This window comes from Nansenia antarctica, assembly GCF_963989245.1.
Source record: "Nansenia antarctica genome assembly, chromosome: 1".
Classification (NCBI taxonomy): Eukaryota; Metazoa; Chordata; class Actinopteri; order Argentiniformes; family Microstomatidae; genus Nansenia; species Nansenia antarctica.
This window is the reverse complement of record NC_137674.1, coordinates 102,694,847-102,839,025: the sequence shown is the minus strand read 5'-3', so window position 1 is coordinate 102,839,025 and position 144,179 is coordinate 102,694,847. Positions and strand designations below refer to the sequence as shown.

Here is a 144,179-nt window from a genome sequence, read left to right as displayed (position 1 = left end):
CGTATGTTGGTGGCATATCAATCACATTGTTATCACAGGAAATGCTGTCAATGTATTGGAGGTTTAAGTGCCATTGCTCTTTAACTCTAGGGAACATTTTGAAGCTGGCTATACCGTGTGGCCATAGGGAGAACTGCAGCTGGTGCCAAAAACTAGGTTTCTCCATCCTCAACTTCATGACAAAATAAGTACAAAATAATAGTAAATGACTATTCCGGACTGCAATTTCGGCCACATAAGAAGGCAAGATACAAGTATACATGCACATCCAATGAATGTGTCTGTAAAACACCCCCCAAAAAAGAAGAAAAAAAACACTAAAAGCAACCTCTACTTTGGTAACACTTTAGCAAACCTCTACTTTAGCACTGGTGCCACCAATCAGATGCTGCTATGAACACTATGGCTGCCACAATCCAGTCTCTCATAGGAAATCGCATTGGGCAGTTCGAAGGTACCTACGTCTCTATATCTATCTCTCAATGTTTAATTCTCTTTACGGTAACTTACAAACAAAGAAGAAAAAACAGAACACCAGGAGAGTTGGCTATTGTTGCCAGGTCACGCCAGGATCTGACATAGTAGCCAAGGACTCCAAACATGGCGATTCCCACCGCAAAGGTCATGTTACTCAAGGTGCCTGAAAAAAACAAATACAACATTAAACAAAACAGGGGAAAACCTGACCAACCTCTTTACCCTTAGAGCAAGCCCAGACCAATGTTTTATAGTGCTTTAGAAAAGGCCCTTCTGTGGCTATGCGGTCCAAAGCATCTGTAAAGTGGCCTGTTTATGTCAGATATTATATTACAGATAGGCCTAGATATTTAATATAATATATATATATAATATATTAATAGATATTATATATTTTATAAACAATATTTTCAATCGGTCAACTGGCCAAACGTTCCGTAGCAACGTTGCTACAATGTTGCTATGTTCCAACCAAGCCTAAACAAGCCCAAGGGACGTAATTATTTTCTGATTAGATTTCTTGAACAAGCCTAATGATAATCAGTAGCATAGAACGTTGCTCAGGAAAATGTGGTAAGTTGACCGGTTGAAAAAAATAACAACATAACTTTAAAAGTATGAATATCTCTTAAACATGCAACTTGAAAGTATGTAAATAATGAACAATAAGCTGAAGGATTTTGCTCAACATAACAGCGCGTTAAAGGCTAGTAGTTGTTTTTCTGTTGTAACAACTTGTTGAGCATAATGATGAGCATTCTTACCCGTCAAGGCCCAGTAAGATTTGCCCACATATTCCTGGGTGAGGACAAAACAGACCAGGGCCATGCCTCCATTCATCAGCCCCACCAGCAGACGTGACAATGCAAACACCTCATAGCTGGGCGCGAAGGCTGTCACATAGCCAAACAACACTTCGAAGAACAGACCTGCATGGAGGGAGGGAGAGAAAGAGAGATGTCTGCCTCCACTGCTTAAAACACATTTAACTGACTTATGTTCTCCAATAAGTGCTGTCTTCATAAATCATTAACCATATATCCAGGAGCTTTATACCAACACTATCAACTATTCTGGAAAGTAGGATGCAGAAAGCGGGTCAGATAGCTGGCATTTCGGCAGACCTTATCTGACTCCCAGGGGCACCGACCTTGGGTGCCTTGCATGAGCTGAGGCGCCAGGGCTGGCTGATGTGTTGATTATTACGATTTATACAACAGTTAGTTCTGACCAAGTAATTTGATTGGACAAGAGGCATTTCATGAGTGCCGATATACAGTACAACAGCACTGGGACTTTTAACTATATGCATCACTCCGCCACACAGGTGTTCTATTAAATTAATTCACCAAAAAGTTACTGGAGAGCATCATCCACCGAGAACAGGAAATGATGGAGCAATGTACTGATCTGACGTCAACTCGTCACTCTGAATCGCATTCACACATTTGATCCACACATTGATTCATAACATCATCATCGACAAGGAGATCCTTCAAGATCAAGCGGAAAAGTTGTGATCATCAAGATCCTTACCTGTCAGGAAGACCGGTCTCCTCCCAATCTTGTCTGAGAGGGGTCCGAACAGAACGTTCCCAAACAAGACCCCAGCGAAGAACAAGGAGCCAGCCAAGCTCACCTTGTAAGCCTGATTCTTAACAAGGAACCACTATAGGAAAGGGGGTGGAGTGAGTTCACTAATGACATTACCTTTTTTTAAATGTGTTTTTAGGGCATTTCTGCTTCATTGGGATAGAAACAGTAGAGATTGACAGGAAGGACGGGTGAGAGAGAGGAGGGATGACATGCAGGATAGGTCGAAGACCGGGAACCGAACCAGGGACCCTGCGATTCCGTGACATGCGCCTTAGTGAGCTACGCCACCCCACCCCACATGTTTGATACCATTCCTCATTCCATTCCAAGTATTACAATAAGCAATGTCCTCGGATTTCTACCTCCACTGGTACATCATAATAATAGTAAGTCCAGCTAGTGTCCCGACAGTTGAATTCCACCAACAACACATACGTGTGTAAGCCATGCAATGGTCTCTGTCTTGACATATTACTCCTCCAATGCATTTAGGACATTGACAATAATACGCAAAAGCAAAACATGCCTGGCTAGTCTTTGCAGGGGTGGTGGTGGAGGGGCGACAGACATTTTTTTTTCTCACTTTAGGGGCTTCATAACAGGTTGAGCCGGTGTTCCAACAGGTCATTATAACAGGTTGGTCATGCTCACCTCTGTCACGATGGAGTTGACGTCCTCTGTGAAGGTGACGTGTTTGATGAGCTCCTCGTGGGTGCTGGTGTGGCCACCTTCCTCGATGTGGTACTGGGGTACAGCCCCGACGAGAACGATCAGCATGGACTGAAAGGCCATATAAACCTGGAAGGAAGCACAACACCAGCCTGATGAGTAGCTACTATGCTCCATGTCTTAAGTGAGTGCATGAGTGCATGTCTTCAGGTTAGGTCTTAAGACGACTTAAGACAATCTTGACAGACAAAATGGCTTATTTTGGTTAATTAAGACATCTCAAGACAAGGTGATGGCTGGGTATCAGTTACATATCGACTATTTTTTCCTAAAGGACGCACCTGTGTACTCAAATGGACTCAAATGGACTCGTATACTTAACTAGGGCTACTTAAAAGACAAGCACGAACTGAAGAGTGCAGATTCAGAAACACAGGTCAGGTAGTATCGCTTTCTAGCCAAGCTGACCTGTTCCATCTTTCAAATGTACAAAGGTTGATGTTGACAATGCAAATGTCCACTTCCGTGATTTGATTATCTCTGGCTAAAGCTTTAACCGATAACTAAAACATTTGCACCTACCTACGCCAGACAGTCAACCACAGAGGCAAACCTCATGCAGGTTTCCTGGGCACAAGAGCGAAAGTTTTAATGATGGTACTAGTACTATCTCTAGAAGACAGAACTTGTCTTCACATTAGCACATGTAGCTAGCTAACTGGCCATCTGGCTCTTGTATTATACATCCCCCAACAACAAAAACCTTGACAAAAAACAAACCTGGAGCAATACGAGGAGCCCCACCGCCCGTTTCTGATACGATCCAAATTCTCCTACAAGTTGATAAGCCTCCTCTAGATCCATCCCAAAAGAAACACACAGGGTTCAGCCACCGACCATCACACCCATGTCTGAATGACTCCGTGACGCGAATTTGCGGAACCGAGGATGGTAGGGCAATACCGCTACCTGATTGGTTGGCGAAGCACTCGAGTGCTTCGCCAACCAATCAGGTAGCGGTATTGCCCTACCATCCCCTACCACCGAGACTGTGTGCGTCCTTTCGCAGACGTGGATTTCTGTCACGTGCCATCCATGTAGAGACGCTGATTGGTTAATGCACAACGGGGGCGCTTAAAACGGATACAAAAACAGCATGCGCATGCGCAGTTGACCTTGAGTCTCTGTACTCTTCTGGTTTTTTAGTGGGCTTGCGTTCAAACGCAGTATGCTTTTAGCCTTGTGTATCTCAAAAAAGTACTATATTTTAACATGGTGAATGGTCAATTTAGGCCAACATTCTGAGAGCCCCATTGTTACTGCAACTGCCATTTTGGTGCTATGGTCTGGTTGTGGGAGCTGAACTAGGCAACGAAACAGACCACTCAGGAGTTTTCAAAGTTGTGCAACTAGCTCTGACAAGCTTTATTGGAGTTACTGAAAAGCAAAACTTTAGCATTTGCTCTTGGCAGAAATGGCAAGTGTACAGGCACAGATTAATGATCAGAGGAATCGGTCTCCTGAGCCCAGTGACTTTTCATCTGGATCATTTTGCGTACCAGGATCAGATTTATATAGTATAGAGGAAATCAGCCAGCCAGCTCGATCTGATCGTGGATAGCAAAAAATATATATATATATATTAAAAATGTAGAAACTGGGCCTTAGAATTGTACCTTCCTGGATCAGATTAAGTTGGCTGATTTCACCTATACAATACCCAAATAAAAACTCCATCAGGATCAGATCTGAAATACCTGGCTCAGGAGGAAAGGGTTGATGCCCAATCAGCTCACTTGCTGGTATTATTTTTAATCCATCACTCATGGCCTGAGTACCTGACACAGCTCTACCAGACCTGCTTCTACATTTAACAATGTTACTTTGGTGCCTTGAAAAGACACGGTGCATCAGAGAGAGTAAAATAATTCAAGGCAGCAATCTTAAATTGTAACTGAACTTTTAATTCATTCATGACAGCATCATACAAGAACAGAAGCTATTATTATATACATACACAAATAAGAACAAGTATAGTACACACACATAAAAAGAAGTTTCGTAAAAGGATAGGTAAAAGCATTTAAGTAAACACTTAAGCTCTATATCAAATTAAAATTAATTAAAATTATTAATTATTAAAATTAATTTTGAGACCGAAGAGGCAATTTGGACCTCGGTGTTCCCAGAGATTCACTTTCTGCCATTTTGGGTTGGTTTACGTTCTTGTTTTCCTTCTTGCTGGCCTTGCTGGCCTTCTTTTGCTGAAAGAAAAGGTCACACCGTTACAAACAACGCCATAGCGGTTTACCAAGAGATTAACCAGTGGTGGTAGAAATGACAGGCTCATTGATACACATGGTGGAATTAGGAATGATAAACACATTTAATAATCATTCCAATCCAAGCATTAGAATGAGCCTGTCCTGCTTTCTGCCTCCACCAGCCTCTTCTGTAACAGGTCTAACAGAAGAGACCATTAAAACACAGACATCCAGTTGTAGTACACATCAAGCTGCAGGCTTCAGTGTTGCTGTGGTGAACTTTCCTATAATGTGCCGTCAGTGATCAGATCGTACCACCAGAGGAGGCAGAAATCGTAGGACGGGCTCATTGTAATGCACTGAGGAACGCGTGCGTGTTTGATACCATTCCTCATTCCATTCATCACAATGAGGGCTCCTCCGATTTCTACCTCCATCAGCCTCCCGTGGTGAACGGTCTGATCACTGCCTGTAACAAAGTGTTTGATCGCATTCCATGCATTTACAACTCCACCAGCCCCCCCCCTGTTCTGAACCAAACAGCAAGAATCACAAGCGTAGACTCACTTTAAAGAAAGGCACTCTTCCAATCTCGAGGCACACGAGGTCCTCGTCGACAGAAGACGCCTCTGTGACATTGCTGTCAGTGGAGCCACTTGCTTCATCCTCCAGAGAGTCCTAACAGGACAGTTGTCAGAATGCAAGATAGAACTTACTCCAGAGTAATCTTCTGTTATATTCTGTCAATAGCATCAATCTAAGTAACCATTACTAATGTACCCCTGCCCAATTGCCCAAGACAACCCCCCATGCCCACAGTACAGCCCTCTAGTGGTTCCCCATGCCATGTGTAGCATTAGGAGACAGAAATCAGAGGACGGGCTCATTGTAATGCATGGAACAGAATGAGGAATGGTATCAAACATGCGTGATACCAGTCTTCACAAATGCCCATGCTCCGATTTCTACCTCCGCCAGCCTCCCCTGGTGTGCCGCCTACCTGGTCCAGTGTCTCCTTCTCCTCCACAGTGTCGCACTCTGACGTGGCTGCCTGCTCCTGCTCCTGCCGGAGAATGTCCAGCAGCTCCACTCGGCTCTTGGATTTTGACAGGACCCGAGGGTAGACGTACGGTCTCCTCTGAGGAGTTTTGCCTGGAGGGCAAGTCAAGCAAGGTCAGTGATTGGATAGGTTTCCCAAGTGGACACAGAACGAGCCAATAGGGAGAAAGGAGTAATTGCAGACACCGGATAATTATCTTATCGGTTACATTCATTCATGTATATGCATAAGACTGAAGCACTTCATTACACATATTTACAGTTTCACAGATTGCAGAAAGGTCACCATTTTAAAAAAAAGAAAAAAAGATGGTCTACATATAAGAATCCTCAACACATCAAGGACGTGTTCAGTGAGTTGAAACACTCAGGTAGAACACGGCTGGTGGAAATAGTATGTGAAGACGACAACGATATTCTACTCCCTTTTCTAATCGGAACATTCTGTAATGTACCGTTTGGCCAAAGGCTTACCAGTTGGGACGTCCTGACTGAGCTCCTCCGTGAGGAAGCAGTTGACCCTGGACATGCAGTCCACTATGTGGGCCGCTAGTTGAGACTGGTGGTTCTCCAGGGTGATTTGGTCCAGGGCTGTCTGGTCCCGTACGGCCCCCAGACCTGCCTCCACCTCTCTCCGCCGCTGCTCCAGGTGCCCCCTAAGGTCCAGGAGGTTCTCCTCACAGCTCTGCTGCAGACCCTGGAGGTACACACACACACGAGAGAAACACAGATTACACTTACTATGAACAAAACGTGCTCAGGAGTTGTAATATTTCACTGAAATTATCTGCAAAAACCAAATCAAATGTCTTGAAATAATAAGAACTATTCATTCATCATTCATCAATAAAGGGCTCCTAGGCATCACTTGTATCCATGTACTAGTCTACCTGTTGCAGGGTTTGCGTGGATGCGGTGATGTCAGTCATCAGGCCGAGCTGAGTCTGGGCCTGAGCCTCAGCTAAGTTGTTGGTGGTGGAGCACCACTCTAGGCCCCTGTCAGCCAGCTGGGTCAGGGACTTCTGCAGGTGGCCACAGGCCCCAGCGCACTCCTCTACCGTGCAGTCAGCCTCCTCCGCCGTCTGCCGGACCTTAGTCACCAGGGAACTGGCGGTGGAGTCCAGGAGCTCCTGCTGGGTGGTGGCATGGCCCTCTGCTGCACTGCATCTCCTGGATAGGGAAAGGGGGGGAGGGGGGTTACGTGTTAATTCACTAACTGCTAAAGATGTATAGTTGACAATTTGGGCAACTTTATTCACCCTCAGCACTAAATGAGTTAACATTTAAAAGACGATTATTCCAGACTCTGCCTCATTTAGATGTTGGGGTGAACATTCTTCCTAGGGCATTATTTATGATCATGCTGGGTTCCCAAGGAAATTGACAAGGGTCCTAGACCTCCTGGTGCTAGGCCAAGACCCTTGCATGCAAGAGATTTCATGGCCAACAGATGTACTATGTTTTTCTTTCTGTCCACCATCTATAAAGACAGTAATTTCCCTTTGGTCATTGCTCATTTGATGTTTGACCACAGATGTATGGTTTCCATTGAGCATCAACTTTATTCATTCATCCTTACAGATGTAAATAATAATATATATAAAAAATAAAAAAGCTTAGTTGGTGAGTAATTAGAAAGTCTTGTTGCACTAACGTTTGCAGGGTCTTCTGCAAGGAGTCGACAGGGGCCTGCAGGGCATCATTGGCAGCCATCAGCCCAGCGAAGTCACCCCGGGTCTCAACGGCCAGGAGGCTGAGCTGGTTCTGCAAACATTGGGTCACCTGGGACATGGCCTGTGGGAGCAACACCAAGGGAGGGGACACAGATCAAACTTTTCGGTGACAAACCCAATTGTTCGAAGCTCTTCGTCGTGTCGTCCTCCACAAACCTAGTTCTTCTCCTCCAATGCGTTTTGAGCAGGAAGTGAGCGGAGGAAAGGACATGAGGAACAGGGTTTCAAACAAACTAGGGGGGTTGAGACTCAAAGAGGGTTGGAACGCAGGCTGTACCGTCTCGTGCTTTTTGTCCGCTCTGCTGATCTGCTCCTTGAGGTTTAGGTGTTCTGTCTTCATAGAGGTGAAGCCTGTAGTCGCAGTCTCCCTCAGGGCAGCCAGCTCCTGTACATGGCTTGTGAAAAACAAGCTCATGTCCTGCTTCATGGCCTCGATCTGGGGGAAAGATACAGATCTAATGAAGCCAACATACTGGAAGGAATACACTGAAAGATGCATTTGAGGAGAGCACTGCATACATTCGAATCATTATTTACTGGATCAGTGCAGGAAAGTACACAAATTATACAGATCGTATGCCCCAAATTCAGGGTTCTCCCCAAAGAATGTAGAAGGCTCTCGGTCGCCAAATACATTGTTGGTATTTAAGCGAATGTTTTATGTTCCTCAGTTAATTCAGCATTTTAGCTGTATTTCTTTGCACATTTTTATATTTGATTTCGGTAAACACAAGTTGTTTTTGATAATTACCATCGAGCGGCATCCTGTTAAAACATTCTGTAAAGAAGCCTGCGGTTGTTCTAGCCCCCCCTCATCCCCATACCTCTGTTGCCAGAGCACGGTGGCTTTCCAGCGTCTTCTTCATGCTTTCGGTCATCGCCATGATGGCATGGACACCAGGCAACACCTGGGCCATCAGGACGTCCTCCAGGTCAAGCTTATGCTCCTCCTAGAAAACATCATATTACAGATTGGTTCCTACAGCCGGCTTGTTGGGAGAGTTGATACTTGTTGGGAGTTGTTTAGACTGCGCGAGTTGATTCCATCCCAAAAATCATGTAACGACTAAACTTTGCATCATTTTATCAATACACAACAGTACCAGAACCTGAGATGGTTCGACAAAATATGAGGACCATGGACATGCATGGCTGTGGAGAACAGGGACGGCTGGTGGTGGGGGTAGAAATCAGAGGATGGGCTCATTGTAATGCATGGTATCAAACATGTGTATTATACCATTCCTCATATTACATGAGCCCATCCTCAGATTTGTAAATCCACCAGCCTCCCATGCTGTGGAGAAGTATATGCTCTAAGCCACTTACCAAAACCTGCTGCAGGATGTTTTTGGTCTCCAGACACAGCGTCTCCTGCTCCGTGATCTTCGCCTGGCACTTGGTCATGCCCTCAGTGACCACATCTGTGATGCCACTGAAGGAGGTGGCAACGGTTTTGAACGCCGTTTTGAACGCCTCGTCGTTGACAGTCAGAAGACCCTCTGAAAGGGAAGAACAGAAGACAATATATGGACTGCACTTTTTTCTCATCCACCCATTCACACATCAATGGCGGCAAGCTACCATGCAAGGCGCCGGGCCTCTCATTGGGAGCAATTTGGGGTTCATTGTCTTTCCCACGGCCACCTCAATACGTGGCCAGCTGGGGATAGAACCGCCGACCTTGCGATCATTAAAACGCCAGCTCTACCTCCTGAGCCACAGCCTCTGCAATATATACAATATTCTTTTTTGCTATCCAGGATCAGATTAAGCTGTCCGAGTTCCCCCATACTACAAAAAAAAAGAAAAGCCAGTTTGATCTGACCCTGGGCCTCATTCTGATCCAGATTACAAGTTTTGAAATACTGGGCTCAACTCTTCAACAGCATCAAGCCACTCACCAACAGAGTTTCTGCAGGAGTCCAACATGTGCTGGTGCTTGGTGCGCTGCCCCCCCAAGGAGCTCTGCATCTGGCTGAACATGACTTCCATGTGGTCTGTGAAATGGTGCTGGATCTCAGAGTTCTGCTCCTCCACTTTCCTCTTCCGATCCAGCTTGGCATGCAGGCCCGACACATCCTTTGTGCTGGCATCAACAGTAGTCAGCAACTGCAAATAGAGGTAAAAAAATTAAAAATAAGATAAAAATAACAAATCTGGCAAAAGACAATGTCAGAAATGCATATCCCTATTCCTCTGACCGTATCTGCGGTGGTGTAGAGTTTCTGCTCAGTGGTGGCCAGCTCAGAGACCACAAGCTCCTCCTCGAAGAGTTTCTGTTTGGTGTCCTGCAGGTCCTTGTGGGTCTCGTGCAGCTCTTGGTTCCTCTCCTCCAGGTCCATTGTGCACTGGTCCAGCTTAGACTTGCTGTCCTCAAACATCTCCATGGCCTGGGGAGAGTGGAACAAACCAGTCATCTTCTAGTGAGCGGCTCAAGTCAATTCCCAGTCTGACCGAGGACAGTTCTTAGCTGTTGTACCCTTTGTGGGCTGCATTCATGAAACACATGTTTGTTTGGTGGTTTGAAACTTGTGAACGCCACACTGCAGACAGCCTGCGCCATCAATATGTTCCAACCCATCCAAAAATTGGAAGTAAAATAAGAGAAACAACGACAATAGCTGGTGGAGGTAGAGATCGGAGGACGGGCTTATTGTAATGCATGGAAGGGAATGAGAAATGCCATCAATGAGTCCATCTTGCGATTATGAAAAAAAAAAAGAAGTTAAAAATCCCCAGTGCGAAAGGCATTCTGGGATACTGAATGTTCAGTGTGAGCAGTCGGCTGGTATTGGCATACTTATTCTGAATTTAGTAGGCAGTGTATACTCATTGAGTATGTAGTATGCCATTTCGAACACAGCCCTTGTTTTCTACCTGGGTGTTCTCCGAAAAGTTCTCATCGGTTGCTGCAAAGCTAGTGTTTATTGGTTCCAGTTTCCATACTATTGTTGGGGTGGCGAACTGATATACTAATTACCATACTGATTACGTGGCAGACCGGACATTTAAACATACAGAGAAGTTATCGCAATTTCCTAATCCAATATTTTTTAGACCTGCCAACTCATATTTAAGACCTACCAACTTATATTTGGGATTCATTTCTACCCCCACAAGCCTTCTCTGAAGTATAATACGAGACACACAATACATGACGCCTACCCTCTTCAGTTCCTCTTCAACAAGTGCGATTCTGTCAGTGTATTCAGTGATCTGCTCCTCCTGGGAAGTGATCATGCCACTCATGCTCCTGAAGTCAGAGAGAAAACACAATCAAACATGACACGCATACCAAACAGTTGTCTTGCGATCCAGAATTGACAATCATTTCCTGTGACCCCCCCCCCAACAACATGATTGTGGACTATTCACTATACCAATACATAAATTATATCCTAGTGTTTCCTAATCAGCTAAAAGATTCTCTGATGGGTTGGATAGTAGTCTCGTACTCATAATTCTCAGATGAAACGTATACTCCATTCTTTTCACGAGTGGCAGCCAAATCCCGCTTCAGACGCTCAATTTCCTCGGTGTATTCCTGAATACAAAAAATGTTCATTAGAGACTTCTTATACAATACAATAAAGACCATTCATTCATTCTTGCATATCAAAATATACCTTCTTACAGTGGCAGTGTAAAAAAAAAAAGCAACAGCAAAATGCCTTTTACAATTAATATCTAAGTGAAAAGAGGCAAACCTAACCTCTAAATGACAGATTTTTATTTTTTACAGTTTCAAAATAATAAAACAAGGAAAAAGGCCTTGTGCAAAAGTTTGGGAACCCTGTCAGCTAGTACTTTTTAACTCCTCAGGTAACTACAACAGCTTGCAAACGCTTCCTGTAGCCAGTCTTTCAATTCTTGTTTTGGGAATTTCCCCCCCATTCTTCCTGGGAGAAATCCTCTAGCTCAGAAATATTCATTGGCCTTCTTGTATGCACTGCATGTTTGAGTTCTCTCCACAGATTTTCAATACTATTCAAGTCTGGGGAGTCTGGCCATTCTAAAATCTTCATCTGTCTTTCCTGGAGGTACTTCATGGTTGATTTTGAGGTACGCTTGGGGTCATTGTCTTGCTGGAATACCCAACCTCTCTTCAACTTAAATTTCTGGACTGAACTCCGAACATTAGCCTTGATCAGAATGTTTTAATATTTGGTGGGATCCATTCTTCCTTCCAACCGCACAATATTGCTTGTGCCCAAAGGTGCTACACAACCCCAAAGCATAATGGATCCACCTCCATGCTTAACAGCTGGCACGGTGTTCTTCAACAACTAGACCGGTGTCTGCTACTCTTTTTTGCAGCTCTTTTGCAGTGATGTGTGGGTTCTTCTGAGCATTTCTCACCAGATCTCAGGCCATTCTATCTGAAAGTTTTCTTGGTCTTCCAGATCTTGCTTTGACTTCAATTGTTCCATTTATTTTCCATTTTCTGATTATGTTTCTGACAGTGGAAATGGGTAGTTTGAAACGTTGCTAGTTTTTTGTAGCCTTCTCCTTGATGGTGGAAGTGAACTATGATTCTGACATCCTTGGACAACTGTTTAGAGGAACCAGTCGGATACTTTAGAAGGCATGGAGTTACTTCAGAATATATAGTTCAACCCTGGAATTATATTCACCTGACTCACTGAAGCCCTAACGAATGAATCACCTTGGTCTGGGCCTTAGTAATCATCTTCTCAAAAGGTAAAAGAATAATCCAAAAAGGTTCCCAAACTTTTGCACAGGGCCCTTTTCCTTTTTTATCATTTACAAACTTTGAAAAATGAAAATAAAAAGAAACCTTGCTTTAAATTTTGCAGAAAGGTGTTATGTTTAACTTTTAGCATTTAGTGTTCAGGCTTGCTTTCAATCACTCTGAGATTAATTGTAACAGACATTTAAACCAGGGGTGCCCACATTTTTGTACCCCACTGTATGATTCAGTTTAATTTACCTTGATCAGAGTTCTCTTGGTCAACTTCTGGTTAACCTCTGGCTTGTTCATGATGTTCTTGGCCCTGTTGGCATAGTCCAGTGTGCTCAAAGTTTCCTGAAGACGGAAGAAATACAACATTCAAGTTTTAAAGATCTGCATATCACAGGACACAACCTTTTCTAATTTCACGAGGAAAAAGTAGCTACAAATGACTTTGGCCCCCCCCAGTTCCAAAACACCACAAATTACCGATCAGTAGACAACCTTTACTCTATTTACACAGACACCCTGCTTGGCACACAAACACACACACACAGACACAGACACACACACCTCAAGGTTAGAGGAGGCTGGGGACACGGTGGCAATGATGGAGGTTTTAGTGTGGCCTCCCAGGGAGTCCTGTAGGATGCGGGTGAGTTTGGACTCCCTGTAGGGCACATGGGGCCTCTTCTCCACCAGAGCAGTGATCACCCTGCCCAGAGTCAGCAGGGACTGGTTAATGTTGCCTGCCTCACGAGCACGCTTGTCCACGGCCCCCGAGCGGCCAATGTTCTCACTGCCAGCCAGGTCCACCTAGGAGAGGAGGCATTAGGTTAGCTAGTGTTTAAAAATCACCATTACAAAGGGAAAATGCCTGGTAAACAACATTTTAAGAAAGTGTTATATAGGCCACAAGAGCTTAAAGAGCAATGGCCTCACTCTTATAACTAAGGACTGTGTGCCAAGTCATCAAGACATGTAGTCATACCAAATTCAGTTTCCCGATTTTGACAAGTTCCTCTCCATCATCGGTGATCTCCTTCATGTGAATCGTGACAGAGAAGACGGAGTGAGAGCGGCTGAAAAACAAAAAAGGGAAAAAGGAATAGAAATAAAAACACAAATAAAAACAAACCTAGGCCTTTGGCATTGGTACCTCCCGGGCATTGGAATGAGTGCAGGGTAGCTGTAATCATATGGTTTACCTGGAATAGGCATTCATCAGAGTAGCGGCAGTCTTTCGCTTAGCAGCACCACGCTCCAGAATCTGGTACACCTCATTTTTGTTGTGGACCACAATTTCACCCAGGCCCTTGACGATGACCCCACGCTGATGGACAGACAATAGAACACTCAGTCCAGCATTCATTCTCATTGGAGAATGCACAAATGAAATCATATTACATTACTGTAGTCCTTATTTTATTTATTAATAATATTATTATTATTATTTGGGCAGGGGGAGTGTCACACTGAATGTAACTCATCTCTGAAGACCCATCTCTTCAGGCTACACCTTAACTGTCCCTCCTGAGACATCTACTACCCCCCTGTATTGTTTCCCCTGTGTCAATAACACTTTATTTTATTTTTTAAATCCTTCTTCTAGCACAAAGACTGCAATTGGCCCCCGACCAAATTAGTAAATCCATCGTCTGATACAGGTACTTTCAAAGTAAGCCGAGTGAACATAGCATTCAACAATTCAAGGTAGACTCAGCAATATACAGTCATCACTGGAAGATTGATGATTTTGTTGGCAGGTCATATTGCGGAGTCTACATTTATAGAATTCAATTATTGGATAAACCGTGGGCTACAACGCACCCAAAGACACTTAAATAACAAATAAATTAACTTTTAGGGTCAAGCACATCTTTTCCTGGAGAGTCTGGACAATACCTTATTGCGTGGGTCATCAAACAGCTGAAGACGTTCAGTGACATCGTTCCCGGGACTCAGCAGATCAAACAGCTCTTCATTGTAGATCTCCAGCAGGGAAACCTTGACAGAAAACTCTGTCCCATTGGCAGTTAGCTTCTCAAATATCTGATGAAGTGTTCGGGGGATGACACCAGCGAGAGGATCCTGAGAGAAGACATGTTTGTGTCACAGGTTAGAGCTACCGAGGACATATTATCAGAACAAAAAGAAAAACATAACATTTCTCAAGATACGTTTCATGAGTTGGATCATACATCTTCCCATGTAAACTCCTCATTTGGAGATCTCTCTCCTTCCATTGTGAAGGTCTTTCCTGTTCCAGTTTGGCCATATCTGCACAAAGGAGAAAAAACAAACAGATGAAGGTGAATATCAGAGAGAGGAAGAATCACAAGAAAAGACAGACGTCACTCCCTATTAGTGTCACTGGCACTACTTACGCAAAAACTGTGCAGTTGTATCCCATGATTACTTCATCCAAAATAGGGTAGACAACACTCCGATACACATCAATTTGCTTGGCCCCTTGACCGAACACCTGGAGGTTTAAAAACATACAAGTTCCACAAAATGGCTGTAGTGGTGGAGCAATAGCTGACTTCCCTAAATATCTTTGTGGTTAATCCATCATCCAATAGAGCCCTTACCATGTCAAAGGTGTATGTCTTTCGGGCTGCCTTGTCAGTGCCTGTTCGCACTATGATCTCTTTTCTTTTTTCCTCACAATCGATGACTCCATGGCAACCAGACTTGCGTTCAAAGTTGTTGAAAGGTCTAAATGGGCATGGTTAGACACCAAAGTTAGCCATACCTTAACTTTAGAATCACTTTTTATTAGGCCTACATCCAATGTATAAGAGTAACATTCTTTGGCTTAAGTTCTTCGACATTGCAGCAGGATACAAAATCAGCAGGATACAAAATCAACAATCATATACTAAATTAAACAAGTACGGTAGGTAATAAAAGAAGAATAAGGTGATAGTGATGGTAGTCGTACTACAGCGGGACCTGTCGCATTGCAGTAGAACAGTAATACTAATATCCTTGTATAGCACGTTTCCTGCAAACGTTGCAGCTCAAAGTGCTTTGAGCAAAATGAAAAGTAATGAAAAGTAGTGCAAAAATGATGCGCAGGTTACAACGAGATGAAACGCAAGATCACACACGTAGACACGAGACAGTACAGGAAGTTAAGTAGTAGTCAGATACATAGTGTTCAAGTAATCAGGTAGTCATAATATATATTATTTTAGCAGTGGGGATGGTTCATGCAAATCACTCATCCAATTCATTTAGGATCGACTTAGCTGGTCGTAATGGTTAAATTACCTGCATCTCACAACAACTTGAATATTTCGTCCCTGTTTGTCATCCTTTTTATTCATATTGAACGAGTTGTGCGAAGACATCCTCAAAACGTCCGCTGTAAAACAAAAAATACACTTTAGATGAGTTAAAGTTAGTGTAAGTTGGCTGGCCAATTGCTAAAACTACTAGCTATCTCTGAGTGAGCAGCTTTAAAGATGTTACTGTGGCGGGCCAGCCAGCTAACGTAACTAGCTCATTAGCTAGCTACATTAGTATGACCCCTAGTCAGTGTTTCTCAACCCTCTCCTCGGGGAGCCCCAGCCGCTCCACATATTTGATCTGTTCCACCACCAGCACACCTGATCCAAAGCAATTATGATTTGGACTTGATTAGTTGAATCAGTTGTGCGGGTGGTGGAACAGATCAAATATGTGGAGCGGCTGGGGCGCCCCGAGGAGAGGGTTGAGAAACACTAAACATACAAGAAAGATGCTCCAAAAAAGCTCAAATACCTGATGATTATTTTCGTCGTAGTCTTCGATGATTACCCTGTACTTGACTTCAGCTATCACGGTATATTGTGGACAAATGTCGACTTCGAGAGTCAATTGTTACTGCTGGCGGTGTTTCAGCTACTGTTTCAAACTTTAAATAACGCATAGACAAGAAGTACCGACCAATCACCAAGCGGGATTCACCAAGAACGACGATTTTATTGGTAGTAGTGGTCACATGGTTCACTGATGCATCACGGGAGCACATATTTAAATTGGAAAAGAAATTAAAGCATAATCCAACCACTTGATGGCGATGACGCGCACTTTTTGATGTTCATTTACGGTACAGGTCCACCAAAGAGGATGAAGCCAACTTTCTTTGGGTCCATTAAATCAAATCAAAGAGACACATCTTTGGTCTACCGGTGATCCAGTTAGTCAAACACTGCATGGAAAGAAGCACCTTTTGATTATTTTTTATAATGAACTACACATTAGCATTCATAATAATGGGAAAAAAATGTATTCTCATATCATTATGGCAATTCAATATGAAATCTTATGGGAAAATTGCATTGTAAAGCATCTCCATGCAAGATGTATTGCATAAGACGGATTGACCGAGTAATGTCATTACGAAAACCTGATAAAGATAGACTTTCCTCCTTTAAGACAGCCAATTATCTAGAGTAAACTATGCTGTTGTTTTAAAGTATCTTTCATCAGTTCGTCGATGTCAGCTTGCAGACTTGAAATTGAACAAACCGCTGCAGTGTCCATTTCTGTTATCTCTTTGTGTGATTGACATGCCAATTATGGTGCCAGGAATCACCTCAATAAAACCCTACTTGTCACTTTGATATCTAGCTCATTCAGCTACAACTGAACATAATTCCCATTCACTATGAAAACATTACATGTCCTTGATGGACAACTTATTTGTCATAAATCTAATGCTAATAGAGACAAATGTATGTGTGATGCTGTTAAGGTGGGAATATTAGTCAAGTCCACTGGAGAATATGATGATAACCTACTGGGACTCTCTCTCACCCATCTTTCCTGTCAATCTCTAGGCCTACTGTTTCTTTTTCTTTTTTTGCTGAGTGGGGCAGTCCCACTCATATTTTTCTTTTTATTGTGATAGAGATAGTAGAGATTTGACAGGAAGGATGGGTGAGAGAGAGAGAAGGGATGACATGCAGGGTATGTCCGCTATGCCACCTAAGCGCCCCATCTCTACTGTTTCTATCCCAATGGGGATAGACATGCAGAAAGGGCAGAAATGCCCTAAAACATATATTTTTAAATAAAGTCTGGAATATCCATATCTAAACAGATGGGAAAATGCTACAGGGGCATGACCAGTACATATTGACACCAGGGGAGGCAGGTGGAGGTCAAAATCAGAGGATAGGCTCATTGTAATGCATGGAACAGAATGAAGACATCATTGCTAACATTCTTCATTCCATTCCACAATCAGATTTCTACCTCCACCAGCCTCCCCCCGATTCACACTTTTAAATGTCATGGGCCACCAAAAACCTCTATTATGAATTGCTTTAATTCTTAAACTGCCAATTGAGATCCCCCTCTTTCTCTTGTCTTGTCAAGTGTATGACATGACCACTACCCATCAACCCTGCAGAGCAAAGTCATCCATCTCCAGGGAGGCAGCCACCCACTCAGCCTGGTGTGGTGGGGGGGGGGGGGGCTATTCCCCTGTGGGCCTACCCCTTGTGTTAGGACCTACCCCTTTACACACACACACACACACACACACACACACACACACACACACACACACACGCACACACACACACACACGCACACACACACACACACACACACACACACACACACACACACACACACACACCACGGTTGACCACGGCTAATTATAAGAGCAAACAAATCAAATAGGATTAGATGCGGTTAAATGTTTCTTCATTGTATGTGTATTTTCAGACAGAACGATAAGATATTTGCTTTACCTACCGAAAAAGCCCTGCGATGCGATAGGATACAAACACAACAAGACAGGCATGACAGCTTGGTTGGTTGGGATGGTCCAAGAACAGCAAATACTTTTCTTCCACATGTGAATGAATGAATGAATGAATGAATGAATGAATGAATGAATGGTCTTTATTGTCATTGATATAGTACAGGTACCAAACAACGAAATTTGGGAGGGGCGGCTCCCCTGGTGCTAGGAAAAAAACTAAAAACAAGAAGGGAAAAGAGCTGGTTTACATAAATAAAGGCTATGTACACTATCCACTTTACTATACTATACAAATAAAACACTGTGCTGTACTCTATGCTATGCTATACCTATTCTAACATTTCCTATCTCTGAACCTTATGTACCCGAGGGTTGTCATATTGCACATAGTGTTATTGCACATTCATTTAAAGTGTCGCAGTTTGCAGGTTTGAAATGTTCACAGTTGTGTTTCAGTATTGCACTTAATTACAATCTAGTAGCTGCCATCAAATTGTCTAGATTGTCCAGGGCCTAGAACCTAGGTCTTTGCTGTGTTCAGGGCCTGAATGACATGTATTTTATCCATGCAAAACTAAGGGTACCTGATGGGGAAAAATGAACAGGGAAAAAGAGAACAGAGAAAAATCTGAATGAATTCATCTTAAATGGAGGTATCTAAAACAGTTCCTGGATTGATGGTCATTCCAGCCTCTCCGCTAAGCGTCTCCAGTGAAGGCTGATAGGTGGTAGAAATCAGAGGACCGGCTCATTGGAACACATTGAATGGAATGAGGAACGGTATCTCCCCCATTCCATTCCATGCGTTTACAATGAGCGTGTCCTCCTTTTTCTACCTTGACCAGCCTCCTCCCCCCGGGCCTCTACTGGCGTTTCGTCGTCACAAGAGCAGTTGTCACCCAGGCCACGCCCGAGGCATGCAGCTGGAGTGACCCGAACACCTCCGGATCCTCCGATCAAAGACAGCTCTTCTGTTCCAATCTGCTGGGTCTGACAAATCCACTTCATTATCATAACAATTTTAACTGCGAGGGCGGAAGCAAAGTGAAGTGGGAACAATCCTATTGTTTTTCTCTCTTTCCACCGGGCCACTTAGAATAAGGCGCATTATGAGCCACTCCACTGGAGGAGTATAGAATCTAGCGGGTAACTTTGGTTGTGTCAGACGTGTGAGGACTGCCACAGTGGAAGCACCTCTCCTCTTCCATCTGCTGTACATGGACAAGCCTTCTCTCACCAACTTGGAGGCCCCAAGGCCAAAACATTATGTCTATCTTCACTAACTACTACAGGTAAGACATTGTAAGGCTGTTTTGTGAATTTGTGTGTCATTTCATTGGTCCTCCTGCTGTTTCTTTAACATGCAGAAATGTTTGTGACAATATTGTTATTTGAAACAATGAAAAGCAGTTTCCTGACATGGTAAATCTGAGCTATTGCAATGTATTCAACTTCTATGGAAACTCTCAATGCATGAGGTCGATGGAATATAATCACATATATTGAGGGGAATAGGGAAAGACGGTAGGATTTGCTCCAACTATAAATTACTATGCATCAAGTACACACACACACACACACACGCACGCCCAGATTCACACACAGATTCACACGCGCACACACTCACACACACACACACACACACACACACACACACACACACAATGTCTCATGAAGTAGTACTAGTCCTCTGTGCCATTCGTAGGCTACATTACTGTATTGCTGCTTAGAAATCTACAAAGATAATCAGAGCTTTATAGGTACAATTAACCTCCTAATCACACAGAGTTTGGTGAGGGGAAAACTATTGAGTCATTGACAGTAACGTCATTTTGTTTCAAAACGTGAATGATTCTGGATTAAATACACTATGACATAATGCATATAATCCCATTCATGCGTGTATCATATTGAATTCATATTTCTCTGATTTCAGCGTATTCAAGTTTAGAAACCTGATATCTGTGCCATGTATTACTCTGGCTCAAAAGAAGATTAAAAAAAGACAACAAAGCTTCCTAGATCAGTCTAGAGTGAAAAAAAGACAAAGATCTGTATTAACAAAAAACACATGACATATGATTAATCGGCATAGAGGGGTCTACAGACCCCGAGGTGACACTGAGGCATACACAAAACAAAACGTCCCCCCTCTGTATCCCGCCCAGCGTGGCTGAGCGTGGGCGAGGGGTGCAGAGAGGGCACCATTCCCCATGGAGGCACGCTGTGCAGCCTAACCAACGGACATTCGACCTGGACAAACCCCCATCTGCCCGAGGGAGGCGGCGTTCACACAATACACAAACATTTTTGTTACTGTGGGCGTTAAAAAGGGCACTTATAGAGGGATTCCTTTTCCCTCCTGCAGAGAGGTGGGAGTGAAGAAAGACAGTTCCAGAACAACTCACTTGTCATAGGGATGTCTTATTTAAGTATCATGTTTACAGCATTTAAGTGGTCATAATGTGAAACAATATCAAAAAGACCTTATTTTTGAATTGCTACAGTATCTGTTCTGGCAATGATAATGCTCTGAGTCACCTTTTCAATACTCCTCTAAATTCAGGAATAGATTTGCCAACATTTTACACTGAATGTCAGTAAGAATGTGTAATTAGACACATTTAGGATAAGACTATCGCACTCATTATCAGGAGATGTGTCCCTTTGTGACAGATTAGTAATAAGATTGACTTGTGTGAGTAGCAGTCTCATTACCTCTATGTTATTGTACCGGCGCAGACCTAGAGACAGTGTTTAAAGGGCTTCCCCTTGTGTTATCAGTATTAACCCAGCCTTTCGATCAACACATCCAGGGCCAACCCTGTCACTCACCTACCCACTGACACCACAGCATTAGCCATGTGTCATCCTCACAGAGCTCCACTGACTGGGGCAGATTGGCAATGCACGGGGGAAACGTGTGGTGTGACAAACAGTCAACACAATGATCCCATCAACTTCAGAAATATACTGGGGTGGTGACTGGGTGGAGAGGAGAGTCATATAGTGAGTTCATGTGGCAAGTCAGAATGCAAGAGCAACAACTCTTCACTGTGTCACTGGATACTGTGTTAACTGATTAGACTATTCTGAGAGTAGTTCCAATAATATATCTTAATATGTGTTTCATTTTTGCACTGTCTGACTGGAATATGAATGTTTCTGTTAACGATGTAGCCTTTTGGCATACTTAACAACATGGAGCCATCTGTGTAGGGGTCATGGGGGTCTCTATAGTGGGGGATTGTTGTGCATGTTTCAATGTCTTTGTAAGATCATTATGGACAATGACAAATGTCATCATTTGTGTGAATATATAGGCTGGTTGTGTTCATCAGATAAATATGTGTGTTTATTGCAACACACTTGAGTAGAAACCAGAGGCAAAAAAGAACAGGGATAATGGTGATTTACACAATAGGCTACACGATGATCCAACAACCAAAGAGAATATAAATGGCTTGTTTCTGCCTAATGTGTGGGCTTTCTTGGCACGATTCCATACTGTATATTAGGAATCCAAATTGCCGGATACATTCCATGCAAGTAAGGGGTGTCATTCACTTCGCTGGATATGATAACCCTAGGGTACATAAGGTTCAGAGAATAGGAAATGTTAGAATAGGTATAGCATAGCATAGAGTACAGCACAGTGTTTTATTTGTATAGTATAGTATAGTGGATAGTGTACATAGCCTTTATTTATGTAAACCAGCTCTTTTCCCTTCTTGTTTTTAGTTTTTTTTTTTTTTCCTAGCACCAGGGGAGCCCCCCCCTCCCAAATTTCGTTGTTTGGTACCTGTACTATATCAATGACAATAAAGACCATTCATTCATTCATTCATTCATAAAATAACAATGTTTGTGGGTGAACGGGATCCAAGTCAATTAAAAGATGTTAGTGGCAGGACTATTTTTATGAAGCTATAACCACACAGGAAATGATATGTTCTCAAAATGACAATGACTCAAAGAGAAACGTTAGTCCTTTCCGCTAGAATAGACCTACTTGTTATGTCGTACAATGTCGTAGTCAAGCGCAGTCCAATGGAAGAAGAACATCTTTGCCCTTTTTAAGTCAAGTCCTTTTATGGGCAATGACGCAATTGGACAGTCAGAGACTCCCTTTAAATTCATACAACAATGAATAATGTCTAATAAGAGATGCGAAAGAGAGGCGAGATGAGAGTCCCCATGCATATGTGACATTAGAAATGAGAGAAGAACGATTTTAAGCGAAGTGTTTCTACCCTAGTTGGACGGTTATTGAGGGAGATTTACGCCTTTGGCTAAATGACAGCTCAAACTATGGGGAAAGTTTCGGTATTTATTGGGGGTGTCAGACAACATATTCCGGGGGGGATCTGCACAGTGGAAGAGGATACGTCCACATCGTTGCCTGAAATGGGGATTGGGTTTAAAGTTGAGTCTCTAGGGCCATACCACGGCCAATTGAGTGTGCATGGAGAGGAGGGTAAGGTTTCATTTTAATTGTAGGTAGACTTTTAGAACAATTTCGAATTTCGAATACAGAGAGAAATGTATTTTTTGAAGCGTTATATTATATTACTTTAACCCATGTTTACGCATAAATCCTCCCAGATATCGACCGATTATGGGACCGTGCGCAAACGCGCAAACCATGCGTAAAAGTGATACCGTGAGCTTAGAATTATCAGGTTCTATCTCCGTTTAGGGTAGTTCAGAGATATTGAGCGTCAAAGGTTTTACATTCCATTATGTTTTGTGAGATGTAACCTTTCTATTTTATTAATTACTAACTCAAAAATGTCAACATTTTAAAAATAACACCACACAGGCATTAATAAACACCTAATGGTTCAGATTATGTAAAAAAACTCAATTTTGACAAAAATGGAGATAGAACCTTATAATTCTAACGTCACGATACGGCACTGTTTAAAGCCTAACTGACTGTGTTCCGTTTCTTTGCTTCCCAGGTGGTTGTTTGAGTGACCAAAAGCCGGGCACCCTCGAGTCGTCCTTCCACAACAACTTTCCACAGCCTGCGGCATTACGCACTCAGGCGGTGGCATACACGGGGAAGTTCTCCATCGATTCCAGAGGTACAAGTGGACACTGGAATTCGGAGGGTGTCATTAACGTGGTTACTGCTGATATAACAACCACAGACCCGGGGTCTATCTCACCAGCCTCACTGGCACCATCGAATATTTACACAGCAGGCACTGTGGGCATCATGGCGCAGAATCAACCCGATATCAACCACATGTATGCTCCCCATCCCTCCTACTCTTGCAGCGGGGACATGTACCAGGACCAATCAGCCTACCTGGCAACGTCGACCTGCCCCATGTCTTATCCACCCCCGTCCTACACGGCACCCAAATCCACGGTTGACACCACTGCGCTCATTGCCATTATGCCAGACTATGGCGGGTTCTACCAGCCAAACTGCCAAAGGGACATCCAGACTTTCCCTGATATGAAATCACTATACTCCCTGGACTCTCTGAGAGTCGCCCCGCCTCTCACACCGCTGAACACAATAAGGAACTTTACGCTCGGGGGCCCCGCACCGGAGGGGGGCCCTTGCCTGGCCGCTGCTTACAACACTCAGAGTGTGTCCCTGAGGCCAATACTAAGGCCGAGGAAGTATCCGAACCGACCGAGCAAGACGCCCGTCCATGAGCGACCGTACCCTTGCCCCGCGGAGAGTTGCGATCGGAGGTTCTCCCGGTCGGATGAGCTGAGCAGACACCTCCGTATCCATACGGGCCACAAGCCCTTCCAGTGTCGCATCTGCATGCGCAGCTTCAGCCGCAGCGACCACCTCACCACCCACATCCGGACGCACACGGGCGAGAAGCCTTTCTCCTGCGACCACTGTGGAAGAAAGTTCGCCAGGAGCGATGAGAGAAGGAGGCACACGAAGATCCACTTAAGACAAAAAGAGAAAAAAACGTCCTAATGTTGACACTGGACAATTTGTTTTGACATTAACCGCAGGATGTGTGAAATCAACCGTTCCAGTGAAATCAACACTGTCACTGAAGTGGGCTGACAGCAGCTGGGGAAAAAAAAACATTATCAAAAGCATTAAGCCTATCAAAATCATTATATTGTGAGGTTTTTATAGTGAAGAAATTAGAGGGAGTTTCTGGTGGAGGAGGAGACGGTGGAAGACAGGTGGCAAATGAAAAACTGTGGTCTTTGTGTTATTTGAGGCTATCATGAAATAGGCCTATTGCCACACAAAACCACCTAGTCAGCCAGTCAGCCAGTCGGAACCTTTACAGTAGGCTGAACTGTTTTAGAAAGAAGATCTCAGAATATAGAAAAATATGCTCATTGTTTCAGGTGAGGGCAGTCAGGATTGGTAGGAAAGCAGTTGTAGCTTATAGATGTTTCAGGGGAGGCTGATGGAGGTAGAAATTGGAGGACGGGCTCATTGTAATGTAATGCATCGAATGGAATGAGGAATGGTATCAAACACATGTTCCTCATTTCATTCTATGTATTACAATGAGCCCGTTGTCCGATTTCTACCTCCACCAGCCTCCCCTGGTGTACTGCCTGATCACTGAAAACCCATATAGGAACTGTGTTTAATGGCCTCTTGTGTCTTCTGCCTCCAGCCTTCCCTGACTTGTTAGATGGATGGGATGGGAGTGAACAATATGGGACCACGGTGAAATGATCATAACTGAAGAAAAATAAAGAGGCCAATGGCAGTTTCATCAGTTATTATTTTTTATTATTATTATTGAATAACGAATTAAAAAGTGCTAAAACTTGAACGATTCGCACACACGCTTATACAGGATATGAGACTTGAGAGTCTCGGCACATAATCAATACACATCATAAATGCAAATTGTAATTTCCTTGTTGAATGATGTTGTATGACGAGACTCACCATTAGTGTTATCATGTAACTTTACCTACTGAGCTTTGACGGAATTGATGCGTCTAGCCCATGCAGGCTGGAAGATGTTGAGATACTGTTTATTGATGTTAGGCTAATTTAGTGCTAACTGTTGGCTTGCTTTTTCTCATGCCTTTTATACAGCAGTCAAGTTTATGAATTATCCATAATCCAATGTTTTTCCAAATACAGCCTACCCCAAATGACATGAATGACGTGGTTTTTGTATTTGTCTTTTCTTCAAACAACCAGTGGATTCAGTTTGATTAACATTTTACTTTCATCTCATTTGAAGCCATAGTCCTGTTAATACACACTGGTATACATTTGGTCATTTCTAGTTTATTATCTAGTAGTATTTTGAGGTAATACCCAGTTCATCCACAAGAGGTTCCTTGACCATAAGAGCAAGAGTCAGAAATCGGACAGGCTATTTGTAATGCATGTGTCTTTGATATGAGCCCGTCCTCCGATTTCTACCTCCCCTGATCCATATTGATGGGACTTACCAATTAATACAGCCTCTATTCCAACACTTCAATCATGCTTCCTTTCTTTCTTTCCTGATCGCATTAATCACTTAACTAACATGATTCGAGCTTTCCTCAGTTGCTTACATCAATCAAATCATGTCAGATCAGTGATTTCGTCTAGGAAATTTGAAAAGACGCGTGAGTATTCAAACTAGAGCCCCTAGATTAAATCAATCCAATCAAAAGCATTCAACATTTCCAGGTGTAAGTCGTCATCACTTGTAAGCAAAATGTCTGTGCACATTGCCAATACCAATTTCATTGTGAATGCATTAATTACATTACTTTGACGTTACTAATACGTTAGTCCTATGTATGGTTTCAGTCATTCAGAGGCTTGATGTATTTTTTAATAAATTACAGAATAATCATAATATGCACAAAGATCACAATTTATTTTCATTACAAGTACTTCTTTCATTACAGGCGAAATGCATAGTGACACTGATTATTACACACACAAACCAGCCTATTTAAGTGCATGTAGTCCACAACATTCTCCCTACACATCAGCCTACACACCACAGTGACGAATCCCATTCGCATCATGTAGGTATGATAATAACGCACACAAATGTCATGACATGGTCCTGAGAATTCACTGAGTGAGCGATCATACTCTTGTCTTGGGTTGCACTTGACTTGCTACTGATCAGGCCCCTACATGAAACCATCTTCACATGGAGACTTCAGGCCCGGGGTATGGCTCGCCGCCGCACCAGAACTCAGATGGTTGGGACACTTCCATCAGCCAAACATCCTTGTTCTGGTGGTCCTGCGGTCCCGTATTTTGCTTCTCAGTGTCCGAGACTGATTGGAGAACTTTGTAATAGTGACAGTCTCTCCCGTCGTCGGGGTCATAGGGGGGCGCCAGGATGTCAAAAAAGGCAGTCGGTCCATCCACAGCGTCGATCTGGTGAAGGTTGTCCCTGTCCGGGGTCAGGACACACGGGCCGCTCTCCTCCGTGTACTCCCCGACGGACCGCAGGATGGACCGCCTCACGGCCACCCTCTGGTAGGGTAGCAAGGGCGGGTTGAATTGAGGGGATTCACTAGGGGATTTCTTCTCCAACCGATCGAAACAGCTGATCCTGACCTTGCCGTACATCACTTTCATCATGCCGTACATCCCCGGGTGGTCGTGCAGGGGGATGGAGGCGCCGCTCTTCAGCAGGAAGACCCCCATGCTGAAGGCGTCCGTCTCGCAGATGTGCATGTACGTGACCGACGGGTTGTTGGAACCGGAGCTGTCAACTTTCCTGGGAGCGATTCTCAGATCAGCCGCTTTGATTTCCGTCATGAGGCTTTTGAGTTGACTTTGGTTGTCCAAGAAGGTTTTATTGGCTTCGCCTACGGCAGATGCGTTCCGAAAAGTGACGAGCGCCTGTCTGGCGATTTTCTGAATGAGGGAGGTCATGTTGTCCCGCCGGGGCATCATATCTGGCTGGTGAAATGTTGTCCTGTCCACTTCCACTGGTCTCGTGCTGTGCTAGCGTTAGCACGCTGATGCTCCTTCCTCCACCTCCACGCACAAACACACAGCTGCTACTGTCCCTCTTTCACTGAGAACGATTCGTTACAATATGTGTGTCCTCTCACATTTACAATTAAAATGGAACAAAATAAAGCAGACAGTTCCATTCAATCTAAAGTAAAGGGTTCGCTGGGACAACCACACATTACTCCCCCAACTCCCCATTCACGGATTCCTGTCACACACGTCCGCAAAGAAAACACTTCAGTGCTTGCATGGCATTCTGGGAAATGTGGTTTATTGTTGGGCATAGGTATTTCTCTTAAACTCTAAAACAGTACATGTTTATAGATATAAATAATCACATACACACGATATTTTTTATAATATTGAGGTTGATATTGAGTTAAGATTTAATCTAAAATGTTTAATCCTGGATAAAGATTACGATTTTACTAACTTATGCACTACAATAACCAAAACACAACACCCCACCCCCTCCTCTAAAGAAAAAAGAAAAGGTTGTTGACCTTTCTACGTATATGGTAGCGTCAGTGCAGCAATCTAATCAATCTGGCATTCCTAATATAAAATTGACCAGCTGGTCAACTGACAGCTGCAGTCGCTGGTCTGAAACTTTATTTTATGTTTTCAAAGGCGTGCCCCTCTATACACTGTGAACATATTTTGGCTTCAAATATATTTGTGTCTGGATGCAATTCAGAAAGTGATGTCAATATGCTTCAGGATATTATAGATAATTATGTGTGTTTTGTTTTTAATTGAGCCTTATGGAAAATCATTCATGAATCATGTTTGGCCTGGAAGCTCTGTTTTGCGTGACAGGTTTTGAAGCATTTAGTCATTAGTCTTCATGAGATTCTTCTGATCTGTTCATAACATCGTCTGTTTTCACACACACACACACACACACACACACACACACACACACACACACACACACACACACACACACACACACACACACACACACACACACACACACACACACACACACACACACACACACACACACACACACACAAGCCAATGTATCTATAAAAAGAGGTCACAGTCACGTCGCAGGAAATACACAACGCCCACGTTCAGTTCCATGTTCCTCTTCCAGGCTAAATTCAGATACATTGCTCCCATGCTGCATGTTGAGACAACCCTCATATTAAACGTTTTTTTTTTTACACCCTATCTAAAAGGTGGTAGCAGATATTTATGTTCCTACCCTCTTGTAGAATATTCAAATAATATTTTTTATATCATTTCTTTCTGCTGATTATTAATGGTGATTGTTCGCCAGCAAACTCCTCAAGTGCAGCAGAAGTTTCAAAAACACAACATATAATACATATATAATATAAAAATATCATGGTTGTCTTGGTGTGACGCAGTGCTTCTGTCACTGCATTTTGAATCTGTTCGCCCATTACTCTCTGATGACGGCCTGCTCTTACAAGGTTTGGTGGGAGAATAATTCCACACACAATGTCACAATGTCAACAGAGAAATATGAATGTCTGTTTTTGTTATACAGTAACAGGATTGGAATGACAATATCATTGACTTGCCGTGTCTCAGCCTGCTGGAGTCAGAAAGTCATTGAATGTATTTACATTGCCTCCAGAGAAAACAAAGGGTCTGGCTGGAGCCTTTGGCCCAAGATGGCCTTGCAAGGGAGAGAAGAGGTACAGAGAGGGTGGCGGGGCGGAGAGTCAGCATAGGCATTGGCTTGCAAGTGCAGGGCTTGGTGGCCCCCACCGCCTGATAGCCCATCCTCTCAGGTTTCCCTCAGCGTAGAGTCCGTGCCTTGTGTCCGGAGAACTAAGAGGTCTCGGACCGTGTTACTAATGTGTGTATATACCTTTTAGACCGTGTTACTAATGTGTGTGTATACCTTTTAGAAGTTTGTAATCTCTGGCTGGGGCTTCTTCAAACATTCTGGCCCAGTGCCACTCAAAGGCTCTTGGAGTGTCTGTCTGTTTAGTGTTGTCTTGCTTGCTCTACAGGAAAGGTGCTTCAAAAGGTATTTTGTTTTGAACCATTTAGATCTATTGTATTAAATGTAACCTATGAATACAAAGGTAAATGCAGAACCAAAGATATACTACAATAGTGACTAAAAACAGGAATCTACATATATTATCCATAAAAACAGGTTATAATAAAATAATTAATATCAAAGCACTCATGTGGGTTTATGAAAAAAAGAAAAAGTTTCAACACAGGCATTAGAACTACAACTACAAAAAGTTTTGTGGACAGCCGTAACCAGGGGGGTATTCCATCAACCTTGATAAAGGAAAATCCAGGCTTATTTTTGATAACTCTCGCGAGATCTATCAAAATATGCCTGGATATTTTGATGATTCTCCGGAAATCTTTCAGAATAGGCTTGGATTTTCCTTTAGAGTTGTTGATGGAATACCCCCCAGGTCAAACTGTGACTTTATGTTTACATGCTCAATGAAAGATAAACAAGCAGCATCATCCGCACACTGTCATGTGACTGTGGGGAATAGTAACAATACACATAATGATAATGTGTTGGCTAGATCAGCAAACAGAGGATGTGCAGTGTGTTTAGAATAGCACTTCAAAACAGTTGACACACATCCCAGGAGAGATTGGACATGTACACAGTCCAGGGGAGGCTGGTGGAGGTAGAAATCGGAGGATGGGCTCATTGTAATGCATGGAACGAAATCATGATACCATTCCTCATTTTGTCATTCCCTCCTTCATCACGTGATACCATTCCTCATTTCAGTCCATACCTTACAATAAGCCCGTCCTCCAATTTCTACCTCAACCAGCCTCCGCAACACAGTCGTCATTGAAGAATGTTGAAAATATTCAAACAGATGATAAGCAGATGATGTGAGTGTTTGTGTGTGTGTGTGCGTGTGTGAGGGTTATTCTTTGCCATAGTGTAATGTGTGCTTTTCTCAGGGGGCGAGCCTGTTTTGTGAAAACAAATGTCAATATCATTAAAAATCACTTCATGAACATTGATTGAAGTTAGCACATAATACTACATGAAACAGGATGTATGTAGGATGAGTGTTTGCGTGACCATAATGGTTGTCACCATCATGAAAACAATATCGCGCTGTCACGCGAACACTCATCCTACATACATCCTGTTTCTTGTCGATCAATATATTTTGTCATCAAGCAGGTTATTATTAGTGAGCAGAGTGTGTGTTGGTACATCATCTGTGTGTTTGTCACAGGGGAAAACAACAGGATTCTTGCCTCTCATGTCTAAAAATAGGGAGAGTGACATCAACAGCATGTTTGGTGACTAATCAGCAGAATGTCACTAATCACACACACACACACACACACATGACTAGTGATCAGTGGAGGCAGAAATCAGAGGATGGGCTTGTTGTAATGCATGGTACGGAGTAAGGAATGGTATCAAACATTTCCTCCGATTTCTACCTCCACCATTCTCCCCTGACACATGACTAGGGATGATGTGCTGGTCATCGGCAATTCTTTTTTCACACGGTTATCAATGACAGATTACAGTATTTCATTGGGAATACAGACAATATACAATTGCCCTTTGGACTACAATCAGTACTTCATAAATGATGTCACTCTGCGGAAAGTTACCACATTCCATTTCCCCTTTCTTCCATCTAACAGTCTACTGTGACAGCTGTTGTTTCAGTTCAGTTCAGTTTGAGAAGTCAACCCCATGTGCAGTCGAGGTTGCCACTGTTGTGTATTCTTATCGATAAAGTAGGAAAACGGCAAATAAAGTTCAACCTCATTTATTTACTGACAGCTAACAATGCAATCATCTTGCCATAAGCTTTTGTCTATCTTGGAACAGAGTGGCAAACCTGGCTTGCGGCCATTATCTGAACAGTGTTGCACATGTGTAGTGCATTGTTTATACCACACCTGATATCCAATCAGTGGCATTAGAATGAACCCACCCCAATCGAACAAGACTGCTGTACATTGGTAACAACTGTATAATAACCATTCAAGTGTAACTACTGTATATCAGGGGAGGCTGGTGGAGGTAGAAATCAGAGGACGGGCATTGTAATGATCATTATACAACAGTTAGTTCCGACCAAGTAATTTGATTGGACAAGAGGCATTCCATTAACAGCACTGGGACTTTTAACTATATGTATCACTCCGAAATGACCGTTAATACAAAGTAGCTAGCCTGCAGATGTTTGTGTTCAGGTTACTAGGCAACAGTCCAGTTGCGGAACTATTTTGTGTTGACGGAGCCAAAATACATGATTAAATAAACAAACAAATACTAATCTGTTGTCACTTATTACTGTTAACTAATAAATTGCGCTGTAGAACTGTTGATAAGCTCGTGTGATAAGCAATATCACACGAGAGGGAGTGCTGATATACTGAATATAGGCCTGCGGCCTCGTACCTACGACCGAATCACAGCCGCGCTGATATTCAGTATAACAGCACTCCCTCTCGTGTGATATTGCTTAATTGTAATGCATGGAATGGAATACAGAATGGGATTGAACATGTGATACCTGTTTAATACCATTTCTCATTCCATTCCATGGAACATCCTCCAATGTCTACCTCCACCAGCCTCCCCTGCTGTTTACACAACATCAACCACCAACACGTTCAGGGGACTGGTGATCCCTGTTCCTGTCCCCCCCCTCCTCCATTTTCACCATGGTCTTCTGATGAGAATGAGCCACTTGTGATATGCCATTTTCCACAAACAGCAGCGTCGTCGATGGCAGTGTTGAAGTCAGTGTTCAAGGCGATCCCTACAGATTTCACAGATCTCTCCCTAGCCTCTGAACTTCCTGTCTGGACTGGACAATGTCCGAGTTTCTTCTCGTTCTTTTCCATCCATTCACAACACTTTCATTCATTCCCGAGGTTCTGAACTCACCAACCTTTCCATGGGAAACTGAGAGAAAGGGAATTGTCTCACCAATTGGAAAACTCTTCATAAGTGTTTCATTCAAAATGTTGCCTAACAGGGGTTCAGGGAATGGACCAACGATTACAGCACATTTAGGAGCACTTTGGGGAGACAGAGGACTGATATGAATCAAATGGCAGAAGTCTACAAAGGACTTGCATAGCATCCAGTCTGACCATGACCCATGACCCTGACCCCATGTCCAGATTACGACATCCAATGCTGTCAGTATTGCAATGATTGCAACTTCAAACACACAAAGCAAGGAGCTTATATCTAATGGCTTTGTACGTTAGTTCCGTCACAACATAAATCACTGCATTACCCCAGATCCCGACCAGGACTAAAACAGTAAGGGACATTTAGCTTGGCTGTGATGGTACTGTAGGACGAGGTCTCTACTACAAATGCAGCAGTGGCGCCACTTAGTGGTCATTGGGGAGTATTGCACGTTTATGTGGCACTCACAGAACAAGCCACCCCCCCCCCTCATCACGGCCAACTTGGCTAGCCCGACCTCTAGGCTTCACACAGGATATGAGACTGTGTAGAACTGACGTCAGATGTATAAATCTGTGACGCACTGTGAAAGTGAGATGAGAGTAGCCCATTCATTCCCGAAAAGACAATCCTGTCCTCGGCTCCATTTGTAACCTTTCTAGTACGTAGAATTCCCGGATGAATGGTTTCAGTGATGTCCCTTCTTTTACATGTGTCTGTAGATGGTTTTCATGGTTTTAAATGTTGCATTTGTGATGGTCAGTGTTGTGGCCCTGTATGGCACTGGTAGTGGTTTACTCAAGAATGGTCAAAAGGCACATCCTTTAGTGGGTTAGGGTTAGGGAGGGCAGAGAAAAAGTCAGTATAGAGAATGAATAGAGGCCTGCACACTCACATTCTTCACCATGTGGCTTTACTGAACAAACAATGTTTCAATCCGACAACAATCTGACCTGGGGGATATTCCATCAACATTTCTAAAGGAAAACCCAAGCCAACTGGTAGTGGCTTACACATCCCTTCCTTGATACCCTGCACATCTCTAAATGCAAATCTCTAAATGCTGCAAAAGATATGAGTATGAACGTACATATTTACAAGACGTGCATTAAAATATAATTGTCCGAATCATTTTCATAAGTAATCTGTAATTGTCTGTTAAAAAAGAACAACAAAGGTTGAGTGGGGTCATTTTGGTCTTTAATCTTCATGATGTCACACACAGACGGGCAAGACTACAAAGGTAGTTTGTTCACAGTATTGCATTTTGCACAGTATTATACATACTACAGTGTTTTAAGTGAAGGCACAAAACAACTGATTATTCTCTCAAATAAACCTCACCTACAAACATGAAACCAAGGACAACAAACGTGGCAGCAATAACAGTAATACAGAATTAAACTTTTTTTCTTTAGTTAGATATCCGGTTAGATCACCTCCTTAGACCTACTCCTTAATTAAATTAACTTTTTCTTTTGTTAGATATCTGGTTAGATCACCTCCGTAAACCTACTTCTTTCCCATCTCGCCTTCTGATTGTCCAGTTTTACTCTCTTGCGAACCCCCCTCTCTGACCATTTGTGCAACTCTCTGTAACCATTAAAATACAGTGTCTTCGGAAAGTATTCAAACCCCTTCACATTTTTCACATTTTGTTGTGTTATAGACTTAATTTAAAATGTATTAAATTAATAGCGTTTGCCATCAATCCACACACAATACCCCAGAAATGTCAGTAAATGTATTAAAGCTGAAATACAGAAGTACCTCATGTACATATTAGTATTCAGTCCCTTTGCCATGACACTTAAAATGAGCTAAAAAGAGCTAAATTGAGTCCATCTTAATGGATGGAATAATAGTTCATGTAATGTGGGAATCAATATCTTTGTTTTTATAGGGTCTCTGACTTGCATAGGAATCACTTACACACTGTGTTTTATAGGAATCACTGTGTGGACCAGGTTGTCATTCCAAACTGAGCAAATGGAGAGGAACAAAACTGCAACAGGAATGCGACCCTGAGGCCTGGGGAGACTTATAAAATGGACAAAGTTGAATGGTGGAGAGGAAAAAGCACAGTCATCTCAGTCACTCTACAAAACTGGCCAAAAAGAATCCCTTAAAGGAAAATAATCTCTCTCACATCCATAGTTTTTTTCAACAATACATTCAAGTGATACAGCAAAGAAAGTGTCTGGAAATGTGTTTTTTGGTTTTACTACAAAGCATTAAGTGTAGTGCAAATCCAGCACATGCAATGCAGTTTCCGCACAATCTCGTGTGAAGAATAGTTGTAGCTGCATCAAGTTATGGGTATGTTTGTCACTGGCAGGGATTGTGGAGTTTGTCAGGACAGAAGAGAACATTATGACATTTTAACTAACCCTAATCTACAGTGTGTAATTGATTCCTATCCAAATGAGAGAACATATAAAAACAAAGATATTAATAATTCCAAAATTACATGAACTATTATCCTTGCACTAAGACGGATTCAATTCAACTTATTGAGTGATTTGTTTATGACATTTTTGCATTTTAGCTCATTTTAAGAGTGTCATACCAAAGGGTCTGAATTATTATGTACATGAGGTATTTCTGTATTTATTGTATTGTTGTATTAATACATTTTAATAAATGTACAGATTTTTTTATTTTTTTTAAGTCTATAACATTTTATTTAATCCATTTTAAATTGAGTCTATGACACAACAAAAAGTAGAAAAAGTGAAGGATCTGAATACTTTGCGAAGGCACTCTATACGTGGCTATGCTACAAGTACACATACAAGTTATACTATTACATCAGTTAATATTTTTACATTTGCAACTTAAGGGACATGCTCTCAGTGCAAACAATAGCGATGCACCTCATGCGTCTTACAACGTACGATGACTCTTACATTGCATTACAAAAGCATGACAGTGAACTCAACAGCTCGGACTCAACTTAATACACACAACAGCATCCTTACATCACAGCATCAGATACAATGTAAATGCATTCTGTTAACCACTTTTGGTGACTGGAGTCTGACCAGTGGCCTCTATGCATTGTAGACAATCAACATAGAGGGCTCTGATTTTGGCCAATATACATCCTCTAGGGGAGGCTGGTGGAGGTAGAAATCAGAGGGGTGGGCTTGTTGTAATGTGTTACCAACACCAATGTGTTACCAATTCTGTTCCACGGATTACAATGAGCCTGTCCTCCGTTTTCTGCCTCCACCAGCCTCCAGTGACACCTTCCAAGCTCAATTTAAATGTCCAGTGTGAAAAGCAGATGTGTGACAGGTGGATTCTGATATGTTGGAAAAAGGGAAATAAAACTGTCTTCTCAGCCACAAAGTATTGCTCAACAGTCAATATCAAAACAGAGAACATGGTCTAGACGTGGGTTGGTGCTAATACCATTTAAATTCAACTCAATTTGGGAGTTCAAATTCCACTCAATTCAAGACTTAAATTGATTCCCTGATGTTGGACTGTCATGTTGGGATTGGCCACAACCCTGGTCTATATAACAGCACCATATCAAGAACACCATTGGAATAACTAGAGAAAAGCCTGATATATGTTCAGGTTTGCTGCGGTGCGCAGGTTTGTATGCTCCCCATAAAAGTACATTTCCACACCAACACTACACTAGCTGTATACAAAATATCAATCAACACTTTTAACAAAACATAGAGTTACAACAAATACCATATATATATATATATATATACATATATCTTTTTTACATTGACTTCAACTCTAATACATTCTCATTGTTTGATGGCGTGCATTGTAAACACAGATATACATCACACGAAATAAGGATTTTATGACTCCATAAAATAGGACTTAATTTGAATTTGCCTCCACATTTTGCTACATTCACTTGTATGCTTTGTACTTGAGGAGAGGAGACTCCCATATCAACACTTCATCATCCTATCATACAAGGGATAACTAGACCCGTTTTTATGAGTGCTTGTTTCGGCCTGAAAAAAAAAAAGAATCTTGTTTGCCCAGCGTGATATCGCGGTTGGCGGTGAAACCTTTTTAACTTTGAATTTCAGGCCTTGTTTAGTAGCAAAAGGAATACTGTGTCATGGAACTAACCCTGTATTGAAATGACAGAGACAACCTCCTCTATACAGAACAGCACGATCTGTCTCCTATGATTGACAGCTGCAGCTTTGGGCTGCGGGAGGAACACAGCTGCATGCTCAGAATGATTTTCATTCATTGATGTCTATTGCAACGATAAGAGATCCTCCGTTTTTTTTTTTTTTTTTTACAAAGCTAGATCATTTAGGAATAATTAATTACACCATTAACTGTATATGGTAGTACTCCTGGGCTGGGTTTGGGAAATAAAAAACGACTTGTCTCAACTGTTTGCACTCTCGAAGGCCACGGGTATGCTGGTTTTCAACCATTCCACCATTTTCATGTGTACCGGTATATCTAGTTGTACAGTATACATTATTTATATATAAACATATTTATTTATTTCAACATATTTTCTATTGTCAATTGTGATTGCTTCATGTCTCGGTAAGGTATCTTGGTGGTCCCTTACGGTGAGCATTTTCAAAACATTACCGAAGGTCAATCGGATTGACCACATGCATGATCTACTCACCAAGAGTACCGTATTACAGAACGTTACTTAAACCAAAGGATAAGGATTAGAAATACCTATTTATACATTTGGCTGCAACTACCAGCATGCACATGGCCCTAAAGCCACTAAATGCAATTCCCTGTTCCATATAATCTATATACATTTTGACTAGATACATTCATTATGTATATATTTATTATATACATTTTTCTTGCGCCTTGATTAGGGTTCTCTAGGCTTCATACCCTGCTGACCTGCGGTGCTGGGTCCACACTTCGTCTCTGCGGTGATCGGGCCGGCAGTACCCGGAGAACTGAGCCACTTTCTCCCTGGGGGGTTTGGGGAAAGCCCGTCCTAGCTGGGCCGGGTGTATTCTCCCTTCCTGGGGACAAGACTGTGACAGCTGGCCACCTACTGACCTACAACCGGGAGACAGAGCAGACATCAGACACGGCACCAAAACTAGGCCACAATTGCGGGCGGAGGAAACCAGACGCTGGTGATTCCAGGAGATAAAGCCTCTCATCGTGGGGGGGGGGGGGGGGGGAGTCATTCATTACGTATACATGAGTCTGACATGAGGCTGTCAGTGATAACATGAGATCCTTCTGCATCATTCATGCAGATTCTGTGTCCTAGCCTTTGAAAGTGGAATCATGACAACATATAATCAAAGCGAGAGACTTGCGAGAGCTGCTGTCCTGAAGCCAATCACTGAGGTAAAAGTGGAGTAGGAGAAAACTTGCCTGTTTTTGGTGATTATATGAGGGCCATTCTCAACTGTCTGATGCTGCGGGGAAAGAGAAAAAAGATGACAAGGATTTGTAGCATTTTGCAGACAAGCACAAACGCTGAGATTGGTCAATTCTGGAATGTTTGAAAGGCTATCACAATTCGCTTATCAGATTGGCAGGGGGGCAGAACACATATGGGCTCCCTTTCCCCCAAGATGCCACTGATAGTCATCAAATCTCAAGGGGTTCACCAAAGTGGAACAAGTATCATTATTATTATTAAATCGTTATCTTAAATCTTTATTTACACAGGGTATCCCACTGCGACCAAGTTCTCTTTTTCAGTGGAGCCCTGCTTTGCTTACATTCTATTTGTAAGGGTATAACTTCGAACAAGTGAAGTCAAAAGTAGATTATGCTGTTTAAAAAGAGCATCGCGATTCATTTCTCATCTCACCGATTTGAATCATCACATATTTGTAGCGATAATTAACTGTCCCGCAAGGCATCGTTACATCCCTACCATGTACAGCAGGGAGCAGGTTTGATATTGTACAGTACCATGCAGTCTGTGCAGTTGGCTGGACTGGAGGCGGTCTGGTAGTAATCCAGCAGTCTCTCTGCCAGGATGATGCGTCTCAGGAGGTTCTCAATGAAATGCTGGATACGGACTTTACCACACATCTCGTGCTGGGCAGCCGTCTCCAAGAAGTTCTGAATAGTGAGGACTTCCCTGAAAACCCCCCCAAAAGAAGACAGAAATTCAATGTATGAAAATAAAGAGAGGAGCAGCACGTTGTAGATCATACAGACACGTTGTAGATCACACAGACACATTGTAGATCACACAGACACATAGTAGATCACACAGACAAAGTCGCTGACAAAGACTCAGGGCCCAGTATAAAATGTTTAATCTAGATCAGAATGATCCGGATTCTTTTTTGCGGTCCAGGATCAGATCTATCTGGCAGATTTTGAGTAGTATCGGGGGGACGGGGAAATCAGCCAGGGATTCTGCTTGATCTGATCCTGGATAGCAAAAGAATAATACAACTTTTTGAACGACTGGGCCCTGGCCTGGACACACTTACTGCTCCCTCCTCTCCAGCTCGTCCTCCGACTCGTTCAGCTGCTTTCTCAGAGTGGCGATCACCATCACCGCCACGTCCACCTGCCGGCTCAGCGCCCTCTCTCGCTCCTTCACCTCCTGCCGTTCCTGGGCCAGGTGCTGGGAGTGTGCTCGTTCGCACAGCAGCTCTGTGTCCGTCTGGGCCAGCTCCGTGCTCACCCTGTGCAGCCTCCTCTGCATGGTGCTGTCCGCTGCCCGCAGGACATTGGCCAGCCTGCGTCGGACCGACACCTCCCCAGCACAGGCACTCTGCTCTGGGGATACGGACACAGGCTCGCTGCCCGGAGGGTCTGGAGGGTGGTCCAGGGCAGGGGGAAAGGGGATGTGATGGTCTGTCCCGTGGGTGGACTTATTGAATTTGAGATCATCTTTACTAAAGTCCTCCTCCTCCTCCTCTTCTTCTTCTTCTTCCTCCTCCTCCTCCTCCTCAGTCTGTGTCTCTTCCTCCGCCTGTGTGCCCACACTCTGTGTACGACACCTCTCTATGCAGCCGGTGTCTCGGGGGTCACTCAAAGAACGTGCATGCATGGGTCTCTCTGGGTGAGAGTGAGCCCTGCGGGTTGGGAGGCTCAGCTCGTACATAGTGTGGTAGGTGTGGTTGTACTCCAGGTGGGCCCTCAACGAGGCCAGGCTGCGGAACCTCTCGTGCTCCCCACACCGGGGGCACCGGAACGGGAGCTGGGGGACGGCGGCCGCCCCACACGCCTGCCCATTCTCAGTGAATAGAGAGGTACTCCTGGCACAAAGCTTCTGCTGCATTTCACCCTCGGCGACCTGGAGGCCAAAGAACAACATTGCAAGTTGAAGTACAGACAACAGAAGTCACTGACAACAAGACTGAGAGTCACTATATTGACATTCAATTAATAACACTGATCTAATCAATCTGTCCGGTTAGTCCATAATGGCATTTTGTGTTTGAGAGGAGCTACGTTTTTTTTTTAGCAACATAAAATGGACAACCCACAATCCATAGCTGTTAGTTATAGAAACATGGGGAATCTAGTATAACCACTGACATACAAGGTGGCCTGCTTAGGTCTGTTATCTAGACCATCACTCAGTCTAGCCAATATGTGACATTGACAGCAGGCGACCACAGTGCAACTCAACAAAGGTACACAAGGACACATTTTTAAGCCAAGACACAAACGACACCCACATTACTCTCTCTCTCTCTCTCTCTCTCTCTCTCTCTCTCTCTCTCTCTCTCTCTCTCTCTCTCTCTCTCTCTCTCTCTCTCTCTCTCTCTCTCTCTCTCAATCTGTAATGCTCAATGTCATCACGACTGTAACAGGTATTCTGTCAACGTCTAAGCATGCTCTGCTATGGCGTGGCTAACCCAGCTAAGCTAGCTTTCTTTCTTTCCTATGATATGCATGCATGCCATTTCGCATGCATGACAGTTGAACCTGAATTTGCATGCCGATCGTCATGGAAACGAGTATTGTCATCGAATTTTGTACTCACGAATATCCTATAGTGTTCTTGGTTTACATGCAAACCTGCGGCTCGTGCAGTCGAAACCTACGACCACCTTGAACAGCTGACGCGTCTGGGTGGGTGGGGTGGGATGTATCTATCCGCAAAGGAAACCTTCATACAATAAAGCGATTTTTTTCCAGTTTCACACGCCTGCCAGTGTCACCGAGGGGAAATTCTGCGTAAACAGCTTCGATCCCTGCCCACTGGCTCCCTATTTTTGCTTGAATAGCTTTATTTATTATTGCACATGATGGCAAAGGCATAATTAGGCCATATTAATGCGTCGTTAAGTAAATGACATGAAAGAAACATCAAAGCTTATTTTCGAATTACAACCATCATTCTAGACTGACACATTGTAGCGTTCAACAATCACGCTCAGACAATTGGGTGATACCACTCTGTGACAGACGGGGGGGGGGGGGGTGTCAGAGTATGTCTTTGTTAAAAAGCAATAATACAAATAGTATTTGACTTATTACTTACATGTATGAGCATATGCTAACGGATAAGATCAAACACATGCCTACCTGATTGGTAGACACCGTAAAAAGCCATTTTACGACACCTACGAAAATTCGAATTTGAATAATGGTACAGTCCGGTTTTGTTTGGCAGATGGAAGGAATCTGAACCGCAGGTTGGATTGTGTGTGTGTGGGCTGGCCTGGACTAATGGCGAATATGGAATATCCGCGGGACGTTCAAACTTTTATGAGAAATGCAAACACTAGATCGTCAACTATGTCATCCTCATCCTGCTCTTCTCTCGCCATGGAGATCAAGAGAAGGAAAATACGACAGAGTACTCTGTTTAAGCAGTCCGAGGTAACGCACACATGTCTGCTTTCTGTTAGTCAATGCTGGACTCTCGAACGTTGGGCTCATTAGCTTGGGAGTGATTAATAGTCAGTGCACACTATTATGGAGCTATTTTAGTGCCATCAGAAATTGAATTGTATTTGACAGATCTGAATCGAATCTGAGCACAAACTGAATTGTATTTGACAGATTGAATTGTATTCAATTCAGTTTTCATTATTTTAATTCAGTTTTCAAATTCAGTTTCTCTAAATACAATTCAATTTCTGCTGGCACTAAAATAGCTCCATACACGATGCAGTGTAAAGCTTGTATATCACCAAGTTTTACATCCAGCCACAACTAAGTTAAACTCTAAACAACTGTATTTTTGCTCAATTGGGTGTACTCTTCTTTCTGATCTGTACTAACCACTAATAATAATGTTCTTCTAGGCAAAGTGCATGAACAGATGTACAAGTGTGAGTGACAAGCTTCAAATGATAGAGGACATGAATTTGTTGTACATACGACAGATTTCTAAGAAACTAAAGAAGGTAGTATACGAAATATAGGAGGAGAATGATGATGTTTACATCCCATATCTAGTCATTCATTCATTCATTCATTCATTCATAATCAATGTTTCATTTGTTAGATTCCCTGTTTAGAGTTTTGTCAATTCACCTATTCAAAGTCATGTACATACATAGGCCTAAATAATGTGATAGATAGCTAGCAGGCTACTGTCACAATGTCATGCCCCATTGAGAATGCAATAGCTACTAAGTGAAAGTGAGTATTGCCCTTGGCAGTGTTGGTTCAGTTCCAGCCATTGTCTCATCTGCCCTTTCATGTTCCTTCATTAAGCTTTATGTCATCGCCACCTCTCTCGCGGCCAACATCAACCCGTCACTTCTGCCTGCAATGACACAATACACAATTCTCATACTCACCTGTCTGCTATGAGTTGACGGCTTTTAGCCTAATCATGGTTAAAGGGTTGGTTTTTTTCTACCTACATTCAGATGGTTCATAACTTCAGTTAACTTTAGCCACCGGCAACATTTGGGGCCAAATCAAAGTAACCTTCCAACCATATCTGAGTTTATTTGTGGTGATTGTGGCTACAAATAATGAATTCTTTTTTATTAAAAAGAAATAGCTGGTGGTGGTAGTAGCTATTTAAGCAACGTTGAACCATGGATAAAAGGAACCATCTGAAATGTAGAAAATCCTGAAGCAACCCTTTAACTTTGACAACGATATTGCGATTCACTCTCTGTTGCTGTGGTGTTCCTCACACCCCACAGGACAGTGACATCCAGGAGCGGATCGACTTTGAGATCCGCATGCGGGAAGGGGCCTACAAGCTGCTGGTGGCCAGCAGCAAGAGAGAGCAGATCCTCAACGCCTCCAAGAACCTGACGACGTGCAACACTCGGATCAAGGCCTACCTCACAGAGCTGCAGAAGAAGAAAGAGGACCAAGATATGAGAGGTGCAGCTCAGATGAGGTGAGAGGCTCCAATAGGACCCTGTATTGTCCTGTGTAATAGGTTAGTAGTCGGGTTACAGTGTGAGTGAAACTGAATGTCATTCAATACAAACACCTTTTTGTGCTGTAGGCTAGCGGATCCGGTTTCAATTGATCGCGTGGCCTGTATGGGAAAAGTGGCCTTGTCAGGTGAGATTGATACGTTTTCTTGATTTTTCAGAGTTTAGCATAAGGACAGGCAACACTGTTCTCTTTTAACTCATAAATATCTTTTTTTCCCCATACATATTTTCTTTTGACATCCTTCATTTGCTGCCATGTGTTTGTAGCTACTGAGATGATTGAGCTGAACTACTGATCTCTGTTGTCCGTGTCGGGATTATGTAACCGATGAGGCTTTTCTCCTCCCTCCGTAGGGCTGAGAATACCGTTAATGTGGAAAGACTCTGACCACTTCGATAACAAAGGGAGTGAGTGCCTTTTGTCTTTGAGATGTTTTGAAATGCCAAAGCAGAGAAACCGTAGAACAGATGTTACTCAAATCAGTGGATTGAGACTACTAAAACATATTTTAAGGATCATGTGCACATCATAATTTTATTTTTGGAGACGGTAAAGTCTTGATTATGGACCCTGGTTTTAGGCTCTCGACGGGTGGCTGTATTCTGCCTGCTGAGAATTGGATCTGAAGTGTTTGACACTGAGATGGTGGTTGTGGACAGATCGTTGACGGACGTTTGTTTTGAGGGTGTAACCATTTTGTAAGTATTGACATAACATGACGGCTATATGAACTACCGGTATATATTCCTTTTTGAAAGCATTATTAGACTAAACGGTTGTTGTTTGGTTGACTCGTTTAGAAGTAAATAATATAAAAATAAAATACAATCTCAGCATTTAAGTAAATAAGAACCTTGGAACAACACTTGGGTTCTTTCACTACAGCAGGGGACGCTGCTGGATGTAGAAATCCGAGGACAGGCTCCTCCACCAGCCTCCCCTGTTAGTGAATCTAGTATGACAGTATCATGTTTGCCTCTGTCCCCAAGCACTGAGGCCGGACCCCAGTTTGAGCTGAAGGTGGAGCTCTACAGCTGTGCCATCGAGGAGGAGACCACCCTCGTCAACACCCCAAAGAAACTGGCCAAGAGATTACGCAGCTCCTTCAGCAGAGCTTCGGGGAGGAAACTCTGCCCCCTGCAGGAGGCGGGAGACCCTGACACTTTCCTTCAGTCCAACCCAATACCACCGTACGTGAGCTCAGAAGCCCGATGACATTTATAGTGTGCACAGCTCCTGACTGGCTCTGTCTTATTCAGACAGTCTGATCTAGTTAGTCTAAATCAGGCCTTGTGTGTGTGTTTTTTCGCCCCCCCCAGGGGGGCCAGGTACAGCCTCTTGGCATATACGTCTCTGAGCTTGGCCCAGGCTGAAGGCAGCTTCCAGTCCCACTCTCTCATAGTCCTCCTGGATGGTGAGAAGCAACAGTCTGACGTGTCTGTTCTCATATCTTTACTTCAGGGGAGGCTAGTGGAGGCAGAAATCGGAAAAATGTAAAATTTCTCAGTCCGTTCCGATGAGTCCGTCCTCCAATTTCCACTTCCGCCAGTGTCCCCCTGAACTGCTTTTACATTCCGCATTTACTTCTTTGCATCGTTTTATTGAATGTGATTTTGCCTGACAGTAGTGTTATTCCGTGTTTGTGTTGTGTGTTTCCCTAGCGGAGTCGTCTTCCTGGCTGCCACTCTACGGGAACCTGTGCTGCCGATTGGTCGCCCAGCCCGTCTGTATGACCAATAGCATGATGAATGGCTACCTGAGTCAGCAGGTGAGCTCATCGAGGCTCCTCCCTCTCCTTTATCTGTAGAATGTAGCATTCCATACCACACCGTTCCATACTGTACTGTTCCGTGTGCGCCATCCTCATAGCGCCTATCAGATGAGTGCACACTGCTCAAGTGCAGGGACCATTTACCAATTTTCTAATCAGATCCATGATCTTGTGCATGTTGTGATTTAGGGCCCCGCATTCCCCCCTCTGTCCCAAGCCATTCCACATATCAGGAGTGGTCCGTGTTATCACAACGCAAACCTCATCGCCGCAGAACATTCCACCGTATGTTGGCATAGCAAAGGGATGCACGGGTGCACAAAACAGCTTAACGATGAATGTGTTTAATTGTCTTTGTTGCAGCAAAGTGTGGACGGCGTGGTCCGGTGCTGCAGCCTGTACTGTGTGCTCAGCGCCGGGTCTCTGTCCTGCTACTTCACCCCCGAGGAGATCTCTGCCAAGGTGGAGCCCACCCTCCTCATACCCATCGACAAGGTAAACCCGGCTACATCTGCCGTCTAGGGGATAGACGCTGGAAATAACCAACAGTCTTCAAATGATCCCGTATGGTACGGTAGAATAAAACAGGATGATTATTCTCATTCTCATCACCTAATGAAACATAATTCAACACCTTATGGTAATTGAACAACCTTTATGCTTTGAGGAAGGAGTTTGCTGCATCAGCAAATAAATCCTCTTTGAAAGGATCAGGTTGCTGTCCAGAACCTTTTTTTAAATGTATATATATACTTCATATTCCATTGACTGAGCACCCCTTCTGCAATGCAACTGATATTTAATAACTCCAGTGCCAGCAATAATTCAACACTCGATAGCTTGCAAAAAGGTTAAGTCAGTGCATTCAATCAGACTCTCTCTCTCTCTCTCTCTCTCTCTCTCTCTCTCTCTCTCTCTCTCTCTCTCTCTCTCTCATATTCTCTCTCTCTCTCTCTCTCTCTCTCTCTCTCTCTCTCTCTCCAGGACACCAGAATCCGTGTGATGGATAAGGACCCCAAGAAGAGGTCCAACAGTCTGACCATCATCAACCCAGTGGCAGGCGGGGCCTTGACCCACGTCTTCACCACGGACACCAGGGAAGAGCTGGGGGACTGGCTGGAGGCCTTCTGGCAACACTTCTATGACCAGAGTGAGTGTGTGTGCTGTGTGTGTGTGTACTGTGTGTGTGTGTACTGTGTGTGTGTGTGTGTACTGTGTGTGTGTACTGTGTGTGTGTGTGGGTGTGTGGGGGAGAGCAAAGTGAGCGTATGTGGGGAAGAAACAGGAGAGAGAAGGGTCAAAGAACCAATCAACGATTCTGATTTATGTTTCGAAGAATGTCTGAATCCTTCTCTTATTCACCACCCTAAGTCCCTATTTTCACTCCCTGCTTTTCATGCGTCTCAGGTCAGTGGCAACACTGCTGTAGTGGGCTGATGAAGATCGAGGTCACATCCCCCCGAAAACCCCCACTCTTCCTCACCAAGCAGGCTGACTCTGTCTACAATGACCTCAGTGAGTCCAGTGCCATAAAAACCCTTCAAATCTATAATAGCAGAGACTGCCATCCATACCTCTATCGACTTTGCCACAGAAGCTGTTGTACAATCATCTGTTGGCCAAGAATTATTCTTTAAGGTGACCGATGTATGTTTAATAATGAAATGGAATACAGCATTATGTTTTGCAATCTCACATTTTGATGGCATCTCGAAAATGACAGTTTTAGTGTTTATGCGATTCATTGATTTGGTTTGCCGTTCATTCCAAAGGTATAAATTCCCCTGGCAAGTTTGAAAGTATCACTGACATCATCCACAACAAGATTGAGGAGACAGGGGGTCGCTTCCTCATTGGTCAGGAGGAGGAGAGAGAGCCTCCTAATTGGTCGACTTTGTTTGATGGGTCCCGCCCCATGGTGGTGCAGAAGAGTGTCCTGTCACCAGGCAAAAGCAGCCCCTGTCCCAGTCCCATCCCCAGCCCTGTTTCCAACGGCAACAAGAAGCGACATGCTCCGCCCCCACCCCTTGATAAGCAGCCTTACGCTCCGCCCACCCGGCCAGCCCGGCCCCCTCTGCCTTCTCGGAATCAGGAGAAGGAGAACGCGAACTCGGGGGCAAGAACCAAAACCAAGACCGGACGTCCTTCGCTGGATGCCAAATTCTCCGCCATCATCCAGCAGCTACAGAGAAACCCAGGAGGAATGACCCGGAAGAACGCCCCGCTGGGCCAGATCGAGCCTCCCCAGCAGGACCTTCAAGAGCACCAGACCCAGGATGCCCCTCCCAGGCCCGGCCCCATCCCAGCCCCACGCAGCAACCTGAGGAAGTCTTTCAGGGAAAAGATGAACCCTAAAGCCTGGTGAAGTAGAGAAGGAAATTAAGGAAAATCTGCTTTTGCCTTCATTTTTGTCTGCCAAATAGCCCCAATAGTGGCTCATTAATTCCAAGCTCATTCTGTGCCATGTCCCATTGGAATATTAGTGGATTTATTACATAATTACTTTGTACATACGGTACTCTCGTGTTCGTCCATGCATACTGTAGCCTTGATTGTTTGATTTAGGTCCATGTGTTCACATTCAAAATAATGCTCGCTGTTGGAATGTTGCCTATCATATATGGACTGCAAATACATGACTGATGGAATGCAGGGTGAATTATGACCATCTTGATATGATTTCCTGACTGATATTGTAAACCACTATTGTTAAACCACTATGATAAATCTATTTCAACCGTTCACTATTGGTGAGCTGCACGAAGGGTCTAGCTAACCAGAACATACCACTAAAACTCTTATGTATATATTAAACACAACGGTAATGGGGGGGGTTGTAGGGGATGTTGCATACAATGATCTGATTGGCCAGTAGAGGAAAGGAAATAATATCAATAATGTACTCGATTCAGTAGAACCTGGCTTAACTGGACGTGGCACTGTAGGGACCAAACTAACACATTAACACTGTGGCCTGGGCCAGTAACACTCACTTTACCACTCTTAATTCTTTTAACATAATGAAATGATAAAATTAAAATTAAAATTATTAATTAAAATGTTTATTTTTTTATTTTATTATTATAAGTTTAGGATAAGAACAATGGCCATTTTAAGGAAATGTTTTGTAATTGTAGATGTATATGACTTGCTATTGTGCTAAGGCATTTGTCATTGAAGAAGTAATTGTTTATTAGTTGGCGGTTGTTAGATTTGGATGTAGCAGTTAAAGGTAGTTGTACATTAATGTCTACATGTAAAGAATGTCTGGTCAGATTACTTAGATTTGTTGTTTAAAAAATATTTTTTTTTTTTTTTTGTCAAACATGTGCAATTCTCTTCCATGACTTGTCATTTGGTAAAATCTCTTAACAGTTTGTTCTTCTGTTTGTGCTGTTTTCTTCACACCAACCCCCAGTTGGTTTCAGTTGGTTGGCAGTAGTGGTTTCTACAAGTACCTGAGGTTTGGTGGAGGTAGAAATTATTCCATTCCATGTCCATGCCCGTCCTCCAATTTCGACCTCCACCATCCTCCCCTGGCAAAAGGTATTGCTCATGATGATATAACACAGTTGTGCCAAGAGGTGGCGCCAAAAACCTAAACATAGGCCACCATGCACTTGGACTAGACATACACTTACTGTAGCAAACACTGCTATAGTCTATCAGATGTCATCTTATCCCCTTTAGAAAGGCCAGAATCATGTTTGTACCCATCCATATTTAGTCATACTTTTTCATGAATTTCTGTTCCAGACGTATAGTCAACAAATTGCACAGGCCAGTATAGCCAGGTATTGTCTCCCAATTCCTAATATGTGGTAGAAAAGCACTACAAATAAGGGGAGAAAGACATAAGTAGATAGTAAAATATTTTAATTAAATATACAGAGGGTCATATAATACAAAATGTTTTTCTTCATGTTTGCCAGCTGAATGCTTGGTAAACAGATGGCACCTTGTATCCAAAACACTTTAAAGAATGAGAAAAATAAGATGAAACAAGCAGATAGTGTGTCCTCGTTCATAACTTTAGTGTTCAGATCTTATGTTTAAGTGACCATCAAAATGGAACAAACAAAAAGTACACAAGTTTGTGTCACCAGCTGTACTCACTTATACTATTTACAGATTACAACCGGGGGAGGCTGGTGGAGGTAGAAACCAGAGGACGGGCTCAATGTAATACATCGGACGGAATGAGGAACGGTACACGGTTGATACCCTTTCCCATTCCGTTCCATGTATTACAACGAGAGCGTCCTCCGATTTCTACCTCCACCAGCCTCCCCTGATCACAGCATACTCAAGATAACAACCAATGTCCGAGGTATTTACAGCGTTATTTACAGAAGAAGTCAGAGACAGAGAATGTTGCCATAAAATGGATTTGAATGTTTTAAGGAGTGCTAAAAATGCAGTAACTAACATTATTGAGGCAAACATGACAGAACATATACTTCATATAGACTAATGATTATTGTCTTGTAAATCTCTATGGGTAGGCTTCACGATGGTCTTTAACAGCAATTGTGCTACCGGTATTTCAAATGTCCCCAGTCCCCATTAACAGCAGTTGTGATGGTTGTAAACCCAGACCAGGTGTTGTCCGCCAGTCCTCAGGCAGTCTATTTAGCCTTTTGATCACAGCGTCTGGTACAGAAGTCTCTGTTCTAGAACCTAGATGTTCTCTAACTCACCAGTCCCGGTTGCTGGACACACTAACAGGAGGAGGCTGGTGGAGGTAGAAACCGCAGGGTGGGCTCATTGTAAATGAATGGAATCAAACACGTGTTTGATAACATTCCCCTTTCCATTCCATACATTTACAATGAGCCTGTCCTCTGATTTCTACCTCCACAAGTCTCCTCAGACACTAAACATGCTTTTTCGTACAGTCCAATGACTTTATAGTGACAGTAACATTTATATTTCTTATGTTGCTTAAGGTAAACCTTAACTGTGTGTGGCACTACCTCTAATGAAAGGATACGAAAAGGCACAATTTCGCAAAGCAAAAGTCTACAAGACACATTCATAGTCAGTTATACAGTAACCAGGGTTGGGGTTGAGCAGACAGCTGCTAACACAACAGCTTTTCAAGTCGTGAACAAAGCTACAGATTGTGATCTGTGAGCATTCAGCAGTTGAATGCTCTTTCATCATGCTTTATTTTTCACTGAAAAGGACATCGTTAGAACACTTACCATGTAAAGGTCTAGTATGTCGATTTTAGCTTAAAAAACAGTGGTTAGTGGCCATAATACATCTCTAGCCATCAAGGAATGAGATGACATGATGACAAACGTTCAGTGGAGTGTGCTGTATTGGTCCAAACAAAGCGTTTACTGAAATCTGGTGTTGGGTAGGAAGGACACTGGCCTTTTACGTGCTTATGTCAAGTTTGGTTCCACTATTAGAAAACATAGCATATGCATGTTTATACATTTTCAGTGTTGGGCAGCAAAACGACATGCGCGTTCATAACCCTAATCTTCATAATGATTTTATATCCCATGCCAAATCCCTTGCCAACAATGATGTCATTATTGGGAATGTTAGAGGCTTTTAGGTGCTCTGCTGAAGTTCACTAGTAAAACAAAGGACCTCACTGTCGGTAGACATCCCTGGTTTTACTGTGCCGACAATGGGAGCTACATCGATTGGGTGAAAAAGCAATGTTTTTACAGAGATATCAAAGTGACGAGCTGTCATAATAGCAAACATCTCAATGGTAGATCAGACGTGATGTGAAGAAACAAATCCTATGTGATCAACGTACAGTAGATTAGTAGATTAGCATCCGGATGTACGTCTCAAACGTGTGATACTAATGTTCCTGGAAAAACGACTATCCTGCCAAAAGAAGTTATTTCACAACAGCAGCTTTAAAAGCTGTTCTGAAAATGACATAGCTGCTCTGGGGGAAATGAGACAGCAAGAAGAAAAAAAAACAGGGACCATGGGACGCTGCGGTTTGGTACGGCACCGTGCTTTTGCAGTGTCATTCCTAAGAATTGGGGCAGATTACTGTAACACAAACAGGCCCAAGCACCACACTACAGAGAAGTAAGCTGATGAAATGTACAGAAGGTGGAGTAATTCTCCACAGCTGCATTACCATTACCAAGGTAAACCTTGCATAAAGAGTTTATTATAGTCCTATCCATTTTCTTTCGTGTGTTTCAACCAGTGGAGGCTGGTGGAGGTAGAAATGTACACGGTTGACACCATTCCTTATTCCATCCCATGCATTACTATGAGCTCGTCTGTCCACCGATTTCTGCCTCCACTGGTTTCAAAATAATAGTCAAAGGCTTCAGAACACATTTACAAAATGAGGTTGTCGTACTGCAGTGATTTGGAATTCAATCCTTGAGGAAAAACCAGCAAAACATGATTCTCCTTCAGACAAACATGCCAATAAATGTTCTCTGTCTCATCCCCGTCACTCTCAAAGATAGTAAGAACCTGATTGTTGAGTGACAGATACAACCTGGTCGGTGAACACAAACACAGCATCATGTGCAAATTGGAACAAAACTTTAAGTGGTGAAACAGCAGACAGAACAGTGCAACAAACAAAACAAATCCACAAACACATATACAAAACACAGGGCTGTTGGTCCAGCGCATTGGAGTTCGTCCACAGTGTGCATGTGAACCAGTGTTGCCTTGCTGACTGAAAAATGGAACAACTAAACCCAGTGAGGGGGGGGAATCCATGCTGGCCGGATCTGGCTGTTAGAGTCTGGTGCTGGGGTGCACCGAGGACAGTGAAGGCGGGGTGAAGGTGGACAGGGGGTACAGGTGGTGGAGGAGGTCCCCGTACAAGGCAGCACCTCCTGGGTGCCTGTAGTAGTGGTGGTGCGGGCTGGGGCCCGAGGCCATCAACTGCCTCTGGAGCATCATGGAGTGGAAGGCCAGGGGCGAGGCCAGGGGGGACACGGCCGTCTGGCTCTTCAGGTATTGCAGGGAGTGTTGCAGGGCGGCGTCCTGCCTCTGAGAGACCAGGCCGCCGGGGCCGTACATCCCCGGGTAGAGGGGTGCGTGCTGAGGGTACGTGTGGCCCTCGGGAATGTGGCCGTGGAGGTGGACGGCGTACGCCGGCTCGGCGGGCGTCAGCTCCTCCCCCTGCGGGTCGCCCCGGCGGACGGAGCCGGCGGGGTGCATGGGCGTCACCACCCGCACCTTGCACTCCGGCATGCCCTCGTCCTCCAGCTCGCCCAGGCTCCTCTTGTTGGGCCGGGAGGCGCCGCCGACGGCTTCGGGGTGGGGGTTACTATGGTTGCTGTTAGGAAAGGGCTGGTGGGGGGGTTCCGGGCTCTGTTTGGGGGCCGTCATGGGGGGGACCCTGCACGCCTTGGGGTGACAGTCTAGACCCTGATGATGCATCATGGGATATTGGAGGCCACAGAAAGAGGGCTTGGTGTAGGAGGAGGACATCCTCTGAGACACAGTCCGGTTCATAGTGAAGTCTCGGGGCTCCTCGTCCAGAGGCCTGGCGTGCGAGTCCCCGGGTGTGTGCGTCCTCTCGGTGTAATGCGGAGCTCTGTAGGCCATGCCTTCCCTGTCGTGAGGGTTGGTGGGGAGGAAAACCTCACTGTTCTCACTGCAGTCCCTGATATAGTGGCCCCTCTTCTCTCCGTTGGCGTAGCTCGTCATCCGCTCCTGACTGAGGCAGTTCTCCGTCTGGCGGTAGAGGTTGTGCAGGTGGGGGGAGGAGTAGCAGTCCCCTCCGTAGCTGGGCGTCTGGGCGGGGACCTGCTGCATCAGCTTCTCCGCCCCGGCGTTCTCTACTCCGTCTTGGGGCGTGGCCCTGTGGAGGTAGGGCTGCCAGGGGGGGTTGTGGCGGGGCTGGAGGTGGGCGACGCGGCAGGTGTAGGGCTCCGACAGGTCCCCCAGGGGGCTCCTCTCCTGGGGCTTGACGCTCTGGACGCTCTGGACGTGCTGGATGACCGAGGGTCTGAACACGGGAGCCACGCCCGGGCTGTCTGTCACAGTGCCCTGCCTCGGGCCCGCCCCCACCGCCACCTCCTCGCCGCGGCCGTCGCTCACGTCGCCGACACTGACCAACGGAGTGGGAAAAGCAGGGAGAAGCGGAGGAGGAGGAGGAGGAGGAGGGGGCGGGGAGCTGAAGGAGTAATTGCTATGTTCACAGACTTGGGACAGGAGCTTCTTCTTGGCTAGTGGGGACATGACCCCCTGATTGGCCTTACAGTACGCCGTTGTCTGTAGGTGACCCTGGTGGGGGTCCTTCTGACTGGGGGAGTCCTGTCTGTCTGTGGGGGGCTCAGGCCCAGTGGAGTCCAGCTGCTGCTGCTGAGGGCGCGGGTGGGTCTGCTTGCACACGGGGAGCACTTTCCCCACCCTTCCTCCAAGACCCTCCATAGTTGCAGCTGCAGGAGCCTCCAGTGACCATGGCTCTGGTAGGCTGCTGTGGCCAGGCTTGCTATTGTCCCAGTGGGGTGGATACTGGCTCTCAGGGGGGGTTCCGTCAGCTTGGTGGTGGTCCCCTGGGTGGTCCCCTTGCTCCCGGCAGAGTTTGTCCGACTGCTGCTGCTGCTGTTGCTGGATCGGTCCCTTTGGATGTCCCCACTCAGGCTGGGGACACGGGTCTCTGTGGAGGACCGCTGTGGCTCTGTGGTCCGTCTGGAGGAGGTTTGAGGAGGACTCGGGTTTCTCCTCCTCGCTTCCAGTGCTCCAGGGCTCCAGAGCTTCCTCTTTCTTCAAGGTGAGTTGTAACTCCTCCTCTTCCTCCTCCTCCTCCTCTGGATTCTCTCTGACCACGCCTCCTTCCTCCTTCACGCAGGCTGCAGGCTCCAGGAGAACCTCCGGGACTTCAGACGACAACTTCAAAGGAAGACACACATGTCACACTGTTAGCTTGATGATCATGTCTGGGTAAATGAGTAAATGAGAGAGAGAGAGAGAGAGAGAGAGAGAGAGAGAGAGAGAGAGAGAGAGAGAGAGAGAGAGAGAGAGAGAGAGAGAGAGAGAGAGAGAGAGTCAGTATCTCATCACAGACCTGTGAGTGCTCCGGGGCCTTAGTTGCGTTGTCTCGTTCCTTCCTGGTCACCTGACCTTTCGTCCGCTTCGCCGTCGGTCCTTTGGGTTTGGCGACCGCCTCTGGGGGACAGAGGTCCTGTGTCTTGGGTTTGACCAGGGCGACTGGCTCGTCACTCTCTCCTTTGGAGTGTCTCTCGTAAGGAAGGAGGAGTCTAGAGAAGACAGGGGAGAAGAACACTGCGTTCATGAACATGAACCCTAGGCAATATTCCCCTCAACTTTGGACGGGCAGTTACCCTGTGTGGTGTAGAAGACATTATTCAGGATATATAGTAGGAAAGGAAATTCACTCCTGTATTTGTTCAATACAGAGGAAATTCACTCTAGGGTGTTATACAGTATCTGGTTAGAGATTAGCTATGGTAGAAAAAATACAACTGTGACAAAAAAAGACAAATACTTTTGAAAAAGAATTACATCTGAAATGACCCCGAGGGACTTTTTAACTATTTAACACATGACTGACCGGAGCACATGTGACCGTGAATAAGTTCACATGAAGCATGCTCCAACACAGAGCTGGTATTTACGGGAGCCCCCACCTGGCCCTCAGCCAGAGGACGAGGCCAGGCAGAGAACCCCACGAGGGATGGTGGTAATCTTTAAATCACATAACTGAAACAAAAGCCAACACATTACAGCTGGTGAAACAGCCAGGCCCCGTCTGATGATGATGATTACAGGGTCGTCTGTGGTGTGTTGTTATGACCGCGATTTCATCAGATGGTTTGAAATCAAATATATGTTTCAAGTATAGGTGTGGCACATTTTACGCTTAGTTCTGAAATTCTTCCGAGAAAGCCTGACCCACTCCCTTGCTCGATTTTTATGATAACAATTTACAGCCAATGAGAAAACATGGCCTCTCTTGTCATGAACAAATATGGCTCTCTCTCAATGTAAGAACATGATAGATTGTTGCTCAGCTCTTCTTCAAACGACACTGTGGTAAAACAAACAGTGAATGTAGAGTGGTTTTCCTCCTCTTCAAAAGGAAAATGCCTCTGAGATTTCAAGTAGCTCTGTGATGGGATTTTTGTTATTTTTTCCCTCAGAAGAAAAGTGCTGGCAGAGAGAGCCGTTAAACTACATTTCATACAGCTGGCACCAGGCCCCAGGGCAAGAGAGGAAATGTATGATTAAATGTGACTTATTTGAGAAAGAGGGGTGAGTGAGTGAGGGAGGGGGGTGGTGGAATGACATGTTAATGGAGGGGGGGGGGGTGAAAAAAGAAGAAAAAAGATTCACCATAAACCACTGAGAAATAATGTAGTGAACTCAATGCGACTGACTGTAAAAATAGAGCAAAGAAAAACAGTGAGGGGGATTAAGATTCCCTCGATGCTGCTCTCTCAGTGCACATTACAAATCTGTGAGGATACAGTCTGTTGTGGCGAATGAATCACGCCGGGGCCGAGGTTGATATCTAATGCGGTTAGCCTCAGAGCAGCACCTATCACCAATCAGGAAGCGGACACTACTGTATCTCCAGGCAGGGTTTGTCATGAAACAATCCTGCTGCATCAAGCATTGCTGAGCCACAGACAAAGACCTGCAGCACCCGCCTTATCTCGGGGTGAGTTACTGTAGTGACAACCTTGCCCTGGATCAGGGGGATAGAATACCAATACGGGGCTGTGGGAATTGTAAAACATTCTATTCTTTTTTAACATTCCGTTACCAGAGTCATACAGTATCTTCAGTAAGTATCCCCCCCCCCCACCCCCAACCCCACACACTTACTTTGACATTATTTTGTGTAGATCAGTGTCAAAGTGACATCTAAATTAAATCTATTTTAAAGTCAGGTTGTAAAACACAACAAAATGTGGAGCCCAAGGGGTGAATAGTTACTCATTACGTACAGTTACTTATACACTTATATGACCGGTTATACGATAATTTTCATCATCAGTATTTGCAGATCAGGGTCAAATTCATGAATGTCAAACATTTGAATCAGCATTGGAGGAGGTGTGCGTTATCTAGCTTGGGCCTTGCATTTGTGGGACTATTCCATTAGATTAGATTACATTCAACACCACTTTATTATCCATCCAGGGATTGCAATGTGTCTTGTTTGCTTAACAAACACTCACTTATAAAACAGCAACATATGAAAACAGCCACATATGAAAAACAGCCACATATGAAAAACAGCCACATATGAAACAGCCACATTATGAAAACCAGCCACATAAAACATACGATCATCATCATCAGCGGTCACCATACACAAGAGACAATAACCCGTTTAAGAAACAAAATCCTGTCCTGTCTCATCACTGGCCCTGTTTAGCTCCCACCCAGAATAAAGACACATCCATCACATGTTCAAGAGACCCACAGCCTGGGGGGGGGGACAAAGGAGTTTTTCTAAATGTTCTATTGCTTCAATTGCGCCAGGCTATTTCCCCCCCCCCCCCCCACAAGCCTTTCATTCGCACTCTAAAATGTTCTCCTTGTAAAAATGTTCCATTGGTTGAAAGGTGCCAGGCAAACTAAATCAAACACAGCTAATACCATACAGGATGTATTAGAACCCAGGTATGTTGTTACAGATATAATGCCTCTTCGTGTAATCTACCCTGAACAGCAACACTGAACAAAGTGACTGCATGCTCTTTCTCAAGCTGGAGGATGCCTACTGTACACCTTTTAAGCCCCCGTGTCCCTACACTGAAAGGAGGTGAAATTCTGTAAGCAAAACTCTGAATAGCACCCACAAAAAGAAGAAATAAGTACAGGGTGTGCAAATAACCTACTAATGACCATGTAATAGCCTACAGCAATGGCAATACAATGAGACTTATATAAGTAGTCATTTCCTGAAAGGTGGGGGAGGGTGGAAGCCAACATAGCAGCACTTCCAAAATGTTGGGGCCAGCAAAGTTCAATACCCATATGAAGTATATTGCCTCAACAAAAAAAGAGAGTGCTTTTTATAAAATGTAGGGTTTTTTTCAATTCTAAAAATGGAGTTCAAGGCAGGGTGCCGCTATGAGGAGCACTTCTGATAATGAATATAACAGGGGCAAGTGTAATACGTGTTCCTGCTCACTAGGGGGCAAAAAGAGCAGTGAATGAAATTGAGGACAAAAGCGTGAGAACAAGAGCTCACAATAAATACATAACTTCCTCTATTTATGGAGCCTGTATTTTAGGAGCCATTTTTTCCTGGCCGATGCATTTTTTCAGCATGTTACACATCCAGTGATCCCAAAACGGTTCAACTGGAAAAAATTCCAAAGACATCCTCTTCCGCCATGTGAATCAAATTAGACCACAAAGACATTACTCAATATGATGCAGTATATTGCAATTAATTATCCGTAAAAAATATCGATACATTTCTAATTCAGTGACTTGTCTCCACCAATGAAACAGATTTACATGCCAAAAAAGAAACCAGGCATACAGTAAACACATGGTGTCTAAACCGGTAATGTGCTGCTCTCATCTGAGTTTAGACGCATGAAAGGCTTGTGGAATCCAACAAAATGCCTCAGTCACCAAAGCCATGGAAACAGCCTGAGGGCTGCAGGCAATTCCATCAGCACTTTTTTCTTGACTCTGAAATTAATTTTAGCCCACATTGTGTTTAGTTCAGAGCTATTTCCAAATGTGTTAAATAAACCCTTATTCTCCGAGCCCAGAGGCTGTCAACAGTATTAACAAGAAAACATATATTTTTTATGACACCTTCAGGAAGAAAATCTGGAATAATGCAAGAAACATCCATATTCACAACCAACGGTTATGATTAGGCTTCTTCAAAAGAACTGGCAAAACAATAACTCCTGTCTGTCGGAAAAACAAATACCAATCTTCGCAGCACAGTCAGGGGAGGGATAAACAGAACATTGTTCCCTCAGCTTTACAAAAGATCAGGCTTCAAAGGTTCTCCTTTGTCAAGCAGTCAGCCACTTGAGGTGATCCTGATTCACGCAGTTAAACGGGGCAGCGGAGGAATGTTCAACTAGCTAGGGCCTTTTGTCAAGTGTGGAAACACCAGATCGAGCCTGACCTTTACCAGTCCCCCAAGGCTAACGCTCATTAGCTACATACAGTAAACGCTCATCAGTGCAGGTGTTGGGCAATAGGGTGGTGAGTGATTGGATTATTAACTGTACTCTGCATTAACTGTTGTTTGGATTAACTGTTGTGTGGATTAACTGTTGGTTCACTGTGAAGAACATTTTGTCCGATGATTCACTCTGTACATTTGGAACCAGCTTGCCTATTGTGAAAAAGGAGTGTGTAATAGCGCTGTAGGATTTATTATTTATATTCGGTGCTTCATCAAAATTCTGTTCTCGACTGAACAAAAGACAAGAATGTTACAAATGTCTACTGTTTCCACTCACCCGCACCTGTCAATACAGTGGGGTGCAAAAATGTGGGCACCCCTGGTTTAAATGTCTGTTACAATTAATATCCAAGTGATTGAAAGCAAACCTGAACACTAAATGCTACAAATGCAGTTAAACATGACACCTTTCTGCAAATTTTAAAGCAAGGTTTCTTTTTATATATATTTTTTTCAATTTTCAGAGTTTTTAAATGATAAAAAAAAGGAAAAGGTCCCTGTGCAAAGGTTTGGGAACCCTTTTGAATTATTCTTTGTTACCTTTTGAGAAGATGATTACTAAGGCCCAGACCAAGGTGATTTACTCAATGAGTCAGGTGAATATATTTCCAGGGTTGAACTATATATTCTGAAGTAACTCCATGCCTTCTAAAGTATCAGACTGTGGTGGCTGTTGTGTCTGGTGTTAAAAACCATAGGTTCCTAGTGGTCCAAGGATGTCAGAATCAAGATAGTTCACTTCCACCATCAAGGAGAAGGCTACAAAAAACTCTTGCAACATTTCAAACTACCCATTTCCACTGTCAGAAACATAAGTCAAGGCAAGATCTGTGAGACCAAGAAATATTTCAGATAGAATGGTCCGAGATCTGGTGAGAAATGCTCAGAAGAACTCACACATCACTGCAAAAGAGCTGCAAAAAAGAGTAGCCGACACCAGTCTAGTTGTTCACAGGACAACAATACAGCGTACCTTAAACATCAAAGACCTACATGACAGAGTTGCCAGAAAGAAGCCTTTGCTACGATCTCAACACAAAATTAAGCGTCTTAAGTATGCAGAAACCTGAAGCCTGTTGGAACAATGTGCTTTGGAGTGACGAAACCAAAATGTAACTTTTTGGCCACAACCAAAGATGTTTGGAGAAAAAAGTGTGATTTGTAGCATTTGTAGAGAAGAACACCTTGCCAACTGTTAAGCATGGAGGTGGATCCATTATGCTTTGGGGTTGTGTCTGGGGGCACAGGCAATATTGTGCGGATGGAAGGAAGAATGGATTCCACCAAATATCAAAACATTCTAGAGGCTAATGTTCGAAGGTCAGTCCAGAAATTGAAGTTGAAGAGAGGTTGGGTATTCCAGCAGACAATGACCCGAAGCATACCTCAAAATCAACCATGAAGTACCTCCAGGAAAGACGGATGAAGGTTTTGGAATGGCCATCACAGTCCCCAGACTTGAATATTATTGAAAATCTGTGGAGAGATCTCAACCATGCCATGTATGCAAGAAGGCCGAAGAATATTTCTGAGCTAGAGGTGTTCTGCCAGGAAGAATGGGGAAAAATTCCCAAAACAAGAATTGAAAGACTCTTAGCTGGCTACAGGAATTGTTTACAAGCTGTTATAGTTGCCCACGGAGGAGCTACAAAGTACTAGCTGACAGGGTTCCCAAACTTTTGCACAAGGCCTTTTTCCTTGTTTTATTATTTCGAAACTGTAAAAAGTAAAAAATGTATCTTGCTTTAAAATGTGATGAAATGTGTCATGTTTAACTTTGTACCATTTAGAGGTTAGGTTTGCTTCTTTTCACTTAGATATTAAATGTAAAATGTTTGCACCCCACTGTATCTGCCTATTGAGGCAAAGCACAGGGTTATTTTTTGGTATTATGCTTTATTGAAACAGGGAGACCTTACACATGAGTCCTGTCGATAAAAGAAAGATCCAGACAGACCACACAATATTTAAACCAGGGGTGAATAAAACTCTAATCTTTCATGTAGGTCAGTAATGTCTTTGTTATGGCAGGTGGATGAAGAGGGACGCAATCAAGTGACCTTCATCTGAGGATCACTGCCACAGAAGCGATATCCGGGATATTAAATGACTTCACCATATCACTTTCAGTCTCATTGTCACAAACTGTATTTAAAAGTGAAAGAATAATTTGGGTTATACGTCATGTCATGGGACTAAATAGGGTGATTGATTACCTTGACATAACCAACGCCATCAGTCGGCTGCATAGAGAGGAACAAGATGATATAGCGAGTCAAAATAAAAGAGATGTGTTTTGGGATTCAGTCAAGTCTTAATGTGAGCCACCGCTTAGCGAGCGCCCAGGGTCGTCTCATATGTCATGAGCTTATTCACAGTGGGGTTGTGCTCTACTCTCTGTCTGAGGTGCAGCTTGAGTGAGCGCAGATGCACATTAGTACCACAAGGAATGAATGATCAATGCAAAAAGCTAATAGTAGTCTACCATGGGAACTGTTCTATTGCTTTAACTGTCCCAGTTACACAAATAAAAAACCAAGGAACCAAACCTTATATACAATCTGGTGTTCATCATACAGTACAGTATCTGCTATATATATATATAAACACAATAAAACTAACATAAATAAAATATAAACAAGATGCGAGGTATAATTAACAATCTTCTCCTATGCTTGACTCAGTCTACCCTCAGAGATTTTTAAATTGAAAAATGAATCTAAATTGCTTCACTGTTGCCATGGATATTTCCCCCCAATACAATGACATTAAAATGTGCAGGCAAGGCAGGTATTAACGTCTACAGGGGCACATTAACAGAAACAGTGTGTATGTTACACATGTAATAGTGTTGCTGTATAGACTTCACATATGAAGTGAGAGCAACAACTAAGGCAGGCAGGCAGGCAGAAAGACAGGCAGGCAGGCAGGCAGGCAGCAGTCTATTTCAAGGTTACTGATGCCATCTTTTCATGACCTCATTTTTAATTCAGAGAGCTGAGCCCTGACAGCTAATCTTGGGAAACGGTTTAAATAAATATCATTAAAGCCTTCCCAGCTGGAGGTTCAGACCTTGGGTGGACATTTAACTATTGATTTTCCCCTTTAAGCTAATGAACATTCAAATGACTGCAATGAAGCAACTTTCAAAATGTACAATTATCTTGTGTTCTATTCAAATGATGTACTCCACTACTGTCCAATATATCTGCTCTTCAACAGCATTCAAATAATCAGAATAAAAGGCCTTACAATAATAATAATAATAATAATAATAATAATAATATAACAACAACAACAACAGTTATTATCTCTCTCTGTATCATTCACAATAATGTCTCCAAGGCAACCATTTCAGATGACATAAAATGAAAGAACATCGATTAAGTGAATCATTTCCAATTAGTTTCAGTGCCTGGGACATTTAACTAGGCTCTTGAACAAAAAAAGACACACAAAAAAACGAACAACACATTCAATCTACTGCATATACAACCAAACAACGTTCCACTGCTTGTGACTTATCGGCGATAATCAAAAAAACGACAACAACCCAAAAAATATTGTGCTCCAGTTAAACATTCCTCATTGTGTTTCTCAACGCCGAGCAATCATTAAGGGAAAACAAAGACGCCACCAGGGAACAAACATATGCTCCACCAAACCCACAAACAGCCTCATTTATCAAATGCTTCCAACAGAGAGAATGAATAGCTCTGTTTGCTGAGCTAATACAATGACATTAATTGCCCTGCCGAGCTGCAGAAAACAGTGAGCTTCAGCTAAAATTCTCCCTTCCGTGGTGTTTTTCTGGGGCTCCGGCTGATATTTCCAGCTCCATATCTGACAGGGTGATATTCACTGCAGTGTAGATATTACTGGTTTGTATTGATTCAGCAGTATTGTCCGAGCGTGCTGTGGCTGTAGTGAGAGGAGGGCCAGCGCAGCAGTCACACTTGGTCGGTCGGTCGCCCCCCCCCCTCCCCCTCGTACCCCTCTGCTGACACCATGCAAGTCCACCATCCATGTGCAAAAATGCCTTCACAAAACACAGACAAAATACTGAGCTGGCACAGAGGTAGGAGGCTGCAGTGGAATTTGGTCTAGTTTCGTTCCAAATTCTATTTTTAAAAATGTTGCTTTTCTTGAAACGATCGCTGTCATGACATTAACTCTTTATGAAACATTTGGACAGTATGAAACATTTTATTTGCTTACATAATAATAATAATATAATTGAAGTTGTAATCAATCTTGACTATTAAAATGCATGTATGATAAACGTAATGTGATCGAAGATCAGTATAGCGTTTTCGAATGAAACTCTCCAAATGCTGGACATTCAAATACTTCAATACACTACATAAGCGTGTAGATCTCCAGTTAGGATTCCAACCATCCAAAGAACATATAAACAAACCTATACTGAATCAGCGGAGTAAGCCATTCAGCCTAATTACTGCTTGCTTGCCATTTTCCTACATTACACATCTACACCTGCCCATGTGTCCTCATACAATATTGCTAGGTAAGCCTTCCTTTGGGAGGCTGAGGCATGGACACAACAGAACGCCAGCCTCACAAAGAAAGAAAGAGGCTTTATGAAAGAGTGACTATCTTCTACTAAGCACAAGGAATTTGCCATTTGTTTAACCTTGAAAAGCTATGCGTGAGTACATAACATCCCTGCAGGTTCTCCCAAGATAATACCCGTTTGTTTGCTTTGGCTCAGACCCCCTTTAGTAATAGTGGTCGGTTAGACAGAGAGAGGGAGTGTGACTTGTTTAATGAATATGGTTGATATCTGCGTTAGTATGCATAGAACTGCAGGGAGAGGGAGAGGGGGAGAGGGAGAGAGAGAGAGAGAGAGAGAGAGAGAGAGAGAGAGAGAGAGAGAGAGAGAGAGAGAGAAATAAATGGGTTGGAACAATACTGTTAACAATAATAGTGAGTCATTGGTTCAAAATTATCTGGTTATCCAATACCGTGCCTCTGGACATAGCTACGGGTATCATGTCAGGACTAGGAAGCCTTTGCTTCCTAATCCAGTGTTTGTGTCGACTCTACACAGTACAGCGCGCGACCCTATCATTAACAGTAGCCTTCCCTAGCCTTCCCCACCTACGAGGAGGGAGGACAGGAGCCAGGGTGGACAGTAACTCACCTTTCATAGTGTCTGCGTGTGCATGTGGCTGCACTGGTGCTTCCTGGGTTACCACCCAGCTCATCATACACATGTTTCCACTGTCGGCGAACCGTGATCTGAGAGAGAGAGAGAGAGAGAGAGAGAAAGGAGGGATGGAGAGAGAGACAGAGAGAGAGAGAGAGAGGGATGGAGAGAGAGACAGAGAGAGAGAGAGAGAGAGAGAGAGAGAGGGAGAGAGGGAGAGAGAGACAGAGAGAGAGAGAGAGAGGGATAGAGAGAAGGGAGTGAGAGAAAGAGAGAGAGAGAGAGAGAGAGAGAGAGAGAGAGAGAGAGAGAGAGAGAGAGAGAGAGAGAGAGAGAGAGAGAGAGAGAGGGAGGGAGGGAGAGAGATAAATAAACGGGTTGTAACAATGCTGTTAACAATAATAGTGAGTCATTGGTTCAAAATGATCTGGTTATCCAATATTCAGTGCGCTGTAGAGAACAAAAGACAAAATGATTCTCTTCACATGCAAAAACCATCTTGACAATAACAAGTGCCAGCTGTAGCTACAGGCTACAGCCATTCTCGGTGTCCAGGGCCAGAGCAGGGAAAAGAGCACCAGTAAAGATAGGGCATATCGACTCCGCTGAATGACAAGTTACATCATTGAATACATACACAGACTAACCACACGGCTTCCTGCTCACAAAGACAGGCATGAAAGAGTGATAATCACCAACAGATAAAAGGGCTTTCAAAGGAAACAAGTCCCGATTACACGAACCACTTCCTGTTTATAGTTCTGGCTAAGCTTTCTGTTGTGTATGTGGGTTAATGAAGTAACAGGATATTTGCAATATGTTGTGCTGTTCAAAAGACTTCAATTTGAATCGCTTCCCGTATTACAAGTGCACAAAATACACGGTATGCTGCCAATTGAAATAGCTTTCGCCGGGGCCCTGTGACTGTAATGGATACACTTAAACCGCCTCAACATGTGGGGAAAAAGTGACAGACTTGACCAATCGCCTTGACAGAGGAGAGGAACGTGTTTTCCACTTGGAAGGGCTTTTCTAAAACAAGGGCATCTTTATGTAAAATGTGGGTCTGACCGAGATATTCTTGGGAAAATACCACTGCAAAGAGAGTCGTCTAAAAAAAACAAAAAAAAACAGCGAAGAGTGGTGTAGTGAGACACATGTAAACACTTACCAGCTCGTACCCTCCGAGTCTCTGAGCAGCTTGAAACATAGTCCAAAGGTTTACTGTTAGAAGGAGGACAAACAGTGAGTTCAATGATGCATAGTCAGACCGTCACACACACTGCTACTGTAGCACATTATGGTACACATATCACCACAGTATTTACTAATTAAATGGTCGATTTAAAATATATATATACGTATATACACAGTACATCATTTAGTAGCCTATTAATTACTTGTTTGGGGTTCATTTTAACAAGCACCACAAGGCATTCGAGTATGTACACCAGGGGAGGCTGGTGGAGGTAGAACTCAGAGGATGGGCTCATTGTGATGCATGGAATGGGATCCTTGTATCAAACATGTGTTCCTCATTCCATTCATTACAATGAGCCCGTCCTCTGATTTCTACCTCCACCAGCCTCCCCTGGTGTACAGTAGTGTCACATAGTTACCAGCTGTGTTGTATTCTTTGCTAAAGTACCCATTGGTACCACAGAATGCTATATGATAGTATTATTAGTAGTACTAAACTACTATACAAATACCAGGGGAAACAGCACATATAGAACGCTGATGGTCTCAAAGTTGTTGATTGTCACATACTCCAGGAGCAGAGCAGTGAGGTGATCCCGCTGGGTCTCAACAACGCTACACACAATGTATACACTTCTTAAGTTTTCATATCTGCTGAAATAGAAGATAAAATACACCTTAACTAGAAGGAGGCATCTAAATACAGAATGATCCTCCCTCTTACCTCTGCAGAGGAGTTGTTGCAGTCCTTCGTGTCAGTCATTAACTAGTTTGCCGTTTAGTTAAGTTAGGGTATATTTTGTTTGATGTTTTATTTGAGCACTTAGGAAGTTTACTGTATTGTACCGCACGTTGTTGAGACCCAGTGTGATCTAAGCACTCAACCTCACTGCTCTGTTCGCAGAGAATGTGACAATAAATAACTTTTGACTTTGACTTTGAGACCATCGACACTCGATACAACACAGCACTCAGGAACGTTGTTGGCACAAATGCAAAATGCCATTTTGCATTAAATTTCACATGCAAATATTCAACAGATGGATATTACATGGATTACAGATTAATTTGCAGGTGATCTTCAAATGAAGATTTTTTTACAAACGCTGGAAATGTTTCCATCTCTTGACAGCATTAGGTTATTGTGAACTTTTCCAAATAATGACATTTGTATCTGCTTTCTGTAACATCATTGTTTAACATTTTTATATGAAGACCTATAAAAAAAAAAAAAGAGGCTCGCCCGGGGAGAAATCCATCAAAATTCAATCTGTGCGTACACAAAGGCTTGCATTTGTCAAAATGACATTTTCCTATCTCCACATTTGACAGCATTGATTTTTTCTGCCTCCTCTCCCCGGCTGTTGTCAATGCACCGGCACAATAACAAAGAGTGCTGGGTGGGTTTTTATTTGAACAGCAGAGACTGGCATTGTGTTCTACTGTATGGGAGATGCGGCCCACTAATAGGCTTGTTATGCATCAACAGTAATTACCGCAAGAGCGGAACACAGAACAGAGAAGAAAAATGTGAGAATCGTCCTTTTTTATTTTTGGGTCTCGTTGCCTGTTTTTCTTAAATGCGTTCTATTCAGGAGAACATTATTATCACCAAGATATGGATGACAAACCAGACAAACACAACGCAACAACAATGGAGACCAACAGAGACGTTTAACAATGCCACTTAGACATAAGGATACAAGAACCTCAATAAAGGTAGCCTGAAGAGAATGTTCACCATGAGCCGTCTTGCACACACACACACACACACACACACACACACACACACACACACACACACACACACACACACACACACACACACACACACACACACACACACACACACACACACACACAGACCCCCTCCCTGCTCAATAAACTCCCATCACCCGAAGTGAATGATAGACAATCAAACCTCAATGGCCTTTTTTATTCTTCAGAAGTTCATTTATTTAATGTCCTGGACAGCCAGTGGACATGACCTACCACTGCCGCCAACAGGAGGCTAACACCCAAAGCCTCCTCTCTGCTGAGACAGATGGACGTTAAGCTATCGGGCTTATAGCCTAGTACACACTGTGTAAAACACACCATTCAAATAAAAAAGTGGATTGATTGATCGATTCATTTACAGTATTTCACCTCTCTCCGAGTTCAGCTGTTCGGGTCCTAATTCTGCTTTATAGGACTTGGAATTGGTAGCTGTGTGTGTATGTGTGTGTGTGACTTTTAGGGCTCATGTCGAGAGAGGAAGTAATGGTTTGGTATCTGTTAACGATTATACAGAGGCACATAATCATCAACCGAGAGACAGGAATACACGTGTATGGAATATCATCCGACCATTGTTTTTATAGCTGGAATCGACTTGATTATAGATAATTATATGAAAGTTAAATGCAGCGAAAACACAATCTGAATTTTCACAACACAATTTTGTTTCGCTTTGAAGAGGCTGCAGTGGTTTTGAAAAGGGAATATTAAAAGCTCATCACGGCGGAGGATTTATTGTATTAGTTGATGGTTTTACATTTTTGTAACACATCTGAACATTTATTGCCTGCCAAGGGGCGAGTTTAAACAGCATTTTTGGGGGCCTTTAATGAGCAGAGTCTTATGAAGTCGGTCGGTTTGCCATTCAAAACATGCACTGTATGTAAAACAGTTGGCGTTTCGCCAGTGCACAAAGCACGTTGTACAATCCAGACTACAGTATGCACACTGTGACACTCTTTCATACCATTTCCTCCAACCACATTGACCTACATAAAAACAACACCTTTGTAGTGGAAGATGACATCCTTGTCAAAATATCTCCATGGGGTAGGGCATGTCAGGGTTAACCAGTACAGCTTTTATTCATGCAAGAGCTTATTATAGTCAACGTTACAATGCATGGACTGTAATAATTTATACAGTACACGTTTCCCTTCTTAAAAGTGAATTACACCTCAGGGTCACGAGGAATATCGAATGTGCAGGGAATAGTGAATGGCCGTTACTGCATTGGGTCTCTGTACTCTACAAAAAGTAGTTTTTCTCTTGTATGTTAATCTGAAACATCCGACCAAAATAAAAAAGTGTTTGATCTCTCAGAGACATGTTTCCCATGTATGGAATGATCTACCATTGTGAAGGTAAGCCTCAGAGCCTTATTGGATGCGTTTGAATGTGTTTGGACTTTTCTCTCCAGTGTCCAAAGCTATGAAAGAAGAGGTGCAGGTTCCACTCACTTTGCTTGAAGCCCAGGAACGGGATCCTCTCGATGGGTGTGTCCCTCTCTCGCATATATTTGTACAAGGCTTCCAGGAAGGCCTGCTCCTCTGCCCGACTCTCCTTAGAGCATTCCTCCTCCTTCTCCTCCCTCTCCTCCTCTTCCTCCTCCTCCCCCTCCTCCTCTTCTTCCTTCTCCTCCTTCCTCTTCTCCTTCTTCTCCTCTACAGAGGGTCTTTTACAGATGGCACTGGTCTTGGGTTTGGCCACCATTACCTTACAATAGGGTTTTACCTGCGGGTAACATGGGAGTGAGGGGTTAGAAAGGAAATGCTCAACAGGAAGTGGGGGTTAATATCGTCATGCACGCATAATTCTGTTGTGTTTTGTATCACGTCACCGGCCTGGAAAAAACCAGCGTGATCCAAATGAATCAAGTCTATGAATTGAATTGATCCAGAGTGAACTGAATATTGCGGCATTAGTAGTAGTGGAGTGGTGTACCTTGGTTGGAGACTTGTTCTCTGGGGTGCTGGGTTCGCTCGGTCCCTGGGTCTGGCTCTGGGTCTGGCTCTGGGTCTGGCTCTGGGTCTGGCTCTGGGTCAGGGAGTCCCTCCGCTGAGACACAGAGAGCTTCTTCTTCCTGGGTCGGCCCTTCAGGTTCGGGGCTAAGGAGAACAACGGCTGTTTAGTTTGATGGAAAAAGGAAGATACACAAGCACATGGAGTACACATTTGAACAATGAACGGCTGATGAGTTACTTAATCGACAATGAGAGCAGATGTTGTCAAAAACAACCCTTTCCTGAAAACCCTTTTTTTTTTACTGTGTGTATATATATATATATAAACAGTCTTTTGATTGGGGGAATAGAACACCAAGACCTAGACATATTTTCCAATTTACTGAAGGTAAATATACAAGAGAACATTATGTTGCTGCACAACACATACAGTACACACTGATCTAATCATTTCTTCAGTTCTTGGCTCCCTCTTAGTAGCTGGCTGCTCTGAGGGCCTTAGCATTCTTAATTAAAAAACACAGAAACTCGTCAGATAGAGTTCCATTGTTAGAAAGGCAGGCAGATAATTGCACAGTACACATTACACACACCATGAAGTATTCAAAACCTCCAGGTCTTTGTACACCCACATTTTTCTGTCAATCACCAACTGCAACGTAACGACATGGCAAGCTGCCTTCCACGCTAACACAAACAACGATAAGCTCAAAGTGAGGAGGAGGGACTCGGAGTCGACGCCAGGTTCGGCCGAGTCGTTCAGGAGTAACATTCCATGTGCAATGACAATTAAATCACAACCAAGGTTATAGAAGCCCCATGGGAGCGTTTTCTTTTGCCGGATCAAGAAAATGTTAAAATAGCAAAAAGCCAAATGAAATGGAGAGGGAAGTAATTACTGGAGTTGAGAGCTACAGTGACTCAGTGACCTATCACTTTGTGTTATTTCACAAACAGCCAGAGAAAACGGCAAGGAAAATTACACCCTGTTTTGTAATTGCCTTGGCAACTGCCAGTTCTCAGAGTACAAGGCTTTACTGAAAAACAACCCGCTGTATTTTATTTGCTCTCTTTACTCTCTCTCTCTCTCTCTCTCTCTCTCTCTCTCTCTCTCTCTCTCTCTCTCTCTCTCTCTCTCCTCTCTCTCCTATTTTTTTTCTTTCTTTCTTTCTGCTAAAAGCTCAAGTCTCACAATAACACAGTGTGTTCCCTTGCGTAATGAATGAGTAAGTTAATACAGTGGAGCTGACCTGGGTTCCACCTCATTTAGATTTGTTTTACATCCTGTGACATCTGATTAAACAAGAGATTAGACATCTGAAACAGACATACGTAGGCACCAGTGACTTCATGCACTCAATTTGGGGCCTTTTTTTTTTTTTTTTTTTTTTTTTTTGAAACTCCAAGCTGTCAACTCATGACACTGCGGATGGTGCAAGAGTGTTTACAGAGTTACGTAACAACCTTCATTACGATGTGCTGTTTACATATTTCATCAGGCCGAAAGCTGCAGATGTACTTCCGTGATCCCCCCCTATCATGACTGTGTCACCAATTTTTCTTCGGAATCAATTACCTCAGCAATAGTTGCAATAGTTTAGTCAGGGACACTCATACTCTTTGTTTAACCATTTATTGAATAGAACATGGTTATACAATTAGGGTTGGTGTGTTTGGATGGCTCCATACAGCTATCCCCTGGATACAGACAGAGAAGAACCAAACCAGGTGGAGGCTGGGGCTTCTGGCGGGAACCAAAACAATAGCAACACTCTCACAGCACGGTAACGATCAACAGTACTAGCAACAATACTGTAGGCTACAGAGAGGTTTATACACTGGCCACTTAAATAGGCCACCATATCAACATCACCAACAGTAACATGTGATTGTGTCTGGTGTAAACAGCCGATCTGTCACCTGACAGACAGCTAGCACTGACTTCGAGTGTCCTGCCTCAACTAAGCTCACACTATTCAATCAGACATGCAGCACGTCACAGCAGAGCAGAGTACACCACTGGGCAGGGAGGCAAAGCTCTATTCATCATTGTCCCCCAGCATGAAATTGGTGAGGTGACTGTGGACCTGTCTCTGTGTGTGTGTTTGTTCATATGTCACACGCAATATCTCAGACACCACTGAGACAATTGTTGGCGACACTTGGGTGAAGGATGCGTCTTTACCATAGAGATCCAACATGTACACAATTATACTGATTGGCCCAAGACGGGTGCCATAGTAAACAACTGAAAAACTTGAAATGACACAGATTGACTGATTGTCACCAATTCACACAAGAAGGGGCGCTACAGTACGTTGTTACATGTTTACTGTAGACTTGTTAAGTCGTCGGGTTGTGGTGCAAACACATTATTTGGGGCAGAACTAACACATCGACTCATGATGGGTTAGATCATGTGTGACAACACTTCTCTCCGCAGCCAGTATCTGTCTATATGAGCCGATGTCTAAGCTGCATCTGAAGTGTGGACATCTGTGCTAGTTTACAGACATCAGAATTGGCCCACAGGCCAGATGGGACCGGAGGACTTGGAGGAGATCGGCTTCAGATGAGAGTCAAGGTCACAAGGAGGAATGTGGGGAATTCTTTTATTACCCTGGGACAGAGTGCCACTGACCGATTTACATAAGGAATAACAGACAAAACCCTCCCTCTCGAGGGCTGGATATCTCTCTTGTGAGTACCGGTAATGAGTAATCCATGGGAAGTAAAGATGAATTAATTAATGACTTAATTAGACTAATTAGCTGAAGTTCCAATTCATCCATTTCATTTATTTACCAAATCATGTTTCAATTAACTCAATTCATTTATTTACCAAAGAATAAGTCTCAATTCATTCAGCGATTCATTTCAATAAGTGAACTGTATTAATTGAAACATCATTTTACGAATGCTATTTTTTTGAGGAACGGGGGTTAGAGAAATGTAACCGCTCATATTCATAGACAGAGCTATGTATGCAAGGACTTACCCTCAATTAGATAAAAACGATAGTTTTAACCATGTTTTGAAGCTATGCAGTGGTTGTTTACAAACGCATTGGAGTACAATCAAGTTTATATCTTGGGTTCTGATTCAAAGGTTAAAAAACATTATGTACCAATCTCACAATACACACACTTTAAATAATGGACCCATCTTCACAGAAGCAACACATGTATCAGGCTATGTTCTTATCTGTGTCACTGGGGTGGCCTGAGGTGACCTGAGAGGGTTACCGGTTCAATCCCCTGGAGGGGGAGATACACACACAGCTGTTACGCTCTCCTGCCGTACTAATATTCTAACTATCTCCACCTTGAATAGAAGTGCTTCTCTTGGCTTAGGCAGACATAAAATAAACCCCCCTCTAGGGTAAATCCATCATCGTCTTGTCATTGAGCAACACCCACCCTGCAACGCTTGAAAGTCGCTATGAATTCAGCGGCGGCGTTGCAGGGCTGACAACTTGATCTTTTGATGCAGTCGAATGCTCCTCTTAATGTCTGACAGCACTTTGTGTAATTTTTTTCCAATTCAATTAAGAATCCCCGTGCTTCATTATCATTCGGAGGACGGCCGTGATTGAAAAAGCCATTAGAAATCTGGAGATGGCTGGTGACGTTCCACCTCGGCAGTCCTGCCATGGAGAGCTCACAAGAGGAGGGAGGAGGGGAGGGGAGAGCGTCCGGGGGTAGACACAAGACGATGAAACGCACACGTTTATTTGACAGCTACATATTTGACAGGGATTCCACACCAATCAACGAAAAAAGACCACAAAGACTATAAACAAGCATAGAAATCGAAATGTCTCTTAAAACAACGTTGTGATTGCTTGGACTGTAGAAGGTCAACATACTGTATATTCTGCATTATTCAGAAGTGAGCTGGCTTTTGGTATTTAGGGCAATGTTGCGAAACAGTACCCAAAACGCTGCTTCACTCAGATACAGCGGTGCTGCAACATAATGTTCAATGCTGCTGCGCTCGCTAGAAGAATTCCGCAACCACATACAAATTAGCTGCCCTCCTTACCCAAGTAATGCTGATGCAACACTCTGACTCCTCTAGTTAGAAATAGCCACTTCTCAGTGTTTTAATCCCACATGACTGTGTGTAACCGAGGCTGAGTTAAACTAAGCTCACAGCCATGTATTTAAAGTCATATTCTTCCAAGAATCAGTGGCTAAATATCATTCATTCAAAAGTCTAAAAATATTATACTGTCCCAATCCATGTTTGTCCCTTTAAATAACGGACCCAATCTTCACAATAACGCATGTACAGTATTATTGTAGGCATTGTTCTTCTTATCTAGGTCACTGCTGGGTGGCATGAGGTGACCAGACGCAGAGGGGGTTGTTTAACATGCTTGTGTAACTGAACCGGGAGAAGGCCTTCATGTATACCACTCGCTCTGTCATCTTTCACTGCAATGGACGAATAATGGGTTCACTTCAACCTCCTTGTGACCCAAACCAGACCCAAGGTCACATGTGGTGTATTCCAGGGAAGCTTCAGGTGGCATTTTAATGACGCATTCAGAATCTTGCTCTCAAGCTCCCAAGATGGACAAGTGCAAGTCATATGTTTGTGTGTCTAGTCATGTTCCCACCTTTCATGCTGTTATTGAGGAATTTTATGTACCACATTTATGGGTTGATTCAATTGATTCAAAACAATGTAATCATAATGGTCTTAACCGAGCCCACACCTAAGTGACACAGGGAAACATTGGAACAAATATGGAATGATTTGTGTTGTTGCCCTCATATTGTATATCTTTTTTTTAAATATACTGATGGACCTGTGTCTGAAATAAAGTTAAATTGAAATTGAATTGATGCCGTCTGCAGAAAACCTCTACAGGTTTCGTCCCTCTTTGTGGAAAATCACCTGAGGTTTGACTCCCAGTCTTGGTGTTACATTATTATTTGACCAACAGTCAAATAAGTACGCACAGAACCACGGTAATGTCCACGTCAAGTCTTACTTCTATTCAGATGTCAGAGAGGATATGAGAATGTGGTGAACCATGCATTTGATCTGTGTTATTAAGTTATGAACAGAACAGCAGCCTATTATCTGACTTGCCTGACAAGCTCATCATTTTCACTTTGCCATTTGACAGGTGAAATATTCCCCCTCTGCCTCCCTCAGGCCTATTTCCCAGCCTAGTCATTTAGAAAATGGTGAGCATGGAATTGTACATGCATAATAATGCTAACAATTTCAGACGTAAATTATTAAGACGATCACTTCCTATCATCGAAATGATTTAGAGAGAGCAGAGAGCATTTTCCCAGGTTTTCTAAATCCTGCAAAAGAATATCATGTCCAGGCATATAATGTTCACTGGCATTTCGTCTGAAAATGTTGAATGTGGACACAAAATGAACACGGCATTATCGTTTAGCATCATTTGTCCAAAGGACTAAAGGACTAAAGGACTGTCCTGACTGTAGATTAGATTAGATTTAGGTATATGCAGTTATGAGCTATGTACAGTTAAGGTAGCTTATACAGTGTGGTAGCTTAGGTACAGTATAGAATGTGCAGATATATAAAAAGAAGTTTTATCAAAGAAACATGTGCAATGTGCAATATACAGTATCACATTAACCAGGGATGTGCAACCATCATAGTATTGTCATTGTCATTGTCCTTGCCATTGTATCCCAGGGTGGGGGGGATGATACTGAGAGCCATAGTCAAGTGTGTGTGTGTGTGTGTGTGTGTGTGTGTGTGTGTGTGTGTGTGTGTGTGTGTGTGTGTGTGTGTGTGTGTGTGTGTGTGTGTGTGTGTGGAGGGGGTGATTGTACACCCCTCTATTCATGCCGGTTTAACTCCACAGAAAACAATGTGAAGGGTGAGGTAGTTGGAGGACAGAGGATTTGCAAACCTATTTTTCCCTTTTAGAACACCTATTGTTCATGACCTGTGGTCCAATGAAACATGAGTAGAGAACGTAATGTCTTTTTGCTGTATCCACCCATCCATCTATCCATCCATCCATCCAAAAAGCAAAACAAGGACGCAACACCTCTCCCTACAGCACAGTGCATCCAATATACAGTACCACAGCCTCTAACAAACAGACCAGAGGGAGACAAAGCCCACCTCCCCTCTGACAGCAGCACTGTTACTCCTCTTTACTTTGACACTTGTTTTCAACCGGCAGTCAAGTGGAAATATCAAGTGCTCGCCCGAGTGTTTGGTATATTGCAAGCCATACCGCCGTTGCAATATTGAGCAAAATGATTGCAATATGATATGGTCTCCGTATTGTGCAGTCCTCCCACATGCACGCATGCACACACGCACACATGAATGCACGTGCACGCACGCACGCACGCACACACACATACACCTCACAGACACACACACGCACATGCACACGCACATACGCACACACACACACACGCACACACACACACACGCACACACGCACACGCACACACAGTAGGTTTAGAGAGGCAAGGAGAGGGAGATGGGAGGGAGAGGGAAATGATACGGGGGCAACAATCTCATCCACTGTTCTCTTGTCCTCCACCATTATGTTTCACAAGCTTTCCCACAAACGCATAATTTCCGAGACAAATTGTGTATTATACCATTCCTTTCATGTTCCTCAAAGACTGTTCCATCAGTGCACTGACTGACTGTCTGACAGGGGAAGATGATCATTACCTATCTGACATGAGCATGGGTTTAGCATTCCTGACTTCAAGTCCATGTCATTCATACAAAGCTTTCATTCTCAACCAGCCTCTTATCTTCTTTCATACATGTGGTGTACCAACACAGGCTGTGAAAAACCTACTGTAGGCTACATACGGGACTCTAGAGCCTAGGCTGCATATAACATTACGCAGTCAGTCACAGATGGTCGTATGCTAATTGCACAGAGAGTGCTGTAGCTGTAGGTGAATCATGTGATCAGGTTAGTGTCCTCTCCCTATGCATGTCTATAACATTGGTTCCAATTTCTCTCTCTCTCTCTCTCTCTCTCTCTTTCATAATAAGATTGGTTCCAATTTCTTTTGAAAATGCACTTCTGCCACCACGATATTGGATGGGGTTGCATAAATTCAATGTTAAATCGACTCTATTTCTGGGACCCCTATAACCGTGTAGGCAAGTGTAATTACATGAGAAAATGATTACTATGCTCGACAAAACGTTGACACGCGGAACATTAAAAACCTATCATCAAAGGGAACAATTTAGCAGATACTGTATATTGTGGAGGGCAAATCTAGCCATATGTTTATGAAGATGAGGACAAAAAGCTATGTAGTAATTATCAATCTTCATCAAAATGCTGTCAAAATAGAGGGCTGCTTGGACCCCGGTCCCCATGGCAACAGGCCCACATCGCAGCATGTGTGTTTATTAATTACTCCTCCTTTCACTTCAGACTCCCTCTACGCTTCCTGTTTAGGTGGACACAGTTTAACTACTGGAACAGTGTATGGAGCTATTTCCTGTTCTGTTCTTTACTGGGCTTACACACACACTTACTCACACACACACACACACACACGGAGGAGGGGGTTAATTACTATTGGAGTTGAGTAAGTCGATGGGATATAGTTGTCTCTCCTCCTGTTGATTCTACACACACAATGCCACTGTTCGTTCTAATAGTGTCAACTCAGAGATTAACACAGATACACACTTCCCATAGCCTACTCTTTCAGGACGAGTTAAGCACAATTGATGAAAAGAACCATACAAGCCACCGATGCTGTGTAAGACGTGACAGAAATATTATGATGTATAGATGTCTGGGGAGGCTGGTGGAGGTAGAAATGGAATGCATTGTAATGGAATGGAATGGAAATCATGGAATGAAATCACACGCATGTTTGATACCACTCCTTATTCCATTGCATGCATTACAATGGGCCCGTCCTCCGATTTCTACCTCTTCCAGCCTCCCCTGGTGAATTTTGTCATGTTTCATATTTGATGAACACATTTCTCTGCGAGGAAACTCTCCTTTCTACTAAGGTATCTGTCCCCAGTTTCAGTTTGAAACCCTGATTGATAACTGTAGGAGGAGACTCTGTCTTCTCCAGATTCACTAAGAGCGGGTGGCAGGTGCTTTTATTGCAGAGCACCGTCCCTTTGGAGCAGTCTGCCAACACATGTTAGGAGTCTGAGACAGTGTCCATTTTTTAAAACACGATTCAAGACTCTACTTTTTTTTTAAACTATTATTTTCCTTCTTCCAAATCATTTTTTTTTCCTATTCTCCTTAATCATTGTTGAATTTGTTAATTTTCTCATACTTACATACTTACTTTCTTTTATGTGTACGTTTTATGTGTATTTTTTAATCTGATGTGAAATGTGTTGTGACACTGGTGAAATGCACACAACCATAATAATCTTAATTGCCAGTCATTCCTATGGAACTCCATTCCATGATTTAAAGGCTAGTGCAAGCTAAGAGAAGACCGTTCAGTAGTATGACCGACGATATGTCTTAACAGGTGCTATGTCGGAGAACGCTTCTTAACCACACTTCTCTAAACCAACCCCCACCCATTGCTATCATGTACACCAAACAACTGTTTTATCTTTCCAATAATTGATATGAAATTCACGACGAGACTCGCGCATGAACATTTATTTGTGAATAAACATAAAAGCAATCCGAGTAAAAAATTGGCAAAAGAGCGCATGAATTTCCCTTGTTTATTATTGCTGTCATTTCCAACTGCAGTTTAATTCATGCAGTGTTGTGCAAGGCCCCCTTGGGAGGGAGAGCATTACGCTTTCATCAGATCAGATGAAGTGAAACAGAGAGATTCCAGGAAGAGCCAATTAAACTGTTCAAAGAAGTTTATTACGGTGAGGATTATGAAATCATTCTTATTGCACGGTGTGTATTTGAGGGTGAGAATTGTGTGTGCTTACCGCTGTGCAAACTCATAAAGTCTAGTGTACTTAAACCCTACAATTCCATCTATGCCATTTCCTCAGGTACGGTGTCAAACATTACACTTAATGTTTCGCAAGCACTTTCTTTAATTTCATTATGATTATACGTACATGTGTAGCAAGCTTAAGCACACCCTAAATCTCTTGCTCTTTCTCTCGCTCTCTCTCTCGCTCTCCCTTTTGTTCTCTCCTCGTGATACACTCATGATCTCTGTAGCATGTCATATGGACTCATTAACACACATCATACTCAATCCTCTGCCAGCTTTTATCCAGGGCCCAGATTGACGGCCCAGAGTGGGGAATGCGGTGACCTCTGACCTTTCGAGAACTTGATAACATCACCGTTCATTCATGATCCCAGACACACCGTGAGTGTCTTTTTACAAATCAAGCAGCCTACTCTGGCCCCGTCCCAAACGCTAGTATAATTATCCCCTCTGCCCCCCGTGCCATTAGGAAAGATGCAGTGCTGATAGGCTGTCAGAAGAGAGGATAAGATTAAACAGATACTGTAACATAGAGTACATCCTGGTCTATAAATACATGTTTGAACAGTCCAAGTTTTTGCCTGATGCCTCTGCATTGGCAGCGGGGTGCTTAATGGCTATTGTTTATCCCTTTTAGGGATAAAAGTGGATTGGAAAGCTAACAACTCATTGAGGGGGTGTCCAAAATACTCCATGTCTTTTTCTGTGAGTGTGAATGTAAAACAGAGCCGAAATTACGTAACGTGGGATTAGCTCCAAAAACTGGCTAACCTTCAAACAGTCTCCAGATTATTGCTATTGACAGGAATGAAACAAAAACTAAACGGGCCGGGGCTTTTTAACAAAAAAAATCCAACAATCTGTTTTGTATAGAACTACTGAGGGGAGTCGTGGAGCAGCTGAAGGCTTATGCTGTTCATTACTGCGAGGGGGGAAAAAAATCACAAAGACCTATAAATAAATGAATGCCCGGATAAACACACCCATACATCAATAACCCATATGCATTCTAATAGAACACGCTCCAGTTACATCTGATAGGATTAAGTTAACCAACGGGCCTTGTTGTTATGACTTTGTCATTTCTGGCAATAACAAAAAAAAACTGTGGTGATTATAAATAATCATAGTCATTTTCAAATAGGTCAGGATATACTTTTTTTTTTCTTTTTCTCCCCACTGCCTTTTGTCTGTTTTGTAGGGCAATTTCTTCCTATGAGAAATGAGTATGATTTTTCCCCTCGCTAAATAACACAGAGGCTTTCCTCTTCTATTGTACTATCCTGGGGAATGAGGATGTAGGGGCGGAGTGTGAGTGAAATTGATGTTAGTTGAGATACACATCAGCTATGTTTCAAAGAGAAGTCCGACATGTTCCGACAGGGCCACTATGTTAGAATACAAAGCAGCCCCACTAACTGACTTCAAGGGCTACTTCAACACCAACTTCAAGGGTTTGTAAATAACATCTATGGTTACAGTCGCATAACTATGATGACTCCAGGCTTCAGCATGTTACTCCATAACCTCTGGAAGATGTGCGTTCAGGAATTACCCCACATCAGACATCGAGAGTCCTCCCTCTGTCCAGATGAATGGTATCTCTCTCCAGGCTATTTACTGGGGGGAAAGGTAATAAAGTGCATCTGGACAGCTTGTGTGTTTCCCATTATAAACAGAAAATAAGGAATATCATACTTCGCCACACTGCCATGCTTATTCTATCAAAAGGACAAAAAAAAATGCTTTTAGTTGAATACAATATCAATGTGAGGCTCCTGTTACCATTAACACACTCATCGTTTCCTCCCCATTCCGTTCTGTCAGCTCACATCTCAATGATACGACACATGGATATTAAAAGATGCATGACTGGTTGTTCACACAATTCCAAAGAGATGAGGGGGAAAAAAAAGAGAGCTTCGCCATTTTGACAAAACACATACAAATAGTCCCAGATACACAAACACATAAACCCGCTTTTAGCTCGGGAGGAATTATTTGACAACGTCGCCCCTTCATTTAGATCCAGGCACACTGTGTGATTTTCTTTTTAAAGCAGCAAAAACCAGCACACGTGAACAGTTCAGAGAGGGGATAAACACGGGGGTCTGTCCTAAAGCAATCTGCAGCTCTACTGGGAACCAGCGGAGGGGAGTGACACAAATACACAAAGGAAATCAGTCCTTTATCAGTGTGTTTACGTTCTGTCCCCATCCTGGCCATGCCACACTGCCTTGGGAACACGAACCCCGTGGACCCTCTGGACTCCACTCCCCCCCAGCCTCTCACAATACTTTAAAAATAGACCTGCATGGGTATCTATGCACCTGGACAGCATTAATATCCAGCTATAAACGCCCCCCCCCCCCCCCGCAGAGAATTACAAAAAGGATTCAGATGGATACTGAAAAAAAAATGCTCCTCTTTAATAAACATCAAAGGATATCGGGGGAGAAACATTTTCAAGCAAGCGATCCGACACACAAACATGAAGAATTCCCCTTCCCCTTTCCCTTTCCGAATAGGAAATGATGTTACAATGTAGGACAGAGGAATGAGCCTGCAGTTTTTCCTAAAACATGAACGCCTCATCACATTTCAAATTACTGTCGATTTAAGCAATGTGTATGCATAGGTAATGTGCCTCTAAGAGGCGGGGGTAGGGAGGCTAAGCAACTCTGCCTAGAGCGTATTAGAATGCTTGAGAAACATGTGGGCCCATACAGTAGTTGCCATGTGCAAGCATGAAATTCTGAATATCCATTATTGAAATAGAGTAATAATGTAATAATATTATGAATGTTTTACTCTCACGCCATCCCGACAGATCAAACAGTCAATAATTGTTTCCATCTGTCTATCTGTCTCTCTGAGGGACTGCCTGGCAAGGCTGATGTTATTACCAAACACTGTCATCGCCAGATCACGTTACATATCACTGAATCGTCCCGGCTCCATCACATCTGGGATGAGAGTGTATTCATAGAAAATGGGATCATAATATGCAATAGTCCCACTCTCATCATCATCATCATCACCACAACTGGGTAGATAGGAAGCCGCAGTACATGAATATGAACATGGGGAGGCTGGTGGAGGTAGAAATCAGAGGACGGACTCATCCCAAGCATAACAACGATTTCTACCTCCACCAGCCTCCCCTGACGGATAGTTAGAACAGAACATGACGCTGACAGACACAACATCGTGCGTCCCTTGGTTAAAGAAGGGGTAGAGAGCAGGTCTCATGCTATCGCGTAAACCAACCGATAACAAACTCTTCCTGGTTATTCTAGACAACAGTAGCAGCACTCAGTCCTCACCAGACAGCAGTATTCCTACTGTACTGTACCACCAGTGTCCCAACTTTACTAAATGCCATTCTGCTCACACACCCTGTGGAGCTTGTCAAAACACTTTTATGAATAACAAGGGAATGTCTATTTAAAGGGGGGGGGGCAGCAGAAAATGAGTGGGCCAAAACTAAAAGGTCAGAATTAGCATTGAAAAAGCATGAATAATGCTCCCCGGCTCTTTTTCAGCTTTTACAGCTGCCTTTTATTCACTCCCGTGGCACTTCACGTAGTAAAAATGTGGATTAAACATGAGGGAGAATGGAATGTTTGATTATATGAGTGCAACCCATTATGTGGCGCATTCAGGGAAATGGTGGTTACCTCTCCACACTTCAGTCATGAAGTGAGAGAGCCCTGAGCCTGGGATTATATGAGGCAGCGGGACGGGCCAACCAAGCAGGACGTGAGGCAGCTATTCAGAGCATAGTTTCCTACGCATAAAACTGTTTCCCCTCACACTTCAAATTATATGACCAGCCGCAAATCTCTTCATAACGATTGGAGCGGGTTCCACTGTTCAATGATGCGGCAGTGCTCGAGGTAAAAGAACTATCTCGGGACAAAGACGTGACTCATTAGCTTAGCGTGTCCTGTCGGGTATTAGGGGCCAATTCCATTTCGATTGGGTCAACACATGAGGAGGTGAACTGAGATTCAATTCAAGAAATTGGACCAGGTTTTCTCAGAGAAAATGATGATGGCGATAATTTCCATCCATCCCCTCAGGGATTGACTGACCGACATCTCGTGTGTTCTGCTGTGAAGAGGAGACTCACCGAACTGGTCGCAGACGCTCTCGTTGTCCACCAGGGTGGGATGTTCGAAGGTGTCCCTGCAGTAGAGGACCCAGGTGCTGCCGCGGAGGGAGGCGATGGCGCCCAGCGCCAGCACGGTGTGGTCTGTGAGCAGGGAGGACGGCTGCGCTCGGAGGCGGGCCAGCACCGAGCGGTACCGGCAGTACTGGAGGTAGCTCAGCACCAGAACCTTCCTGCCATCGTCTTCCTGGCCTGGGAGGGAGATCATGGAGACACAGTTAGTCTTGGTTTCACCCAGTTAACATGTCGGTGCATTTTTCTTAGTTGATAATAGCCAACGTGTACAGAGAGAATTAGCCCTTGTTTCACCCCAACATGGTTCAGGTGCTAATCCATTCCTCTTAGCTGATAACAGTCAACATGACAGAATTAGCTCTTGTTTCACCCTGACATAGGCACCAACATGTCAACTATGTTGGGGTTAAAGCAAGGGCTAATTCTGTCTACAAGTTGGCTATTATCCACCAAACGAAAATGCATCAACATGTGAACTTTCTCTAGGTGAAGATAATATCGTTGAATAGGATACAACATGTTCTTTAGCCCACACATGCTGTATGTGGGGATGAGTGATTACATTGCAAATAACATTATCTGAGAGGAAAGAGCGACAAAAACGTCAAGGTGAGGCTGCAATTTCCACAAGATCCAACCAGCAACTTAGACCTAAATCGTCGCTGCGGTTTTCCCATGACGGCTAACTTTGGGGGTAAAATAGGCATGTGGGACATTTCCCCTGAAGGCAGTCCTGTCGTTCAGACTCTTGCGGTATGGATAGAGGGATAGAATGTAAGAGGTAACCTTGTTAGAGCTGTGATCCATCAAAAGAACCCATCAGCTGATATTGTTACACAAACCATGACGTTCATGAGAGGAAAACACATATAACAGCCTTATGGAGGGAGGATATCCTAGCATTGAAGCCAAAAAAGCATTGTTGACATGACAAATATATAGGACTGTAAAAGCCTTGGCCAAAAACATGTACAGAAACGTTTCCATCGATGTTCGTACACAAAGCCGCACAGAAAACTAGGGTTGAGATGGCTTAATGGACTGTTATAAAGCAATAGAAAAACAGGAGTACAGCAAACAAGAAATAATTGGATTTGCTGTGGCAGAGGACTAGAAGGTTAGCATGCAATAGCATTAAATAGACGGAATATCTAGCCATCAGAATCAGGACGGGGGAGGCTTGGTGGAGGTAGAAATTGGAGGACGGGGCTCATTGTAATGCACAGAATGAAATGAGAAGTGCTATCAAAGATGTGTCCTTATCGCATTCCGTGTATTAATGAGCCCCGTCCTCCGATTTCTACCTCCACCAGCCTCCCCTGCGCCAGAGGACAACTTCTGGGTGGGATGGGCTTTGTGTTCAGAAGTGTAGCAGGCAGCTATCCAGCTACCCAGAGGTGTTTGGCGTAACGAGGAGTTGAGAGCAGCATGGCACTCCGTAATACTATGTGGCACCTGGCCAACTATTCCAAAACGCCACAACAAAGATTCTTTTGGGTTTTATTTGAAGCACAACTGCTGCTCAATATCGGGCACGATATATACAACTGCTGGTCGATATGGGCACGATATATTAAATTGTGCCTATATTGACTTGCAAGTTGTGCTTCAAATCAAAATTCCCCATCTCTTTGTTGTCGGGCATGAAAGACGATATTCACCATGTTAATGAATGTGCATACTGTATGATATGATAATGAAATCCAATATTATATTGATGCATAGGTGAGCGTCCAAATCGGATAGGGTCTGAGTATGGTAGCACACATCAACATTGTAAACATGTGTCGTATATATTTGGCTTGTTTGGGACATGGCCCTTATTAGATACCAAATACAACAAAGTGTCAACTCAACTGACTAATACTAATGCTTCAAAGGTAAGGAACAGAGCCACTGTGACCCCCGCCCCCCCCATCTCACACACACACACACACACACACACACACACACACACACACTCATCACAGATGGTTTCTGTTGTCTTGGGCAATTATAGATGTTTGTAACACAGGGTTAGTTTCAAAATGTCAAGGATTTTATTTCAACTAGCGAGGCATCTCTGGACGCAGTGGTCCCCTGAGGGACCCTGCAGCCTTCAACTGATTACATTCAATTTAGAGAAGCTTTGGGGCTTTAACTGTGTGTGTGTGTGTGTGTGTGTGTGTGTGTGTGTGTGTGTGTGTGTGTGTGTGTGTGTGTGTGTGTGTGCGTGTGTGTGTGTGTGTGTGTGTGTGTGTGTGTCTGTGTGTGTGTGTGTGTGTGTGTGTGTGTGTGTGTGTGTGTGTCTGTGTGTGTGTGTGTGTGTGTGTGTGTGTGTCTGTGTGTGTCTGTGTGTGTGTGTGTGTGTGTGTGTGTGTGTGTGTGTGTGCGTGTGTGTGTGTGTGTGTGTGTATGTGTGTGTGTGTGTGTGTGTGTGTGTGTGTGTGTGTGTGTGTGTGTGTGTGTGTGTGTGTCTGTACAGATGCACACTTTAAATTCCTTTGTTCATAAAGCCTGACCTTTCTAAATAAAGGACGTCCTTATCTTTACATAAGCATTTTAATTAGCTGGGGCTCTAGCTCTATGATCACTGGAGAGCTGAAAGATAGAGAGAACATTATACAGTTTTCTCTCTCTTTTCTCTCTCTCTCTCTCTCTCTCTCTTTCCCTCAGCCTCTCCTCGATACTTTTTGGGACGACCGAACCTGCTGGTTATGACAAACAGCCTTTTGTGCGGGCCCTAGAGTAGTAACTGTGGAGATGATTAAACGACCATGTAACAGATTATTTCAGGAATGCGTCGTAAATCCACCCCAAAGCATCATAAACACAAAACAACACACCACGGTTGCATCACGGTCATAAACACCACGGGACACCCGAAATCATAACCATTCATTCAAGACACTTCCTCGCTATTCATGACAGCAATCACAGTGTATCCAAGAAAGCAGCAGTGGATTATACAATGTGCCTTTCAGCCCTGACTCCACTAAATGGATGGTAGGTCCTTGTTCTCAGCTGAGGAATAACAACTGCAGAATTACAATAAGACAATTCAAGGACAAAGTTGATGGAATTCAAGACGTACGGTTTACAATATTGCTGCGCTAAGCATCACAATGTCACTGAATAATCACTGGAAAAGTGAATATTTTAGATTTTTCAGATGAAACGTTTAATCATTTTTCTGACAATGCTAGCCAGGGTGAACTGAGAAAATAGAAAATAGTGGGGAAATAGACACAGACACAGACATATATATATAGTATATATACTGTATATATATATGTACTATACTATACATATATGTATACAGTATATACATATACTGTCTAACACCAGACAAAGACCCCATGTGCAAGACAAATGTTATTTCTGTACACTTTATCTTACATTTAAGGTCAACTGAATCTCTAAACCAGGCATAACCTTTGACCTTTCAAGCTCTATGAATTCTGTTCATGGAAGGAAAATAAACGTTGAAAAACATTATTCTCTCATAGTCCTACTATGTGTCAGTGGCTATGTCCTAAATCACTCACTGGGCTGCAATTTGCCGTTGTCATTTCCACATTATCCAACCAGCCAAGGAATTTACAGAGTCTAAATGTTATATGGGGTTGGCACGATGTTATGCATTCACTGTCCTAGCCAATAACATCACATTGATACTGTATCTTCTTTTACAGTCTGATCTTATACAGTATATATATATATATATATATATATATATATATATATATATATATATACACAGCACTGATATCACAACAAAATGTAAAGCTTTCAAATGTGAGGAGGGGAAACTGTTTGGTATTCTTTCTCCATACACTCCCTTTCTGCTGTTGTGCTGTGTATTGATTTCAGAGGTTTCCATTTAGCCCAGATTCCTTTCATAATGCATAACACATCTCATTCATCTGGTTCAGCTGCCTCGCTGTCCTGCAGCATCTACACTTCTCATAAAAAGAATATGACATGGAAGACTATTATATGTTCTGCTTCTCAAGCTGTCTTTATTGAACCGAGAAAAAAACGAGACTAGCAAATACTACAAATACCGCCAATGCTGAATATAGAAAAAATACAATAGGTTTCAGTAACTACTATAATACATAGGCCTATATATGTACATATATATATATATATATATATATATATATATATATATATATATATATATATATATACACTTCTCTCTTTTCTATGAAAAAGTGCCATAATCATTACTTTTTATACTTAGGGCATAATTATGCTGTATCTACAATGACTCAATGGCTGCATTGCTGTCTTGTATTGACTTGCCTTCACACACACACAGAGAGCAGCACAATACATGTACTGCAGCGGAACACTCCCCCGTTTAGATCAGGCTTTTAAGGAGCTGTATCAGCCCTCCACATTCATCAGGCATGTCGGGAGCCCTTCAAAGAGAATCGTATTCTCACAAAAGGGCACAAACACCCAGAGGAAATGTTCTATTGAAACTGTGTGGAGGGCAGAGGGGAAGAGGGGGGGGGGGGAGAGGGAGAGAGAGAGAGAGAGAGAGAGAGAGAGCAAGCTGTTCTTAATCATCCAACATAACTAAAGCGCCTCGCTCAACAACAAAAAAATGTGTGTGTGTGTGTGTGTGTGTGTGTGTGTGTGTGTGTGTGTGTGTGTGCGTGCGCAGGGGGGGGGCTTTCGAACACGAAAAAAGGCAACGTTTATAGAATTTTCACCTCAATTTGTTCAAGTGTACTGCGCAAGGCAGCTATTAATACAGACACGTGCGAAAACACGTTCATGCACACACTCACCCACTCACAATTTAGGCTACACCTACTGTTCTTTCTTCTGTGAACTACTTTTTATTTATTTTTATCCTGCTACACTGTTCTTAATTTGCGTCCAGATGTTCTGACAGTTGACATCGAAAAAATGGCAATAAACCACATTTTCAAAAACATACTCCCATTTCAAATGGTTTTGAGAGAGAGGGAGAGGGAGAGAGACAGAGAAAACAGCACTTTCCCTGAGTTGATTTATGTGATTCTATTACATTAAACATTCCATCCCCTAAGCGGGCTCCGCTCCCTAGCAACAAGCGCCAGCAGCTCTAATGTGGCTGGCATGGCGCCAGTGTAAGCTGTCGGCGTTATTGATTGCTAGATTGAAAAGTTTGCATTTAATAGGCTCTGTAATACATGTTGAAATTATTCAGAGCTTCTCGAGCCAAATTGGTTCCTTTGACTATCAAAGACGATAGCTGTTACAAACGAGCCATCGGAACGTTCCAGTGGGGTCTTTTCATGCCTGAAACTAAATTATAGTTTCGGCATCAACACAATCATATAGCCTAGTAAAACCAAGGCTATAATTGTACCAAAGAGGCATCATTGATATAAACAAACATGTACTGTATTCTAAGACCTTTTTTCTTTTTTTTCCTTTTGATAAGCTGTCTCCAAAAGTGTGCCTTTTGACTGATTCAATTCAGTGCAGTTTAAAACCCATTAGCATTTTTTGAGATATAGATAGAACAACAACACTGACATTGTAGTGCCATTACTCATTCCCTAACTATCAATAATGGCCAAGCTGTTAGTAAACATAGAGGCTCTATGGGAAAGACAACAAGTTCTGACAACAAGGGGAGGCTGGAGGGCTTTCTGAGTCATGTCTGTCCACTACTACTGGCCTGCTCAGTCTAACGGCTTTCTACACCCAGGTGATGATATTCTATCTCCTCTGACGGCCTCTCCCATTTGTCACGCAGCGCCATATAGTTCGACACAAACTCAATTGAGCAGCTGCGATCCGGGATCATAAAGATCGTGACAGAGTCCCAGGCCTGTGCATTTTCCGTGCGTTCTGGAATGAAATGGATGAGATGTTTCTTTTAAATGGATCCTTAATGGGATACAGAGTTCCTATTTGAGGCAGAAAATTCCGCGGGAAGGGGTAAAAAAAGAGAAAAGAAAAAACATCTTATCAGAAGATTGGGGAATTGGGTCAGGGAGGGAATTACATGTCAGTCTTGATGAAACTTGCTGTGTATATCCTCAAAGGCCCCCCATTATAAATCATGGCAGATATCTAGCGGGACGCACAGTATAAAAAGAAACATGATTTAATGTTTTCAGCAAAGGGACAAAGAGGAAAGGGAAAAAATACTACAGGCTATTTAGGACAAGCCTGTTTCCCATTCTAAGTTAGTATAATTAGAGAGTGGGGGGGGGGGGGTTGTCAGTCACAGGAGTCCATTGTGAATTCTTGTCATTATATAAGAAGCCCTTCATATCAGTAGATTTGTACAGGGAAGCTTCATATAAACACCAGATAACCCAGCCAAGTTGAACTGTTTCAATAATGACATACAGTACAATGTGCAATTTGCATGGATTAAGACAAGCTTCTGAATCGCCTCATTTTACAACGTGGGTAATGGCATCAGTAGCATATGAGAAAACGAAATAATTTAGTTCCCAAAGGGGAAAAGCTTTCATTCTGGCTTAAGATACCAAGCATTAGATACCAATATATCATATCGGTCCATCTGTTCATATTCTTGCATATAATATAATATATCAGAACAGATACTTGCATACAAATGTCATTCCATACAAGGTCAAAACACTTTGTTCACTACTAGCCTACTTCTCAATGGTAAAGACATTACATTATCACAAGATATCCAAGTACGACAGGAGGAAACAGAGGACAATAGCCGTGTTGTAGAATAAACCTGATTGGCTGAACGGCCCCCACATAAAAGGCGGAAATGAATCAATGAACTTATTGTGCAATTTCTCTTTCTTCCCACTCCCTGTGAGAATTCTGACACACAAAAAAGGCCACAATAAAATGGTTCAGTCAGTCAAAAACGTTTTCCCACAGACAAATGGTATGTTCTTGTGCAGTTTGTTTTAAGTCAGTTTTCAAAGTTATGTTGTGAACATGTAGTGTAAGGCAGTGCCCTTTCCCTGCAGAGCTGCGTTGATTGAATTCCTGCTTTGTAACAAAGATGTGCACACAAGCACACTGCAGCTGATATAACAGAGGCAGAAACACATCTCTAACACACATGGACTGGTACATGTTCTCATGAAATATTCACAGATGTTAAAGGGGCAATCTGGCATTGATATATCTTTTTGACTTGTAAATGAAGTATGATGTAAAGTCAATGATTCTTGAAGGATATTAACTTATAAAAGCCTCATGAGCTTAGATCAACCGTCTTAACCATTAGAACCCAAACTATAAACTTGTTTTACTCCATTGTTTGTAAACAATGCAATTGTTAAAAAAACAAAAAACAAAACAAAAACACTGACAAACACTAACAAACATGGTTAAAACTATACTTTTGATCTCATGGATGGTCAGTCCTTGCATCCATAGCTCATACTATAAAACTGAGAGTGGTTAATAATACAGCCTGAATGCACCTTTTAATGGGTGATCAGCTTACAATAATAACTCACGGGCGAGTCATGCCAACTCTGTAAAGCTTGGCACACAAACCCCATTTGTAAATAATCACAAATATTCCAACTAAGTAAACACCCTCAGGTTGAATTTAATAATGCTGTGAATAATGGATTTGCTAAGAGAGGTAAGGCTTGTTTGCGTGTGCGTCTGGTGGGCACAGCGTCTTTTGCGAAAGTTCAGGAAATGTAACTTTCTATTGAATTTTCTTGACTTCAATAAAAAAAACATATCAAATGAAGAAAAAACAGACGAGGACATATTTGAGCGACCTGACATTCTCTTTCTCGTTACTCTTTCGGTGCTGTGGGTGTTTGAGATGTCTTGCGTGTTACAGGAGAGGTCACATCAATAGCAAGTCTGTTGTTTCAGAGTGTGCTAATGGAGAGACAGATCCCTTCATTTCCTCCAGAGGTCCAACCCTTGTGTTCCACTCTCATTGTTAAACAGGCCACCAGACAGGCCTATCTGCCCCTGGGCTCCACAGTGAAAACAGCTGGAAACAGAATGTGACATTTAACAACAACAAAAAAATAAATTAATACACAGCCGTTGGATTCCAAATTTGATTACAAAGCACATGCCAGAACAGGACACAGAATAATTTTTCCGAGTCCCACATTCAAATTCGAGGCATGCTCAAACGCTCCCCACATCTAATAGATTTTTCCACCCCGCCACACAATTTACTGCTTACAGATTTAGAATTCTTTGGCTTCCGGCCAGACCTCAGTCATAAGGGAATTAATGATATGAGCAGATCAGTGAGGAAAAACAGCTTGTGATGCGCTCTCCAACAGGTCTGAGAATAATGAAGAGGACATGGCCATAAACCAAAGCCACTGCTACCAGAGTGGAGGGTGGCGAGGCGCATAATCAATACGGCACAGTTATGGAATTAGGCAAAAAAAGAAAGAAGTCAAATGGGGAGAGTGTACAGATACAATCTCACACAGACGTGAATGAAGACTCTGCTTTTAACTACACAAGACATCCTGTTCCCTTTCAAATTCATGTTATTGTCTCTATACTCACATTATTTCATTGGTCTTTCCTAGGGAACTGGTGCAATAGAAAAGCAATATATCAACTCCACGTAGGATATACAGAATATACTAACCCTAACCCTAACAGGATAAATCAGTCAGGAGAAGATAGATGATCTGCTCTATATTCTCTTATTACTCTGGCTGTCTGTGTCAACATAAATATTCAGAGCGATTCTGCAAAAGAACAGAATCCATTGGCGGCATCAACGTGGCTCTGTTTGCATACCTGGACAGACAGACAGATGACATGCCGTGTTCTGGCTTAATACCATTTCTAGGGAGACAAAAAAACAATTGGTTTGTTATTATAATTGTTTTTTGGGTGTGAGGTTCAGATAGGAATGTGTGTGTGTGTTGGCACACTGTTATCTAGAAGGCATTGGTGTGGCTTACTCTGTGACTGTGTCAACATTGTCCTCAAGCTACGTGTCAGGTGGTGGAGGGTGACCTTGCACAATCACCGTCGTCATCTCACTGTGGAGATCTGGTCGCTACTGGAACTACAGTCGTGAAGGGTGAGTCAGGACTCTAATGGTGCCCATATGGTGTGTGTGTTTTCTCTCCCCCTCCCTCTCTCTCCCCCTCCGTCTCCCCCTCCCTCTCTCCCCCTCTCTCTCCCTCTCTCCCCCTCTCTCTCTCTCTCCCTTCCCCTCTCTCTCTCTCTCTCTCCCTCCCGCCACCCCTCTCTCTCTTACACATGGTGAGAAGAACATGCAGTAGATGGAGATATAGTTGATGTCTCCGATCACATCATCCTGCGATGCTAACTCTATGGTAACACTAATTACTCTGGTGATGACATTGTATGAACCTGTCCGTGCCCTGCTGTTCCAACCTACAGGCATAATACACATGTAAGAAGTGTTATCAACACTAGATCCTCTTTTGAGTCGTTCTGTACTCCTACTGCATAACCTGACATATCGCAGCCTCACACCCCAATCCAGTTGAGTAAAACAAGAAACCAATTTCGACAGGGAGAAATTGGGACAGTTCTCTCGGGATGGATGGACAGCAGGGGAGGCCGGCGGCGGCAGAAATCGAAGGACAGGCTCATCATAATGCACGGAATGGAATGAGGAAGGGTATCAAACATGTGTGTATCAAACAAACCATTCCTCAATCCGTTCCATGCATTACAAGAAGCCCCTTCCTCCGATTTATACCTCCACCAGCCTCCCCTGATGGGACAAAATGTAAACGTTCTTTTCTAATGCTTAGTGAGGTCGGGGGGGTCTCCTTGCAGCTGCCGGTCCAGATACGTCTATCGTATGTCTAATATTACTGTTGACCCTGCCACTGCCTTCTGTGTGGAAAGTGCCTTAAACATTTTTTATTTTAAGATGGTTCTTGAATAAGTGCACCAGACTCCACTCTGGTTCACAGTCAAAAGAAAAGCTGTGGTGGATGTAGTGCGCAGCAGACAAGGTCAGTCGTTCTCAAACCTATTACTGTGGTGGCCAATTGCTAGAATTGAACACAACATATACTTCAGATCAGGAATACCATTGTGGTCTTGCTATTGAGGACAAATTAGTACCGTAGAGTATTTTCTTTTCTCCTTCATTCTCAACCACGCTGTCACTGGCTGGAAGTGTGCCAGGAAATGTTAGGATATGCTGGCTGGAAAAATGTTTTCCCTCCATAACAATAGCACACTTTATTACCTTTGAGTCCACAATTGTTTTCCGATACAGGATGACAGTATCCTGTTTTGTTGAACAACCAAATCCTTCGACATTTCTTTTTTTTGCTGCTTCCCAGTTCTCTAGCATTTCACTGAAGTCTGGAGTGGATTGAGTGGGCTTGAGGTAACTCTCCACCACATCTTCTACACCAGTCCAGGTCTTTTAAACCCATGTGAGGGGGGAGTGCACAACAGGGTAGACAATTAGGACACAGCAATAGTCACAACTAAAGGCTGTTTCGTGCTTTTTAATATGTGACAGCTGCTGGTGAAAGGGGTAACAAGCCTGCAGCCGATTTAATATTCAGACTTTTATTTAGAAAAATGGGAATACATTTCAGCGTCGTTGAAAATCAATGACACACTCGCTAGTCAACTAACACAGTTTGTTTTATGACCCTGCTGACAATTTTAAATAGTGTTATAGTTAACTAGGTAGCAGTGGAGATTACTCACCGAATAATGCGTTGCAATATTTTGGTTTGACTAGCGAGCGAGTATGTGTTGTGATTTTCAACAACGTTGAAATGTATTTCTGTTTTTCAAAATAAAAGTCGGAACATTTTGATTGGTTTGACTCGTTCCCCCTTTCACCAGCCGCTGTCACATAATGTGTTGATATTGTCAATCCACAGAACACAAAGTGTCACCTGACTCGTTGTAGACAATCTATGGCGGAAAGAAACAAAGTTCAGGAGGTGCGCGGCACTGCTCTGCGAAGTTCGACTAGACATCATTTCTGTCGATCGACAGCTGTCAGCGGTGTTGATAGACAAAGCAGAAATGAACCTTTAGAAAGAACTGAGTCAAGAGAACACTTGGCTAAAGACACCACCCATGTTGTGTGCAGCACAGCGGGCAGGAAAGCACTTACTGTATTTTACACAGTGAGAGCCTAGGAACAAGACACATTAGGTTATGATTTATCATTTCCCACATAATAATAACTCTACATGATGCTATCAAAACGACCAAGAGAACAGTGGGAGGACAGTTGAAGGGCATGTGCAATAACTATTCTCCATTAGCACAGTACATCATTGCAATTGTCAGCAGGGCCATATTTCTATCCAAACATCTACTTGATGGTGTAGGGCCCCAACACTACAGAGACCCCAACACTACAGAGAGACCCCAACACTACAGAGACACCCCAACACTACAGAGACACCCCAACACTACAGAGACACCAACACTACAGAATGACCCCAACACTACAGAGAGACCCCAACACTACAGAGAGACCCCAACACTACAGAGACCCCAACACTACAGAGACACCCCAACACTACAGAGAGACCCCAACACTACAGAGACACCCCAACACTACAGAGACCCCAACACTACAGAGACACCCCAACACTACAGAGACCCCAACACTACAGAGACACCCCAACACTACAGAGACCCCAACACTACAGAGACCCCAACACTACAGAGACCCCAACACTACAGAGACCCCAACACTACAGAGACCCCAACACTACAGAGACCCCCCAACACTACAGAGACCCCAACACTACAGAGACCCCCCAACACTACAGAGAGACCCCAACACTATAGAGAGACCCCAACACTACAGAGAGACCCCAACACTACAGAGAGACCCCAACACTACAGAGACACCAACACTACAGAGAGACCCCAACACTACAGAGACCCCAACACTACAGAGACACCCCAACACTACAGAGACCCCAACACTACAGAGACCCCAACACTACAGAATGACCCCAACACTACAGAGACCCCAACACTACAGAGACCCCAACACTACAGAGAGACCCCAACACTACAGAGACACCCCAACACTACAGAGAGACCCCAACACTACAGAGACCCCAACACTACAGAGAGACCCCAACACTACAGACACCCCAACACTACAGAGACACCCCAACACTACAGAGACCCCAACACTACAGAGACACCAACACTACAGAGACCCCAACACTACAGAATGACCCCAACACTACAGAGACCCCAACACTACAGAGACACCCCAACACTACAGAGAGACCCCAACACTACAGAGAGACCCCAACACTACAGAGAGACCCCAACACTACAGAGACACCCCAACACTACAGAGACACCCCAACACTACAGACACCCCAACACTACAGAGAGACCCCAACACTACAGACACCCCAACACTACAGAGACCCCAACACTACAGAGAGACCCCAACACTACAGAGACACCCCAACACTACAGAGAGACCCCAACACTACAGAGAGACCCCAACACTACAGAGACACCCCAACACTACAGAGAGACCCCAACACTACACAGAGACCCCAACACTACAGAGAGACCCCAACACTACAGAGACACCCCAACACTACAGAGAGACCCCAACACTACAGAGACACCCCAACACTACAGAGACACCCCAACACTACAGAGACACCCCAACACTACAGAGACACCCCAACACTACAGAGAGACCCCAACACTACAGAGACACCCCAACACTACAGAATGACCCCAACACTACAGAGAGACCCCAACACTACAGAGAGACCCCAACACTACAGAGAGACCCCAACACTACAGAGACCCCAACACTACAGAGACACCCCAACACTACAGAGACACCAACACTACAGAGAGACCCCAACACTACAGAGACCCCAACACTACAGAGAGACCCCAACACTACAGAGAGACCCCAACACTACAGAGACCCCAACACTACAGAGACACCCCAACACTACAGAGAGACCCCAACACTACAGAGAGACCCCAACACTACAGAGACACCCCAACACTACAGAGAGACCCCAACACTACAGAGACCCCAACACTACAGAGAGACCCCAACACTACAGAGACACCCCAACACTACAGAGACCCCAACACTACAGAGACACCCCAACACTACAGAGACCCCAACACTACAGAGACCCCAACACTACAGAGACACCCCAACACTACAGAGACCCCAACACTACAGAGAGACCCCAACACTACAGAGAGACCCCAACACTACAGAGACACCCCAACACTACAGAATGACCCCAACACTACAGAGAGACCCCAACACTACAGAGAGACCCCAACACTACAGAGACACCCCAACACTACAGAGACACCCCAACACTACAGAGACACCCCAACACTACAGAGAGACCCCAACACTACAGAGAGACCCCAACACTACAGAGAGACCCCAACACTACAGAGACACCCCAACACTACAGAGACACCAACACTACAGAGACCCCGACACTACAGAGAGACTCCAACACTACAGAATGACCCCAACACTACAGAGACCCCAACACTACAGAGACACCCCAACACTACAGAGACCCCAACACTACAGAGACACCCCAACACTACAGAGAGACCCCAACACTACAGAGAGACCCCAACACTACAGAGACCCCAACACTACAGAGACACCCCAACACTACAGAGACACCCCAACACTACAGAGACACCCCAACACTACAGAGAGACCCCAACACTACAGAGACACCCCAACACTACAGAATGACCCCAACACTTCAGAGACACCCCAACACTACAGAGACACCCCAACACTACAGAGACACCCCAACACTACAGAGAGACCCCAACACTACAGAGAGACCCCAACACTACAGAGACACCCCAACACTACAGAGACCCCAACACTACAGAGAGACCTCAACACTACAGAGACACCCCAACACTACAGAGACACCCCAACACTACAGAGACACCCCAACACTACAGAGAGACCCCAACACTACAGAGACCCCAACACTACAGAGACACCCCAACACTACAGAGAGACCCCAACACTACAGAGACACCCCAACACTACAGAGACCCCAACACTACAGAGACCCCAACACTACAGAGACACCCCAACACTACAGAGACACGCCAACACTACAGAGACCCCAACACTACAGAGAGACCCCAACACTACAGAGAGACCCCAACACTACAGAGACTCCAACACTACAGAGAGACCCCAACACTACAGAGAGACCCCAACACTACAGAATGACCCCAACACTACAGAGACCCCAACACTACAGAGACACCAACACTACAGAGACCCCAACACTACAGAATGACCCCAACACTACAGAGAGACCCCAACACTACAGAGAGACCCCAACACTACAGAGACACCCCAACACTACAGAGAGACCCCAACACTACAGAATGACCCCAACACTACAGAGAGACCCCAACACTACAGAGACACCCCAACACTACAGAGAGACCCCAACACTACAGAGACACCCCAACACTACAGAGACACCCCAACACTACAGAGACCCCAACACTACAGAGAGACCCCAACACTACAGAGAGACCCCAACACTACAGAGAGACGGCTGCTGGCGTCCTGCCAGGCTGATGCTGCTGACCAGCCACATTCATTGGCAGAGCCTCTTTTGGAGTGACAAGTGCATTTATAAACAGGCTAATGGAGTCATTAACGGCTACAGCACTCATTAGCATCCCAGAGTCAAACAATATCACCATCAGGTCACATGACATGACATCAAATAAATCTATCTGTACAGTATCCCTAATACACAGCCAGCACACAGACCCACATCGGGAGGCATGGGCACGCAAAAACACAAACAAGCAAGCACACACACACACACACACACACACGGTCGTGTGCGCACACACACAGACAAATGTGCACAATACACACACACACACACACACGGTCGTGTGCGCACACACACAGACAAATGTGCACAATCACACGCACACACTATTGATTGCTCCTGCAATAGAGCGACAAAGCGTACATTATTGATTCTGCCATCCACTTTGTATGAGATTGTAACAACATGGACTGTATTCAAGGGCAATAGAACGTTCAAAGGGACCAAACAAGCAAGCTCTCCGGTTGCAGTAGGATCTGTACATAAAACACAAACCCCAAAACGATATAAGAAAAACATCAATAATCCATCTAGCCGACATGTTCTAAGACCATTGTGTTCCCCGGGCCATTTCGCCATTCCATAGCCTTTGATAAAGACTTAATTTGTTTATTATGTAAAAAGCAATTACAGTAGAATCAATCGAAAATAAGAATAACAGAATGATGACCACCAAAAGCAGACAATGTGACATCAGGCCCGCAGATTGCTGTCATAAAAGTCTAACAGCAATTATCAAGCTGGGGAAAACGGCCTTCAAAGGGGAACGTTTAGTTCTTCACAGTTCCTCCATTTGAATAAACCGAAAAGTGTTTTTACATCTGCGAGGCTTAGTGTGACTCATTCCTGACTGCTGCCTTAATAATAACTTGGATTCATGTTCAATGCGTAATATCACCGAAATAAAATACCTGAATGACATCAAATGATGAATAGCAGAGGACTGGGGTGGATTATTTTCCGGCATGCCCGCATAATAAAACCATAATGTAACGATCCGTTTATAAATACTTTATACAGTTCTTTAGAGGGTTCTCGTACTAATATATTATCCAAACTGGTGGCTAACTCTTCTACAGCAAGCCTCCATCTTGAAGGGGTTTAATAACAACAGTATATAGCTAGTCCAAATAGCAAAGAAAGGCTGCAAATCTACTACATACCCCAAATGACAAATCACTGTCACTAATAACTGGTCTACAGTCAACTGGTCTACAGTCATAACTGAAGATTTTTTTAAAAGCATTGTAAAAAAAATCCTAGTACTTTGAAAACGATTGTCAATACAGGAGTGCATATTCAAATCGACGGACAATCAAACCGACAGCTTTTAAAGAGAGAGGAAGGCAGTGGTCCTCACCTAGTTGTGCCCTCTCTCTCTGGATGTCTCTGAAGTTGAGGCCGCTGGTCAGGGTGCTCTCTCTGTACCGGTGCAGAGCCTCCCTGCCCCCGTTGGTACCCAGCTCCCTCAGAACAGAGGGCTTCAGGGCCACCGCCCGCAGCCCGTGGGCCCATCCTGAGAAGTCTGGCACGGTCCACTTCACTAGGTCCTGTAACCGGACGATGACCTTCTCTGACACGGCGATGACTTCGTGCTAGGGGAGAGAGGAGAGGAGGCTACGTGTGAGGGGAGGAGACAGAGGACTGATAGTGAGGCAGCAAATTACAATTGCTGCAACAACCAGCTAGAGCTAATGTATGTATATTATATATCTGTATATGATCTATATATAAGATCTCTATATGTACCGTAGCTGCTACCAGAGATGAGTGGCCAGAGTAATCAGAGGATCTGTTCAAATTCAGCAGTTTTTTGTTTTTCAGTCTAGTTCAGTCTAGTTAAGTTTCAACCCCATTGAGGAAACTTAAAAATAACTTTTTTTTAATTAACTTAATTTGTGAGAAACTGCAACTCCAATGGGAAAAAAAAGTGTGGCATAGAAATGTTGCAATGTGGTTCCAATCAGAGGAATAATGGTTGCAGTGCTTGTGATCAGGCTGGAGTCGTAGGAGATTATTATTAAACTGCATAATCTGGAGGACAGATGTGTCCATCTGGAGAAATGGGCTTTCCACCGTTTACCTTGCATGTGTCTATACACCTCTCTCCACTGAAGCAACCTTTAAATACACACACACACACACACACACACACACACAAAACAAGATCTCAATTAGCTTATTTTATCTGTGTCTTTCCAGTGAGTAGAAACATCAAGGCTGCAATTTCAAACCTCCGTCTATAATGAGCCATCATGAGCTGTCGGTAGTTGGTGGTTGGAACTGGTTGCTGTCCTGGCTCAATGCAAGCAAAACTGGCGGGTTTTCTTTCTTTCTTTCTTTAAAAAAGGAGGACATCTGAATAATGGAGCGCTGCAGATTTGTACCAGTGAACTGCACATAGCTTGATGCCTGCAGCCAAATACATTTCCTCTGAAATGTTCATGCATGCTTTGATGTAATTGCATAGTACATAAACATCCAAAATGGGTCATTCTTAGAGAATATATGCAATTTGATATCAGTCACTCACAAGATTCCCTAACTGAGCACCTTGACAACAGACTAGAACAAGACAGTTTTCCTCACAGAGAGCATGTATTGATTGAACAGCGTCTTTCCTCTACATTATTCACTTGACTCTGCCAAACAGGCACTCACTATGTAGGCTGTGCGTGTGTGTGTGTGTGTGTATGTGTGTGTGTGTGTGTGTGTGTGTGTGTGTGTGTGTGTGTGTGTGTGACCGTGTAACTAACTATCCTATTTCGAAACTTGATTTGCTTAAGCTTTGCAACAACAGGTGAGCACCACTCAGCAGCTGCCATGTTGTTAAATCATCAGTTCATGAACAGAGCACATTTAGACGCTGTGGATTCGATGGAAAATTTGGTTGTTTTCCCTTGATTGTGTTTTATGATCAGTCATTTTGTATGTTGAAAAATGTGTGTATGCAAGGAGGGTTTGTGAAAGAGACATTGGTCTCAATGTCTAAATAAAGGTGAAATACATTGAAAAATCCAAACCGAGTTGTCATGGCGAGTTAAGGTCCTGATTGTTTACAAAAAAGAAGTGCAATTTAAAACCACCTTGAAACACGTAGGTCAGAGGACTCTGATCCAATGACAAAAGGTGACACTCCAAATGAACCAATCCAAAGAGAGGTTGTTGACATAAATAGCCTGGCTGGTGCTCTTGTTTTATGCTCAGCTTTGTACCTCAAGATATATGAATAAAACGCAAAAAAACGCAAAAAACTATATTACAGATTGTTGTTCTTACACTAGCTGTGGATGACTTTAATTAATGTTAATATAAAACATGTTTCGTAATTACATATAGACACGTTTCAGTCATCCATGGCTGCTCTTATACTTGTGTGGTAATGATGTGATTACTTCAGCATTAATATAGTGTCAAAATGGGTTCACCGTTGAGGTAAATATGGCTACACCGTAACTCCTAAGACATCTACTACTACTATGTCATCTACTTCCCCCCTGTACTGTTTCTCCTGTGTCCTTAAAAAAAAAAAAAAAGGTGTCTAGCACGACGACTGCCAATGGCCCCAGGCCTAAGCATAGATTACTTTTTCCTGTTATGACTAGTGGATAGTTGATTTGCTTACTTCAAATGTATTGATTGTACGTCGCTTTGTAATAAGGCGTCTGCTAAATGCCAAAAATGTAAATGTAAATAGGATTTTCTGGCAAGAGGCAAAAACCTTCACCCGGAAAACAGGGAGGAGTAGAGCCATGGTGGACGCCCTAGGCTCCCAATGGGGCAGAGAGGATTAAGTCAAAGTAAGTCATTAAGGTGAATACCAACATCTGATCTATGAGCAACCACAGCTGCTAATAATGAAGCGTTGATATATTACAACGTGTTATCTACTCTACTGAAGGCCATGATACACCGTTTTGAAAGACTCCTTTTTCACAACCCACAAACTGTTGCAGAGATTAACATGACTGCTCATGTCATGTGTATAGAATGTCAACTGTATCATTCGGTAGAACAGAGAGTGTTTAAAAACTGTTACATTTCAACAACTGTTGAAATTATTCCCTCAACGAAACACAATGAATTTCATGATCTCAAAAGGCTCTGTATCATCCATATTATTCCATATCGTTCCCTAGAAAGGACAGCACGATATAGGAACAGTAAGGGGCATTCCTGCATGTCACCATTATATGGCACGGCAGCACATTGGTTGGACAGGCCTTTCAGTGTCAGAGTCAGCGTCCCACAGATAGCCCCTGTCACGCTGTGAGGGTTTCAGCCTGGTGGCTCAGGGGGGTCAAGCCAGGAATTCCTCGGGCCAAAGGAGATTAGTAATTGAGTAATAGACATAGTGACATGAACAATGCTCCTTGGTGCACTCCGTAGGGAGAGTGAAACACAGTACGAGTTCATTATCTATCTTCCTCAGGACTGACCTTGGCTACAGTGTCTCAAAACAAATGCAACTTATCTATAAAACAAAGAGCCAGAGAGTTATTTTTTTTTAATCTCGTGAGACTGTTTTTCATATTTGTAAAAGGGAGGGGGGGGGAAAAAACTTGAATTATTTAGAGTTGTTTTGTACAGCGTGTAATTTGGAAACTGTAGAGCCTCGAGAACAAACTCATAACCTTACATTAGCTGATTTATTTTCACTATGAGGTGTATAATCAGGGCGCAAATCATACCAGGCTTTAAGCTGCGCAGTGGTGCTTAAACTATGCCGTGAACATTCACTCAGGAATGAAAACGATGGCAGACACAGTCAGTAAGAACGGGCTCATGTGAGCTTTCATTGCTTCAAAGGTTATAATGATCCACTGTTGCCTGGGCTTCCAGCCATGCATCATGTTCAATGTTTGATGTTAAAGTGGTTTCTCAATGACATGATGTAAACCGAGCCAAGGAGCGCCAGTCTCTTATGTGTTGAGGGAAGACTTACTGTTATAATATTTATATGTGATGATATGTTATAAAGAATATAAATATACCAGGGAATCGTATACAATGCTACATAATGTTATACATTTGGTAATAACATAGTGATGGGATATTTCAGGGGGTCTTTGAACTGCAGGGTATTCCGTATAACATCTTTCAAAATGAGGCTGTACTACCCCTAAAAGCCTGACAACAATTTGCATGGATTTTCAAACTGCAGAAGGAATTCACTTGAGGGCAATCTTTAGACTTAATGGCTCGTTCTGCAGAGCTGGGATAGCATGCCGCCCCCCTGTCTCAAATTCCTGCCATTGTTGCCTGAATAGATTGAATAGGGTGATTTGGTATAATGCTTACTGCCCAAGTGAACAGTATGAGTCTCAATTTAAGTCACTGTAGGCCTAACCCTGTTGTAATTACTGGTTGTATATCCAGACTACTGGTGTGTCCGCATACCTTTCCTGAGGCCAGAATTATCAATTCAAACTTATATTCCCTCAAGGAAAGAAAATCAGAGAAGACACAAATTCATATCATCTGACTTCTGCAAGTGAACCAGTCTCGAGCACTGAAACCCAAGTGTGTATATTTCCTATGAACAACAAATAGGTCTGGAAACAGTAGATGCCACAGTACCCTTCACAGTTAATCAATACTGCTGCTGCAGTCGTTGAAACACTGCCTCACTGGTTTGTCATTCACTGGGATAGCATTCACTGGGATAGGAAGGAAAAGAAGTGGTGAAATCAATGCTGATAGATGATACCGGACTATTAGCCAATTTTCTATTCCTACAAGGGGTACCTAAAACAGGGCGAAGATAAGGCTAAGCAATTAGCTGTGGCAATGCTGAAGTGCTTGTAGCACGGTCAGTGAGTGTTATCTGAAACAGCTCCGCTGAAACATGAGCCAAAAAACACAGCATGTACAGTACAGTATTAAGCCAGCGTGTACCGGAGGGGGGCGTTCAGGGCCAGGCTTAATCCCGTGTCACTCAATGACTAGTTTAACTCATGTGACCGTTTAGGAAAAAAGGCACCTCTCTCTGCTAAAGCTAAAAATGAAGGCTGGGTTATAATGGGGAGTGCCACCACAATGCCTTTGAGCAGAGATAGGATGCAGCTTTGAACAGGTGTGGTTGAGTGTTGTCAGCTGCGGCTAAATGAGCTCAGTAGGACATGTTCCTCGTGTCACTGCATGTACTGAGAAGGAGGGCCAAAGAGCATACAGTACAAACACTAATGACATCATACATTAGCAGCACAGAGAGCAAAGCAGGGATTTCCAGAGAGATTTACAGCCTTCCTCTTTTATCACACAGAGAGAATGACTTGTTATTAAACTCATGTGCACACTTGCACAGTAAACATTATGTACGATTAAGACTATTACATACCCATTACAGAATCGTACAGGCCTATTCAATGGGCTTGAAAGCTGACTCAAGATTACGAAATTGGGGCTAAAGCCACTGAGGATCATAAACTGCCTGATAGAAATCACACAGTGACTGTAGCTATTTGAGTAAGTAAGTTCCTTTGTGATCTAATTTTAGGGCGATTTGCTGAGAGCTTGAGGTTTAAAATCACATCCAATGTGGGGTCATCGGTGTTAAGATAATAAGATATAGGTTTGTTATGTGATGTCATTCTCAATTTCAGATGCACCCAGGGGGCTATTGCTCTATTAATTTGCCAATGAAAACACTTGGGAGTTCTATTGTCCCTTTGATCTTGGAATATTGTCCAAATATCCAAACGAGTGGATGTTACCCCTTTGAAATGCAAATCAGCCCTCTCTCCAGGGGAGGGGTTGGACTTGTCCTTATTGCACGAGCAGGTTCCTCCTAAATGATCGACGATGCGTGCACTTCTAAGTAATGACTAAGTAATTACATTGTGTTAAAGGCTAAAGCCAAGAGCTTGGAGGACGTTAGCGGTTGATAGAAGTTAAGACGTGCAAGTAAAAGTGGCATGTAGCCTATTATGGGTTAGTGCATGCATAAATAGCCCACCTTTTCTCATGAGAAGGAAACGTGATCGCTGTACTGTATTAAGCTACTCAAGGGGAAAGAATGTAACCCATCAGCAGAATAGTCCAACACAAACCAGGCTTTGTCCTTCGCTAATGACAATTGCAACCGCAGGCATAATTTAATGTGACCTAGTAATGCAGTGATTCAACAGCACATTTAAATCTATATCATCATATTCCGGAAATAGTCGCATATGGTTAAGCACATTAAGATAGTTTTGGTTTATGGCAAACGATGAGTGCATGGCAATTTTTCATCAACTAACTAAACCAAGCTCTCTGGCACACGCTTGCGAAATGTTAGCAGCCCTCAAGTCTGATAATCAAGCGTCATATTTGTCCACTTAACAAAAATGCCAACGTTTATTACCAATGTCAATCCGACTAATAACTGTCCGTAGACGAGAGAGGGGCTATTCCCAATTCGACCTGTCAAATTCCAGGTTAAACCATGAATGCGTTCACTTGAGCTGACAATATCATATTGGTTTGGAATGCGGAAGATTTGATGGAAATTAAATTATGCAAAGTTAGACGTGTTACCACCTGCTTTCAAAACCAGGAGTTCAGTCAGCACTATCGTGGTTAACAAATATTCATTGTGTTGTTCAATAGAGAGGGGGTTGATCTTGATCTCATGCATTGCCATTTCGCAATTATCGTCCATATGTCAGCATTTGACACGCATCGTGAAGAAATAGCCTCTGCTCTGGTTACGGATTTTCCCCTCCACAATACAATTAAACTCAGAGCGCACGAGCCTTATTGCGCACAGCTGGATAAGATTGAGTTGCACATTCAGCAGTCGACACACAATGAACAAATGAGCTTAGCAGACAAAAAAAATACAGCGATAGCTCAAGCTTGCGCTGTTGTAACGGAATCAATGTCAATATGCCAATGCATGCATTATAATTATGCTATGCGACAATGACAACATGATAAAGACAATGCCATAGTAGGCTAACCGATATAAACAAATAAACGTATGTTTTTCATAGGGGGCACGAAAAGCACTTAATGCATATGAGAAAATGTAAGTTATGTTATTACCTCTCCGTGGCCCACTGTCCTTCCCTGGGGAGTATCTTCGGGCAAGAAATAAAGTTTAGAGCTGGATAAAAGTTGCTTAGTTGTCCTTTCCTCCCACAACAGCTGTACCTCCGCTATGCAAATTGGATCCTCTGGCTTACATCTCACGAAGAAAAAGTCTCCCAGGGACAGAATCCTTGATTTACCCTCCCGGTGAAATTTAAAAGCCTTGTAGAATATATATGGTCCGTGTAAACCGCAAGACGAGCCTACCCACTGTGGAAAAAAACAGCAAGTTAATAAATGACATTTTCACATTTACATTTTTAAGACGCACTGAATGGAATAATCTTGTATGGGCAATCATGGACACAGGTACCAGTACAAACTAAATACCACCTGCGTACGCTTTTAGGACATAATAGCACCATCGTGTAACTATTTTATTTTTATTTTTATAATAATAACAAAAATAGATTTGTAAAAAATAAGGCAACATATCAAAGTTTTACGAATGATCTGCAGACACACATTTGTCCGCCAAATACTTAACATTAAATTCGGAAAATAAACATATCGATGAATCATTAGGCAACAATGTTACCTTGACTGAGTTGGGCTCCATCTCGACGTTCTGAATTGATTAAACTCAACACGCTATCCAAACTTGTTGGCTTGAATGGATTGCAGAAGGTCCTGCAAGAGCCCTATAGCACTTCAAGTTTACGATCTGTCTTTGGTAAATAAAGGGCAACTATAAAACATATTTTAGTCCTCTGAAATGAACACATGTTTTAGGTATTTGATGAATGTGTATTATTCCAGTTCACAAAAACGCCTAATTAATAGTAATGTATCAATACATGTCCGTATTTATCAGGAAAACACATACATACACATAACTATCTTAAATAAAGGAATTACATATCAAAGATGATCATTATCAATAGCAGATAGCTCCTCCTATGCTGCACTAACCCATGTGCATTGAACACATATTTATTTGTTTTTTGAATCGCTTTTCTAGGCTTCCGCGATATATCCCTTTCAGGACCTGTGTAAAGACGGTCTGTATGAAAGCCCATTTCTCACAGTAATGATACAAGGGCGCTCGCTGTACGGATGCCTTCAAGAAACAATGTAACATGAACTAGTTAATAGGCAAAATGTTTCCTCAAAAGGCAATGTTGGAAACGAGACGTTCTGTTGTGGTCTGTAACAAGGTTGGCATTATAAATAGCAATATCAGGCAGCACACAATAGGTAAAAACGAAATGATCAAACCTATATGTACTATATTGTGTTCTCCATCGTTTTTAGGGGCCAATTATATGCCACTTACGCGACTTTAGCCAACGACATGTAGGAGAAATAGTGAAATATGATCATGATGAGTTATTTTGAAATATGAAAACATGTCATTCGCTTCACAATATTAAAAGCATTGATGAATTTGTCCAAACAATTACACAACCAAACAACATCGATTGATTCGAGAGCATCTAAAACAAATTGTCGCATAAAAGCCTGAAAGCATAATGTATAATTTGACGTGCTTATTCAGGTCATTCATCGATTGTAATGAATGTAGTGTACTCCAGTCTCTTCCACCCTTGCCCTGCCCTATCCGGGGGAAAAAAGATCAGAGCAACAGCGACATACTTATGACATCGGCTATTTTAAGTACAGTATTACGCAATATGCCTTTTGAAATGACTGAGGGCATCAGGGCGCATTGATCTCAATCATGTTCTAAGTGTTTTCTTTCCTGAGAAATAATTGACATTTCATTTCACCGATGTGACTGATCTCTTTATCTTAGTTAGAGCATCATTACATGGATAAAAAAAAAAAACTGCAAGACATTGAAACCTTGAATCAATTATTTATTTAACCTTTATTTATTTAATTATTTATTTACTTACTTTCTTTTCCAGGTTAGTCATCATTGAGATAAACATCTATTTTCCAAGAGATAACCTGCCCGGATAAATCAGGCCTATTTAGTATAAAATGGATAAATAAAACCTTGTCATGCAATATGTTTTCATCTGTTTTCACCTTATAGGCTGCTATGGAATAGAAAACACTAAATCTCATTGTCGCCATAGGACATTTCCCATTAGATATTCACACATATTATACTGACAGGGGATTGGAAGTTAAATGCGGACAATTTTGTGCATGCCATACACCTCCACACCGGCACTGCAGTACCCTATCACTGCAGAACAATACATTGTTCCAAAGCCTTAAAGGCATTTTTTAAAATGTTGTAATTAATCAGATAACATTAACAATGTGTATACGGTCAACAAAAAGAACAACGTTTTATTTAATTTTGATGAAAAGACTTGACTATGTTATATGGCTTCTCTTCTGCATCGTGAATTTCCTGCAGTGCGAGTTTAAGTCCCAGTGTAAGGTATACTGCTATGTTTTCAGAATCCCCCAACCCATTTAAATGACCAAATCACTGGATCTGTGGTAATGACAGAGGACATAATTAAGTTTCTAGTGAATCAATAAGACTACTTAAGCCCTTATCTAGTAATGGAATGTGCCTGTTGTCAATAGACAGGGCTTGACAGTGGTCACCAACAAGCCTCAGCTTGATGATGATGGGTGATGATATAATTTAGCCACATGCACATCTTTATTGGCATCAGTTATGCATAATGGAATGAGAGGCAAGGCACATATGATGCAAAGACACTGCTTACATTAACACTTTCATTCAGGGGAGGCTGGTGGAGGTAGAAATTAGAGGACAGGCTCATTGTAATTAAAGTAAGTAAAGTTGAGGTCGAGGTCTGTGCATGTTTTTAAAGGATGTCGCCATAATGGTTTTTAGTTTTAATGTGTAAATGTATGGTGTTTTTGTATTGATTTTGTATTGATATGGGATGTTTTTGTACTGTCTCAAAAATGCACCATTGAACATTTGGTCTCAATGGGTTCCTCTGGTGAAATGCTTTAAAAAAAATGCTTGAAAAAAAAGAAGATGCATTGAAATTAGCTTGTCCTCAGATTTCTACCTCTACAGCTTCCCCTGGATTCAATATAGTGGGATAGTTACATCCAAATGTGTGTCTCTAACATGTAGCATTGCAATAGCACCAATGCACCCACATAACAGGGTGTACAGGGGTTAATATAAGTACTTTATAAACATGGTTGATTTGCTACTTGATATCGCATCTGTTACGGCTGACTGTTGTTGCCTGATAGGCTAAGAATGGGGGGGCCCTACATAATGATTACGTTGCTACCACTTTCACAATCACAACATAACACCTTCATAATCACTTATGTCAACAACTTTGAAATGTGGCCCTGTATTGCCATGCATTACAATGAGCTCATCCTCCTATTTCTACCTCCACCAGCCTCCCCTGAGATATATGCATTTCAATGATGAGGGGTGCAATGTTTGTTGTATTGTGAGGCATGCATGTTTGACTATGATATTAGAAACTGTGAGAATAGACTGATATTGGAAACTAAAGTCTGTTATGAGGGTGGTGAAGGTAGAAATCGGAGGACAGGCTTATTGTAATGCATGGAAGGGAGTAAGGAATGGTATCAAACACGTGTTTTATCGTGTCGGTTATAACATTGCTTCTCTTTTACATTTCGCCTCGTTCAGAAAAACCACATGTGATTGGATATCCAGTAACACTGGTAAAGCCTGCTGAAGGACTCTGCCATAGAAAATCCATCAGGTGAATTTGTCCTCCCCACATGTTTCTACTGTAACCTAACACTTGACTTGGCGCACACATAATTACATGACAATGGCAGGGCCAGGCCAGCAAGATGCATTCAATAATGGTAACAGGAGGAGACGTAAATGGCATTTAAGGCTAAGTTAAGTCACCCTAGAGCTTAAGTGACTAGAATTTCATTCTCAATCATACAGGACCCTTGCACACGTGAGTCTCATTTTACAATCCCCTGTTATGAAGATTGAGTGGGGTTTTAGGAGAGTCACACATTGCTCAGTCAATGTACGGCGTTATCAGTTTTAACAAGTCCTTGAACATAAAATCAACCCCCTGCTCACAATAAATGGATGAATCTAATGTTAATGTCAAGTTGAATGATGTTTGGCCATTTTTTTTCTTCTGAGCTTGCAGTTCAGTTCTTTTAACCTTGGTATTACGGTGTTACCACAGAGTCCACAGTCTCAAACATCTCATTTACCTCTCAAACAAGATTACACTATTTCTGCTTCCAGTTCCTCTCTTTAATGCTAATGGATTTAGCCTAATGGCTTCTGTTTCAATCTCCCCTTACAATCAAAATAATGGTTTATTATGAAACTACGCCACTGTCATATTCACTAAAAGGCCACTATTCTCTCCATTAGGGGGCTGGGGTCAGTGAGCATGCATAATAATCATGTTTTTATGCATGTTAGTTGTCATGATTTATGACACAAACATTAATACACACACAGTCTGAATGGCTTCCATAGTCATTAATTAGCAGAGTGCAAAATGCAATTTCATATTTAGTTCATATTACTGTAATGCTGAATTGTTTGATAATGTCAAGTGATTTCATTTATCAGACATCACAGTAATGTAATCATGCAGCACGGATGTGCTGATGCCTGCAGCCATCTCAAATGCAAAACTGCATATTGAATGAAAGCACTGCAAGAGGCCGGATTCTGCAAACCATCAACAAAATGCTTCTGCACTGTCACAGTGTCCTTCCATCTAAAACTGGGATCAGAATCATGAATAATGTATTTATGTTAATAGATGGTCTCTCTACCTCTAATAGATGAGAGGCCATTGGAGAGGCATGTTGTTAGATTGGTTTAAAAGCTGTGGGTGAATGAATCATTTTATAGTGAACCTTACAGTGATTATGAAACCTTTACTTAGAAAAACAGCATTAGTGAGGTCACTAGATCAGTTCGGGGGCAGCGAATACTATCAAGGCTGACGTCTTTTTGCCGTGCTAGTGTCATGCATTTTTATTGCATGTTTAATTAAACAGTCGTTTGGTCAGTGGTAGTCAGGGGAGGCTGGTGGAGGTAGAAATTTGGAGGATGGGGCTTATGGTAATGCATTGGAATGGAATAAGGAATGGTATCAAATGCTACCCTGGTAGTGCTTTATTACTACGCTGACTCAGAATCTATCTCAGTTTGGAAAAATAACATGTAGCTACTAATGTATTATTCCAATGTAGTGAACAAGGAAATAAACCTTTGTATTCGGAATGCAGTCAGTGCCCTAAGAAAACTTCTCTGCATTAATAATTGATCTCATTTTATATGGCAATTTAAAAGTCACTTGAAGTTGCTATGGTGACAGGGTATTTTGAGACAGCTATGACCTACGCAGAAAAAAAACACGCTGTAAACTTCACTCAGACTAAATTAAATAAGTGGTCCCGCTGTCTGGAATATGTTTGAGAATTATCTCTCAAATAATGATCCTGCAAATGTAGGTCGTTGGTATCAATGTAAAACATCTGTGAGCTGTTGACTATAAGGGAACATGATCCTCAGTCTTTGTTTTTATTTCGGAACATACCGAGTTGTCAAATGCCCATAAATATAATACATGCAACCCCAATGTTGTTCTATCTATATCTCTTTCAGCTTACATACAAAAAAAAAATCAGCTTACATACAAAATTCCACATTTGAAATGCTTTGAAGATTCCCCTCTGAGGGAAATCATATTTGTCCAATAACTGTGGAGTCTGCGCAGCTGTTGGATTCAGGCTCAGCCAGTGAGTCATGTGTTACCCATTTGTGTCCAATTTATCCCCATGCAAATGCTTGACATGTGTGACTTGCAGTTGAAATGAAGCCCTTTGTAACAGGGAGGAGAGAGCGAGATTAAGGCCAATGCAATTAAAGCGTTAATACCACCTGCTCACCCCTAAAACTGCCTTCTGAAAGACAGTTAATATTTGGAGCCAAGCAGTCCACAGAATGTTCATTCAGGGTCATCTATGACCAGGGAGGCTGGTGTAGGTAGAAATCCAAGGACAGGCTCATTGTAATGCATGGAGCGGAATGAGGTTTTATACCATTCCTCATTCCGTTCCATGCATTACAATGAGCCTGTCCTCCACTGATATAATCAAATTAATGAACAGACAATGGCATACATGGTTCACCATAAAATGAGTACCATAATGATAGCTGTGCCTTTGGACAACAGATGCTGCTATTATTCTTCAATGAGAAGAGATCTAGGTCAATGATGGTGCAATTCACTGTCTCTTGTACCACTATCTCTTGTTGGCTCTAAAATGACAGACAAGAACCCTGATATGATCAATTCCCATTCCTCACCTTGCACCCTGGAAGGCATGGAATTGACTGCCACCTGCTGGCTGACAGTTGAAATTGCTTAACCAATGCACTTAAGGTACCTTATGGCTGATATTTCACCCCCTTCACCTCCTAGTTAATCGTCTCTTTAGATTGTTCAGTGGTGTAATATCCAAGGCACAGACGGTAAAGAAATAATCCAACAAAATGCTTACTGAAGTTTACTTAAGAGAGTATTTGAACAGTCAGATGTTTATCATAAATAGCCTATTTTAGCGGGCACGTTTTTTTTTTTACATGATCATTGGTTGAATCTTTCCCTTATCAGATGCATACCTGAGCCCAATTTGGCTCTGGAACAATTCTCATCTTTATTTACATCTCTCGCAGACATCTATATTTACATCTCTGGCAAACAAGCCCCCTATAAACTCATTAGAATTATGAATATAAATAGTCCTTCCTTGATATTCCACAGAATTTCAGGTCTCGACTTGTTGAGAAGCCAGGCCCGGGCCAAAGCTAGAAAAACAGACTCAGTAGCTGAGTGGCAGATTTTCAGACAACTGAGAAATAGATGCACCTCATTTGACAACATAGCAGCTCATGTTCCTGTTTATGTTTTCGCCCATATTCCCGCTTATGTGAACTTAACCAGCCCATTAGGACCACACACCTATACAGGATTGAGACTTACAATAATCTATTGCATGATAGAGAATATATTACTTTCTAATGTATTCTCTCCCAGTGAATCTAAATACTGAACAGCAGAGGCTGGTGGAGGCAGAATTAATGGAATGAGGAATGGTATCAAACACAAGTGTTAATTGTAATCCATTCCAATGAGCCCATCCTCCGATTTCTACCTCCACCAGCCTCCCCTGATATTTAATATCATAATACTAGATGTGTCATCCTCATGATACTGATACTATAACTGTTAGTTCATGTACCGTAATGCAGGCTAGAGATGGCAGACATTGTAGAACAAAGACCGAAAAATCATTTTTCCAAGGTCGCTACTGTTTCCCCCTGACTGTCAGAGAATTGGTTTGAATTAAAATCAGCTCTGCAGCCGAACAGGCAGAAGGAACATAATTGGGCTGCTCGTGTGTTTTGGATTTGAAGGCAGTGCATGATTTCCTGCGGAGCTCTTTGATATTGAAATGTGTCTTTGAATACATTAAACTTCAGAAATACCCATTTGTAAATAATATCCAAATACAGCACGAACTAAAGAGAGCTCAGATTTAGAAATGATGAAGTTGTTGATGGAAAACACATTGAAACTGATGATTATAATTCATGTAAGGGACCACAGGGACTACAGTAACCAGTCACTTTATTTGGGTCTGTTTACTTGAATATCCAACTTTATTTTGTATTTATTTAACCAGGCAGGCCAATAAGAACAAATTCTTATATACATTGGCGGGCTGGCAAAAGACAAAAGCCTCTTGGGGGAGGGGGGGAGGGGCTGAAGAGAAATCAGGTTACATGTTAAAAACAAAAGAAGCATAAGCACAACAAAAGCTCACTAACAGAATACAAAATTAGCATACATACAGTATGCACATTTGGACAGACACAGGAAGTCAACAGGCATGCATGGGACAGACACTAAGCAGCCAACAGGGAAGGTTTGGAAAAACATTAGAGGGTTGAGAAACAGTTGCATGTGTCCGTGATAATGTCCATGATAGAGTCCTTAAAAGCTGATTTGGAAATAATATGCATAGTGTTAGGGTTAATGGTAACACATGGTTAATATGCATCACTCTCACATCCCCCTTAGCCCTAGCAAGTTGAATAAACTGTTAGCATGACATCCTACATCCAGTGGAGGCTCGGAGGAGAAATCGGAGGACGAGCTCATTATAATGCATTGAATGGACTTGAATGAGGAATAGTATGAAACACACTGGTTTGATACCATTCCTGATTCCATTCCATGAATTACGATCAGCCCGTCCTCCGATTTCTACCTCTACTAGCCTCCCCTACCACTAACTATAACCTTTATGAAGGGTGGGAATTCACAGTGTATCTAAACAGGCATAGGCCTAGTACACAAAGGCATGGACATACAATACACAATGGACTAGATTCAAGACTGAATGTTAACTTTGCACAGATCTCCTGCTGGTCACTTTGAATGAGTCACTTTGAATGCCACTTTGGTCCACTAGAGCAAGTATGTGATTTAATGTGATTTAATGTAATCTACAGACCAACCGGTCCATAGACGATGCAACATAGGCCTCCACTTCATCCTCCAGCACCTGGACTCCACCGGCACCTATGCCAGGATCCTGTTTGTGTACCGCATTCAATACCATCATCCCAGCTCTTCTCCAAGACAAGCTGTCCCAGCTGAGTGTACTTGAGCCCACCTGTAGGTGGTTCACTGACTTCCTGACAGACAGGAAGCAGCACGTGCAGCTGGGCAAGGTTGTCTCGGGGTCCCAGGCCGTCAGCACTGGAGCTCCACAAGGCTGTGTGCTCTGTCCTCTACTCTTCTCGCTCTACACCAGCAACAGCTGCACCTTCTGTTAAACTCCTGAAGTTTGTGGATGACACAACCGTCATTGGATTAATCTCCAACAGGGATGAGTCCCCCTCCAGAAAGGAAGTTGTCAGCCTGGCCTCCTGGTGCAACCGGAACAACCTGGGGCTCGATGCTCTAAATACTGTAGAGATGGTAGTGGACTTCAGGAGGAGCCCAGCCCCAACCGCCCCGCTTATCATGTGTGACTCCCCGGTAAGCAGTGTGGAGTCATTCAGATTCCTGGGGACAATAATTTCACAAGACCTCAGGTGGGCGGAGAACATCACCTCCACCATCAAGAAGGCCCAGCAGAGGATGTTCTTCCTGCGGCAGCTGAAGAAATGCAATATGCCGCAGAAAGGGATGGTTGAGTTCTACACGTCCATCACCAAGTGCATTCTCAGCTCATCGATCACCGTCTGGTTCGCTGCCTCCACTGCCACATGGAAAGAGCAGACGGCGGATCATTCGGTCAGCCGAGAAGGACATCGGCTGCAACCTGCCATCTGTCCTCCTGGACCTGTTCCACTCCAGGACCAGTAAGAGAGCAGAAAAGATCATCACTGATCCCTCCCAAGATCCTTGCTGTCACCACCTCTACCAAAGTCTCCCATCTGGAAAAAGGTTCCGGTCTATCAAGACCAAAACCTTGCGCCACCTGAACAGTTTCTTCCCCATGGTAGTGGAACTCACAAACAAGCCCCCTGCCTCTCATTGACTCTGGGACTTCCCTTCCCCCCCCACACCCCCCTCCTGTCACACACACACACACACACACACACACACACACACACACACGCACACACACACACGCACACACACACACACACACACACACACACACACACACACACACACACACACATTTGAAATGCTTTATTTATGTCCACATACATGTACAATATCTAAAGGACATTATGAAAACAGTCAGTTACAGAAGTGCTGAGCCAACAACCAGTTATGGTACACACAGGATGTTATTCACACTAAATTATGATTACAGTGGATTTGACAGATACAGTATCAATACTGTAAAACAGACAGCTCATGGGTACAAGAAGCACCGCCTTCTCCATATTGAGCGGCTACCAATAATAGCAGATACTGAGCAATACTTTGCTAACTGTTTGGCCCTTCTCTTAGATAGACCAGCCATTTGAAGGCCTCTAACAACAAACTTATGAACATGGCCCAGGCTGCCAAAAATGAAAACTAAAAGTTTACATCTGTAACCCAGTTGTGAAATGGCCTGCTCCAGCTGTTGTTATTTCAATATATTGGTTGAAAAGGCTTCCTCTCTAGGCTATGGTCAAAGGTGCAGCCAACTTCTAGAATAAGCACCTCTCTGTGATTTTCATTGACAATTACAGCATCGGGGGTGTTTGATGAAATATTAGAGAACACTTCTGAATCGTCACTACACAGACTGAAAGCTATACTTTACAGTGGAATGCTCAGATCCACAATTCCATCATGCCTACATATGTAGAGCCCTTTATATGCATGACAACCATTCAAGATGTGGTGCATGGCACACACACACACACACACACACACACACACACACACACACACACACACACATACAACTGACAATGCAATCTGTATTAGTTTTACATACTCTAATTTACAGCCTATATAATTATTGTATATGTTTGCTTATATAGTGTTGTTTATACATTGTTGTTGTTTTTTTTTATTATATTGTTGTTTGTATCTTTATGTCTTATGCACCAACCAATTTCCTGTAGCCTATATGCAAATATACTTGGCAATAAAAAAATAATCTGATTCTGATTCTGATTTCTGTTTTAGGAGGTAAGAGATAGAGAGATAGAGTTTGCTGAAGGGCTGACAATGAAGAGACTTTTGTAAGATCTGGTGCATTTTAAAAAATGTATTCTATTCCAAATCTGATCTCTTTCCAGGAAAGTTCTTGGACAATATTCTGGACATTGAAGTTGGATTTCCCATTCCTATTTATATAACTAGGGAAATATCGTAATATAAGCCTATAATGTAGCATGAATCATATGAATGTAGAGAACTATCATAATAAACAGCTTTATTACAATGTTTGCATGTATCACCATGGTTATTGTTAGCAGTAGCCTGACATTACTGCCCTCTTCAGTCTTCAGTATGATGAGGTATTTTGATCATTTAAATTGTTCATCTTTGTCATTCATTATTGTCTGAATGACATGTATGGAAGACGTAGGCCTACATTGTTTTTCAAGAGGCCTTTTATTTCCAATCTGCAAAATATGATTTTGCTTTTTACCTATCATCTTGTTTTTCGTCTTGTCTTGTTTTGAAAGTGCAAATCAAATAAACTCGCATCAAATCAAGCTGCTTTTGGTAGTTAATGTGAGCAAGACGTTATCGAAGTCTCCTCAATGCATCTCTGTTGTCATAACGACGTCAGACAGCGCCGCTTTTTAGGGGCGGAGCGAAAACTTTGGGGACTTTGGCGAGTCAAGTCAAGTCGGTCATTAATTTTCGTCAGTCGACTGTTAACGTTGTTGCGCAACTCGTGCAGAACTTTATCAATAAGCAACATGGTGGCTTTGGTCAAATCAATACTCGCAATTATTACTAGAGTGCTGTTCATTCTGATGTCGCTCATCGGAGTGTGTAGAGTGGCATTGGTTAAAGATGATTACAGATACTGGTTGCTGACGCTTCTATTTCTACCTCTTGTTGTCGAAATGATCATTATTCTAAAAAGAAGAAACGGAGAGGAATATAAATGGTAAGTTATTATGCATTTTATGTTGTCGTTTGGGATTTTATCTCACAGTGCTCTAATGGCAGTTCACCGGTAATATGCTTTCCGTTATTCTCGTATTTCACATAAATCACATAAATCACATACATTCATTATGTCAGAAATGAAATAAACTGTATATTTTGCATACTCTGGTCTGTTATTTTTCATTGTTTTCAGTTTTCTTTTTCTTTTTCTCCCTTTGTTTCTTACTTAGTTAGTTACTGTATTGAAACTGCACCCCTGCCCTATTAGAGAATCCACATCCTGCTTATCCCATTGTGTACAAATGTCTCGGGACAAAGAGAGACGGGTGGTACTGGCTAGGTGTCTCTGTCTGTCTGTGCCTGTCTGCCTGCCTGCCTGCCAGCCAGTCTTTCTGTCTGTCTGTCTGACTGCTGGCCCCATCTCTCTAAATGCACTAAACTGTACTAAATTATAATTCTTTTCCAGTTTGTGGTTCATCCGTAGTCTCTGAGGACACAATAAAGTGCATATTTCGGGGGGATTGCAACATTGCTTGCAATTCTGATAGTTTTTATTTTTTTATTTTTTTATATCTTGTATATAACTTGTATATAACTTGTATACTTGTATATGTTCTGGAATGTTCCAATGTTCCATCCGCAATGTACACATATGAGTCCCATTCGATTATTTCATATGATGTAATATGAAATGAATGGAGAGTCATCATAATATTGATTGATACATTTGCATATCATCTCCTATCCCAGGTTCTCTCCAGCCATCCTGTTGTTTCTGATCAGCATAATTCCTTCTATCTGGATTCTGGAGTTGCATCATCAGCAGAACAAATCCAGCAACCCTCAGGTAGAAACAGGGGACATGCTGCCACATGTTTCAGACAATACTGATGCATGCAAGTAGAGCTTCATCCAGGATTGACCATGACTTCCTGTTTTGTTTCAGTGCAAGAAACTTGACTCGTGGGAAAATGTGAGAAGCATTATTTCTCAAAATTTAACTTTTGAGAATCAATCGCAGGAAAGCTACCTAAAGGTTAGTAGCCTATAGCATTCTTTTATTTTAAAATGTATATTTCTACTTGTGGACCGCAGGTACTGTACATCCTGTCATTCACTGTACCGTAACAAGTCGCATGATGTTCACTGCTGTGACGCCATTGAATCATTATGTCTTACATCACCTACTGTATGACATAGCATGGGAGATTCAGTTAAGATTTCAGGAAATGCTTGTCTACTCTAGAATATCTAAACTTCTTGGAAATATGGTCAACCAATAAAGAGGAAACCATGAGGAAACCATCTATACCTAGGAACAAAGTTGCTGACGTGCAGTATATGTCATGAGTTCTCATTCACATGGTCTTGCAGAGATTTGGATATAGTCATTCCTCATTCTGTCCCATACATTACTGCGCTTGTCCTATCCTGTCCTATCCTGTCCTATCCTGTCCTATCCTGTCCTATCCTGTCCTGTCCTGTCCTGATTTTTACCTCCACCCGCCTCCCCATTCACAGTCAGTTTGAGATTGAGGGTCATTATCCAAAGTGCTCTTCTTCCTATGAGCAGAGCCCTCTGTTTCTGTTGTGTTTGACCTCTTTTTAATTGTCAGGGTCTTGACCAACTGCTGTCCACCGTGTGCCCCAACGACTGGATTCTGGCCCTCCACCAGGTCCTGCTCATCCTCGTCATTGTGGGGAAGTGGCTCCTCCCTCGAGGGAGCGGGATCTCCCGGGACAAGCTCTCCATGCTCCTCCTCATCTTCGTTGGCACGGCAGCGGACATCCTGGAGTTCACCAGCGAAACTCTCTCGGACGTCAAGTGCGTCTAGATTAAGCATTCTGCATGACTAAATCTACATTTTTACATATTGAGGAAATTCTAAAAAGTGGTGCACACTACCATCCTATTGTATTACAATGATCATCATGACTAAAACTAACTTCATCTTATTGCCTCAAGAGTCTTTCTAAAGTGTAATGGAAAACGAACGTGGATCAGGGGAGGCTGGTGGAGGTAGACATCGGAGGACGAGCTTGTTGTAATGCATGGATCGTATCAAACACCATTCCTAATTTCGTTCCATGCATTACAATGAGCCCGTCCTCTGATTTCTACCTCCACCAGCCTCCACTGGTGTGAATATCAAGTCCACTGGACCTGTATTGACGCATTTGGCTGTGTGTTGTGTTCTTGTTCTGTTCTTCTCTGGACCAGGGAGAACAAGCCTGAGCTGGTGTATATTATCCTAGCGGTGTGGACCTGGAGCATGATACAGTTCCCTTTCCATCTGGCTGGTGAGTCTCTATTTCTCAATCTCATAATCCACCGTGAATTGGAACGTAATCTGAAACCACTTTTGATTTTGGCCAACATAGTTGGCACAAATCCATTTTTATTTTAAATGTATTGACTGGCCATTGAATTGGGAAAGTACCGTATTTTGTAGAAGGTCAAATCGGTTTGGGAATCTGTTGGAATGTCTCAAAATTCAAAATGTCTCAAAATGAGCCAGATTTTGGTTATGATGTAGATCAGTGGAGGATGGTGGAAGTAGAAATTGGAGGACGGGCTCATTGTAATGCATGGATTGAAATGAGGAATGGTATGAAATGTTTGATACCATTCCTCATTCCTGTTCCATACATTACAATGAGCCTGTCCTCCGATTCCTGCCTCCACCAGCCTCCCCTGATCAACGTCTACTGTATAAATGTCTTTTAAGCATTACCGTGGTCAGAAAAGAGTTGGTGGAGCATTGATAATGTTTTGCATAGTCGATATTGGGATATGTTTAGAATTGATCAAAACAGAGAAAAACTAGCAGCATCTTGGCTAAGCTGTAGCAGTACATTAACAATGAAAATGATCTGAGCAGACTCGTTTTATGACAGTTTAATTTATTAATCCAAAAATGTGTTTTCACTTTCTAAACTTGAAACACAATGATCTCACCAAAGACAAAAAACACCCTTTATTTAACCCTGATGGTATTATCATCAATAAGGATAACCGTAAGAGGAAAACAGCATACATAAGGGGCCTCATTTATAAAAAAGTACTTGAACGTCATCTTTGACTTTCACGTAAGCACATTTTTCTAAACGGACGTAAGCATTATTTATAAAACGGGCTGCGCTTGTTTAAAGTTGCGTACGTGCTTCCTTCTATAAATACCAACGCAGGTCAAATGAACGCAGGTGAATGATGTTTGTATTAACACCCTGTGATAGCGGCTCAATTATAGTGGCTGAATTAAGACAAGTGCTATAATATAGGGTAGGCGTTAGTCTGAAAGCGGGAGAGGGCAGAGAAGGGTGGCTTCTCGGTAAGTTGCATTTGTAACGTTTGATCATGACAACTAACCAAGCAAATGCTTATACTCAGTACTCAAGTTGTAAAAGAAAATCAGGGGAGGTGGTGGATTTTATCATATGTTAATAATATATATAATAATATGACAATTTTAGCATCCCCTCAGCGTCAGTGACTTCAGTGTCAGTAACTTGGTAAAAATGTCATTGCATGTGTGCGCACCTTGAAATAGCAGTAATACCACGTCCATTGATAAAATGACATAAAGTATGGAAAGAGGGGATGGCCGTTTTAGAAGGGGGACGATTTTGACTGTTTTTATTTCAGGGGGGATGCCATCCCCTCTCTCCCCCCTCAACTCGAGTGCTGCTTATACTGTAATAATATAATGGTCTTATTCTTATCAGGTGATCTTATTCTTATATGGCTGCTCACTCCCTTTGCAAACTCCCAGACACCGGAGAAAGTCCAGTATAATTTAGAGCGTGGCCGGGCAAGGTCCGTTGTGGAACGCACTATAGGCATGTTGAAGGGGAGATAGACAGCTCCGGAGGGATATAAAGGAAGACTGAAATACAATCATAAACATCAGTTAAACATCAGTTCCTAATTTTCTCGGCTGATAACAACATTGTTAATTTTATTACGAGCCACTTGCATGCAGTGGCGGATACAGAAAGTGGCTGATGGGTGGGCCTGGAAAAATCTGGGTGGGCCTGAGTGAAACTCATCACCGCACGTTTTAGACCTATGTATGAGCAGCCAGATGAATGGAACACAACCGGGCTCGCGATCATAGGCGCCGATTTATGTTTCTGCCCGTGGGTGCTCGAAACATTTGGGTACGACCAACACGCATGCACACACACGCACACGCACGCACGCACACACGCAAAATATTCGCAGGGACTGGAGGAGATCACTATGCAGACCATGAAACGAACGGAAAATAAATAAAGTACCTGTCTACCCAGAGAATGCAACGGACAGCCAAACAAGTTATTATAATACACACACGCAAGGCATTCAAGCGCACGCAATAGTCAATGAATTAACCAATAACCATCAACTATGGAGGACCAAGTCTGACAGAATTAACAATAAATATATAGGTACATAAATGAATGTATGAACAAATAAATGAACGAATACACACAGTATAACGAAATACAATTCTATATGTATTTATTCTTATTAATGAATTATGAGCTTATTAGTGGTTAGTGGTTAGGGTGGTTAGTGGCAGGCCTCCCTGCACAGCGGGCTGTAATCATACAAACACAAATGAAATAGCCAATCAGTAGCCTGTCACAATTCAGAACTCCCTCGCTCACAGAGGGTGCCTGCAATCATAAATGTATGCCACGGCGGGCCAGACTAAAATATGAAACCATGGCCTACCTTATCGGTTGGTTATACAAGGCGGAGTCGTCTGGGTTTTGAATTGAATAAATTGATGACTCGTGTTTGTCACAGGCCTGCCGGAGACGTTTCCAATTGTTGTATCCATCTCTTATAAAAGTGAACTCCGTGTGCGCCTCTGGGAAATGTCGACACACTTTACAAAAAATAGCGTCTCTTTCTTTACATCCACTTGAACTTCTCGTACCAATTTCTACTGAAGGAGCGCGATTTCCCATCTATTACAGTGGTAGGGAATGTTACCAGCTTTGGTTGAGTGGCTGGTTCCTCCATGGCTGACAGATCCGAGTGTAGTCCTACCAGTTAGCTCTTCACAAGCCGGTGGCAATGTCGGTCGCTTCGGTGGAGCTTTAGCGTGTATGCTCAAGTTAGCATTAGATGTTGAAGCTGTGGCCGTTTCTCCTTCTTCATCCCCAGGGCCAGCACACATCTCATCACAATCCTCCTCTCTGTCTTTGGACAAGGCCTGGTCCAAACTTTCATTATTTTCACTGACTTCCAGACGTGGCTTTTTAAGAAAGCGGGCCAATGTTAGCTGTTTAGCCATCGTAGCGCGCACACTGAACAACTGGTCAAGGTCAACTGAACAATCAGAGTAAACGTAAAAGAGGAAGCCATATAAACGTAAGAGAGGAAGTTGAATATTATTAGTATTAATACATACTTTTAATCATTTCCAAGACAAAACTATTCACATTACAGTTAGTTAGTGAAAATTAAACTTTAAAAATATTTTATTATAAAAAAATATGTATTTTTATGAATCTGACTGGGTGGGCCAGCTGTCAATCTGGGTGGGCCCAGGCCCACCCATAGATCCGCGCCTGCTTGCATGAATTACAGTAGGCAGTGTGGCTCACATGCCTGTAATAACTCGGCATAACCAGTAGGTAATGTGCGTACGCAAGGTCAATACTCGACGTAGAGCTACGATCGTTTCCACGGTCAAATTGACTCACGTTGAAATTGTATAAATCACTACGTTGACGTGGTTTTCTACGTACGACACAGGTAAGATCAAAATTTGATCTAAGTACTTTCTATAAATGAGGCCCAAGGACTTACTCATAGCTGACATAGCCTTTTATATTGTGTACATTGATTTGGTTTAATCCGTCAGCTATATAAACAGATTAAGGCCCATGTCTTCTCCACTTCTATGTCTTTGGCTGATAGAGTAAGCTGTCATCAGGCGAAACACTAAGCAAGACCTCCTAAAGCCCATTATAGCTGTAGCTTACCAATTCTGTCTTACAGATCATTAAGAGTTCATTTTGCAGGCCGGACCCACCCCAATCTACTGCATTATTTACAACCTGAACATAAAGTAGATAAGTGCATGTATCCACTCACTCAAAACACAATATAAAACAGTGAGTATGCATTTAGCAAATGCACTTGTGTACATTTACAGTAATTAGGCTAGTATTACTGTAATGTTTGGTTGATGGAAATTCATTTGCCCTTCCAATCATGTGGTGGGCTCTTTTTTCCAGTCAGTGAATTCAGCAACTGAAGAAAACTATATTTAAAATACAAATTAACTTTTATATCAACAAAAGAGGTTCTGAATGGCAATTTGATCCAGCGAGGAGCAAGCTCCTTCATCAAAGCATGATGTCACAAGTATAACACAGTATATGCAAGAACACATGACCGTGTCTAATTAATGTGTGCGCATGCATTCCTTTGTGTCTCTGTCCATAGTGGTGAACTCAGAGAGTGAGATCGAGGGTCAAGGTCAGTCCCTGTTGGCCAAACACAGCACGGACATATGGAGCATCGTAGAGAGCATGTTTATCCAGGACGGACCCTTCCTCGTGGTGCGACTGACCGTCATGACCTACTTTGACGTCTTCCACCAAATGTTGGTCTTTTTTGCCATTAAAAACTTCCTGGTGGTTATCCTGAACTTATACCGGTTGGTCATCATATGTCAGGACTTCAGACCTTCCAAAAGAAGCAGCTCTGTACCCTGATTGGGGGAGGAAAGGGGGGATAGGGTGGAGGTCAGGGGAGGCAGAAATCTGAGGATGTGCTCATTGTAATGCATGCATGCGTTACAATGAGGACGTCCTCCGATTTGGCCTCCACTGGTGAATATGGAGAGGAAGTGTCGGAGGGGAGACAGGCGGTGGGGGCTGGAGGTCGGAGAGGAAAGGCTTCCTGCTTGTCTGCTCTTGGAAATAGTTTTGGAGGAAGTAAAATCAGACTGTGAAAATATTGAGATGTTGTGCAAGTACAGATTTGATAAAAAGCACAAGTTTAATATCAGACAGGGTTTGTATTGTTATAGAAGCTGGAATGAATTATGTTCAGTTTTGACATTTGAATGGGTAAAAAGAAACAACTGTTCAGATTGTAAAAACATATTTTGAACTTTAACTCATGCTGACATGATTGCATGGTGGTTTTACCCTTTTGATCAAGAAATGCCAAAACCTGAAAGTAAAAGGTGTGGTTACGCTACTGAGCATATAGCCCACTGCACTGCAGCTTTGGTTGAAGAGGCAAAATGTACACAGAGACCAAATGGAGAGTAGCATATTTTGAACTGTAATATTCTTATTTTTATACATGTGTATCAATGTTCTATATGCCAATGTTATATATTATATCTTTTTGTGTAATGTTTCCAATTTCTTATGTGATGGAGCCAATTATTTCAATTCTTTAAAAAAAAACATTGAAGTATTTCATACTGTGTATGTGTTCATGTGTGCAATCTGTACATTCTATAAAACAGCAGATTTCAGAGGTCGATAGGAATGTGGTGGCATTCGTATAGAGAACATTTCTGATTAACTCCTAGGCACCAGTGGAGGCTGGTGGAGGTAGACATTGGAGGACGGGCTCATGGTACTGCATGGAATGGAATGAGGAATGGTATCAACATACAAAGTCAATGTCAAGACCATATCAATCAACCTACTCAGAGGCATTGGGATTCACAACCAGGGCTATAGAACCAAGGGCGATTGCATCAGCTTAGAAATATAATTGAAATTCTATGGTCAGTCACTCTCACAGGGGGCTTTTCAATGGTGTACTTTGGTGAGAGCAACATTTACAGTAGCTACATTGTCCATGCTTTCCATGTCCTCTTTAGTGACTTACTGAATGGACACTATTGATGAGAAACACAGACTGAGAGTGAAGATAATGACATGTACCATAATCCTCACATTGTTGTTGATATTATCATAAAAATATATTTTTTTGTATTATTTCAACCCTCTAGAATGTAGTCCACCCTAACCCGTTAATATGAAAAACAGACTTTGTTAAAAAGAAATATATAATGAGAACTACAGTGTCCCTCATGGGACTGGCTTTTGTTTTAGAATTGTATGCCTCACCATTTTGAACCTATTCGGTTTTGACTAGTTGCCATTTATGAACAATGCTCTAATGTACCCAAGGATACAACAAAGCAATCAGGGGAATGCTACATTAGTCTCCTTGACAACGACAACGTATTCTCATGAATATCCTCCCACATTCATGATGACATATCATTCAACTCAGCAGAGGCAGAGATCGGAGGACGGGCTCATTGTAATACATGGAATGGAACAAACCTGACTCCGCTCCATGCATTACAATGATATGAGCCCATCTTCCGATTTCCACCAGCTTCCACACAATGATTCGCGGCCCGACTGTAATGCTGTCAGCTTCTGCAGTCCAATCCAAGAAGAAAAGACATTTAGTGCTCTTGGTCAAGTGAGACTACATTGTGAAGAAACGGCCTCTCACTGCATAACTACATTGTAACTTAAACAGACAACAACGGTACTCGGAGTGGGCGATTTAAAACCAAATACAGTACAACATAGTTCTCTGTTCTGTTCAAATGACTTTCTTTTGTATCTCATACAGGATGAATGTAGCTTTATGCAGTAGCAGTAGAGCCATCCTATTACTTTGGTACCCTGAAATAGGGGTATTACACTATGTCTAAAAAGTGTCAAAAAGTCATTTCTAAATGGTGTAGCTACATTTACACCAATACCATCAAATGAAAGCTGAGAAGAAAAAATGCTTAACTGTTCCGTTACTTACAGAGGGCACTTACTGGAAACTGATGCACTGCTGAGTAGAATGCACTTATCCAACATGCACATCTAAGGTAGGTAAATTACAAAACACGACCAAAGGCGCTGGCGCCCCCTAACTGTCTCTCGCCAGCTCGTGAGCTTAGAATGATAAGGTTCTATCTCCGTTTAGGGTAGTTCAGAGATATTGAGCGTCAAAGTTTTTACATTCCATTATGTTGTGTGAGATGGAACCTTTGTATTTTATGAATTACTAACTCAACAATTTCAACATTTTAAAAATAACACCACACAGGCATTAATAAACACCTAATGGATCAGATTATGTAAAAAACTCAATTTTGACAAAAATGGAGATAGAACCTTATAATTCTAACGTCACGAGCTGCTGCGCTCTGAAGGTTGTGCATTCAGAGTGTCTCGCAGTAGCGAGTTCTAAACTTGTGATTCATCAGTCAAACGAATGTTTAGCCGGTGGAATTTTGAAGAGGAAACCGGAGTGCGACGTGACCTCGACATTAGCAAATAAAAAACAAAAAATACAATAAAAAGTTCACCATTTGCCGGCCGCCTAAAGATGAAGCGCATCTTCGCGAGCCTCCCACACGACAGGGAAGAATCTTCCAACGATCAAAAGTAACTTTCCATTGAAAAGAGGATAACATCTAATAAATATGTTAGTATCATCAATAATTTCGCGTGCAAACTCGCACACGAAGACCCGACAGCTGCTGCGCACTGAGTCAAGTGCCAGTATTTAATTAGTTTTTACCTCAATTTGCATATTTAAATGTCTTGGTAAATAAACTTGTAATATAAAAACATGTTCTATACATGTTTGCTTTCACTATGTTACGTTTCAATATGATAGGAGTAACGGGGGGGAAAATCCTATTCTGGGGTGGTGTCTGACCTAAGATCCGTTTTTAGGCTATTTACATTGAAAACAGGGACAAAATCATTCACTTTTGACTGAACTAATATTGGCATAACTTCCTTATTTCTTAACCGATTTGGACAATCTTGGTGTTTTTCGTTTTCTTTTTCCAAGCCCCTTTAGGCTGGACACATTTGGTTTCATTTTGGAAGAGTTTAATTTCTTTGTAACATACCTACCTAAGGACTCAACTGACTGAAGAGCACTAATGCAGGGACCTCAAAAAGTGCACTTTATTGTAAATATATTGACTTTGAATGCAAACCTTTAGTACAAATCACTTTAGATCCCAAACTTGTTTTTCTGAAACGTTATTTACAGAATGATTAGATAGAAGAGACAGAAAACAAACAAATAAAACACAAACAAAACAAAACAAGACAAACAAAAATATGGATCAATGTTTCCATAATGGCAATCACATTAGAGCCAAGTGGCATCTATCGCTTGATCGCGTTAGAGGGCAGAGTGGTCTTGTCAAGGTCGTCAAAGTAGGGATGGGTCATCGCCACCTTGGCAGAGATCCTCTTGGGTGGATCGTAAATCAGTGTTTTCTACAGAAGAGGGAAAAGAGGGAAAAATTCAACAGAATTCTAAGGATGTGTTTCATTTACATGCGTTTAGCTCACTCAAACAAGTGACTGAAATGAAATGTATTGTGGCGTAATCTGTATAACTGGTAAGCAAACAGACATCTCAGACCATCTCTGCTAATCTATTAGTTTGAGGAGGAAGAGGTGAAGTGGGGTTGACCCAGTGGAGGCAGAAATCAGAGGACAGGCTTGTTGTAATGCATGGAATGGAATATGGAACACGTGTGTTTGATACAGTTCCTTATTCATTTCTGTGAATGTACTATGAGCCCGTCCTCTGATGTCCGACTCCACCAGCCTCCCGTAGGTTCACCCTCATCCTGAAAGGCTGATTATTAAACAAACGAGCAATATTATATATTATTATTATATATACAAGGATGTCATGCTTCACAAGTCCAAACTAAAAGCATAGTAGAACGGTAGTAGTCCTCTTACAGCGAGCAGATCGATGCCGTTCTTGTCCAGGTTCTTCACCATGGAGGAGAGGTTCCCCACCTTCCACTTGGGGAAAGAGTTCTTGTAGTCGGGGAGAGACTCCACGTCCGGCCAGACATCGTTGTTTGGCGTCCCGAGGGTCCTGAGAAAAATTAACAAGACGAAAAGAAAAGACAATGCTTGATGACTATTTTGTTCTGTGAGAGCACACACGTGCATTCACACACCTCATTTGTCAGAGTAACTACAGTATCTCGGTGTAGACTGACACACCATGTCAAAGGTGTCTAATAACCAAGTCTGGTTCATTGTACATAACTGAGGTCCTAGCAGAGTTTCTCCATAGCATTATCCGTTTGTTACGGTCATTGGTTAAATTGGCTTGACTAGAGAACAGAATAATCAGTCTCTGATCACAAGGTAACAACCTACAGTAGCTGTGGGTACTGTACTGGTTTGGTAGTAAACATGTACACCAGTAGAGGTAGAAATCGGAGGACGGGCTCATCGTAATGCATGGCATGCAATAAAAACACGTGTTTGATACCATTCCTTGTTCCGTCCCATACACTACTATGAGCCTTTCTACCTCCACCAACCTCCTCCGATGTACACATTGCCATAAGGATGCGTACCTGAAGATCCTGAAGAGCTGGTCAATCTCAGAGTCTCCATGGAACAAGGGTTTCTTTGTGGCCAGCTCTGCAAAAATGGTCCCGATACTCCAGACGTCCACAGGGGTAGAGTACCGTGAAGCTCCGAGCAAAACCTCAGGAGCCCTGTACCATAGCGTCACCACCTGCACGCACACAGAGTCAACACGTTAACAGTGCCCCCCCACACATACACCACACACGCAAGGCACGCTCGCACACCACTGTGGCTTACCTCATGGGTGTATACCCGCACTGGTACCCCGAAGGCCCTGGCCAGGCCAAAGTCTGCCAGCTTGATCACTCCCTTGTTGTCAATGAGGAGGTTCTGGGGCTTCAGATCTCTGTGCAGGATTCTCTTACAGTGGCAGAACAGGATGCCCTCCAGGATCTGGTACAGGTAGCTCTGGGTGGAGGGAGGAGGGAAGAGGAACACTCAATTCTCCAGCTGGCAGCAACAGAGGTTGAAAAGGTCTAATACGTTATACACAAGTGAACGGTAACATAGTAGGCTGAATGAATAAAAGTAGACAATAAGCCTACTCGTTATTATCAGGAGTAAATAAAGTAACTTTTAGTTTAAAAACAGTTCAGGCTTTGCCATCATGTGTAATAGGATACAAGGGAGTGAGGAAAGTTGAGATTTTGTTACATAAGAGGCATTTGCATCTCAGTGGTGTCTATACCTTCACCAACATGGGATCCATGTACTGTCCAGAGGGGATAGAGTCTAGGTATTTCTTCAGGTCCATAGACAGAAACTCAAAGATGAGGTAGAGTCTGGATTCCTGCATCAGCACATCTAGAAGCCTGGTGGAGATAAGACACATTAAAATATACAGCATAACAATGTATACAGATAACTGTACATTTACTCCTAATAAACACCCTGAGTGCCAAGCATAGTGTGGCGTCTGTGTGTCTTCTTAATGGATACCTCTGACGTGCCTTTACTTGTTTCGTCATCACTTTTGAGATTTTCTCAGACCCCACGAAATATCCACATTAACTTTTAACCCTTCATTACCTGAAGGCATGGTGGAAAACTCCACATACATTTGCATGGATATTATGCAGCCATTTGGATATTTGGAAATCTTAGATGATGGCAAGTACATTGATATTTTCTAAACTGGGATAAGTGATGCCGAAACAGGTAAGGGCACTCATGGTTGCATGCTACCCCAAGCCAACGTACCGTACAACATTTGGGTGCTCCAACTCCTTCAGCAGAGAAATTTCTCTAACAGCTGTGCTGGGAACTCCCTCCTCCTCACTCTCAAGCCTAATCTTCTTCATGGCTACCACCTGTCCTGTGGACTTATGCCTACCTTTGTACACAACCCCATAAGTACCTGAAAATGAGAACAGCAATCATTGTTTACTGTAGGAAATATAGATTAAGACTCTTAATAAGAGCTGTCATCATAAACACACAAATCCATCAAATGAATTTCACCAAGCTGGCTGGATAGTTAAAATTAAATTTTAATTTAAAATATATATATTATATTTATATTGAAGTCAACTGCTGTTTATTAATTATTAATCTCTGTTTATTGGAGAAGGGGTAGGATTAAATAAGCTTATGCTTCTTCCTACTCCTTTTCGGACATGTGAAGTAAATAGTGTTTTTTGTTTAGTTTTTTTGTTTTGTTTAGTTTTTTCTTGTTTTTGTTTTGTTCTTGTTTTTGTTTTGTCTTTTGTTGTTATAACTATTTCTCTCTGCACATGTTCGAAATAAATGCTTTCATTCATTCATTCATTCATAGTCATATGGTTAACTTTTAAAAGCAGTTGTCGTTCAGGATATAGGCCTAGCGAACTTACCCTCTCCGATTTTCTCTATTTTCAAATAGTCCTCCATTGTTCCCTGAAAAGAAGACAAATTCAAAGGACACTATTATCACAAGGACATGAGCCATGATGACATCAGGAAAAAACGGACAGATCAAAACTGCCAAGATCAAAACAGTTGTGGAAAGTAACAGTAACATAACGTATCGATCTGAAGTGAACGATAAACACTAAAGCTAAAGACTGACATGTCGCAAGCATGACAGAGCAGATGTGGAACATCTGATACTTATCTATGTTAGCCAGCTAGTTGCTGATCATTTAGCGACCCCATCTCAGCTAGACTGGCTGGTTCGCATTACATTGTCCTAGTCTCGATCTAAATGTTATAGCAATGGCACCCTGCAATCATTTCGAAAACCCTTGTTTTTCCACAAACTGTCTGATTGTTCAAGTTAGCTGTTTCTCAACTAGCCAACCAACCAACTACTCGCATAATAGCTAGCTAGCTAGGTAGCAAAAGAGCTAGTTACCTAATAGTCGACTTTCATCATGGCAACAGAAGTTGCAACGCTTACACAATGAATGTAACACGGAAAAACAGCTAATCGATAAGAAAAGGCAAAGCATAGCTTACCTGTTATACACAAATAAATCCGTTGTATAACTCGACTACTTGTTGATGGGTTGGTTCAATGGAGAGAAAAAATGTCTGTCGTTTTTGCAGCCAGCTTCAGTACTGAGAGCATTTCTGTTTCGAATTGGCCGCGATGCAACTGCCTTTCAAAACCAACCAATCACGTCGCTCGGTGACTTTCAAAAGCACCAATGGGGAGGTGGACAGCTAGACGCGGGATATGGTGTTTTCAAGCGCGGCGCTGTCGGGAAATGTACTGGTTATGGAGAGTAAAACTATCCAACCTACGCACGTATTTGTATGCAGTGCAGTAGTGTAAATAAATACTGAACATTTATACAAAATAATATATTCACAATGTAGCCTACATTTAATTATCATGTGTTATCATCTGTTATTCACAGGCAGATGTCAAGTATGACAAGCCTCCACATCAACTTTTTAAATTTTATTTTAAATATATGATATTTATGGTTTTGTATTTATATTTAGGCCTATTTATGATAAAACGCACAAATTCAATGCCCATATCTCTATTGATAATGATCAATAGTCTGAAATAAACGGATATGAGGAGAGGACCACACATGTTTTTGTTCATATCCTTAGAGGTCAAATTCAGGGTCATATCACTATCACAATTTCACCTTTATGTATCCAGGTTAACATCAGAGACCAGTCAATGTCATGCACACCTGAGGATTATTATAATATAAGTAATATTTGTAACAAGTTGAGAGGTAAACAAACCAAATGACAACAAACAAACCTGATGAAAATCAAAGCATAAGGGCCACAACAATACTTCCACAAAGGATTATATTACATGTTGTTATCAAGGGCAGGAGAAATGAAAATAGTTGGGCAGTAAGTGTTTGGAAACAGCTCAATGGAGAGAAAAAGGTGTGTTAGGAGGAGATAAGAAAATAAATTGGTTGAGGGTTGTTTACGTCTAAAACAGGTAGTTCTGTTCACAACTACACAAATCGTCGTAAATGAACCATATAAAAACATCCGTCTGTAAATAAATAAATAGTTTTGCATTTCAGGATTAGGATAAGAAATATCTGAGTTAATTACAAAGAAAAGATGAAAGAGTTCAATAGAGCATACAATATTGCAGCATTGCAGGTCACATTAATTCTGCATTAGCAACGTGCTTTCTAATAACCCATTAAGCAAAATGCTCAAGGAGAAACATTAGCTAATTCAAACACTCCAAACTCACCCTGATGAAAAATGGAGATTAATGATTTGGCTGCATGTTGGGGAAAGTGAATAGCTGGGAGCTAAAGTTCATCCCTTTATTTCAATGAATGCACTCAATCATTGATCCACACGTGTTAAAAACAATAGGACCCAAAGGCAATCAGCACCATAAGTCTATAGGGATGCCACTTCCAAACACTTAGATATTCCTAGCCAGGTATTTGTTAATTGTACCTTTCAAGTAACCTTTAAACCAGGTGTATGAACAAATCAGTCGTATTCTTATACCAATGGTGCTTTGTTAATTAATGAGAAGTGTTCTTATCCAACTGCCCCATTACACTGAGAAAAATAGACCTGGGTGTTCATCGTGTGAGGCTGGTGGGGGTAGAAATTGGATGATGGGCCACCAACCTCCACCAGCCTCCCCTGGTGTACACAAGGCTATAGTTGTTAAAAAATATAATCAGCCATTTCCTGTCTTCCTTCCTGTAATATAGCTTCCCAGCACAAGATGGTGGTGTTGTATTGTCAACTTAGTTATACAGACCCAGAATCAGAATCAAGTTTTTATTGTTACATGCCATTATACAAGTATACAACAGTAAAATGATTAGGCTTCGGTTCCTCGACATTGCAGCAACAAGAGAAAATGGCAATAGTTATAATTTTTTTTTTTTTTAAAGACAAGAGACAATAGAGTAGCAGTATTGTGTGATTATTATTAATAATAATTAATAATATTAATAATATTATTAATTATGAATAAATCTGTTCACCAACTAACCTCTGTTTAAAATACTAAGATATATATTTACAAGTATTTTAATCATTTCAAGTTTATCAAGAAATATAGTTGGTGTAGCTGACTACTGGACACTCCCAATAATCCCAATAATACAAATAGTCAAATGTATCTCAATCAACCGGAAAAACAATTGATATGTATGTTTGTGATCCTGCTTTCTGGAATATATGACCCTAAACTCAACCTGTATAAAAAAAAATAAACAACCATAGGCCTACCATTTTATTCATATGTTAATTTAACATTCTAACAGGTCAGTTCTCTGTGGGATGGCCCTGCTGGAAGCCGTCTGCCAGAGAGAGATAGGGCTAGATGTGTTTACTCTCCTTTTCCACAGAGTGTGCTGCCTCTCCACACAGAGAGAATGGCTGGTTGGAGACCAGTGGAGACCCTTTAATTGAAGCAGTGCGAGAGCAAGCTTAACTGAATGTTGAATCAGTCAATCAAGAAGACACTATTGGCTGTATGTTTTTTTACCCAGGTTCCCTTCTGTGTAAGATTTACTTGGAAAATGTTAATTAATTTGAGTGACAGAAATAGTTGCGTGTGAAATTAAATTATGAATGAATGAATGGTCTTTATTGTCATTGATATAGTACAGGTACCATACAACGAAATTTGGGAGGGGGGGCTCCCCTGGTGCTAGGAAAAAAAACTAAAAACAAGAAGGGAAAAGAGCTGGTTTACATAAATAAAGGCTATGTACACTATCCACTATACTATACTATACAAATAAAACACTGTGCTGTACTCTATGCTATGCTATACCTATTCTAACATTTCCTATCTCTGAACCTTATGTACCCGAGGGTTGTCATATTGCACATAGTGTTATTGCACATTCATTTAAAGTGTCGCAGTTTGCAGGTTTGAAATGTTCACAGTTGTGTTTCAGTATTTCACTTGATTACAATCTAGTAGCTGCCATCAAATTGTCTAGATTGTCCAGGGCCTAGAACCTAGGTCTTTGCTGTGTTCAGGGCCTGAATGGCCCTGGGGTAGAAGCTGAGCTTCAGTCTATTTGTCCTTGCGAACATGGTCCTGTACCGCCTGTTCGAGGGCAGCCGAGCAAAGTGTTCGTTCCCAGGGTGGGATGGGTCTCTGGAGATCTTGGAGGCCTTCCTGAGGCAGCGTGTGTTGTACAGCTCTTCCAGAGAGGGGAGGGGGGCGCCGGTGATCTTCTGGGCCGATCTCACGACTCTCTGTAGCGCATTCTAATCCTTCAAATTAAGGGTGAGTATAGCATTTATTTGTCAAAAAACAAATGGTATCACACATGTTTGATACCATTCCTCATTCCATTCCATACCTTCAGTATGGAATGAGCCCATATATATGAGCCCATCCTCCTATTTCTACCTAGTACCTCCACCAGCCTCCCCTAACATACAGTTCCTACGCATATGAGCTCCAGACCTGTGGACCCTTGCACAGCCTTTTAACGAGTGAAATCTTTTCTTCCACCCCTCTTTTGAGGTCTGTGCCTTTTCTGTCAATGTCCAGATCGTAAATCTTGCAGACAGCAACAAATGAGGAGAAAAGCTGTGTACGTATGTGGATCTGCACTCACTCACTCTGGCCTGTCATAAACCCCTCAGACTCAGAGACGGTGGAAGGTTTCTATTGAGATACCTGGTGATCTCTTCTTCTGCTCTCTGAATATCCGATAGAGACTTTCTTGATGTTTATTTTGGTCTAAATGAGAAGAAAATCATTATTTTTGGTCCCTCAATAACTTATCATAGCAGATCATGTTTTAAAGGTCCCATATTATATTGTTAGGTTAAAATAGGTTTTTGGGGTCCCCAAAACATATCTTTGATTTTCTTTGTTATACCACTCAGATTTGAATCCAAAAGCACTCTAGCATGCCTCTATACGCCTCTCTTTCAGTCCTGTTCTTGATGGGCTGTTTCTGTCTGTAGCTTTAAATGCAAATTAGCTGCTGCTCCCTACACTCTCCTCTGGTTGTGGCTTTTCGTCAGAGCCTCCTTGATACCATGGTTACGGTTAATTTATTCAATCACTTATTGAAGAAGAAACTCATTACACAGAACATTTCACTTTGTGTGTAACTTGTGTTGTGACATACCCAAAGGTTGTAAATGTTGAATGAATGAATGGTCTTTATTGTCGGTTGTTTGGTACCTGTACTATAGCAATGACAATAAAGACCATTCATTCATTCAAATACATCATAAGGTTCCAATGCAAAAAGCAACATTTACCTAGTGAGTCTAGATGACCGCAACAGGAGAGAACGAGTAGGCCTACTGTTGACAATATTCACATTCATACTGGAACTGCAACAGAACTGTAGTAGCATATAATACTAGTATTACAGTAACACATACAAGTGTATCTGTGGATCAGAATGGTGGTATTTGCCTGGGCTTCACTTTACACACACTGCCCAGCTACTACAGCTTCATGGTCTGAGCAAGTTAGCTGCTGGGTGCTAATCAAAGTAACGGAATTCCTGCAGTTTGACCATTCCTTTTTCACACATGTATCGTTAAACTAATACCCTAAACGTTATTGTGGATCATGCAGCCGTGGCCGGAGATTCTCAGATAGGGGGGCAGTATTATTCTAATGAGACCCCACTTTACGTAGGATGGGATCTGGATGGTTTGTTGAATCGCATGTTTTCTGAAATAGGCAGGCAGCCCACAAACAACTGACTGGGTCGTTTAATGTCACAGTTTGTGTGTTAGTACGCCCACCAGAGACACAAATGTATGTGCACAAGCACTGAAAAAGTGAGTTTTTCATAATATGGGACCTTTGAGGTCAAGGCCTTTAATCTAGTAAAACAACTGTGCTGAACCACAGGGCCCAGGTCTCCTCTTGCAGGTGGACAAAATAAAATAAAAATTTGTAAATGTTTGAAATGGAAAATGTCCGTCTTGCCATTTATAATGAACAGGAACATTCCTGGGACTGTCTATCTTTGGTCACTCAGCTCTGATCTCTGTAATAAACAACCTTTAAAACAACCTCTCCTGTCTGCCGCTAGATGGAGACATTGAGTCAGTAGTGTTTAGTAGTGTTGTCTTATTCAGCGGCCACACCCACCCAGTCACATTGTACTGTGCTGACCCTACTGAAAGCTTCGTGAGACTCATCAGGCAGTGACTGTCTATCAGTAGAGAATAGGACAGGCTGATGGAGGGAGAAATCGAGGACGAGCTCATTGTAAATGCAAACATATGTGTTTGATACCATTCCTTATTCCATTCCATGCATTCCATTACAATGAACCCGTCCTCCAATTTCTACCTCCACCAGTCTCCATTGGTATGGGTTGTTCATCCACTTTCAATTTATTCTACAAAATCAACCATTCATATCTTTGCAGTTATTGGTATAGTAACTATTATAGGCCTATATTCTAATTGCTTATAAAGTTATTAAGTCCCCACAATGCCTGGATATCTCATTGGTTAGTTCATATAGTCTCTGATAGTTTAAGTGTGTTAAGTGTGGCTATTTTATATTGAGTAAATTAGACCCAACTTTATTTAAGCTGACAACAAACTCAGTGAAGCACTACAAGCTTTAATGACTGTTTAATGACTGTTAGATTGAACAGGCTTTACCAAGGGGGTTATATCTCTTTGTAATTAGTCTGATATGCCTCTTTGGTATTCTGTTTAATTGAAGGCAGTGATAAAAAGAAACAATTATGCTCATTATGTGCTCCTTCTTAATGGAATGTCTAGTTAATGAAGTTCAGGTAACATGTGGAGGCTAGCAGGAATAGAAGTACATTTGAAGGCGGTTGTGAGGTATTTTGGTGAGTGTGTGTGTGCGTGTGTGTGTGTGTGTGTGTTTTATGTGTGTGCGTGTTTGTTTGTGGGTGTGTGTGTGTGTGTGTGTGTGTGTGTGTTTCTCCTTGGCTGGGAGAGCAACGTGTTACATATTGGACTGTAGACTCACCTTGAAGCTGCTCTTCAATCAGACCAGTCTGTGGGCTCTCTTAACCATCATGATGTATTGTGTTTGCTATGGCATGCCAGGCTGTCTGTCTCTTGTTATTGTAAACCCTGCATCAGTCGTGTATGATACGACTCTGTTTCTCTGTTTCAAACAGTCAGGCATGTTTCTACTTCCTCAACAACACATGTAACAATGACCCAATGTTCATGCTGTGTTAATGGTCTGTATTTGTGTTTCAAAACAGCCAAAGGCCAGAACACGTACCAGCACTCCCAAGTCGCCCTGGTTGCCATGGAGAGTGCATGCCGTTTTATATGGTTACCATGGGGACTCCCTATCACAATATACCTCGAGCGCTCATCACTTTTTTTGAATTTTCATTTGTATGCCTCACGCCTGTGTTAGATGTAACGGGTTACTGTTGGCATTCTATATAGGCTTCCATTACATTGCTTAGAGATACAGTATGAAAGAATAATAATAATAATAATAATATAATAACACATATCAATACATTTTGGTAATTGCATTAATATATTTATAAAAGCTGTTACCCAGGACAAGCTGCCTATGTTATTAATGAGAACATAGCTAGGGGTGCCAGGATGCCGAAAACATATGTTAATGATACCCAAGATGGTATCATCATATTATTATCAAGATAATAACATCATTTAATTCGCTCTCTCTTCCAACAATAGTCTTCTGGCAATGCTTTTTTTATTCAATAGTTACTTACTGTGTGTGTATGTGTCAGTCTGTGTGTGTGTGTGTGTGTGTGTGCAACTGTGCATGCATGTGTGTGTGTGTGTGTGTGTGTGTCTGTGTGTGTGTGTGTGTGTGTGTGTGTGCGTATGTGTGTGTGTGTGTGTGTGTGTGTCTGTGTGTGTGTGTGTGTGTGTGTGTGTGTGCGTATGTGCGTCATAGTCATTCAAAAGAACTACACAGCTAATGGTGTACAACAATGGACCTTCAGACTAGGGGCCGACATTTTCCATTGTTGGTCAGCTTCTATTTTAGACTTAGACCGTGGTTTCTTTCCAACTCAAACATTACATAAACCTTACATCAATTGTATTCATCAAGCACAATCTACTGTATTTGATAGTAGTGTATGAAATTATGTTTTTTAGGTTTTGCCCATAACATAGACAGTCTCTTAATTATTTTGTTTTTATTGAAGACTTAATTGACATTAGGAGGTCCTTCCTCCCTCCTCAGTACTCTGTTCAAACCTGTAACAGCCTGGAAGTGCCAACAAAGTCCCTCGAGATGCTGCAAAACCAACACTCCAACCTCACCAGGTGAAGCAGGTGGATGAAAAATCGTAGAATGGGCTCATTGTAATGCATGGAATGTAAGTACTTTATAAACATGGTGTATTTGCTATGTGATATGTCATCTGTTAGGGTGGATACTACTGTTGTTGCCCCATAGGCTAAGGATGTGGGAGCCATTCGTACATGGGCCCTTCATAATGATTATGTTGCTGCTAACAATTTCACAATCACAACATAACACCTTCATAATCACTTATGTCAATAAGTTGCCGGGGACTACAGCTGGAAATTAGCCGTGTAGGCTAAAAGCTACTCCATTTACTGCTTTACTGCTGTTAATTAATGGGGACTGTCCACGAAACGAACTAAACGAATGAACTAATAAACTCAACTAATAACTATGAATCATGGCTATGTCTCTGTGCCCTAACTATTATTGGTGTTACAGTCGTAGTGTGGTGTTGTGTGTGTGTTTCTCCCCAGATGATGGTAATAGCAGAAGTGAGCGCACCTGTAATGTATAATAATAATAATAATAATAATAATAATAATAGTAATAATAATAATAATACTCACCTACCCAACGAGGCTGGATGATAAAGCCCGGGAGGAGCTAACAGATGATTGGTTATTGAAATATGCTCACGTATAGGTCAGGGGAGGCTGGAGGTGAAATGTATTTATTTTTATTGAACCTTTATTGAACCAGATAGATCAATTGAGAACCAATTCTCTTTTACAATGACGACCTGGCCGGCAAGTCTGTACAACACAAGTATAACAACACAGTATATACAGTATAGAACATTATTAGTACAATAAATAACAAGCGTCAATTTTAACATAGATATAAACATATCACAATATATACAGTATATATGAAACAATGTATTATGGACCAGGGGGAAGTTATTTCAAAAGCAGGTGCAGTGATCAGAGACTATCTTGTAGTGTAATCTTGAAATCTGTTTGATATCATTCCTCATGCCATTTTCTGCATTGCAATGAGCCCGTCCTTACGATTTCTACCTCCACCTACCTCCCCTGCATCACACCCCTGTCAGTAGACTGTCACTGTAGCAGTGCTTATACTAGTTCCTTTGTTTTAAGCTTCTATGCTTTGACGTGTGTGTGTGTATGTGTACTAAGTAGTAATGTTTTCACCATCAACACGTATAAACAAGTATTGGACCCGACAACAGACAGTGATGATTACCACTTTGTGTTGAAGTGTTGACAAAGGGAGGCTTCCGGTGCGGTGAATCGGAGTTGACAGAAGACACAGACGCACGTCGCTCGCACGCACGCACGCACGCACGCACGCACGCACGAGCACACACACACACACACACACACACACACACACACACACACACACACACACACACAATCTCTCTTAAACGTCTCTAGTGTATCATTACCTCAACTTCAAATAAACACAATGCACAGTTGAATTCAAATGGCAATATTGTTTTTGAAGAATTCCTCAGCAAACATCTGTCTTTACTCTTTAACAATCACGCACACGCGGAACAGGTTTTTAGACAAGAAAAAGCTATAATTGAGTGAACCAACAATGTCTGTTGACAGCTATGAAATAGTACTTGCAGCCCACAATAGACTCTAAATGTGTCTGCTTTAATGAGCTCTTACCCCCTCAGGAATGCCCTCCTGCCCTCTGCCCTATTGCAAGGGTCACTTCCTATGTAATTGTACACACACACGGTATGACATGCATGCATGTTCCCTCTGCGGCCTAATGTATTTATATGCCTGTGTGCTCTGTGTGCGGACAGATGTATTTATATGCGTGTGTGTGTATGCCGAGTGCAGAGAAGATATTATGCGCAATTCTAGGACTGCTACTTAAGATGAGGGCGCTAAGCCGACAAAGGATTTCTCCCCCTCCCTCTCTAGTGAAGTTGATAGCGTTGTTCAAGCCTTCTAGACCCATTATATCCGCACCCAGCACACTAAACACTTCCGACATTGACTTGACTGTGGAAGTGTCCAGCTGGTGGACATTCATCACAGGGCTTAAAGCTGAGTCGCACTGACTTTTCTGCAGTGTTGACGTGGCCAAGCACAGGATGTTTCTTTGACTCGACAACTTGGGGTCAGCCCTTTATTGAAGGCCCGGTCTCTCCCAGACTGTTGCTAACTCATGATATTTTCCTCCCATTTTTTCTTGTTAGTGCTAACTGTGCTTCTCCTCTTAGACTCTTCTACTCAAGTCATCAGCCGCAGCCGACAGGTCAGCACTACTACAGATTAGCTGGGAGGAAATACAAGCTAGAGGACAAGACTGTGCTGCTATGATTCTAAATGGCGTGTGCATGTCCCCCCAAGGCTTATTGGTCCCTTGAGAAATGTAGATATTTTATAACATCGACTTACAACATTTTATAAACATCTGAGGCCATAATTCCCCTGTGGATTTAGCTGCCCCAGCTAATACAGGGAGAGTCAATGACCATTGTCCCTTTTAAATAAACGAAAATTATTATTATTTTTTTTTTTTACCTGGAATAGCCTCAGAAGACATATCCATTCCGGCTGAAGGAACACATCTGTGAACGATGTAACTACTGTAAGTGGTTTGGGTAAAAACAGAAAAGAGAGGGATTGAGAGAGAGAGAGAGAGAGAGAGAGAGAGAGAGAGAGAGAGAGAGAGAGAGAGAGAGAGAGAGAGAGAGAGAGAGAGAGAGAGAGGGGAAGGGGTGTAGGGGAGAGCAATCAATAAACAGAGATGGGCGTGGGGGAAATAAGGATTATGTATCAGCTAAAAACTGCTAATCTACTATAGTAATTGTGTAGGCTCAATCCTGTAAGTAGTAGGCAGGATTTGGGAACACTCACAGACTTTCATGTTATGGTAACCAACATCCATCACAAAGATCCAGCTTTCTCTCTTTCTCTCTCTCTCTTTCTCTCTCTGTCTGGTCTTGAGATAAGATGCATTCACACCCTTGTTGCAGTGTTGTGAGACCCTCCCCATGAACCCCCCCCCCCCCTCCCTTTCATTCTCTGCTGATTCACAGCATTCGAGATCCCAGCCGACCCTCTGGATAACGGTCTCCATGGAGACAGGGGTGGGAAGCAGAGTGATGATGTCGGTGAACCAGCAGTAGAGTGGAGTCTGTATAAACTGTGATTGTGTGATTGCTTCTCACTCGAAAGAGGGGCAATTTGCCTGTGGTTGTATAGCTAGCGCCGTATGTGGGCTGCTTCAGTCAACAGATAATTGCTTTACAAGTGAATGCTTGATTTGGAAAAACAGGCTAAGTTTGATAAGCAGTTTCCATGGTATTATGTCAGTGCGAGATTACTGGTTATGACAAGCATGAAGTAGAAGAACATTTGGAAAATTCCTAGTGTTTTCTTCCATCTTTATGGTCTCAATGCAATATGCAACCAAACGAAAACAAGATCCATCCACTAACTTTGTCTTGACTTAAACCCTAAAGGAGAAAGTGTCAACACAGTATTCGTTTGCAATACCAGCTCTCCCACTTGCCGAATAAGACGAAGGCAACGATGACGCAAGCAAGCAGCAGGCTGGGGCAGACAAGTGTGTTGTCTGTCCCCAGCACAGCATCTGAACATAAAGCCTAACCATTAACCTACCATGAGGCGCCGCGGTCTCTAATGCACTCGAACACAATGACCGTGGCGGAGTGACATAAAAGAGACAGATTTCTATAACGACCTGCAAATTGTTGTGTTTGCTGACCTGCCTCAACCCCAGCCAACCGAAAGCAGCTCTGGATACCATGGCGACAGAGGCCCCAGAGAGAGAGGTGATAATGGAGATTTGAGAGGTGGAAGGGAGGGAGGGAGGGAGGGAGTGTTGGAGAGGGAGAATTTGGTTAGTCACACTGTCAGAGGTGTTTCTCTATGGATTGAAGGGTGGTGGGGGGGAGCTGTGAAAATGTCCTCCGATGGTCTGAGTTCCAGGAGAAGGATGGTTTTTATAATGCTAAAGTAGAAATACATGTGATCTCTATTACGGGGAGGCTGGTGGAGGTAGAAATCGGAGGATGGGCTGATTCTCACGTGTGTTTGATACCATTCCTCACTCCATTCATTGCATTACAATGAGCCCGTCCTTCGATTTCTGCCTCCACCAGCCTCCCCTGGTAGTGACGCTGTCCTCTCAGACAGCGGCAAGAGCACTCCTACATCTCTCCTCTCACTGAAATCGTGGACTGACATTTATGGCCCACTCTAGAAGGTAAATGTAATTTGCCTTAGGTTTAAATAAAGTTATGTTGAAATGTAATGCCATGTAATTGGGTTGTGTGCTGAGTCAGAGGGGCTAAGCTGTCATTTGTTTCCCTATATAGAATGAAACCATTTGAAACAGTGATGTATGATTATTTATTTATTTTTTACTTATGGTATCCGATAAATAGCTGACTTGAGCTTCTGTACTCAACACACCTGATAGGAATGTTACTTCACATGCATGGTGCATGGTACACACAACATAAGAAACACACCACAATGAAGGAGAAGTAACTAAAAACCATTGTCATTGATTACATGTGGACAGTAGAGGAGACTGGGGGCTATTGTAAAAAAAATTGCAAATGCAATCTATTACTCAGAGACCACTCTCCCTGGACCTGCACTAAGGTGCATGCCATTATCATCGCAAGGTGATCGACCATCGACATATCCTGCTTGTCATCCCCCTCTTTCTCACCCATTCTTCCTGTCAATCTCTACTGTCTCTATTCCAATAAAGCAGAAATGCCCTAAAAACATATTTAAAAAATAAAATAAAAAACCCACTCAGCTCCAAACAAAATGCGGAAGACAGCATAGACACACAACAATGTTACATCAAAACCCTTTAGTCAGTCCCTCCAGGATTTCACTATGTTTTTTTTATGAATGCTTGATTTTGCTGCAGCTGAAATTTGCAATGTTTTTTTCATGCAGGGAAAATCTAAATGTGCATGTACTCATGAACTTGTTTCTGATTGGAGAAAAACAGGGTGTTACTCTGGTACATGGTGTACCCAGTTTCCCATAGTCATCGCAACTGACAAGATACTGATGCAATCACACCACCGAACTTGTCTCTCTTGAATGTGACGATCCCTCACTCGGTTTGATAGAACGTGTTGTTGCTGTTACTGATGCGTTGGTTTAGCCAGAGCTATGAGGCCAGGGTTGGGGTTGCCAGTTCAAGTTGAGTATGATGAGAGGTGGACATTTGTATTCTGTCCCCAAAGCTCTACACGGCTCCACCCACACACTGTAACCAGTAATCAAACGCTACACAGAGAGAGGTTTCACTGACCTCAAGGTAACGATTTACTGCTCAAATAAAGCATCTGGGTCTGAATGAGATGCTCCCCTTGTGTATGAAGTGTTTCCTCCTCGGTTTTCCTACGGAGCGATAGTGCTCCATGGGAAATGTGTCTAGTCGGATCAATACTCTCAATACAGGAGTAAACCTGCTTTCCCCCCCCCAAATGTCAACCACTAGTTTAAGCTGATCGTCAATCATCAGGACACTGGATTCATCATAATGGTGTCTATGTTGCCTGCCATCTTTTGGCATTTCAATGATTTATATATGAAATGGGGACCGTTGGAATTGGTGCTTCATTGTGTTTCTTAGCTGTCAAGAGGGATTACAATGAGCCTGTCTTCCAATGTCTGCCTCCACCAGCCACCCCTGCTGTGCCTATACTGTAGACACTGTTAAACATGAATATAAACTAACAGTGTCTACAGTTCTACAAAGCAGACAGAATGAGAGGCGGGGATGGAGGCTACTCAGAGAGGCAGAGTCTCTCTGTACACAGACCCTGATACTGTTCATGATACTTCCCCACAGGGAAATAAAGACCAATGCTGATCAATGCTCTTTATCATGTTTGCATGCTACATTCATTCGAACGCTCCATCGACTCATTACTGTAACAACAACAAATATGAATCGCCTTACATGTTGTCAAGGATTGTCTTGGGCATGTATGATAAGATTTTACCACCAATTGTAAAATGCTACAGAACAGGTTATTGCTGATATAATTACTATGGATCATTCAGACAGAGTTCCAAAGCTCAGGGGAAGCCCAGTATAGTGAGAAGTGCGAAGATGTGTGTGTGTGTGTGTGTGTGTGTGTGTGTGTGTGTGTGTGTGTGTGTGTGTGTGCGTGTGTGTGTGTGTGGAGATGTTTGATGTTTGTGTGGAGACATTTTTGTCTTAGTCCAGTCAGACTAAAAACGTACAAAAACATTCAGCACCCCCCCTTCTCATTGGTTGTTTAGAATCACATTGTTGTTAGTCACATGATCAGTTCAGAGGTTAGCAGCCATTTTCCTGTAAAGCAAGTTAGAGAACAGCATGGTTTAAGACCAGTGTTGCCAGATTGGGCTACTTTTCAGGGCTCTCAAGTCTCACATATTGGGCGTGAGACACACGCATTTCAACCCGTTCACACGCTCACACGCCACACCTTGTCTCACGCCCAATGCGTGATACTTGAGAGCCCTGACTTTTGATCACACTGGGCGGGGATAAATAGCATTTGGGCGGTATCAAAATGTCAGTGCCTGAAAGTTACAAAATGGCTTAGGATAAAGGCATCTGCTAACAATATAAATGACTAATGAGACGCTGGTTGTGTGGCTGCTCTAACCTGTTAATATAGGCACCTAAATGAGGCTCACACGCCACTGAGGTAACGCAAGGTTGACGTTGGCGGTGTCATTTAGCCCCAAGCCTTGGAGAAGCTTGGTTTGTGAGTACCTTAGTTCATTTATGTTTATGGAAATTATTTCTTCTTATATTGCATTGTATTTCACAATATCTTTTTACATTCTCATAGCCATATTTGCATTGTTTTCCTTACAGTTTCACACTTCTAGAAACAACTTGACCACAGGGGAACACTATCTTCAATAAATGGACATACAAGTGGACGTTGACAACTACTTTATGCTCCCTCGTCATTGAAGCTACCTAGTGCTACTTCAGTGAAGTTAAAGTGTTTTTCCTTGTATCCAGACCAATGGGCTTGTTTTTCAGTTTTTTTGTTTAACTGCACTAGTTTTAAGATATCTGTGCCTGTGGCTAGATATTTTACTTGTTTAGAAAAATCGTGGCAAGTGAAATTTTCCTGTTCTGTTATAATAATTTTGGTTATGTATTTGCCTCATTTCAGTGTATTTCTTGTTTTTCACAGCTGACTTTTTGCAGTGTAGATTTGATAACCTGTAGCTTAGTACAGAAACGCCCCGGGACATCTAAGACATCTTTCTACGTATTCATAACATTCAATTTATTTGAAATTGTTGTGAACGATGATTACTTCAAAAATCAAAGAATACATTTCTAAGGCTGACATGGAATTTATCTTCTCCGTGAAATGTATCTTCTGTCCGTAGCTCATCCTGATGTTTTAATACCCTGTAAATCATCCACTATTGTGAAGAGCTGAGCTAAAGGCCCCCTGTGTGTTTCTCTAGCAGTCTCTTAACCATGGCTCTTTATCAGTGGGGGAACACTCATGCAGCCATGACCTCCTTCCTAGCAAAGTAGGTCTGAGTTTAACCTGCGATGTTCTCCACTCTCGGCGGACTGAGAGAAAATGAACTCCCTGTCGGCTACAGCTGCTAATAGAGCTGTGTGTGAAGGCCGTGGGAGAGAGGCATACCCCTCCTGGAGGGCAGAGGTGTGTGCGTATGCACGTGGGCGTGTGTGTGTGTGTGTGTGTGTGTGTGTGTGTGTGTGTGTGTGTGTGTGTGTGTGTGCGTGCGTGTGCGTGCTCGTGTATACGGGGCAGGGGGGATTTGTGTGTGTGTGTGTGTGTGTGTCTACCTGTACTCATCTTTCCAGATGGTCTGTATCTGGAGTTATCCATGCTCACTAACTCTACGTCCCCTCAGACGTGAGGAGCCACACCTGGAGCCATGCCCTAAGCACAAACCTCCATTGGCGTCGTTCTGCTTCACACAATGAGATCAGTGGAACCATCCCACAGATAAAACACATGTTCACAACCACAGCCCATTCAAATCTGATTTTGATTAAATTGACGTCAACAAGTCAAATTCAATTTGAATCGTACTAGACAGCCAGTCACTACAGCTATCGACAGTCGGCGATAAATGTTAACGTCTGACGGATTGTGATCGCTTCTAATCAGAACAACGTGTGCCACATTAAATGTC

General features: G+C 42.6%; 10 protein-coding genes across 10 annotated transcripts in view; 3 read left to right on the top strand and 7 right to left on the bottom strand.

The window, feature by feature from the left end:
* slc22a15 (solute carrier family 22 member 15) overlaps positions 1-3,649 on the bottom strand; it is a 9,283-nt gene extending 5,634 nt beyond the window's left edge. Inside the window, exons 1-5 of the mRNA XM_080532714.1 lie at positions 3,523-3,649; positions 2,725-2,871; positions 2,014-2,146; positions 1,242-1,406; positions 511-640 (exon numbers count right to left, since the gene is read on the bottom strand). Coding sequence (XP_080388840.1) covers positions 511-640; positions 1,242-1,406; positions 2,014-2,146; positions 2,725-2,871; positions 3,523-3,606 — 659 coding nt within the window. The 5' untranslated portion in view covers positions 3,607-3,649. The remainder of the gene's footprint in view (positions 1-510; positions 641-1,241; positions 1,407-2,013; positions 2,147-2,724; positions 2,872-3,522) is intronic.
* A 175-nt stretch (positions 3,650-3,824) lies between these two features.
* On the bottom strand, positions 3,825-15,853 carry kif11 (kinesin family member 11; the record flags this gene model as incomplete). The annotated part of the gene is made up of 23 exons (XM_080528669.1): positions 3,825-3,848; positions 4,965-5,006; positions 5,574-5,684; positions 6,007-6,158; positions 6,540-6,762; positions 6,956-7,235; positions 7,720-7,859; positions 8,076-8,234; positions 8,623-8,748; positions 9,128-9,300; positions 9,703-9,910; positions 10,003-10,191; positions 10,967-11,054; positions 11,257-11,345; positions 12,753-12,848; positions 13,068-13,310; positions 13,486-13,576; positions 13,703-13,827; positions 14,400-14,585; positions 14,696-14,774; positions 14,882-14,979; positions 15,089-15,215; positions 15,774-15,853. The coding sequence occupies 23 exons, from the start codon at positions 15,851-15,853 to the stop codon at positions 3,825-3,827; spliced, it is 3,129 nt and encodes a 1,042-aa protein (XP_080384795.1).
* A 7,632-nt stretch (positions 15,854-23,485) lies between these two features.
* egr2a (early growth response 2a) lies at positions 23,486-24,217 on the top strand (the record flags this gene model as incomplete). Its single annotated transcript, XM_080528657.1, has 1 exon — positions 23,486-24,217. One exon carries the CDS (start codon positions 23,486-23,488, stop codon positions 24,215-24,217), a length of 732 nt encoding a protein of 243 aa, XP_080384783.1.
* Positions 24,218-25,840: 1,623 nt separating this feature from the next.
* Positions 25,841-27,413, bottom strand: adob (2-aminoethanethiol (cysteamine) dioxygenase b). The gene has a single exon (XM_080550470.1). The coding sequence runs from the start codon at positions 27,143-27,145 to the stop codon at positions 26,384-26,386; it is 762 nt and encodes a 253-aa protein (XP_080406596.1). The 5' UTR covers positions 27,146-27,413; the 3' UTR covers positions 25,841-26,383.
* Positions 27,414-36,997: 9,584 nt separating this feature from the next.
* znf365 (zinc finger protein 365) lies at positions 36,998-39,390 on the bottom strand (the record flags this gene model as incomplete). The annotated part of the gene is made up of 4 exons (XM_080532604.1): positions 36,998-37,184; positions 37,512-37,555; positions 38,061-38,232; positions 38,594-39,390. The coding sequence occupies 4 exons, from the start codon at positions 39,388-39,390 to the stop codon at positions 36,998-37,000; spliced, it is 1,200 nt and encodes a 399-aa protein (XP_080388730.1).
* A 1,400-nt stretch (positions 39,391-40,790) lies between these two features.
* Positions 40,791-46,612, top strand: rtkn2 (rhotekin 2; the record flags this gene model as incomplete). The annotated part of the gene is made up of 12 exons (XM_080531120.1): positions 40,791-40,943; positions 42,230-42,432; positions 42,544-42,602; positions 42,830-42,883; positions 43,057-43,174; positions 43,466-43,666; positions 43,796-43,890; positions 44,138-44,244; positions 44,611-44,742; positions 45,232-45,397; positions 45,655-45,762; positions 46,020-46,612. 12 exons carry the CDS (start codon positions 40,791-40,793, stop codon positions 46,610-46,612), a joined length of 1,989 nt encoding a protein of 662 aa, XP_080387246.1.
* A 4,379-nt stretch (positions 46,613-50,991) lies between these two features.
* LOC308155337 (AT-rich interactive domain-containing protein 5B-like) lies at positions 50,992-103,900 on the bottom strand (the record flags this gene model as incomplete). Its single annotated transcript, XM_080528646.1, has 10 exons — positions 50,992-53,100; positions 53,276-53,468; positions 62,571-62,668; positions 63,748-63,800; positions 67,016-67,289; positions 67,500-67,663; positions 80,606-80,836; positions 96,626-96,860; positions 103,297-103,551; positions 103,880-103,900. The coding sequence occupies 10 exons, from the start codon at positions 103,898-103,900 to the stop codon at positions 50,992-50,994; spliced, it is 3,633 nt and encodes a 1,210-aa protein (XP_080384772.1).
* A 10,794-nt stretch (positions 103,901-114,694) lies between these two features.
* tmem26a (transmembrane protein 26a) lies at positions 114,695-121,610 on the top strand (the record flags this gene model as incomplete). Its single annotated transcript, XM_080528634.1, has 6 exons — positions 114,695-114,888; positions 115,641-115,737; positions 115,837-115,926; positions 116,507-116,715; positions 117,112-117,191; positions 121,339-121,610. 6 exons carry the CDS (start codon positions 114,695-114,697, stop codon positions 121,608-121,610), a joined length of 942 nt encoding a protein of 313 aa, XP_080384760.1.
* Positions 121,611-125,066: 3,456 nt separating this feature from the next.
* Positions 125,067-126,917, bottom strand: LOC308155320 (cyclin-dependent kinase 1; the record flags this gene model as incomplete). Its single annotated transcript, XM_080528621.1, has 5 exons — positions 125,067-125,180; positions 125,658-125,799; positions 126,293-126,456; positions 126,546-126,716; positions 126,912-126,917. The coding sequence occupies 5 exons, from the start codon at positions 126,915-126,917 to the stop codon at positions 125,067-125,069; spliced, it is 597 nt and encodes a 198-aa protein (XP_080384747.1).
* A 73-nt stretch (positions 126,918-126,990) lies between these two features.
* LOC308168782 (cyclin-dependent kinase 1) lies at positions 126,991-128,831 on the bottom strand (the record flags this gene model as incomplete). The annotated part of the gene is made up of 4 exons (XM_080543421.1): positions 128,745-128,831; positions 128,141-128,183; positions 127,509-127,665; positions 126,991-127,120 (listed from the first exon to the last, which is right to left on the bottom strand). The coding sequence occupies exons 2-4, from the start codon at positions 128,175-128,177 to the stop codon at positions 126,991-126,993; spliced, it is 324 nt and encodes a 107-aa protein (XP_080399547.1). The 5' UTR covers positions 128,178-128,183; positions 128,745-128,831.
* Between the last annotated feature and the right edge of the window lie 15,348 nt (positions 128,832-144,179).

Excerpts from the sequence above, each read along its gene's own strand:
- adob (XM_080550470.1), bottom strand. The coding sequence starts at position 27,145 with ATGATGCCCCGGCGGGACAACATGACCTCCCTCATTCAGAAAATCGCC.